The 121896-nt window shown below is 32.2% G+C and overlaps 9 protein-coding genes and 1 non-coding gene across 25 annotated transcripts; 5 read left to right on the top strand and 5 right to left on the bottom strand.

Moving 5' to 3' along the window:
- Positions 1-60764: 60764 nt before the first annotated feature.
- LOC149989255 (uncharacterized) lies at positions 60765-62893 on the top strand. Of its 4 annotated transcripts, none has more exons than XR_016502923.1 (2): positions 60765-62239; positions 62485-62893. XR_016502923.1 is itself a non-coding variant. In XM_090250408.1 (2 exons), the coding sequence occupies exon 1, from the start codon at positions 60949-60951 to the stop codon at positions 61267-61269; it is 321 nt and encodes a 106-aa protein (XP_090106534.1). In that variant the 5' UTR covers positions 60765-60948; the 3' UTR covers positions 61270-61483; positions 62485-62893. The 4 variants fall into 4 exon arrangements, 1 of the variants encoding a protein (XP_090106534.1); XR_016502924.1 differs by having other exon boundaries at positions 60765-62121; XR_016502925.1 differs by having other exon boundaries at positions 60765-62107.
- On the bottom strand, positions 62430-68826 carry LOC112282149 (uncharacterized). 9 transcript variants are annotated; one of them, XM_024519437.3, is made up of 15 exons: positions 68544-68624; positions 68341-68391; positions 67885-68017; positions 67574-67779; positions 67029-67291; positions 66658-66915; positions 66007-66289; positions 65700-65803; positions 65047-65444; positions 64542-64709; positions 64319-64411; positions 63965-64025; positions 63745-63809; positions 63502-63625; positions 62430-63206 (listed from the first exon to the last, which is right to left on the bottom strand). In XM_024519437.3, the coding sequence occupies exons 3-15, from the start codon at positions 67981-67983 to the stop codon at positions 62815-62817; spliced, it is 2514 nt and encodes an 837-aa protein (XP_024375205.1). In that variant the 5' UTR covers positions 67984-68017; positions 68341-68391; positions 68544-68624; the 3' UTR covers positions 62430-62814. The 9 variants fall into 9 exon arrangements, 7 of the variants coding, with proteins under 7 accessions (XP_024375205.1, XP_024375208.1, XP_024375212.1 ...); XM_024519440.3 differs by lacking the exon at positions 68341-68391 and having other exon boundaries at positions 68544-68825; XM_024519444.3 differs by having other exon boundaries at positions 62430-62729; positions 63099-63206; positions 67885-68824.
- Positions 68827-73059: 4233 nt separating this feature from the next.
- Positions 73060-75837, top strand: LOC112282573 (ADP-ribosylation factor-like protein 8b). Its single transcript, XM_024520331.3, has 6 exons — positions 73060-73633; positions 73820-73901; positions 74494-74526; positions 74657-74778; positions 74928-75089; positions 75316-75837. The coding sequence occupies exons 1-6, from the start codon at positions 73596-73598 to the stop codon at positions 75431-75433; spliced, it is 555 nt and encodes a 184-aa protein (XP_024376099.1). The 5' UTR covers positions 73060-73595; the 3' UTR covers positions 75434-75837.
- Positions 75838-76067: 230 nt separating this feature from the next.
- LOC112282572 (WAT1-related protein At3g45870) lies at positions 76068-80264 on the bottom strand. 2 transcript variants are annotated; one of them, XR_016502926.1, is made up of 8 exons: positions 79315-79878; positions 78859-78921; positions 78634-78750; positions 77902-78184; positions 77563-77721; positions 77241-77392; positions 76845-76981; positions 76068-76559 (listed from the first exon to the last, which is right to left on the bottom strand). XR_016502926.1 is itself a non-coding variant. In XM_024520330.3 (8 exons), the coding sequence occupies exons 1-8, from the start codon at positions 79533-79535 to the stop codon at positions 76554-76556; spliced, it is 1167 nt and encodes a 388-aa protein (XP_024376098.1). In that variant the 5' UTR covers positions 79536-80264; the 3' UTR covers positions 76068-76553. The 2 variants fall into 2 exon arrangements, 1 of the variants encoding a protein (XP_024376098.1); XM_024520330.3 differs by having other exon boundaries at positions 76845-77010; positions 79315-80264.
- Positions 80265-80662: 398 nt separating this feature from the next.
- Positions 80663-80736, top strand: TRNAN-GUU (transfer RNA asparagine (anticodon GUU)). The gene has a single exon. It is a non-coding gene; the product is annotated as a tRNA-Asn (tRNA).
- Positions 80737-89477: 8741 nt separating this feature from the next.
- Positions 89478-91329, bottom strand: LOC112282803 (uncharacterized). 2 transcript variants are annotated; one of them, XM_073534402.2, is made up of 2 exons: positions 90839-91329; positions 89478-90722 (listed from the first exon to the last, which is right to left on the bottom strand). In XM_073534402.2, the coding sequence occupies exons 1-2, from the start codon at positions 91119-91121 to the stop codon at positions 90577-90579; spliced, it is 429 nt and encodes a 142-aa protein (XP_073390503.1). In that variant the 5' UTR covers positions 91122-91329; the 3' UTR covers positions 89478-90576. The 2 variants fall into 2 exon arrangements, with proteins under 2 accessions (XP_073390503.1, XP_090106535.1); XM_090250409.1 differs by having other exon boundaries at positions 90805-91329.
- An 11179-nt stretch (positions 91330-102508) lies between these two features.
- Positions 102509-103532, top strand: LOC141045450 (ethylene-responsive transcription factor ERF015-like). The gene is made up of 2 exons (XM_073534388.2): positions 102509-102821; positions 102939-103532. Exons 1-2 carry the CDS (start codon positions 102714-102716, stop codon positions 103314-103316), a joined length of 486 nt encoding a protein of 161 aa, XP_073390489.1. The 5' UTR covers positions 102509-102713; the 3' UTR covers positions 103317-103532.
- A 1669-nt stretch (positions 103533-105201) lies between these two features.
- Positions 105202-107385, top strand: LOC112282244 (uncharacterized). Of its 3 annotated transcripts, none has more exons than XM_073534015.2 (3): positions 105374-105645; positions 105963-106570; positions 106682-107385. In XM_073534015.2, exons 2-3 carry the CDS (start codon positions 105977-105979, stop codon positions 107057-107059), a joined length of 972 nt encoding a protein of 323 aa, XP_073390116.1. In that variant the 5' UTR covers positions 105374-105645; positions 105963-105976; the 3' UTR covers positions 107060-107385. The 3 variants fall into 3 exon arrangements, with proteins under 3 accessions (XP_090106536.1, XP_073390116.1, XP_024375417.1); XM_024519649.3 differs by having other exon boundaries at positions 105392-105682; XM_090250410.1 differs by having other exon boundaries at positions 105202-106570.
- Positions 107386-108187: 802 nt separating this feature from the next.
- Positions 108188-113642, bottom strand: LOC112282989 (uncharacterized). Its single transcript, XM_024521259.3, has 12 exons — positions 113360-113642; positions 113129-113216; positions 112729-112828; positions 112244-112317; positions 111979-112050; positions 111485-111568; positions 110986-111119; positions 110552-110624; positions 110323-110384; positions 109686-110033; positions 109106-109226; positions 108188-108962 (listed from the first exon to the last, which is right to left on the bottom strand). The coding sequence occupies exons 1-12, from the start codon at positions 113437-113439 to the stop codon at positions 108750-108752; spliced, it is 1449 nt and encodes a 482-aa protein (XP_024377027.1). The 5' UTR covers positions 113440-113642; the 3' UTR covers positions 108188-108749.
- A 1330-nt stretch (positions 113643-114972) lies between these two features.
- LOC112282112 (RNA pseudouridine synthase 6, chloroplastic) lies at positions 114973-119115 on the bottom strand. The gene is made up of 9 exons (XM_024519339.3): positions 118600-119115; positions 117695-117823; positions 117217-117477; positions 116873-116954; positions 116510-116625; positions 116160-116214; positions 115843-115954; positions 115455-115624; positions 114973-115280 (listed from the first exon to the last, which is right to left on the bottom strand). Exons 1-9 carry the CDS (start codon positions 118842-118844, stop codon positions 115011-115013), a joined length of 1440 nt encoding a protein of 479 aa, XP_024375107.1. The 5' UTR covers positions 118845-119115; the 3' UTR covers positions 114973-115010.
- Positions 119116-121896: the final 2781 nt, after the last annotated feature.

Genomic DNA, 121896 nt, shown 5'->3' on the forward strand with positions numbered 1-121896 from the left:
ATTTATGGGAACGAAAAGCTCGTTCCCAAGAAGGGGAGTTTCGTTGCAATTGCCTCTTCCTGCATTAACTTTGGTTTAAGATTGTGAAGTGAATTGACGAAAGTCCGAGAATTTCTCGCCAAGTGATTTGCTTGAGATGACTGGTTCAGATCTCGCCGCGGTAATCATTCATCTCTTCATCCACCCGTTCAAAATTAATCGGAGGTGCGTCACAGCTGGATATTTTTTTTTCTCTTCGTCGTTCTAATGTTTGAAACTGGCCATGGAGTTTCTACATAAAAAATACATTTTAACTTTCCAGACTGCCTGCATTTTCATTTCTTTACCTTAACGCTATTGTTGTGCAATTTTTAGGGGAAGGGGGGATTGAACGGGAATGTAATTGTGTTTGGTGAATACACACTTTTTATTTTACTTTTTCGGAACATCTCTTTGCAACAGTCTAAAGTTGTGTATTCATATCTTTTACACTTATTCATAGTTCCAATGTTTCAGAAACGACACTGGTGGTTATATAGATGCATCAAAATGATTGCAACTTTTCAAGAAGATCGTTAGTTTGTTATTGTTATTTGAGATTATTACTTTTCTCTTTTATTTTGTTGCAATTTTTTGTGAGATGATATTTGAATTTTTTATTACTGTAAAATAAATAAATAACTGCAATAGCACATCAGAGTGATATATATGAATTTTGTGCAACACAAACCAGAATAACTGAATGTCACTACAATAGTTTCGTTTCGTCTACTATAACAAGAATGCGATTTTTTAAAACTATTCATAGTTAGTGGATTATAAACGAGAGTGTGTGTGCGTGTGCGCGTGAGTGTCGACACAAATAACCATATTTAGCATGTTGGAATCTTGTTTAAAATTTGTTGAGTGTTTAAATGAGAGATATAACGATAACTTGGATCCCCAAAACCAGGTGTTCATTCAGTCTGTTTGGAAATGGTGGATTTGATTTCATACTAACCTCACACATCAGACATAATATAGTCTAAGTGATCCAGTGACATACAACATAAAAACACAAGGATGCTATGAACCAGTTATTTCTACAGTTTATTTAAGGCCAACCAATGAAATTTAGAAAAATAGTCCAATCGTGTGTACATACAGCTGTTATACGGCCGAACATGGATATAAATAATAGCAACGGGAAATATTCAAACGCAAAATTTTGAGAAAGTCAAAAAAAAAAAAATTCAACAAAAACTAATCAGAATGATTTTTATTTATTTTTATTTCAATTCCTTACGTAGTCCCAAAATCATTGACCGTGTATACCAACAACTATTCCTTCAAAAACTCTCCATACATACATACATACAAGACTTATTCAAATAAATACCAAAACGATTACATTAGTTTTTAATAAGTTAATCAAAGCAACGAAACAAGGCTTTATTTGATCGTACCGAAGTATATACTCCGTAATCTACATTTCTTAAAAGGTACAGTCCTATGCTGGAAAAAGTCGATAAAAATAATTTCTGCTTTCGTGGGGAAAGAACCTTCCGCGAAGGTTACAGACGAAGACTGCGATTTCGATGAAGGTTCTCCTAACGGCAAAGTGGACAGAGTGTTTCGAGGAAGCTGCTCAGACGGGGTCCAGGGGAATGGGGAGAATGAGGGGGATAATGGAGCGACACCGTGATTCTGCTATTCACAGCCGAGTTGGTGTGGGAACACATGCAGGAGTGAATCAAGGACGCCAAAAAAAAGACGCTTCCCAGCTGGACTCCCCTTGTCGTCTTCCTCCCCATATCCCTCTTGCCTTTTTTATAACCACATACTCCACTATTTATAGCTTTCGGGGAAAGGCATGTTCCGATCCGGCAGATTCCTGTCCCACGGGTCCCTCCTTCAACGAGACTTCGTAGAACCCAAGGGCCACCCACCAGGTCGTTTTGGGATCGATCCCTTCCGGTCTAATAAATCTCACCGAGTTCGGAGTTCCACGACGAGCGCGTCTTCTTCAGTGAACCCAGGGTGAGAAATTTGCAACAGTACTCGAACAGGTCCGTCGAGTAAGCAACTCGATTGGTAAGAAACGGCAAAAGGAAGAACAGGCAACTCCATCATGAGCAATTCAAAGAGATCGACGTTGGTGAGAAGGCGATCCAGGTCGACTGGTGGGATCTCTGCTTCTTCAACTGGCCACTGCTTCAAGCAAAAATTTCAACCCTAAACAATTTCAAGCCTAAACTTCAAGCGAAAGCCTAATTTTCAAGCCTAAGCAAAAAAATTCAACCCATGCACACCAATTCTACAAAACACTCTATACAAACAACCCCATGGTTGAAGACAACCAACACAATTGCAATAGATGCTTGAGGAAATATTCCAATCCGCATCATGAGCAAATAAAACTGAGACCTCACAACATTAGTCATTATAGTAGAAGTCCACTAAGCAACAAAAGATCTACCAAAATAGAAGGCAATGATGTCATGTAGTAACTAGACTATATGGTGAAAAATAAAAATAAAATGGATGTTATTACATAAGAGCCTAATATAAAGAAAGATGTAGAAAAACATATTTAGTCTTAATGTTGTCTTCTGTAGAAGGTGCTTCTATTTACTTTGTAGAGGCATAAATAAGTCAAATGTCACGGCCATAATCATGTAAGCTAATAATTACATATAGAAATAGGTAGAAGTAAGTAAAAGTAGATAAAAGTAAATTAATTCTATAATATTTAATATAGAAGCTTCCTAGAAACTTCTTAGACGCTGCTTTGACTTCATAGGTGTCTTTAATTGACTTTTTGGATTAGAAACGTGGTCAACAAGTTGGCCATGTGCCACACATGTTGTTAGCTTGAAGATCAAGCTAACTATGTGACCCACACGTAGAAAAACTTGCCTTGTAAGTCAAGGCATGTGTCCTACAAAGTCAACACATATTGGAGGTCCTATAGAACGTCGCCACGTAGCCCCTAGTTAGATAGTATATATAGAAACAAGAGTGAAGGCTTCTTCACTCTTGTCAACTCCTTTCTTGCTTCTAGTCTAGGTTCAAGAGTCTTTAGTTTCTTGTCTTGTGGCAATAGCCATTCCAGTTTCCTTTTAATATACCTACTTGTTTATATTTTGACTTATTATATCGAGATAGCCTTTTGGTGTATATTTTCCCTCATCGAGTCTTTGTCCTTGACAGATTGACAAGAGAACACTTACAATATCAGAGCTTTGTTTTTTCTTGAGTAAGAGTGGATTATCCCTTTCTCTTGACAAGACATAAGCGTATTAGAAGTTTGCGGATTACCCACTTCTAAACTGATATTGTTCTTAGTATCTTCTTTGTTATCAAGTCTTTCTTTTCTTTTGTCTTGAGCAATATCAAACAAATTTTTCTTCTTAGTGTCATTATGGCAGAGCTTGTTGAAATGAAGAGTGCAATGACACAAATGCAAGAACAAATGAGGGAGTTAATGCTTGCGATGCATCAACTCAATTCACCAACACATGAAAGAACAAAAATAGCAGAAAGTGGAGATATAGAGATGATCGGAGCTGCTTCAACATCTACAACAAATCACGTTCCTTCTCCAATTGTACAACACCCTATAAGCACTAGAGAACCAAGAATTGCCTTACCTGAGAAATTTGATGGTACGAGATCAAAGTTTCGAGGGTTCATCAATCAAGTACAATTGGCAATTGAACTTCAACCGCAAAGCTATCCAACTCCAAGATCACAAGTCAGGTTTATTGGCACTCTACTTTCTGGTTCTGCATTATCATAGTTTTTGTCTTTTCTTGAACAACGAAATCCAATATTGGACAATTTGGAAGCTTTTTTGGCGGAGTTTCGATCTATGTATGGTGAACACGATGCAACTCGTGTTGCAAGAAATAAGATCCGAATTCTGCGACAAAGAAATCGCTCAGTAACAGTATATGCTTCACAATTTCGACAACTTGCAATTGACATCAAGTGGGATGATGCTGCACTCATCAGTCAATTTCTTTATGGATTGCAATACGAAGTAAAGAAATTAAAGCTCAACTTACCTGATCCTCAAACTTTGAGTCAAGCAATCGATTTTGCGGTAAAATGTGATAATCGACTTTTTGAATTTCGATCTGAGAATCATTCACGGGAACCTCAACGTTATTACTCAATGGCAACATCAACATCTTTGCCAAACGTACATTCGGAAGTAGAAGACATGCAAATTGACGCGGTACGTTTTAAACCTCTAACTGAGCAAGAAAAGATTCGTCGTCGTCAAGAAGGATTATGTTTATATTGCAGAGAACCTAAGCACACTGCTCAACATTGTCCAAAGAAACGACGCAACTATAAAATGAGGGGTACGACGGTCAAAGAAGACAACATGTTGGAAAACGGATTCGTCCAGCTACAATAGGGACCGTGTAGCTGGAACCTTGTACAATTCCTAATGAAGGTCCTATCCTCTCCTCAGAACCCTCTCCTTGTTTTATAATAGACTTATATTTAGGACCTAAGAATTACAAAGCCTCTGCTTTATTAGATTTGGGAGCCTCAGCATGTTTTTTAGATGAACAATTCATTAAAAGTCGTAAAATACCCTTTGTACAGAAACCTAAACCAGTACATGTAGAAGTCATAGATGGTCGTCCCTTATCTTCTGGAGATGTCACTCATGAAACTCATCCTATAAAAGTAACAATAGACGGTCATGATAGCTACATAGCTTTTAACATAATTAAATCCCCGTCCAATCCAGTTATTTTAGGTTTATCCTGGCTAGAAAAATATAACCCTCGAATAGATTGGAATTCGCGTAAACTTGACTTTTCCAAAAGCGTTATTAATAGTTCTACGAACCAAGTAAAAAATTATAAGTCTAGTACAGTAAAACTCGTACTGATAGGTGCAAAAGCATTTATACACGCAGCAAAAGAAGGATCAATTTTTGCTATTTATGCTGCACCTATTTCTGAAAACGTAAAGACTTCAAGTGGCATTCCAAGTCAATATCAGGAGTATCAAGACGTTTTTGAGAAAAAGAATGCAGATATTCTTCCTGAGCATCGTCCATATGATTGTTCAATCGACCTCAAGGAAAGAACTCAGCCACCATTTGGACCAATTTACAGTTTATCGCAAGATGAGATGGCTGAACTCAAGACATATATTGACGAGAATTTAGCGAAGAATTTCATACGCCATTCAAAATCTCCAGCAAGAGCTCCAATTCTATTCGTAAAGAAAAAAGATGGATCTTTACGAATGTGTGTTGATTATCGAGGACTCAACAAGATCACAATCAAGAACAGGTATCCATTACCTTTGATATCAGGACTCCTTGACCAGTTGAATCAAGCTAAGATCTATACAAAAATAGATCTAAGAGGAGCATATAATCTAGTACGGATCAAAGAAGGAGATGAATAGAAGACTGCATTTCGAACCAGGTATGGACATTTCGAATATAATGTCATGCCCTTTGGACTCATGAATGCACCAACTGCTTTTCAACATCTCATGAATGATGTATTTCGTGAATTCTTAGACAATTTTATCGTCTACTATGTTGACGATATCTTGATCTATTCCAAGAACGTCGAAGAACATGAAATACATGTTCGTCAAGTATTACAAAAACTTAGAGATGCAGGATTGTACGCCAAGATGGAAAAGTGTGTATTTCACACTACTCAAGTTGACTTTTTAGGATACATCATTTCAAATGATGGTCTCATGATGGATTCTAAGAAAGTCCAAACAATCGTGGATTGGAAGATTCCAAGGACGGTAAGAGATGTCCAATGTTTCTTGAGATTTGTCAATTACTATCGGATCTTCATCAAAGATTTCTCACGAGTTGCAGCTCCACTTACACGCTTGACTAGTAAAGATAAATTTCAATGGAATCAAGAAGCGGAAGTAGCATTTGAAGCCTTGAAGACATCGTTTGTCTCTGCACCAGTCTTATATCGTGTTGACTTTTCCAAGGCATTTTTTATGGAAACAGATGCATCAGATTTTGCCTTGGGTGCAGTTTTATCACAAATGGGAACAGATGACAAACTCCATCCGATAGCTTTTCATTCAAGAAAATTCTCAGCAGTCGAGATCAATTATGAGATCCACGATAAAGAACTTCTTGCGATCGTGGATTCCTTTCAAGAATGGCGTCATTATCTAGAAGGCGCTTCTAGTCCAGTCACTGTATATACAGATCACAAGAACCTCGAGTATTTCATGTCAGCACGCGTGTTGAATCGTCGTCAAGCTCGTTGGAGTATGTCTTTGTCAAGATTCGAGTTCATTATCACTTATCGGCCAGGAAAACAACAAGGTTTGTCTGATGCCCTATCTAGACGTTCTTATTTTGCACCAAAAGAAGGAGATGCAGCTTTTGAGCAACAAAGAACGGTCCTCTTGAAACCGGAGCAATTTCATCTCCGAGCAATGAAATCAACATTGACTGTTGATTCAACTTTTCTCAAGCAAATCCAGTCCAGTATGTCCTCAGACCTTCTTGTTTATGATATCGAGAATAATTCTTCCAAGTCTCATGATCCTTCTAAGTTTGAATTCAAGAATAATCTATTATATTTTGAAGGACGCCTATATGTTCCAGAAGGAGAAGCACGTTTACGTGTTCTTCAAGCACGTCATGACTTTCCAGCAGCAGGGCACTTTGGATATAATAAGACTTTGGAACTCATATCAAGAGATTTTTGGTGGCCACAAATGTGGAAGTCAGTCAAAGACTTTGTACAATCATGTGATATTTGTTCAAGATCAAAAATTCCTCGTCATCGACCTTACGGACTTCTTCAGCCATTACCTATACCAGAACAACCATGGTCTTCTGTTTCTATGGATTTCATCACAGATCTTCCAAGCTCAAGATCTTATCATTCTATATTTGTGATAGTAGATCGTTTCACCAAGATGGCACATTTTGTGCCATGTACAAAATCTATCACAGGTGAAGAAACAGCTAAGCTTTTCATTGATAATATCTATCGCTATCATGGATTACCTAAAGATATCATATCAGTTAGGGGAACTCAATTTGTGTCAAGATTTTGAAAGACCCTTTTCAAGATTTTAAAAGTGGACATAAAGCTATCTTCGGCTTTCCATCCTCAAACTGATGGACAAACAGAGCGCGTAAACCAAGTCTTGGAGCAATATTTAAGGTGTACTATCAACTACCAACAAGATGATTGGACAACCCTTCTGCCATTGGCAGAGTTTGCTTATAATAATACGGTACATTCTTCCATGCAACAAACACCTTTCTTTGCCAATTATGGCTATCATCCACGACTTGATACTTTTGATTTTTCAAAAGTTGATAATCTTGCAGCAAAAGATATGGCAAATCGGTTGTCAGAGTTACATGCAATAATGAAGACACAATTGAAGGAAGCTCAAGAACGACAAAAGATAAACGCAGATCTATATCGTAAAGAGCAACCACAAATCAACGTGGGTGATAAGGTATGGCTACTTCGTCGCAATATCAAGACTACTCGACCTTGTGACAAGTTGGACTATCGTAGGCTTGGCCCCTTTTCTGTTTCTGAACAGATCAACCCAGTTGCATATCGGTTACATCTACCGGAGTCAATGAAGATCCATCCTGTATTCCACGTATCTCTTCTTGAACCATATAAGACAGTGGATATACAAGGAAGAAGACAAATGCCACCGCCTCCTATAGAAGTAGATAATAATGAAGAATTTGAGGTAGAAGAGATATTAGACTCAAGGCGGCGCCGAAATAAGCTGGAATATCTTGTTCATTGGCGCGGATATGATATTAGTGAACGCACATGGGAGCCATCCAGGAATCTAGCAAATGCATCAGCTAAAGTCAAAGTTTTTCATCAACGACATCCATCAAAACCAAGATGAAAATCTCTCCTATAAAAGAGACAAGATTGAGGCAAAATAACATTCAATTTCCTATCCTTGTTTGTAACTTCTTTGTATTTGTGACGCTAATTAGATGGAGAGCCAACAACCAGCGGATTCAACTCAAGAACCTTCGTTTGCTGACATGTCGGATGAGACATTACGATTGTCACAACCTTCAAGACGACGCAATCGAGATGAAGATCTTCAAGAACGACATGTTCTTCCTCGAACAGATGGTGAGATACAACGCGTTTGGTATCACGATTTGGGAAGGGACTCTCGATGTTTGGTGATTTTGCTAGAGGTAGGAACAACTCCTGATGGTGTTCCAAATATTCTATTCGAAGGAAGTTATGAAGGCCTCGATAATGATCAAATAACTGGGTGGTCTTCCCGCCCTGGTATGGGACACTACCGATGGTTGAGAGGCCCTATCAATCATCTTCGAAGAGAACAGAGATCAGAGTATGTGGCGAATACAATTCGTCGCATCATAGATTTCCTCAACATATGATGACCGCTCCTCGTGGAACTCGTCTCTAGAAGGGGGGGTAATGTCACGACCATAATCATGTAAGCTAATAATTACATATAGAAATAGGTAGAAGTAAGTAAAAGTAGATAAAAGTAAGTTAATTGTATAATATTTAATATAGAAGCTTCCTAGAAACTTCTTAGACGCTGATTTGACTTCATAGGTGTCTTTAATTGACTTTTTGGATTAGAAACGTGGTCAACAAGTTGGCCATGTGCCACACATGTTGTTAGCTTGAAGATCAAGCTAACTATGTGGCCCACACGTAGAAAAACTTACCTTGTAAGTCAAGGCATGTGTCCTACAAAGTCAACACATATTGGAGGTCCTATAGAACGTCCCCATGTAGCCCCTAGTTAGATAGTATATATAGAGACAAGAGTGAAGGCTTCTTCACTCTTGTCAACTCCTTTCTTGCTTCTAGTCCAGGTTCAAGAGTCTTTAGTTTCTTGTCTTGTGGCAATAGCCATTCCAGTTTCCTTTTAATATACCTACTTGTTTATATTTTGACTTATTATATCGAGATAGCCTTTTGGTGTATATTTTCCCTCATCGAGTCTTTGTCCTTGACATCAAATCAAAGTAAATGAGATAAGAAATTGATATAGACATGTTTAGAAGAGAATCAACAACAAATTAAAGTAAAAATTTTATCAAATTATTGAAAAATTGGTACTTGGAGAAGAGCAATTGTCAACTTGGGTCAAAATCAGACCCTGAGGCATAAAACCGTGCACCAACAATGATTTTAGGATTCTTTTATAAATCAAAGATTGGAATTTGAGAGAATAATTTATAAGGTTTTTTTTAGCATTGATTTTGGACAATTTTAGTTTGTAATGGCTTTGTAAGGGCTTTATAAAGTCATTGTTGTTTTCAATAAATTTGGTTTCGTAAAATAAAAAGAGAGTTACATTTGGAAGAATATTGTGAATTTGGTAATAGATCTACAAGAGATAATTTGGAGATTTATAATTATAGTTGTTTTTATTACAAGTTATAATTTTGATTATAATCAAATAGTTAGATTGAAGGTTATTGGAGTTCAAGTGGATTGAAGTTTTGAAAATAAGATTTTTATGGTCTGTGAGGGTTTCTAAGATCTTTAGCAATTTACTAATTGAATTGAAATGAAATTTGTAGATAAGGATAATAAACTTGATTTTCAGCATTTATATGAATTTTGAAAGATATTTAATAGATGAATTAAGATATTTTGGCTTGGAAAGATCAACATGAAGATTAGAGAAGGAAGCTAATCTACACCCAAGCCGATTTTAGGATTTATCATCTATTTGGTATGTATGATCTTCTTCAAATTTTATTTGCTTATGTCAAGGACATGAATCTTAAAGAAAAAAATCCTTAATACAATCTTATGTTACTTAAAAGAACTAAAAAATTACTTTAAGATGATATGGTATTAAACTAGAATGGCTATTGTCAAAGATAAGAAGACTAAAAAGTCTTAAAACAAGACTAAAGACTAGAAAAGCATTGATAAGAGTGAAGAAGGCTTCACTCTTGCTTCCATATATACTCTTAATTAGAAACTACATGGTGATGTCCTATAGGACCTCTAAAACATGTTGAATTTATAAGACACATATCTTAACTTGCAAGACAAGTTTTTTATATGTATGCCACATAGTTAGTTTGCTTTATAAACTATCAACATGTGATTAACTTGTTGACCAAGTTTCTAACCAATTAATCAATTACAAACACATGTAAAATCAAAGCAATGTCTATGAAGCTTTTTTAGAAAATATTATAAAATAAATCTATATTTATCCACTTCTACTTAATTAAATAGATGAATATTAGAATAGATATGTATATTTGTGATATTATTTGTCCTTTTATAGATAAATTCTATAAAGAAGATTCTTCATATGTTGAGAAGATCCAAGATGCGACAAATTGTGTTTGCCACATACTTTGATCTTTGTTATCTTTCAATATGGTTTATACATCCTCTTAGCCATTGATAATGTCCCATACCAAGGCAAAAAGATCACCCTATTATTTGATCATTATTGAAACTTTTGTAACTTCTTTCAAATAAAACATTTAAAACACTTTTAGGAATTGTTCCTACCTCTAATAAAATTACCAAACATTGGAAGTCACTTCCAAGGTCGGGATACCAAATACATTATATCTTGCCATCCATTCAAGTTAGGATATGTCATTCTTGAAGATCTTTATGTCGATTATGTTTTCTTGAAGATTGTAACAATTACAATGTCTTGTCTAATAAGTCAGTAAATGAAAGTTCTTGAGTTGAATCTTTTGATTGTTGATTTTCTATCTCTTTAACTTCACAAATATAGAGAAGCTACAAACAATGATAGAAAATAGAATGCTATCTACTTTGGAGCTTATTTCTTTTATAGCAAAGATTTATTATTATTTATCAAAGTTTTGATGGATATTCTTAATAAAAAGCCTTAACTCTCTTTGTTGTATTTAGAAGATTCATTGTTGACTTCATGTATGTTTACTAATATCATATCTAAGCTAATGAACAAGATATTCCAACCTATTTTGGCATCGCCTTGAATCTAAGACTTCTTCTACTTCAAACTCTTGATTATTATCTACTTCTATAGGAAGACATGGCATTTGTCTTCTTTCCAAGATAAGCACTGTCTTATAAGGTTCAAGAAGAAACACATGAAATAGGAGATGGATCTTTATAAACTTTGATAGATATAATTGATAAGAAATAAGATTGATTTATTTACTAATAAAAAAAAGTCAAAGCCTACAATAGTCCAACTTGTCACAAAGACAAGTAGACTTGATAATACAATGGAGTAACCATATCTTGTCATCCATGTTGAATTGTGGTTATTCTTTGCGATATGCATCTACATTGATCTTTTGTTGTTTTCAAGCTTTCTTTTACTATACTTTTATTATTGCATGTAACTTAAACAAACAATTTGCCAAATCTTTTGCCTTAAGATTATTAACTTTTAAAAACTCAAAAATATCAAGTCATGGATGATAACCATAATTGGAAAAAAAAAATATTTTTTAAATAGAAGAATGTATTAAATTATTGTATGCAAACTTTGCCAATGGCAAAATAATGGTCCAATTATCTTAATGATAATTCATGTCTCCACGTATTTTAAATCATCACCAAGCTTTTTGAAAAAAGTCTTTATTAAAATTTGATTTTAAGATTACTTATTGATGAAAAAAATAAAAAGGTTTATCAAACATTTTTTCTAGATGTTTTATCTTATATGAAAAGAAGGAGATACATCTTTTGATCAACAAAGAATAAATCTTTTGAAGCTAGAGTAGTTTCATCTTTGAATAATAAAATCAACATTGATTGTTGATTCAATTTTTGTCAAGTAAATTCAATCAAGTATGTTATTTAATTTTCTTATCTATAATATTAAGAATAATTCTTCTAAATCTCATGATACTTCTAAGTTTGAGTTCAAAAAAAACCTACCATTTTTTAAAGAATGATTATACATTCTAAAAGATAGGGCATAATTACGTGTTTTTCAAGCTTGTCATGATTTTTCAGTAGCAAGACATTTTGGATACAACAAGACTTTGGAGCTAATATCAAGTATTTTTTTTATAGTCTCAAATATTGAAAGGCAATCAAAGACTTTGTACAATCATATGATATTTGTTTAAGATCCAAAAACTCTTTACTATCAACTGTTAAGGACAAAGACTCGATGAGGGAAAATATACACCAAAAGGCTATCTCGATATAACAAGTCAAAATATAAACAAGTAGATATATTAAAAGGAAACTGGAATGGCTATTGCCACAAGACAAGAAACTAAAGACTCTTGAACCTGGACTAGAAGCAAGAAAGGAGTTGACAAGAGTGAAGAAGCCTTCACTCTTGTCTCTATATATACTATCTAACTAGGGGCTACATGGGGACGTTCTATAGGACCTCCAATATGTGTTGACTTTGTAAGACACATGCCTTGACTTACAAGGCAAGTTTTTCTACGTGTGGGCCACATAGTTAGCTTGATCTTCAAGCTAACAACATGTGTGGCACATGACCAACTTGTTGACCACGTTTCTAATCCAAAAAGTCAATTAAAGACACCTATGAAGTCAAACCAGCGTCTAGGAAGTTTCTAGGAAGCTTCTATATTAAATATTATACAATTAACTTACTTTTATCTACTTTTACTTACTTCTACCTATTTCTATATGTAATTATTAGCTTACATGATTATGGTCGTGACATTACCCCCCCTTCTAGAGACGAGTTCCACGAGGAGCGGTCATCATATGTTGAGGAAATCTATGATGCGACGAATTGTATTCGCCACATACTCTGATCTCTGTTCTCTTCGAAGATGATTGATAGGGCCTCTCAACCATCGGTAGTGTCCCATACCAGGGCGGGAAGACTACCCAGTTATTTGATCATTATCGAGGCCTTCATAACTTCCTTCGAATAGAATATTTGGAACACCATCAGGAGTTGTTCCTACCTCTAGCAAAATCACCAAACATCGAGAGTCCCTTCCCAAATCGTGATACCAAACGCGTTGTATCTCACCATCTGTTCGAGGAAGAACATGTCGTTCTTGAAGATCTTCATCTCGATTGCGTCGTCTTGAAGGTTGTGACAATCGTAATGTCTCATCCGACATGTCAGCAAACGAAGGTTCTTGAGTTGAATCCGCTGGTTGTTGGCTCTCCATCTAATTAGCGTCACAAATACAAAGAAGTTACAAACAAGGATAGGAAATTGAATGTTATTTTGCCTCAATCTTGTTTCTTTTATAGGAGAGATTTTCATCTTGGTTTTGATGGATGTCGTTGATGAAAAACTTTGACTTTAGCTGATGCATTTGCTAGATTCCTGGATGGCTCCCATGTGCGTTCACTAATATCATATCCGCGCCAATGAACAAGATATTCCAGCTTATTTCGGCGCCGCCTTGAGTCTAATATCTCTTCTACCTCAAATTCTTCATTATTATCTACTTCTATAGGAGGCGGTGGCATTTGTCTTCTTCCTTGTATATCCACTGTCTTATATGGTTCAAGAAGAGATACGTGGAATACAGGATGGATCTTCATTGACTCCGGTAGATGTAACCGATATGCAACTGGGTTGATCTGTTCAGAAACAGAAAAGGGGCCAAGCCTACGATAGTCCAACTTGTCACAAGGTCGAGTAGTCTTGATATTGCGACGAAGTAGCCATACCTTATCACCCACGTTGATTTGTGGTTGCTCTTTACGATATAGATCTGCGTTTATCTTTTGTCGTTCTTGAGCTTCCTTCAATTGTGTCTTCATTATTGCATGTAACTCTGACAACCGATTTGCCATATCTTTTGCTGCAGGATTATCAACTTTTGAAAAATCAAAAGTATCAAGTCGTGGATGATAGCCATAATTGGCAAAGAAAGGTGTTTGTTACATGGAAGAATGTACCGTATTATTATAAGCAAACTCTGCCAATGGCAGAAGGGTTGTCCAATCATCTTGTTGGTAGTTGATAGTACACCTTAAATATTGCTCCAAGACTTGGTTTACGCGCTCTGTTTGTCCATCAGTTTGAGGATGGAAAGCCGAAGATAGCTTTATGTCCACTTTTAAAATCTTGAAAAGGGTCTTCCAAAATCTTGACACAAATTGAGTTCCCCTAACTGATATGATATCTTTAGGTAATCCATCATAGCGATAGATATTATCAATGAAAAGCTTAGCTGTTTCTTCACCTGTGATAGATTTTGTACATGGCACAAAATGTGCCATCTTGGTGAAACGATCTACTATCACAAATATAGAATGATAAGATCTTGAGCTTGGAAGATCTGTGATGAAATCCATAGAAACAGAAGACCATGGTTGTTCTGGTATAGGTAATGGCTGAAGAAGTCCGTAAGGTCGATGACGAGGAATTTTTGATCTTGAACAAATATCATATGATTGTACAAAGTCTTTGACTGACTTCCACATTTGTGGCCACCAAAAATCTCTTGATATGAGTTCCAAAGTCTTATTATATCCAAAGTGCCCTGCTGCTGGAAAGTCATGATGTGCTTGAAGAACACGTAAACGTGCTTCTCCTTCTGGAACATATAGGCGTCCTTCAAAATATAATAGATTATTCTTGAACTCAAACTTAGAAGGATCATGAGACTTGGAAGAATTATTCTCGATATCATAAACAAGAGGGTCTGAGGACATACTGGACTGGATTTGCTTGAGAAAAGTTGAATCAACAGTCAATGTTGATTTCATTGCTCGGAGATGAAATTGCTCCGGTTTCAAGAGGACCGTTCTTTGTTGCTCAAAAGCTGCATCTCTTTCTTTTGGTGCAAAATAAGAACGTCTAGATAGGGCATCAGACAAACCTTGTTGTTTTCCTGGCCGATAAGTGATAATGAACTCGAATCTTGACAAAGACATACTCCAACGAGCTTGACGACGATTCAACACGCGTGCTGACATGAAATACTCGAGGTTCTTGTGATCTGTATACACAGTGACTGGACTAGAAGCGCCTTCTAGATAATGATGCCATTCTTGAAAGGAATCCACGATCGCAAGAAGTTCTTTATCGTGGATCTCATAATTGATCTCGACTGCTGAGAATTTTCTTGAATGAAAAGCTATCGGATGGAGTTTGTCATCTGTTCCCATTTGTGATAAAACTGCACCCAAGGCAAAATCTGATGCATCTGTTTCCATAAAAAATGCCTTGGAAAAGTCAACACGATATAAGACTGGTGCAGAGACAAACGATGTCTTCAAGGCTTCAAATGCTACTTCCGCTTCTTGATTCCATTGAAATTTATCTTTACTAGTCAAGCGTGTAAGTGGAGCTGCAACTCGTGAGAAATCTTTGATGAAGATCCGATAGTAATTGGCAAATCCCAAGAAACATTGGACATCTCTTACCGTCCTTGGAATCTTCCAATCCACGATTGTTTGGACTTTCTTAGAATCCATCATGAGACCATCATTTGAAATGATGTATCCTAAAAAGTCAACTTGAGTAGTGTGAAATACACACTTTTCCATCTTGGCGTACAATCCTGCATCTCTAAGTTTTTGTAATACTTGACGAACATGTATTTCATGTTCTTCGACGTTCTTGGAATAGATCAAGATATCGTCAACATAGTAGACGACAAAATTGTCTAAGAATTCACGAAATACATCATTCATGAGATGTTGAAAAGCAGTTGGTGCATTCATGAGTCCAAAGGGCATGACATTATATTCGAAATGTCCATACCTGGTTCGAAATGCAGTCTTCTATTCATCTCCTTCTTTGATCCGTACTAGATTATATGCTCCTCTTAGATCTATTTTTGTATAGATCTTAGCTTGATTCAACTGGTCAAGGAGTCCTGATATCAAAGGTAATGGATACCTGTTCTTGATTGTGATCTTGTTGAGTCCTCGATAATCAACACACATTCGTAAAGATCCATCTTTTTTCTTTACGAATAGAATTGGAGCTCTTGCTGGAGATTTTGAATGGCGTATGAAATTCTTCGCTAAATTCTCGTCAATATATGTCTTGAGTTCAGCCATCTCATCTTGCGATAAACTGTAAATTGGTCCAAATGGTGGCTGAGTTCTTTCCTTGAGGTCGATTGAACAATCATATGGACGATGCTCAGGAAGAATATCTGCATTCTTTTTCTCAAAAACGTCTTGATACTCCTGATATTGACTTGGAATGCCACTTGAAGTCTTTACGTTTTCAGAAATAGGTGCAGCATAAATAGCAAAAATTGATCCTTCTTTTGCTGCGTGTATAAATGCTTTTGCACCTATCAGTACGAGTTTTACTGTACTAGACTTATAATTTTTTACTTGGTTCGTAGAACTATTAATAACGCTTTTGGAAAAGTCAAGTTTACGCGAATTCCAATCTATTCGAGGGTTATATTTTTCTAGCCAGGATAAACCTAAAATAACTGGATTGGACGGGGATTTAATTATGTTAAAAGCTATGTAGCTATCATGACCGTCTATTGTTACTTTTATAGGATGAGTTTCATGAGTGACATCTCCAGAAGATAAGGGACGACCATCTATGACTTCTACATGTACTGGTTTAGGTTTCTGTACAAAGGGTATTTTACGACTTTTAATGAATTGTTCATCTAAAAAACATGCTGAGGCTCCCAAATCTAATAAAGCATAGGCTTTGTAATTCTTAGGTCCTAAATATAAGTCTATTATAAAACAAGGAGAGGGTTCTGAGGAGAGGATAGGACCTTCATTAGGAATTGTACAAGGTTCCAGCTACACGGTCCCTATTGTAGCTGGACGAATCCGTTTTCCAACATGTTGTCTTCTTTGACCGTCGTACCCCTCATTTTATAGTTGCGTCGTTTCTTTGGACAATGTTGAGCAGTGTGCTTAGGTTCTCTGCAATATAAACATAATCCTTCTTGACGACGACGAATCTTTTCTTGCTCAGTTAGAGGTTTAAAACGTACCGCGTCAATTTGCATGTCTTCTACTTCCGAATGTACGTTTGGCAAAGATGTTGATGTTGCCATTGAGTAATAACGTTGAGGTTCCCGTGAATGATTCTCAGATCGAAATTCAAAAAGTCGATTATCACATTTTACCGCAAAATCGATTGCTTGACTCAAAGTTTGAGGATCAGGTAAGTTGAGCTTTAATTTCTTTACTTCGTATTGCAATCCATAAAGAAATTGACTGATGAGTGCAGCATCATCCCACTTGATGTCAATTGCAAGTTGTCGAAATTGTGAAGCATATACTGTTACTGAGCGATTTCTTTGTCGCAGAATTCGGATCTTATTTCTTGCAACACGAGTTGCATCGTGTTCACCATACATAGATCGAAACTCCGCCAAAAAAGCTTCCAAATTGTCCAATATTGGATTTCGTTGTTCAAGAAAAGACAAAAACTATGATAATGCAGAACCAGAAAGTAGAGTGCCAATAAACCTGACTTGTGATCTTGGAGTTGGATAGCTTTGCGGTTGAAGTTCAATTGCCAATTGTACTTGATTGATGAACCCTCGAAACTTTGATCTCGTACCATCAAATTTCTCAGGTAAGGCAATTCTTGGTTCTCTAGTGCTTATAGGGTGTTGTACAATTGGAGAAGGAACGTGATTTGTTGTAGATGTTGAAGCAGCTCCGATCATCTCTATATCTCCACTTTCTGCTATTTTTGTTCTTTCATGTGTTGGTGAATTGAGTTGATGCATCGCAAGCATTAACTCCCTCATTTGTTCTTGCATTTGTGTCATTGCACTCTTCATTTCAACAAGCTCTGCCATAATGACACTAAGAAGAAAAATTTGTTTGATATTGCTCAAGACAAAAGAAAAGAAAGACTTGATAACAAAGAAGATACTAAGAACAATATCAGTTTAGAAGTGGGTAATCCGCAAACTTCTAATACGCTTATGTCTTGTCAAGAGAAAGGGATAATCCACTCTTACTCAAGAAAAAACAAAGCTCTGATATTGTAAGTGTTCTCTTGTCAATCTGTCAAGGACAAAGACTCGATGAGGAAATATATACACCAAAAGGCTATCTCGATATAATAAGTCAAAATATAAACAAGTAGGTATATTAAAAGGAAACTGGAATGGCTATTGCCACAAGACAAGAAACTAAAGACTCTTGAACCTAGACTAGAAGCAAGAAAGGAGTTGACAAGAGTGAAGAAGCCTTCACTCTTGTTTCTATATATACTATCTAACTAGGGGCTACGTGGCGACGTTCTATAGGACCTCCAATATGTGTTGACTTTGTAGGACACATGCCTTGACTTACAAGGCAAGTTTTTCTACGTGTGGGTCACATAGTTAGCTTGATCTTCAAGCTAACAACATGTGTGGCACATGACCAACTTGTTGACCACGTTTCTAATCCAAAAAGTCAATTAAAGACACCTATGAAGTCAAAGCAGTGTCTAGGAAGTTTCTAGGAAGCTTCTATATTAAATATTATAGAATTAATTTACTTTTATCTACTTTTACTTACTTCTACCTATTTCTATATGTAATTATTAGCTTACATGATTATGGCCGTGACATCAACTTTATGGACTTTTTTAGCCATTATGTATTCCAAAACAACCATCATCTTCTATTTCTATAGATTTTATTATGGAACATGATAATTAGTAGATGTACTTATAATTTATATATATAATGACTAGACCCAAGATACGTTCTAAATAATGATGTTATTTTAAAAATGATTTCATAATTACAAAGAGCTCTTTCTTATGAATCTCATAATTAATCTTAGTTATTAATTTTTTTTTGGAATAGAAAGCTATAAGATGTAGTTTGTTGTCTACTTCCATTTGTGACATATTACATCCAAGGCAAAGTCTGATGCATCTATTTTTATGAAAAATACTTAGGAAAAGTAAACATGATATAAAATTGGTACAGATGTAAATTCTTTATTTAAAGCATCAAATGATGCTTTGACTTCTTTATACCACTCAAGTTTGTTTTTACAAGTCAAATATATAAGAAGAACTGTAATTTGAAAAAAATTCTTAATGAAGATCCGATAATAATTGAAAAAGTCTAAAAAGAATTGTATATCTCTTATTATTCTTAAAATCTTTCAATTAATGATAGTATAGTCATTTTTTAGATCCATTAATAGCCTTTTATTCAAAATGATGTATCCTAAGAAGTCAACTTGAATAGTATAGAATATATACTTTTTTAACTTAATATATAATCCTACATCTCTATATTTTTGTAATATACAATAAACATGAACCTCATAATTTTTTGTATTCTTAGAATAGATTAAGATGTTATTCAAATAATAAAAAAATTAAATCATTAAGAAACTCACAAAATACATCATTTATTAAATATCAAAAAACAATTGGTACATTTGTGAGTCCAAAAGGCATGATATTATATTCAAAATATCCATATCTAGTTTAAAATATAGTTTTTGATTGATTTTTTTTTAATGCATACTAGATTATATATTTCTTGTAGATCTATTTTTGTATAAATCTTTATTTGATTGAGTTGATCAAAAAGTCTTGAAATCACAAGTAAAAGATACTTATTCTTGATAGTGATTTTATTAAATTCTTGATAGTCTACACATATCCGCAAAGTTCCATCTATTTTCTTCACAAATAAAATAAGAGCCTTGGTAGAAGATTTAGAATGCATATAAAATTCTTAGCTAAGTTTTTATCAATGTATTCTTTGAGTATAACCAACTTGTTTTTGTGATAGGCTATAGATTGATTCAAATAATAGTTGAGCTCTTTCTTGAAGATCAATGGAACAATCATAAGAACAATGCTTTGGAAGAATATTTACATTTTTCTTTTTAAAAACGTCTTGAAAATCTTGATACTAGCTAAGAATATTACTTGATAACTTTTCACTATTAGAAATAAGTGTGGCATATATAGTAAAAGATGATTTTTTTTTTGTGGCATTCAAGAAAGTTCTCGCACCTATTAGTAAAAATTTGGATGTACTAGACTTATATGTTTCTACTTGACTAATGAGATTTTGAATTTAAATATGAAAAAAATTAAGATTATAAAAGTCCAATTTATTTGTGGATTATATTTTTTCAATAACAATAATCTTAAAATAATCAAATTAAAAGGAGATCAAGTCACATTAAATATTACTATGCTATTATGATCTTTAATTGCTACATCTAAAAGAACAGTCTGATGAGTCTGATGCGTAATATCTCCAAAAGATAACAAATAATCATCTATGACTTCTATATGTAGGGATTTAGTTTTCTTAACTAACAATATTTTTTTATTTTTGACAAAATCTTTGTCTATAAAATAAATTTAGGCTCTTGAATCTAATAAAGCTAAGACTTTGAAATTTCTTTGGTCCTAAATAAAGTTCTTTTGTAAAACAAGGTCAAGAATTTGAGGAGAGAATAAAAACTTTACTAGGAATTATATAAGATTTCAATTGCACGATCTTTATTATAGCTAAAAAAACTTATTTTTTAATATATTATCTTTTTTAGCAACTATGTTTTTTATTTTGTGGTTGTATTATTTCTTTAGATAATATTGAGCAATGTGTATCAAGAATAAGAACTTGATGAAAGTAAATAATCAAATGAGACTTTTTCAAAAAAAATATGATAAAATAGAAATAAAAAAGTACATATTAATAAAGAAATTAAAATGGCTATTGTCAAAAGACAAGAAAACTAGAGACATTTGAAACTAGACTAGAAATAAGAAGGAATTGACAAGAGTGAAGAAGGCTTCATTCTTGCCTCTATATATACATCTATCTAAGATCTATGTGGTGACATTCTATAAGACCTCTAAAAACATGTTGACTTTGTATGATACATATCTTAACTAGCAAGGCAAGTTTTTTATATAGGTCCTACATAATTAACTTGTTCTGCTAGCTACCAATACATGTGGCATATGCTTAGCTTGTTGACAAAGTTTCTAATCTATTAATCAACTACAAATACATGTAAAGTCAAAACAACATCTAAAAAGCTTCTACGAAGCTTGTATAGAAGGTGTTATAAAATTAATCCACTTTTACCTACTTTTACCTATTTCTACATATTCATATTATCACTGTAGTAGTTATAGTAGATATACATTTGTGACAATGTGTTTAGCTTCTCTATAATATAAGTAGAAGCTCTTTTGACATTGTCGAGTGTTTTTTTTGCTTCGTGTTGAATTTATATATATTGTATGAATTTGCATTGATTTTGTCCTTGATGCATAAATTTCTAAAAACTTGAGAGCTACTATCATTATTTGCTACTCTTTTTTGATCACTTTTTTCAAATGTGGCCGTAAATACTTCTAGAAATGAATTCAAATCATAAAAAAGTTGCAAATCTTTTTTTATTAAAGGTACAAACTAAAGATAGCACTTCTTGATAGAAGTATGTCTATGAATCCGACTTGAGTAAATCCATTGGGATATTAGAAAGAATATAATCTTAAATAGAGCTTGACTTATTGCAAAAATCTTCAAAATTTTAATCTTATTCTATCAAACTTCTCAAGCATATTAATCTTTGTCTCGATCATACTTATAGAAGAAAAACTTCTTAGATTTGGTTGTGAGATTGATATACTTGCTTCTTTCATTTGAATAACTTTTTGACACAGAATTTCAACTTCTTTCATAGGCATAGGAATAATACCTCAATAATTTACACTAGAAATATGTGAGATTTTTATTCTTAGAGTGTTGATAAATTCATGAAGATTTGCAATAGTTACAAATCAATTCCTACTTTTGCTCAGAATAGCATCTACAATCTTTTCTTCCATAGATAATTTAAACAAATTCAAAAATTAAATTAAAAGATGGTAATCTTCAATTTTTAATATCAAATGAAAATTTCTACAAAGAAGGATATATTTTTTTTTCTTTAAAGAAAAAATTAGTGTTAGAAAATAAGATTGTTTGTTTAAAGGTAGATAGTCTATATCCTTCAAAATACAATAATAAAAGTGGGATAATCCAATCACTTCTAAAACAAGACAGAAACACTAAATTAACACTCTTGTCAAACTATCTAGGAAATGAATCCTAAAGAAAGAAATATTTAATACACTCTTATGTTACTTAAAAGAATTAAAAAGTCACTCTGAGATGATATGGTATTAAATTAGAATGACTATTGCCAAAGACAAAAAGACTTAGAAATTTTTAAAATAAGATAATAGACTAGAATGGCATTGACAAGAGTGAAGAAGGCTTCACTCTTACCTCTATATATATTCTTAATTAGGAATTACATGGCAATATCTTTTAGAACATCCAAAATGTGTTGAATTTATAAGACACATATCTTAACTTGCAAGGCTAGTTTTCTATATATACGCCAAATAGTTAGCTTATTTTGTAAGCTATTAATACAAGATTAATTTATTGAGTAAGTTTGTAACCTAATAATTCACTACAAATACATGTAAAATAAAAGCAATATCTATGAAGCTTCTAAAAAACTTCTCTAAAAACTATTATGAAATAAATCTATATTTACATACTTCTACTTAATTATATAGGTAAATAATAGAATAAATATGTAAGTCCATGACTGCTTGTTGTTAATTTAATTAATACAAGATATAAAAAGTCTAAATCAAAATCAATAATTTAATTATATATTATTGAATTTTAATCTATTGTAAGATAGCAAAGAATTTTATTTAAGATTTAAGATTGATTAGAATTAATTCAAGATTTAGAATTTAATTAAAATTTAAGATTTTTTTTGGGTTTGATTAATATTTAATTAAGATTTGATTAAATTTTGATTTAGAATTGATTAAAATTTGTCTAGAATTGTCTAAGATTTTATTAGGATTTATTAAAGTTGGTATAATATTTAATATTTTAATTAGAATTTTAATTATAATTTGATTAAATATTTCATTAGGATTTTTTTAATATTTATATTTTTAATATTTAAAAATATATTTTTTATTTTTTCTTTTAAAAAAAATTATTTGAAATATTTTTTAAAGATTTATTTATATTTTTGTTTAAGATTTTTTTTTTATTTGTTTTGAGATTAATTTATCACTTCTTTATATTTCTTTAGTAATTTTTTTATAATTTATTTTGGATCGATAAAAATTTTATTATGATTATTAAGATTCACTTGAATTTTATTTAAATTTTTATTAAACTTCGTAGGATTGTGTTGCATTTTTGTTTACCTTCTACAACTACATATTTGATGCATTTTCAAGCAAGAACATATGTAATACAACAATAAGAAAAGACATAGTATTATTTGAATTCTTTCTAAAATATAAAATATAATTGGCCAAGATTTCACCAATATCTTCAATAAGGCCTTCAAAAATAGTTACTTCTATAGCATCCTCAATCAAGGTCTCATCAACTTGATTCCTAATAAAGATACAACCAAAAACATTGAAAACTACCAACATATAATGGTGCTATTTATAACATATAAATTGGCAGCATAAATAGTAGCCAATCTTCTCCAATCAATCCTACTAAGTTGTATATACCTTACCTAGATAAGCTTTGTAAAAAATAGATATATCATTGATAATGTATTTTTGATATGTGAATCAATTTATTCAATCCAAGAAACCAATAAAGACTTTATGATTCTACTCCTAAATTTTAAAAAAACCTACATCAAATTTAACTATACATTCTTCTACAAAACCATGTACAAACTTATATTCTTTAAAGAATTGATAAAATTAATCATAATGCTTTAATTTTTAGTCCTAGTCAAAAAGTACAAGAGCAACAAGTTTACCTTCAAATACTCTATGAATCAAAGATGCCTCCTTGCATCCTATTTATACTTATTTATTTCAAATGCTCTATATTATATGGTCAACAATCCAATATATGGTATAGAGAGCTTACAATTGTTGATATTATAGATATTTAATATTAATATTTTAGAAATATTCTTAAAATATTTCATCAAATTTTAAAAGGTTTTAAAATATTTTCAAAAGATTCTAAAAAAATTCTTAAAAAGTTCTAAAAGATTTTCAAAATTTTCTAGTAGATTTTAAAAAGTTCTAAAAAGATTAAAATAATTTTTTGAAAAACTTTTTGAGATTGCTTTATCTTCAAGCAATATAAAAACTTCTCTAGAATATTCCTTCAATTTCTTCATCTTCAAACAATATGAAACTTCTTAAAAAGCTTTTTAGAATTATTTTGTCTTGAAGTAATTTGGGAACTTCTTAAGAAATTTTCTAATACTTAGTATATATTAGAGTCAAGGCTCAAAGAATCTTCAGTTTCAATAATACATTGCTTGAAGTTTTAGCCTACCTTTCTTAGTGTTGATTTTGTATTCATCTGATTTAATAAAAATTTTGCTAGCTTTTTTATTGAAACTTTTTTTTTTTTTTTTTTTTTTTTTTTTGGTCTTTTGTATAGTGTATCTATGACAATTTGTCAAGATTGTTCTATTAATAATACTAGAGCTTGATCCTTGTTGGTAAAAAATAGATTATTACTCTTTTTGAAGCCATTTAAGCGCTTTAGAGGTTGTAGAGTATCATCTTCTAAATTGGTATTATTTATTTATTTATTTATTTTCTTTCAAGATTATTGGAAGTGAAGATGTTAGTATGGTTGAGTCTCTTAAGTCCAAGTTAGATGTTATTATGAACATGTTGAATGCTTTATTTGATAGAATTATTAAAATTGAAAGATTTTTTATAAGATTTTATGGTGATACAAGACTTGAAGTAGATCAGTCTATAATGCAAGCACTTTCTGAAGCTTCTACATCTAAGGAGATAGTGGAATTTATATCTTAACAAGAAAATTTACCTATTTAACAATGTAAGGAGTCTTGGATTAGTCTTTTACAAAAGTTTGATGATATGCACTTTAAGTTTTCAAGGTTTGTTAATCAAATTTGATTAGTAACTTTTCTACAACTTAAATGCTATTTAATAGAGGAATTGCAAGTTGATTTAGTTGAAACCTTATTAATAAGATAAGCCTTATCTTGATTTTTATTTTTATTTGAAAAAAAATCTCCAATCTTGAATAACTTTAAAACTAATTTATAAGCATTTGCAGAGGCATTTAGAAAACATGACAAGGCTTGATAGGCAACAACAAAGATTTCTTCATTATATCAAGAATCATGCTTTATATTAATTTATGTATCTAATTTTAAATTATTTGTTTATGACATCAATTGAAATGAACAAGTACTTATAAGCCAATTCTATTAAAAAATAAAGGATAATATAAAAGAGCTATTATTATTAATACTTAATCTTGAAACATTCAATGAAGCTATCAAGTAAGTTGTGAAGTGCAATAATCAATTATTTTAATGCCATCAAGATTAACGCTTATGGACTTTGACAAAGTAATGCACTAAAAATTTGTATTCTATTGCTTCTACAAATGTATTATTTCTACACTTTAGAGCTAATGTCACGGCCATAATCATGTAAGCTAATAATTACATATAGAAATAGGTAGAAGTAAGTAAAAATAGATAAAAGTAAGTTAATTCTATAATATTTAATATAGAAGCTTCCTAGAAACTTCCTAGACGCTGCTTTGACTTCATAGGTGTCTTTAATTGACTTTTTGGATTAGAAACGTGGTCAACAAGTTGGCCATGTGCCACACATGTTGTTAGCTTGAAGATCAAGCTAACTATGTGGCCCACACGTAGAAAAACTTGCCTTGTAAGTCAAGGCATGTGTCCTACAAAGTCAACACATATTGGAGGTCCTATAGAACGTCGCCACGTAGCCCCTAGTTAGATAGTATATATAGAGACAAGAGTGAAGGCTTCTTCACTCTTGTCAACTCCTTTCTTGCTTCTAGTCCAGATTCAAGAGTCTTTAGTTTCTTGTCTTGTGGCAATAGCTATTCCAGTTTCCTTTTAATATACCTACTTGTTTATATTTTGACTTATTATATCGAGATAGCCTTTTGGTGTATATATTTCCTCATCGAGTCTTTGTCCTTGACAGATTGACAAGAGTACACTTACAATATCAGAGCTTTGTTTTTTCTTGAGTAAGAGTGGATTACCCCTTTCTCTTGACAAGACATAAGCGTATTAGAAGTTTGCGGATTACCCACTTCTAAACTGATATTGTTCTTAGTATCTTCTTTGTTAGCAAGTCTTTCATTTCTTTTGTCTTGAGCAATATCAAACAAATTTTTCTTCTTAGTGTCATTATGGCAGAGCTTGTTGAAATGAAGAGTGCAATGGCACAAATGCAAGAGCAAATGAGGGAGTTAATGCTTGCGATGCATCAACTCAATTCACCAACACAGAAAAGAACAAGAATAGCAGAAAGTGGAGATATAGAGATGATCGGAGCTGCTTCAACATCTACAACAAATCACGTTCCTTCTCCAATTGTACAACACCCTATAAGCATTAGAGAACCAAGAATTGCCTTACCTGAGAAATTTGATGGTACGAGATCAAAGTTTCGAGGGTTCATCAATCAAGTACAATTGGCAATTGAACTTCAATCGCAAAGCTATCCAACTCCAGGATCACAAGTCAGGTTTATTGGCACTCTACTTTCTGGTTCTGCATTATCATAGTTTTTGTCTTTTCTTGAACAACGAAATCCAATATTGGACAATTTGGAAGCTTTTTTGGCGGAGTTTCGATCTATGTATGGTGAACACGATGCAACTCGTGTTGCAAGAAATAAGATCCGAATTCTGCGACAAAGAAATCGCTCAGTAACAGTATATGCTTCATAATTTCGACAACTTGCAATTGACATCAAGTGGGATGATGCTGCACTCATCAGTCAATTTTTTTATGGATTGCAATACGAAGTAAAGAAATTAAAGCTCAACTTACCTGATCCTCAAACTTTGAGTCAAGCAATCGATTTTGCGGTAAAATGTGATAATCGACTTTTTGAATTTCGATCTGAGAATCATTCACGGGAACCTCAACGTTATTACTCAATGGCAACATCAACATCTTTGCCAAACGTACATTCGGAAGTAGAAGACATGCAAATTGACGCGGTACGTTTTAAACCTCTAACTGAGCAAGAAAAGATTCGTCGTCGTCAAGAAGGATTATGTTTATATTGCAGAGAACCTAAGCACACTGCTCAACATTGTCCAAAGAAACGACGCAACTATAAAATGAGGGGTACGACGGTCAAAGAAGACAACATGTTGGAAAACGGATTCGTCCAGCTACAATAGGGACCGTGCAGCTGGAACCTTGTACAATTCCTAATGAAGGTCCTATCCTCTCCTCAGAACCCTCTCCTTGTTTTATAATAGACTTATATTTAGGACCTAAGAATTACAAAGCCTCTGCTTTATTAGATTTGGGAGCCTCAGCATGTTTTTTAGATGAACAATTCATTAAAAGTCGTAAAATACCCTTTGTACAGAAACCTAAACCAGTACATGTAGAAGTCATAGATGGTCGTCCCTTATCTTCTGGAGATGTCACTCATGAAACTCATCCTATAAAAGTAACAATAGACGGTCATGATAGCTACATAGCTTTTAACATAATTAAATCCCCGTCCAATCCAGTTATTTTAGGTTTATCCTGGCTAGAAAAATATAACCCTCGAATAGATTGGAATTCGCGTAAACTTGACTTTTCCAAAAGCGTTATTAATAGTTCTACGAACCAAGTAAAAAATTATAAGTCTAGTACAGTAAAACTCGTACTGATAGGTGCAAAAGCATTTATACACGCAGCAAAAGAAGGATCAATTTTTGCTATTTATGCTGCACCTATTTCTGAAAACGTAAAGACTTCAAGTGGCATTCCAAGTCAATATCAGGAGTATCAAGACGTTTTTGAGAAAAAGAATGCAGATATTCTTCCTGAGCATCGTCCATATGATTGTTCAATCGACCTCAAGGAAAGAACTCAGCCACCATTTGGACCAATTTACAGTTTATCGCAAGATGAGATGGCTGAACTCAAGACATATATTGACGAGAATTTAGCGAAGAATTTCATACGCCATTCAAAATCTCCAGCAAGAGCTCCAATTCTATTCGTAAAGAAAAAAGATGGATCTTTACGAATGTGTGTTGATTATCGAGGACTCAACAAGATCACAATCAAGAACAGGTATCCATTACCTTTGATATCAGGACTCCTTGACCAGTTGAATCAAGCTAAGATCTATACAAAAATAGATCTAAGAGGAGCATATAATCTAGTACGGATCAAAGAAGGAGATGAATAGAAGACTGCATTTCGAACCAGGTATGGACATTTCGAATATAATGTCATGCCCTTTGGACTCATGAATGCACCAACTGCTTTTCAACATCTCATGAATGATGTATTTCGTGAATTCTTAGACAATTTTGTCGTCTACTATGTTGACGATATCTTGATCTATTCCAAGAACGTCGAAGAACATGAAATACATGTTCGTCAAGTATTACAAAAACTTAGAGATGCAGGATTGTACGCCAAGATGGAAAAGTGTGTATTTCACACTACTCAAGTTGACTTTTTAGGATACATCATTTCAAATGATGGTCTCATGATGGATTCTAAGAAAGTCCAAACAATCGTGGATTGGAAGATTCCAAGGACGGTAAGAGATGTCCAATGTTTCTTGGGATTTGCCAATTACTATCGGATCTTCATCAAAGATTTCTCACGAGTTGCAGCTCCACTTACACGCTTGACTAGTAAAGATAAATTTCAATGGAATCAAGAAGCGGAAGTAGCATTTGAAGCCTTGAAGACATCGTTTGTCTCTGCACCAGTCTTATATCGTGTTGACTTTTCCAAGGCATTTTTTATGGAAACAGATGCATCAGATTTTGCCTTGGGTGCAATTTTATCACAAATGGGAACAGATGACAAACTCCATCCGATAGCTTTTCATTCAAGAAAATTCTCAGCAGTCGAGATCAATTATGAGATCCACGATAAAGAACTTCTTGCGATCGTGGATTCCTTTCAAGAATGGCGTCATTATCTAGAAGGCGCTTCTAGTCCAGTCACTGTGTATACAGATCACAAGAACCTCGAGTATTTCATGTCAGCACGCGTGTTGAATCGTCGTCAAGCTCGTTGGAGTATGTCTTTGTCAAGATTCGAGTTCATTATCACTTATCGGCCAGGAAAACAACAAGGTTTGTCTGATGCCCTATCTAGACGTTCTTATTTTGCACCAAAAGAAAGAGATGCAGCTTTTGAGCAACAAAGAACGGTCCTCTTGAAACCGGAGCAATTTCATCTCCGAGCAATGAAATCAACATTGACTGTTGATTCAACTTTTCTCAAGCAAATCCAGTCCAGTATGTCCTCAGACCCTCTTGTTTATGATATCGAGAATAATTCTTCCAAGTCTCATGATCCTTCTAAGTTTGAGTTCAAGAATAATCTATTATATTTTGAAGGATGCCTATATGTTCCAGAAGGAGAAGCACGTTTACGTGTTCTTCAAGCACATCATGACTTTCCAGCAGCAGGGCACTTTGGATATAATAAGACTTTGGAACTCATATCAAGAGATTTTTGGTGGCCACAAATGTGGAAGTCAGTCAAAGACTTTGTACAATCATGTGATATTTGTTCAAGATCAAAAATTCCTCGTCATCGACCTTATGGACTTCTTCAGCCATTACCTATACCAGAACAACCATGGTCTTCTGTTTCTATGGATTTCATCACAGATCTTCCAAGCTCAAGATCTTATCATTCTATATTTGTGATAGTAGATCGTTTCACCAAGATGGCACATTTTGTGCCATGTACAAAATCTATCACAGGTGAAGAAACAGCTAAGCTTTTCATTGATAATATCTATCGCTATGATGGATTACCTAAAGATATCATATCAGTTAGGGGAACTCAATTTGTGTCAAGATTTTGGAAGACCCTTTTCAAGATTTTAAAAGTGGACATAAAGCTATCTTCGGCTTTCCATCCTCAAACTGATGGACAAACAGAGCGCGTAAACCAAGTCTTGGAGCAATATTTAAGGTGTACTATCAACTACCAACAAGATGATTGGACAACCCTTCTGCCATTGGCAGAGTTTGCTTATAATAATACGGTACATTCTTCCATGTAACAAACACCTTTCTTTGCCAATTATGGCTATCATCCACGACTTGATACTTTTGATTTTTCAAAAGTTGATAATCTTGCAGCAAAAGATATGGCAAATCGGTTGTCAGAGTTACATGCAATAATGAAGACACAATTGAAGGAAGCTCAAGAACGACAAAAGATAAACGCAGATCTATATCGTAAAGAGCAACCACAAATCAACGTGGGTGATAAGGTATGGCTACTTCGTCGCAATATCAAGACTACTCGACCTTGTGACAAGTTGGACTATCGTAGGCTTGGCCCCTTTTCTGTTTCTGAACAGATCAACCCAGTTGCATATCGGTTACATCTACCGGAGTCAATGAAGATCCATCCTGTATTCCACGTATCTCTTCTTGAACCATATAAGACAGTGGATATACAAGGAAGAAGACAAATGCCACCGCCTCCTATAGAAGTAGATAATAATGAAGAATTTGAGGTAGAAGAGATATTAGACTCAAGGCGGCGCCGAAATAAGCTGGAATATCTTGTTCATTGGCGCGGATATGATATTAGTGAACGCACATGGGAGCCATCCAGGAATCTAGCAAATGCATCAGCTAAAGTCAAAGTTTTTCATCAACGACATCCATCAAAACCAAGATGAAAATCTCTCCTATAAAAGAGACAAGATTGAGGCAAAATAACATTCAATTTCCTATCCTTGTTTGTAACTTCTTTGTATTTGTGACGCTAATTAGATGGAGAGCCAACAACCAGCGGATTCAACTCAAGAACCTTCGTTTGCTGACATGTCGGATGAGACATTACGATTGTCACAACCTTCAAGACGACGCAATCGAGATGAAGATCTTCAAGAACGACATGTTCTTCCTCGAACAGATGGTGAGATACAACGCGTTTGGTATCACGATTTGGGAAGGGACTCTCGATGTTTGGTGATTTTGCTAGAGGTAGGAACAACTCCTGATGGTGTTCCGAATATTCTATTCGAAGGAAGTTATGAAGGCCTCGATAATGATCAAATAACTGGGTGGTCTTCCCGCCCTGGTATGGGACACTACCGATGGTTGAGAGGCCCTATCAATCATCTTCGAAGAGAACAGAGATCAGAGTATGTGGCGAATATAATTCGTCGCATCATAGATTTCCTCAACATATGATGACCGCTCCTCGTGAAACTCGTCTCTAGAAGGGGGGGTAATGTCACGGCCATAATCATGTAAGCTAATAATTACATATAGAAATAGGTAGAAGTAAGTAAAAGTAGATAAAAGTAAGTTAATTGTATAATATTTAATATAGAAGCTTCCTAGAAACTTCTTAGACGCTGATTTGACTTCATAGGTGTCTTTAATTGACTTTTTGGATTAGAAACGTGGTCAACAAGTTGGTCATGTGCCACACATGTTGTTAGCTTGAAGATCAAGCTAACTATGTGGCCCACATGTAGAAAAACTTGCCTTGTAAGTCAAGGCATGTGTCCTACAAAGTCAACACATATTGGAGGTCCTATAGAACGTCGCCACGTAGCCCCTAGTTAGATAGTATATATAGAGACAAGAGTGAAGGCTTCTTCACTCTTGTCAACTCCTTTCTTGCTTCTAGTCCAGGTTCAAGAGTCTTTAGTTTCTTGTCTTGTGGCAATAGCCATTCCAGTTTCCTTTTAATATACCTACTTGTTTATATTTTGACTTATTATATCGAGATAGCCTTTTGGTGTATATTTTTCCTCATCGAGTCTTTGTCCTTGACAGCTAAGCATATGAAAATTAATGTAATATGGTTCAAACTTCTTATAATAAAGAAGAAGAAGCATCAATTTGAATAAGACCTATGCTTATAATATAGTTAAGAGGGCCACAAATCTGAAAATTGTCAAAAAAAAAAAAAAAAATATACAATCAAGATTAGAAGTGCAATCATTGAAGAAAACAAAGAGACTTAGCTACTATAAGAACCATGTGACTAGATATACTAACACCTCAAATTCATCAAGGTCTTTCTTTCTTTGCCTAACATGCTTGTTGCTTTACTATATTTTTATTTCTTGGCTCATAAAAATATCAAATAAATATCTTATTAGATTCATAAGCATCTCTTTGTTTTTTAAATGAAGAATTTTCTAAACTTCATAAAAATCCTCTAATATAATAGAAAAAATGTGTACATGTAGAAGTAATAAAAGATTAATCTTTATCTTCAAGCATTGTTAGTCAAAAAATCATACTACTTGAAATATCATTTGAGGGCTATAATAGCAAAATAGTATTCAATATTATTAGAATTTCATCCAATCTTATCATTTTAAGACTTATGTGGTTAAAAAGATACATTTCCAAAGATATAATCTATTATGGATTAAAAGTTTTATAAGGTTGAATTTTTTATAGAATTCCTTTGGATAAAACCTATCAAGAAGTCATCAACTACAAAGTCTTTATTTCTTATGGCAAGGACTTTTTTGAAAACAACTAAGAAGAAAATGCCATTTTTTTATTTATGTAACTCTAGCTTGTAAAGAAAGAAGCTTGCTAGTAGCTATTTCAAAGCAGTATAAGAAGTTTCAAGATTCATTGAAAAAAAAAATGCTAATAAATTGCTAGAGTATCAACCATATGATTGTACCATTGATCTTTAAGATGGGACTTAACTACCATTTGGCCTAATCTACAACCTATCACAAAATGAGCTTTTGATATTGAAGGATTATATTAACAAAAATCTTGCAAAAAACTTTATTTAACATTTTAACCTCCAATAAGTACATCAATATATTTTGTGAAGAAAAAAGTTGGATCTTTGGAAATGTATGTTGATTACTATAACCTGAATAAAATTTAGAGAAGAGTCATTATTCATTATTATTGATATCAAGGCTTTTGGAGTAATATATCCAATCTAAGATCTATATTAAAATAGATTTTTATAGAATATACAATTTGATATCGATTAAATAAGGAGATGAATACAAGATATTATTTTGGATAGGATATGGATATTTTGAATATAATATTATACTTTTTAGATTGACAAATTCTCTAGCTATATTCCAATATTTGATAAATGATGTTTTTCAAAAATTATTAGATAAGTTTATTTTTTGTTATCTTGATGATATCTTAATCTACTCCAAGATTCTTAAAGAGTATAAAAAATATATAAGATTAGTCATGCAAAAGTTATAAGATGCAAGATTATATATCAAATTGGAGACATGTATATTCTATTAGCTAAAAGTAGAATTTTTTGAATATATTATATCTAATGAAGACTTATTGATGGACTCAAAGAAAATTCAAGTTGTAATAGAATATGAAATTTCAACGATAGTATAAGATGTACAATATTTCTTTAGATTTACTAATTCTATTGGATATTTATGAAAAAATACTCCCAAGTTATTGTTCTTTTCACTCAGTTGACATCCAAAGAAAAATTTGAATGGAGATCTCAATCACAAAGGGCTTTTCAAAATTTGAAGATAGATTTTATTACAACTTTAATTTTAATGCATTTAGATTTCATAAAGGCCCTTTATTTGGTAACTGATGCTTTTGACTTTGTATTAAGAGTTGTACTATCATAGATAAAAAAGAATAGAGAACTATATCTAATTGCATTCAATTCTACAATGATTTTAATTGCAAAGATTAATTATGAGATTCACAATAAATAAATTCTTAAAATTATAGACTCTTTCTAAGAATGGCGTTACTTATTAGAAGGTACTATGCATCTTGTGATTTTATATACAAATCATAAAAATTTGTAATATTTCATATCAACTCGGATTTTGAATTACCACCAAGCTTGTTGAAATAAGCCATTATTTTGTTTTGACTTTGTAATTATATATTGATAAAAGAAAGAGCAATGCCTATTAGATTCTTTATGAGGGAAATCATAACTTATTCCAAAGACTAGAGAGGCATTACTTGATTAATAATATACCACTTTCTTGAAGTCAAAAGTTTTTTTTATCTTTGTGCTACTTTTATGGTTATACTTGTTGATTTAAATTTTTCTCTATAAATTTATACAATGTTAGCTAAGAACTCATTAATTTATAATATCAAGCAATACTTGATAATAATAAATTTAAATTTGTAAAAGATCTTTTATATTTTGAAGATTTTTTATATATTTCAAAAAGATTGACATGACTTTGTAATCTTCAATATTGTCATGATTTTTTAGTTGTAGGATATTTTAAATTTAACAAAATATTAGAAATTATTTTTCAAGATTTTTGGTGGCCTCAAATCTAAAAGACCATAAAGGACTTTGTTTTTTCATATAACATCTATTTAAGTTCCAAAATTTTTCATCATTATCCTTATGGACTTCTATAGCTACTGCCAATTTCAAAGTAACCATGTTTTTTTAGTATCTATAGATTTCATAATTGATCTATTGCCATCAACTTTATTTGATGCCATCTACATTGTTATGGATTGACTTACAAAGATTGCACATTTTTTCTTGTGCAAAAAGATAATTTTTAGAAAAGAAATAGAAAGGCTCTTTTTTTATAATATATATTGATATTATGGCTTATTTTATGACATTATTTGTAATCAAGGACCTCAATTTATATCAAAGTTTTTAAAATATCTTTTTGAAATATTGAAGGTGGATATCAAACTTTCTTCTCCCTCCCATTCTTAAATTGATGGTCAAACAAAACAAGTCAATTAAATTTTAAAATAATATTTATAATATACCATCAACTATTACCAAGATGATTAGACCTTATATTTATTTTTAATAGAGTTTGTTTATAATAATACTCTTCATATTTCAACTCAATAAATACCATTTTACTTCAATTATGGCTATTGTCTAAAATTTAATTTGTTAAGTATAGCAAAGGATAAAAACCTAATACCTTAAGATCTTACAAAATAATTATGACTCTTGCATACAATTTAGAAACTTTATTTATAAGCAGTTCAAGATTATAAAAAATTATCTTCAAACAAATTTAGAAAGGAATTCCTTGCTTTTCAAGTTGGAAGTAATATATGTTTTTTTTGACAAAATATCAAGACTAATCAGCCTTGCAATAAGTGAGACTATCAAAGACTAAAGCCATTTTGTATTCAGAAGCAAATCAATCCAATAGCTTATCAATTGAAACTACCTATATCCATAAAGGTATATCCAACCTATTTTGTTTCTTTCTTAGAGGCTTATTCAAAATCAGCTAATTTAAGAAGAATGCAACCATCACCACCTTACATTCAAATAAATAATCATATAGAATATGAAGTGGAAAAGACCTTTGATTCATGGTAAAGAATAAGCAAGTTAGAATATTTTATTTATTAGTATGGCTATAATATCAATAAGCATATATATAGGAGCCAACAAAAAATCTAGTTAATGTATTACAAAGGTACAAGAATTTCATTGATGCTATTCTTAAAAATCTAAACTTCTTTTAAGATGGTTTTTTTATGAAGCTATTGTTAAGATGTTGTATATATAAAAAAAAGAATGTATTACTTAAAGCTATTTTAGAGTTTAATATATCCAATTTTTTATCCAATATTTCAAATTAAAAAGTGGTTAAAAAATCTTTAGATTATGAATCTTAAAGTAGAGCCTAAATTTGAGCTTTCCAAATTACTACTATCAAATCAACCATTCAAGTTTTCACAAAGTTTGCAAGATCATCCTCAAGATGAAAATGGATCTTTTCAAGGAAAAAAATGCCTATGCTATAGTGAATTTAAAGAAAAAAAATTTAAAGATGATGTTCAAGCTTTGATCATTTTATTATAGATATGAAATTAGTTCTCCTTGTAGAGCTTGGAGTTAGAAAGAGAGGTGATGTTACAAACATCCAATAAGAAGATTCTATAAATATTTTTAGAATATTTCATTAAGTTCTAAAAAGTTCCAAAATACTTAAAAGATTTTTAAAATATTTTAAAAAAATTCTAAAAGGTTTTAAAAATATATCAAAAAATTCTAAAAAAATTTAGAAAGATTAAAGAAGTTGTTTGAGAAGCTTCTTATGATTGCTTTGCCTTTAATAACATAGAAATTTTTGAAAAGCTTTCTAAGATTGATTCATCTTGAAGCAATATGTGAACTTCTCAAAAAACTTCTTAATACCTAATATATATTAGAATTAAGGCTAGAGGGATCCTAAGTCTTAATAACATATTTTTTGGAGCTCTAGCTCACTTCTCTTGGTGTTGATCTTATACTCATCTAGTTTAATGAAGTTCTTGTTGGCTTTTTTATTTAAACTTTTTTATTTGTTCTCTTATTTGATCTCTTCTATCATGTATTTATAACAGCAAAATGGTACCATAATAAGAAACCAATGCTTTACAAAGAATACAATGTTATATTTCTATGATACCTTGAAAAATCTCTAATGCATCTTTGAGATCTTCAAACTCTTTTGCTCTATTATCATGTAGTAATACGGCTATAAGGTAAAAGAAGAAAGAAAATATTTTATTATAGAGGAGCTTAAATTAAAAAATTTCAAATAAACATTTAAAAATATAAGTAATAAATAAATAAATAATAAAAATTAATAAATACTAATATTACCTTCTTATAAAAAGGACTAATACTTACTTTACAGAGGTATAAATGAGCCAAATAAAAATGAATGAAATAGATATTTAATATAAGTATCTTTAGAAGGCAATTAAAAATATGTTTTAGCAAAAATTACGACAAAATATTAAAAATTAATACTTAAAGAGGAACACTTATCAATTAAAGCCAAAATCAAATCTTGACGTATAAAAACGTGCATCTATAGCAGTTTAATTAGATTTAAGAACCTCAACGTGATTCTTAGATAAAAAGTTTGTAAAAAGACATACCATATTTTTAGTGAAAAAAATTAAATATGTTAATAATGTAGAAGTCATTGATGGCCGTCTATTGTCTTTTATAGATGTTATTTATGAAATCCTTCCTATAAAAGTAGTAATTAATAGTCATAATAGCTTTACAATGTATAATATTATTAATTCAATCATTTTAGATTTACCATGACTAAAAAAATACAATCTTTTAATAGATTGGATTTCTTATAATCTTAATTTTTAGAAAGTATAACTAAGAGTATTATTAATCAAATAAAAAGTCATAAGTCTAGTACAATCAAAGCCATATTTGCATGTACGAGAGCTTTTTTATATGTTACAACAGAAGAATAACCTTGTGTTATTTATGCCACATATGTTTCTAATGATAGAAAGTCTTTAAGTGGCATTCCAAGCTATTATTAAGATTATTAAGTTATTTTTGAAAAGAATAATGTAAATATTTTTTCAAAACATTATTCTTATGATTACTCAATTGACCTTCAGGAAAAAATTCAACCACCATTTGGACGAATCTATAGTTTATAATAAAATAAATTAGCTTGATTTTAGGAATATATTGAAGAAAATTTAGTTTAAAATTTCATATTCTAATTAAAATCCATTGTATGAGCTCCTATCTTGTTTTAAAAGAAAAAAGATGGATCATTGAAAATATGTGTAGATTATCAAGGACTTATTAAGATTACTATCAAGAATAGGTATCTTTTATCTTTAATATTTGAATTTTTTGATCAATTGAATCAACTCAAGGTCTATATTAAAATTGATCTACAAAGATTATACTATCTAATATGTATCAAAAAAAGAGATAACTAAAAGATTGAATTTTGAATCAAGTATGAACATTTGGAATATAATATCATGCTTTTTAGACTTATCAATGCAGCTGCAACTTTTCATCATTTAATGAATGATGTCTTTTGGGAATTTTTAGATAATTTTGTTGTTTATTTTCTAGATGATATTTTAATCTACTTTAAGAATAGAAAATAATATAAATTTTATATTTTTTATATATTACAAAAACTTAGTATCAAGGACAAGAATTTGATAAAAGCAAATAATCAAATGAGACTTTTTTCAAAGAAATATGATAAAAATAGAAATAAAAAATTATTTATATTAAAAGAAAATTAGAATGGCTATTACCAAAAGATAAGAAAATTAAAGACTCTTGAATTTAGACTAGAGTAAAAAAAAAATAAAATAAAATAAAATAATTAGAATGAAGAAGGCTTTATTCTTGCTTCTATATATACTATCTACTTAAGAGCTATGCAACAATGTTTTATAAGATCTACAAAATGTATTAACTTTGCAAACTATATGTCTTAACTTACAAGGCAAGTTTTTTATGTGTGCACCATATAATTAGCTATCTACATGTGTGATATATGATTGACTTTATGACCAAATTTCTAATCTAAAAATCAGCTATAAATATATCCTATTATTTGATCATTGTTGAGGCCTTCATAACTTCCTTCAAATAAAATATTTAGAACATTGTGAAGAATTTTTCTACCTCTAATAAAATTATCAAATATTTGGAGTTTCTTCCAAGATTGTCATATCAAACATATTATATCTTATTATGTATTCAAAGAAGAACATGCTATTTTTAAAGATCTTCATCTTAATTATATTATTTTGAAGTTTGAAACAATTGTAACTTCTCATATGATAAGTCAATAAATAATAGTTCTTAAGATGAATCTGTTGGCTATTGGTTCTCCATTTCTTTAGTGCCATAATATACACAGAAGCTACAAACAAGGATAAAAGGTAGAATATTATCTTTTCTTGATCTTGTTTCTTTTATAGCAAAGATTTTCTATTCTTTATCTAGGTTTTGATGGATGTTGTTGATGAAAAGCCTCTACCTTCTTTCTTACATTTATAAGATTCTTTGCTAGCTCTCATGTACATTCACTAATATTATATGTGCACTAATAAACAAGATATTTTAACCTATTTTAGTATTTTTTTGGATCTAAGACATCTACTTTAGATTTTTTGTTATTTTTTATTTCTATAAAAAAAATAATAATATCTATTTTCTTCTTGATATGTATATTATCTTGTATGATTTAAGAAAAGACATATGAAATATAAGATGGATCTTCATTGATTCTAAAAGTTGCAATTGATAAGTAATTAGATTGATTTTTTTACAAATAGAAAAAGGTCAAAGCTTATAATAGTCCAACTTGTTACAAGAGAAAATAGTCTTGATATTACCATAAATCAATCATATCCTGTCATCTACATTGAATTATGGTTGTTTTTTTTTTTTTATAGGCATTTGTATTTTTTTTTTTCATTCTTCAGCTTCTTTTGATTGCACCTTTATTTTTGTGTATAACTTTGATAAACGATTTGCCAAATCTTCTGCTACAAGATTATCAACTCTTGTAAAGTCAAAAGCATCAAATTGTGGATAAAAACCATAATTAGCAAAAGAAAATATGTTTGATGAGTATAATAGTATGTTATATTATTATAAGCAAACTCCACAAATGGCAAAAGAATTGTCTCATTATCTTATTGGTAGTTGATGATACACTTTGAATAGTACTCCAAAACTTGATTTACATGCTTTGTTTGTCTATCAATTTAAGGATAAAAGTCTAAAGATAATTTATATCTGCCTTTGAAATCTTAAAAAGAATTCTTCAAAATCTTGATACAAATTGAATCCTCCTATCAAATATAATATCTTTAGATAATTCATAATATTAATAGATTTTTTTAATAAAAATCATATTTATTTATTTTTAGCTATGATAGATTTTGTACAAGATAAAAAATATTCTATTTTGATAAAACAATGTACTATCACAAATGTAGAATCATACAAACTTGAGATTGAAAAATTTGTGATAAAATCTATAGAAATAAAAGACTATAATTATTCAAATATGAACAATGGTTGGAGAAGTCTATAAGAACAATAATGAGGACTTTTTGACCCTGAAAAAATATCACATGATTGAACAAAGTCTTTTATTCCCTTCCATATTTGTAACTATTAAAAATCTCTAAATATAAACTCCAAAATCTTGTTATATCTAAAATATTTGGCCATTAAAAAGTCATGATGTACTTGAAGAATACGTAAATGTACTTATCTTTTTAGAATATATAGGTATTATTGGAAATAGAATAGGTTGTTCTTGAACTCAAACTTGGAAGCATCATGAAACTTAGAAGAAAGATTTATAAGGCTATGAATAAGAAGATTAGAGGATATACTTGATTTAATTTACTTGATAAAAGTTGAATCAATAGTCAATCTTGCTTTTATTGCTCAAAGTTAAAAATGCTCCAACTTCAAAAGAATCATTTTTTGTTGATAAAAAAATGCATCTCTTTCTTTTGGTACATAATAAAAATATCTAGAAAGGACATTTGATAAATCTTATTTTTTTTAAGTTGATAAGTAATCTTAAAATCAAATCTTAACAAAGACATGTTCAAATAAGCTTGGTAACAATTCAAAACATGTATTGATATAATATATTCAAGATTTTTGTGGTTGGTATAAATAATGAATGAATTAGAAGTATCTTTTAAATAATAGTGCTATTTTTGAAACTCATCCTTTATTACAAGAAGTTCTTTGTTGTAAATCTTATAATTGATCTCAGCTATTTAAATTTTTTTTGAAGGAAAAGCTACAAGGTGAAGTTTATCATTTTTTTTCCATTTATGATAATATGATATCTGATGCCTTTATTTTCATAAAAGGTGGCTTTAAAAAAAAAGTCTGATATCTTTATTTTCATAAAAGGTGGCTTTGAAAACTCAAAGTAATATAAATTTGATACAAAAATAAACATTATTTTTAAAGCTTCAAATGTTACTTCCGCTTCTTGATTCCATTGAACTTTGTCTTTATAAGTCAAACGTGTGAGTAGAGTTGCAACTTGAAAGAAGTTGTTGATGAAGATTCAATAGTAGTTGTAAATCCCTAAAAGCATTGAACATCTTTTATCATTTTTGACATCCTTCAATCTATAATAATTTAAACTTTTTTAAGAACCATCATAAGTTCATCATTTAAAATGATATATTTTAAGAAGTTGACTTGAGTAGTGTGAAATAAATACTCTTTTATTTTGGCATAGAATTTTGCATCTTTTAGTTTTTTTTAATATACAATAAATATAAAGTTTATATTCTTTTGTATTATTAAAATAGATTAAAATGTCATCTAGATAATAAAAAATAAAATCATTGAAAAACTTTCAAAAGATATTATTTATCAGATGTTGAATAGCTATTGGTATATTTGTAAGTCCAAAAGGCATGATATTTTATTCAAAATATCCATACCTAGTTTAAAATACAATCTTCCATTTATTTCTTTTTTTAATGCAATCAGATTGTATGCTCTTATATATTCTATGTATCCTATTTTTAAATAGATCTTAACTTGATTCAAATGATTAAGAAGTCCAAATATTAAAGGGAGTAGGTACCTATACTAGATGGTGATTTTATTGAATCATCAATAATCAATATACATCTATTATGATCCATCTTTTTTCTTCACAAAAAATTAAAACTCTTGCTAGACATTTGGAATGGCATTTTAAGTTCTTGCCTAGATTCTCTTCAATATATTTATTGACTTTAGTCAATTCTTTAGTGATAAATTATAGATTGATCCAAATCTTGAAAGTCAATTGAGCAATCATAGGAATGATGTTTCAAAAGAATATCAGCATTCTTTTCAAAAATATCTTAAAAATCTTGATATTGGCTTAAAATACCACTTAAAAACAGATACAGCATAAATGGCATAAGATAATCCTTATTTTGTAGCATATAAGAAAGTTCTTCTACTTACAAATACAGATTTAGTTGTAGTAGACTTATGACTTTTTACTTAATTAACTATACTCTTAATTATACTTTCAAGAAAATGAAGACTATAAGAAATTTAATTTATTTAAGAATTATATTTTTTTAGCCATGATAAATCAATAGTGACTAAATTAGAGAGAGATCTAATAATATTAAATATCACAAAGCTATTGTAATCATTAGTTGTTATTTCTACAAGAAGGATTTTATGTGTAATATCTGTTGAAGTTAATAGATGACCATCTATTACTTCTATGTGGAGAAGTTTAATTTTTTTTATTAAAGATATGTTATCTCTTTTAGCAAATTCTTCATCTAAAAAAACATACTAAGGCTTTTGAAACTAATAAGGTAGAGGCTTTGTAATATTTAGGTCTTAAAATAATATTTATTATAAAATAAAAAGAAGGTTTTAAGGAGAGAATAGGATATTTACTAAGAATTATACAAGGTTCTAGGTGTACAATCTCTATTGTAGTTGGACAAACTTATTTTTCAATATACTATCTTTTTTGACACTTGTACTTCTGATTTTATAATTGCGTTGCTTCTTTAGATAACATAAAGTAGTATACTTAGATTTTTTTTATTATAAGCATAATCCTTCTTAACAACAATGAATTTTTTCTTGTTCAATAGGAGATTTGAAATGTATTGCATCAATTTTCATATCTTCTACTTCCAAATGTATGTGTTTAAGAAACACTAGTATTGCCATTGAATTATAATAATGTTGAGATATACTTGCACAATTCTAAAATTGAAATTCAAAAAGTTGATTGTGACACTTTACAATAAAGTCAATTGCTTCACTCAATGTTTGACGATTAAGTAAGTTAAACATTATTTTTTTTTGTCATATTATAATTTATAAAAAAATTGGTTAATAAATGAAACATCATTTTACTTAATATTAATTATAAATTATTAAAATTATGAAGCATATAACATTATTAATCAATTGACTTGTCACAAAATATAAATCTTATTGGTTGCAACATGAATTGAATCATATTATTCATACATGAATTAAAATGTAGCCAAAAAAGCCTCAAAATTATTTAATATTAGATCTTATTATTTAAGAAAAATTAAAAATTATAATAATGGTGAATCTAAAAGAAGTATATCAATAAAATTAACTTACAATCTTATAGGTGAATAGCATTGAAGTTGAAATTCAATCATAAGTTGTACTTAATTGATAAATCCTTAAAACTTGTGCCATCAAACTTTTTGGGTAGCGTAATTAAGGTTTCCTAACACTAGAAGGATATTCCACCATAAGAGAAGGAACATGATTTGGTGTAGAAGTTGAAGTAACTTCAATCATCTTTGTATCTTTACTTCTTACTAATCTTATTGCTCTTTATGATGGTAAATTGAATTGATCTATCACAATCATTAATTTTCTTAATTGTTCTTGTATTTGTGCCATTGTATTCTTTATTTCAAGAAGCTTTGTCATGATAACACTTAGAGAAGAGAATATATCTAATATCACTTAAAACAAATACAAGAGAGGATTAGAGAGCAAAGAAAATATTAAAAATAATATCAATATAAAGGAAGATAATCCACAACTTCTAATACACTTATATCTTATCAAAAACAAAATCTATTCTTAATCAAAAAAAGACAAAGCTTTGATATTATAAGTATATTTTTATCAATCTAATAAGGATAAGAATCTAATAAAAGCAAATAACTAAGAGTCTTAAAGAAGTATGTCAAAATAGAAGTAAAAAATTTATATTTATTAAAAAAAAATTAAAATAGCTATCACTAAAAGACAAAAAAATTAAAGACTCTTGAATCTAGAATAAAACAAGAAAATAATTAACAAGAGTGAAGAAGGCTTCACTCTTGCTCTTATATATACTATCCATCTAAGAGCTACATGACAACATTCTATAGAACCTTCAACATGTATTGACTTTGCAAGCTACATGTCTTAACTTATAAGACAATTTTTCTATATGTGAGCCATATAGTTAGCTTATTTTATAAGCTATTTACATGTGTGACATATGGCTGATTTGTTGATGGAGTTTCTAATCTAAAAATCAATTGTAAAACAAATATAAAGTCAAAATTATATCTATGAAGCTTTTGTAGAAGATGTTATAAAATTAATCTACTTTTATCTACTTTTACTTACTTCTACCTTATCATATAGATAATTATTATGATAAGTATGTATATTCATGATAGTATATCTGTGACACTTAAAGATGCAGGACTATATGCTAATATGGAAAAGTGTATATTTTATACTATTTAAGTTGAATTTTTAGGATATATCATTTCAAATGATGGCTTAATAATGAATCTTAAGATAGTCCAAACTATCAAAAATTAGAAGGTTTCAAAAAAAGAAGAAATATTTAATATTTTTTGAAATTTTCTATTTATTATTGAAACTTTATTAATATTATTATTATTTTTTATTTACAACTTTACTTACATATTTGACTTATAAAAATAAATTTGAATAGAATAAAAAAAATAAAAATAGTATTTGATGCTTTAAAGATAATTTTTATTTTTGCAATAATATTATATCTTGTTGACTTTTTTAAGCCATTTTTTATAGAAAGGGATGCAATAAACTTTTCTTTGGATGCTATATTGTCACAAATGGAAGCAAATGATAAACTTTACTAAGTAGCTTTTCATTCAAAGAAAATTTTAAAAGCCAAGATTAACTATAAGATTTATAATAAAGAATTTCTTGTAATTGTGGATTTATTTTTAAAATAATATTATTAATTAAAATTTAATTTAAGTCCAATAATCATATGTATGATTCATATTTTAATTAAATATTAATTAAATATTAATTTAAGTTCAATAATCATATATTTTAGAAATCCATATATACTACTTGTGAGCCTTGATGAGGCTCAAACTCCTAATCTCTTAAGCAAGTTTTTCTTGAGGTAAAAATTATTTACTTAACTTTTCATTTATTTACTTGTTATTTTTTAAACCTTCATAACTTACTCATAGTAACTTAGATTTATTTTTTTTTACATGATTGAAAAGAGAAAAAATTAAATTTCTAAAAATATATTTTTTACTTTTATTTTTTATTAAGTGAACACTCAATGAATAGACTATGACTAGTTTTGTAGTGGACAATTGCTTGATTGGACTTGTTCCACTTATTTTATGTTTTGCTTCTTTTGTTCTTATTCTTGCTACTTTCACTTCATACCACCCATTGTAAGCAATTCTTAATTGAGGCCAACTTGTAATTAGATTGAAAAATAAATTTTACACTCACATTATTCAAAGTTATTTTATTACATAAAAGGAATTAATTTATATTAAGGATTTAGAGGTTTTTTTTTTAAGATTCTAAAAGTAAACATAAAATTATCTTTAACTTTCTATCCTTAAACTGATGGACAAATTAAGAACGTAAATCATGTTTTGGAGCAATATTTGAGGTGTATCATCAATTGTCAATAAGATGATTAAAAAATTCTTTTACTATTTTTAAATTTTACTTATAATAATATAATATATTTTTCTATTTAATAAATATATATATATATATATATATATATTTTTTAAATTATGATTATTATCCATAACTTAATGCTTTTGAATTTTTAAAAGTTAATAATCTTGTGATGTAAGTTTTGGCAAATTATTTATCTCAGTTATATATAATAATGAACGTACATTTAAAAAAAGCTTAAAAACAAAAAAGATCAATGTAGATTCCATTTACAAAGAAAAAAATTTAATTCCATGTTAGGAATAAGATATGATTACTTTGTTATGATATCAAGACTATTCAATCTTGTAATAAGTTAGATTACTTTAAAACTAAAATATTTCTTACATGTGAATAAGTCAATGCAGTTTCTTATTGATTACATCCAATGGAGTCTATGAATATTCATCTTATATTTCACATGTCTCTTCTTGAATCATATAAAATAGTGAATGTTTTGAGAAAAAGACATATACCACAACCTTCTATAAAAATAGATAATAATCAAGAATTTGATGTTGAAGAAATCTTAGACTTAAGATGGCACCAACTTAGGTTGAAATATCTTTTTCATAGGTGTAGATATGATACTAGTGAATACACATGGAATTTTTAAAAAAATCTTACAAATGCAGCAAAAGAGATCAAAGCTTTTTATTAATAACATCTATCAAAACCAGCATAAGGAGTCAAGAAAATCTTTATTATAGAAAAAAAGATAATCAAGAGAAATTGCATTAAATCTTCTATCCTTCATTGCAATTTCTTTGTATTAGTGGTACTAACAAGATGGAGAACCAATAGTCAATTCTTAAGAGCTATTATTTGCTAACTTATTGAATAAGATATTATAATTATTAAAACCTTCAAAACAATGTAATAAAGATAAAGATCTTTAAGAATGGCATATTCTTCTTTGAATAGATGACAAGATATAATGCATTTGATATTATAATTTTAGAAGAGACTTTCAATGTTTGGTGATTTTATTAGAAGTAAGAATGACTCTTGATGGTATTACATATGTTTTGTTTGAAGGAAGTAATGAACGCCTCAATAATGATTAAACTATAAGTTTATTTTTTCATTATAAATTGAGACATTATTGATAGTTGAGAAGACCTATCAACTACTTTTAAAGGGTACAAACATCAAAGATTGTAAAAAATATAATTTCTTGTAATTTTAGCTTCATTAACATGTATTTACTACTCTTTGTAGAACTCGTCCTTAAAAAAGGGAGTAATGTCATGGATATATATATATATATATATAATTATATATATTTAAATGAATAATTACCTAAATAATATAAATAATTAGAAATAGATAAAAGTAGATAAATTTGATAATATCTTATAGAAAAATTTGTAAAAGCTACATAGATGTATTTTCACCTTTTTATGTATTTTAAAATAATTGATGGCTTGAGCAATTGGCCAATAAGTTAGCCATATATTGTATGTATTGATAGCTTGTAATATAAGCTAATTATGTGGAATACATAAAGAAAACTTGCCTTGCAAGTTAAGACATGTGTCTCACAAATTAGATATGTATCAAAGGTCTTATAGAATATTGTTGTATAATTCATAGTTAGATAATAATATAGAGGTAAACAATCTAACTAGTTCTTTTCTTATTTGTTCAAAAATTCAATTTCTTTCTTGCTTCTAGTATAGTTTCAAGGATCTCTAGATTTTTATTCTTTGGCAATAGCCATTCCAATTTCTTTTCGAATATTCATACTTTATTATTATTATTTTATTATCTTTCTATTATATTTATTTTACTTATTTATATATCTTTTTTGAGTTTTTATCTATAATACAAATTAATCAAATAAGTGGACATGCATAAAATATCAACCAATAGAAGGTTTTTACTTCCTCACAAAAATGACTTTTTATATAAATGTCTCTCCAAATGTAATAAAAAAAACTTGAGTAGTAGTTATATGCCTACTAAAAAAAAATACTCAAGTTCAACCCTATGAAGGTCCGATAAGATTCTAATATTATTTGAACACATACAAAGAGAGATATCTAAACATTAAAAATTGATCCAAAGAAATTGACATGAAAGTGATAAGATATAATGTCAAATGCCCGTCTATACAATTATACTACAAAATAGGATACCACATAATCCTACAACAACAATGTCAATAACTAGACTTTAATAAATCTTTACAAGTACAAAGATTCTCATACTCATAGTCAAAGCAATATTTTATATGATTATAACATTCTTAGTTATATCATAAGATTTTAAATATAATATAGCTCTTGTTAGCAGAAGGCCTCTCTATTAGGAAATAAAGAATAAAGATCAACTATACTCAACATTACAATATATACCTAAGCCAACACTCAATAACAATTGAACTTACTTTCTATAAATATTTTCAAGTGAATAGCTCATGGGACAAATATGCAATAATATGATACTTAATAGAACTTGCAACAACCTTATTGAACTAGACTATTGTCATCCACAAAGAAATTCTAATTCTAAATGCAACAAAGACTCTATATGATAACTTTGCACTATGGGACGCTAAAAGCTTATGTTTAATCTTTAAGAACATACCATAGAACATACTTTGATGGACCATCTTGTAGTACATATGGTGCCAAAATTGTGAGCATGACCTTTGAGAAAACTAATTCTACATTGGAATAGCCCTTCACAAAGCATGACAAACTATAGTACATATAAAAATGGAGGCATGGACAAAATTCTATAAATTCAAAACTAAGCAAGTACTAGCACACAATAATGATAGCACACTACAATGAAAGCTAAGTTCCTCACAATATGGACATAGGAAGATATATTATGCTTGCATTACTTACATCCTAACTGGAAGTCCATCCCACACCATGACTTCTTTTTGCAAGAGTTTGCAAATTCTCTACAAACAATTGAAATACTTGACAATACCTAGACAATAAATGTAAGAGGATCAAGTAAGCCTAAAACATCACCCTAGGCACATCCACAAGCCTTTGCCCTGTCTATGAGTTAAACACCAATTGGCTCTTACATAAGCCCAACACGAGCTCCATTACATGCAAGGCTTGACAACTCATGCAATAACAACTAGCTTGCAAGAGCTCTTGCATAAGAAATTCTTGCTGAGATCATGGCAGACCAACGGGATAAGAATCCTAGGACTTATTACTGGCAAGGCATGTTATATATATATATATATATATTAAATGAAGTAAGCTGATATAACACCTTTCAGCTTATCTGCTTCAGTGTAATGATGGTGGTTGAGGGGGCGTTGGGTTCGAATCTGCCTTCCAACCTTCTGGTTCCACCAAACTCATCCAGCTATACTCGTGATTTTGCAATTTGCATGCCTAATTTGTGATGAATAATGTGCAGTTAGACAATCATGAGTTTGAGTTTTGAAAACTAACCATTGCTGATAAATTTTGTACATTTGAAATGTTGTGAAGATTGTTGATTTTAGTTGAAATTTCCAATTGATTCATAAATTTTATTGACTCTTTCAATGATGCACAAAGGGAATTTATCTTCATTCAAACAGAAAGGTAAAGAACATGAATAATGTCTTTAGTGGTAGAGGGTGCATTGGGTATGAAAAGATAAAGGTGCAGTTACATGGTAAATATTTTACAGATTAGTTTATACCTATCCATGTGAACTATTGTTTTTTTAAATTACCATAGAGTGCCAATGTAATACTGAAGATTGTAAATATTGTGGTCCAAAAATTAAATAATATTTATTTTGTACTTGAAATATTGTATCAAATAATCACTCCAAAATTAGATATGAATTTTCTACTAGCAACCATTAGGTTCAATAAGTCAATTTCAGAAAGACTGTTTTTGAGAATGTTTCTTATAACCAATATGGAAATGATTGTTTGTTTGTAATCTAAACGATTAATAATACACTTGTATATTTCATATTCTGTGGCATGTATGTGCTTGATAAAGTTCTTTACAGAATAGTTAAGAAATTTCATAAATACAATAAAATTGCAGTAAAATATTCTCTACCTTCATGTCGAAATTGAATCAATTTTATAGGCTTATTGAATATGATATAAAATCACTTAATAATACTTTTCTTTTACTAAAGAGTTATAAATGAGGCAGTACTTGTGCACCTTGTTTTTAAGTTCAAAAAATAATAAATTTATAAAATAATTTTTGCCAATTCATTTATTACAAATTGGTTTAACTTGTAGAATCTTTGGTAATATTAAATAAAAACTTCTAGCAATTTTTCTATGGGTGACTTGGACATCCAGAACACAAATGCGAATCCATAGCATGAAAGAAAATATCCCTCATTTGGCCACATGTGGTAAGACATGAAATGAAGTATCCTTCAATGCTGAGGTGGACATCCTTACACCTCATTTGCAAATATATATATATATATATATAATTTGTACACATGAATCCACCATGGCTCATGTTAATTAGTGTGTGACATTTCATTCTCCTCCTCTACCAAGAGATATTTGTGGGCACTTTCTAAGCACTTTCCTTGCATTCCTTCAAAACATTGCTTCTTTACTTCAATTCAAACCACACAGCCTTTGCTTGCACTGCATTGGTGCTCTTGTGGTCCATGGAGATTTGTTGCTTTTGTGTACCACTTTTACTTTAAATTTTGTTTCTTTATACTTTTATTATTGTTTTTTTATTTTTTGTGGTTCTGTTTTTTCTTTTCATGTTTCATGCTTCATCATTTTGAAAGTGATTTATGGAGACTTGACACATTGAATTCTGCTGGAATAAGAATATCTCACTACCCACAACTTTCCAATAAACGTTATGGCTCCATTTCTTGTATTGTCAGAGCTTAGGATTAGGGTTGAAATGGTAGTTGCCATGTTGGTTTACATTGATGTTGAACTGATTGATAATAACATAATGACTTATATGCAATGCCATTGAGGAAAATTAACCACAAAGCTTTGATATTAAACATTTGTACCAAAAAGCACATGTCATTTATTTAAGTAGAGAAAAGAATATGTTTTGTGTGTATTGTACTAAACCTTTTTATCAATAATTTTGCTCCTATATAGCAATATTTTTATATTTTTATTTTCATCATTTTATTGGGCATTTATATATATAAAAGCCCATGTGAACAAAGATACAATATATTTTGAACTGTTTTTTCTATAAAAAAATAATATTGTATATACCCTTAAATATTATGATTTATATCACATTGGAATTTACGTGACAAAGATGAATTAAATGTACTATAATTTATAAGGAAACAGCACAATGCTTTTTAATTTTATATGAAATTGAAGTCCATTACAAACACTTGAAGTAGGTACCATTTGAATGGTCTTAGTTCTACAAAATAATCCAATCTTTAGTTGTGTTACAAATCATAAAAATGTTATTCTGGAAGTGCTTTTATGAAATTGATGTTATTATAGCATAAAAGTTGCCAAATAATTACTATTTTATTAACCATTATTTAGTTAAAATTTATTCTTATATATATATATATATATATATATATATATTTTAATGTATATTGCAAACTTATAATTTTATAGATTTATGTCATATCACATACTAAATAAAAATGTATGTGTGTAATAATATATATCCTAAAATTGCATCAAGGTTTTAAAGTAATGTCTTTTAAAAATATGTTGATTTTTTTTACATAGATTATAAATTTTAAAAATGTTATTATAATATTCTCTAAAAACAAATGAAACACCCTATCATCTGACACTACTATTATGTGTAAAATTCCATCTGTTGTTTTACTGTATAATTTCTATTAATATCTCATTGTAATAATGAAAAATTATACATATAAGAAGAGTAATACCAAAGTATATATATATATATATATATATATATGTTTGTGTGTGTGTGCGTTTGTGTATGTGTGTATACTGAGGCCAAATATCAACTGTTCTTAATTTCTGTAAATAAAAACTACATAAATTTGGTATGAGAAGAATTAGATAAAAATATAATTTTGAATTATATTATTAATAATGTTACAATTTGGTATGTATTCAAGGAAATTTTGTTTTAGATTTAAGAAAAAGAAGTCTTATGAGACAAGGTTTGTGAATGGCAAATTCAATTGCTAAATTATTGAATACTCTACTTCTAGATGAAGCATTTCAAATTCTTCTACACACAAGCCCAAAGTGTAATACCAAATATACTCTTGTATATATTTGTAAATATGTATGGCTTAAATAATATCAAATTTATTGCCATATGTACAAGTAGACGATGTTTAAAGATGATTCCTCAGATACCATTACAAAATAAAACTACAAGGGGTCATTACATTTCTATATTGGTTACTATTTTAAATGATAACAAATATGTAGATATATATATATATATATATATACACACACACATACACACACACACACACACACACATTTATATATATATATATATATATATATATAATGCCTCAATTCTAAAAATGCATTATTTTAACTTTTTTTTTCTAAAGAATATACATCATTTTTTTAAAATTTTAAAAATATTCACAAATATACATGGATATAAATATGTATATCTTGTAGAAATTATTATTATATATAATGTCACATTTACAAACTTTGGTGACCTTAGAATTTTCAAATTTAATTATTGTTTTATATTTTTAAGTTTTATATATAGATACATTAAAAAAATTAATTAGCAAGTTTTAAAAAGAAGTCTTGTAAAAAGACTTCTTTGTTGATGCTTTTCTTGTTGCTTGGTTGTTCATCCTTCTTTAAAAAAATTACAAAAATATTATTAGTTTATTTTTCATAAAAGATAAAAATAAAAAATATATGTATTTATATATATATATATATATATATATACACATCCAAGAGCTATATTTGAAAATCAAAACACAACATTGAAGTCTACTAAAATAAACAATGTACATTATATTCAAGCATTTGTAGGAAAACTTTCATAAACTAACCATTTATGTCTTTGATAAGTTTGCCTTTAATGTAATCTATTGTAAAGTTATTTAAAGGGAATTATTTGATTCAAATGACTTGTTAAACTTTTCTATGTCAAATGTACAATTAAGACTAATTACTCAAATAGACACCAATATAAACACACAAAATTTAGGTTCTTGACAGGACCTACAATTATAATCATTTTAAGGTCAACAATTCCTACATGTGTTTAGAAGAAGACTTCTCTTAAATAAAAAATTGTTGTCACAATTATACCGATAGTTTTTTTAAGAATGATTATATATATATATATATATAGATGTGTGTAAATATTGTAAAATAGCTTTTTGATGTTGAAAATAAAACTTACTAAAACTACAGTTGGTATTCATTGTAAATCTTGGTGATTTATGTAGATTATTATTAAAAATAAATATATACAAGTATGGATTGATTATTTCCATCTCAAAATTAATAACCAAAGAGATATTTTAGAGTTTGTATTTAGAATATATATGTATGTATATATAAATATATATAAATTAGAAACATATTATATTATATAATAATATAGAAATAGATTATTATTAAAAATAAATATATACAAGTATAGATGATATATATATAAATATATATAAATATATATAAATTAAGTTGAATAAATAAATTTAAAGATGTTAAAAATTATTATAATAGAATAAATGTATAATTTTTTAAAATAAATTATATATATATATATATATATATATATATATATATATATATATATATATACATGTTATTTAAAGAATTTAGTATTTTAAAAATAATAATAATAATAATAATAATAAATATATGTATATATTCTAATATTTCCATTATATATATATATAGATATAGATATATATATATATATATATATAGATATATATATATATCTATATATATATGAAGATATATATATGAAGTTGCTAAAGCGATACTTCCATATTATTAATAAGACATTCCAAGATGGACACGTAACTATTGTAAACATCTCTACAATAGTGCACACATTGATGTTCACCTTTGCTTATTTAATATGAAAAAATGACAATGTTTGGCTTAAATAAATATACACTTGTCCATTCTTCATTGTCACGGACATATATATTTAATCCAATAATTATTTATATGATTAAATAGAAGTATATAAAAATAGATTAATTTCATAATATCTTCTAGAGAATCTTCTTAAAAGATTTGTAGATGTGATTTTGGTTTTATTTATGTTTTTAGTTTATTGATAGATTAGAAACTTGGTCAATAAGTCAACTATATTCCACACATGTTGATAGCTTATAGAACAAGCTAACTATGTAGCACACATATAGAAAACTTACCTTATAAGTTAAAACATGTGTTTAACAAAGTTAATACGTGTTGAATGTCCTATAGAATATTGTCATATAGGTCCTACTTAGATAGTATATATGGAGGTAAGAGTAAAGCCTTCTTTACTCTTGTAAACATCTTTTTAGTCATTAGTCTTATTTCAAGACTTTGTAGTCTTCTTGTCTTTAGCAATTGCCATTTTAGTTTAATATATCATCATCTCTAAGTGATTTTTTAGTATTTTTGAGTGACATGAGAATATAATAAGATTTTTTTTTTTTTTTTTTTTTTTTTGAGATTTATGCCTTTGACAATTTGACAAGAGTACTAACTGATTTTTTTGTCTTATTTTGGAAGTGAGTAGATTACTCTCTTTCTATTGTTATATTTTAAAGGTTGCAAACTATCTATTTTTAAAATAAATAATTTAATTTTTTAATATTGATTTTTTTAAAAAAAGAGTGGATTGCTCTTTTTTATAGAAAATTTTATTTGATATTAGAAGTTGAAGATTATCCTCCTCTAATTTAATTTTTGAATTTATTTAAATTTTCTATAAAAAGAAAGTTTATGGATATTATTCTCAATAGAAGTAAAAATAAATTTATAACTATTACAAATCTTCAGGAGCTTGTCAACATTCTAAGAGTATAAATCTCACATATTTCTAATATAAATCATAGAGGTATTATTCCTACACATATGAAAAAAGTCTAGAATCTATGCCAAGAAATTTTATAATTGAAAAAAGTAAGTAGATCAACATCACAATCAAATTCTTGAAGTATTACTTTTACAAGCACAAGAGAGGTAAAGAGTAGTATATCCAAGAAGTTTGATGGAATAAGATCAAAATTTCATGGATTTTTACAACAAGTTAATCCCTATTTAAAGTTGCATTATTTCCAATATCTTGATGGATTTATTCAAGTTAGATTCATAAATGCACTTCTATTGAGAAATATTCTTTCTTGATTTGTACTTTTAATAAAAAAATATTTATAACTATTCAATAATTTGAATTCATTCTTGAAAATATTTATATTTTCATTTGGAGAAAGTGATCAAAAAAAGGTAGTAGAGACCAAAGTCATATTGCTATAACAAGGATCACATTCAAGTACCATATATGTAATTGAATTCTAAATTCTTGCTTGCAACATGATTGAAATGACAAAGCCCTTATCAATTAGTTTTTATATAGGTTAAAAGATAATATCAAAGATTTATTATTGATAATGCTAAGAATAGATTCATTGAAACAATTTATTACTCAAGCCATTGCATGCAATAATTGACTCTTTAAAAGACACCAAGAACAAAGGTATGGTTGGAGAAGTACAATTCAAGCCATAGTGAAATCTTCTAAGTTTTTAAAAGCTTATTTGTTTAGACCAAAGCCTATGAAAATTAATACAATATATTTTAAATTTCTTACTTAGTAAAAAAAGTCTCATCATTGTTAAATAGATTTGTGTCTATATTATGGAGAATCCAAGCATACTATTCAATATTTTCTAAAGAAGCAACACAATCATAAAATGAGGAGTATGGTTGCCTAAAATGTCAATTTGCCAAAAAACAAGCTTCTCCAATTACAATAGAGATAATGTGGTTAGAATCTTCAATAATACCTAATAAAGATCATATTCTCTCTTTCGATCTTTCACCTTGTTTTACAATAGAAGTTTATTTAAGATCAAAAAATTACAAAATTTTAGTCTTGTTAGATTCAAAAGTCTCAACATATTTTATAAACAAAGACTTTGTAAAAAAATAAGAGATACTGTTACTCAAGAATATCAAACAAAAAAATAAGAGATATTTTTAGTTATATATGTAGAAGTCATTAATGATCATTTGTTGCCTTCTATAAATGTTATCCATGAGATTTTTCCTTTAGATGAAGCAATTAAAGATCATTATAATATAATAATCTTTAATGTGATAAGTTTTCTCTTCAATTTAATTATTTTAAGATTATCATAATTAAAAAATTATAATCCTCAAATAATTTGGTTTTTTATATAATCTTAACTTTTTTTATAATTTGATCTAAAATTTTGTTAGTTAAGTAAAAATACATAAATCTAGTATATCCAAATCTTTATTAATAAATACAAAAGTTTTTTTTATTACTGTAGCAAAAAAAATCATCTTTTATTATATATGCCATGTCTATTTTTAATAGTATAAAGACATCAAGTAGTATTTTTAATTAATATCAAGATTTCCAAAATATTTTGAAAAAAAAATATAGATATTCTTTTAAAGCATTGACTCTACGATTGTTTAATTGATTTATAAGAAGGAGCTCAACTACTATTAGATTGATTCATAACTTATTGCAAAATGAGTTGGCTACATTAAAAGAGTATATTGACAAGAATTTGGCTAAAAACTTCATATGCCATTTGAAATCTCCAATAGGAGCTCCTATCTTAATTGTGAAGAAAAAAAATAGATCTTTGTGGATGTGCATAGACTATTGAGGACTTAACAAGATCACTATAAAGAATAAGTATCTTCTATTTTTAATTTTAGGACTTTTAAATCAACTCAATCAAGCAAAAAACTATAAAAAAAAAATAGATATATGAAGAATATATAATTTGATCTACATCAAAGAAAAAGATAAATGGAAGGTTGCTTTTTCAATTAGGTATGGATATTTCAAATATAATTTCATATTGTTTGAACTTATGAATGCACCAATTACTTTTCAACATCTCATAAATGATGTTTTTTGTGAGTTTCTTCATGACTTTTTTGTTTGTTATTTAGAGAACATTACAATTGATAAAATTGCATTCATCGATAATTTTTCAATTATTACATGATTTTTATTAAGATTTTTTTTAAAGTTGTGATTCTTCTTATATATTTGACTTGTAAAACCAAACTTGAGTGGAACAAAGAAACAAAAAGATCTTTTGAAGCCTTAAAGACAATATTTATTTTTCTACCAATTTTGTATTGTATCAATTTTTTTAAGGGTTTTTTTTATCAAAATAGATGCATCAAACTTTCCTATAGATGCCATTTTGTCATACATCGGAGTAGATGACAAGCTCGACTTACTAATTTTTTATTCCAAAAAATTTTAAGTAGTCAAGATTAACTATGAAATCCATGATAAAGAACTTCTTGTAATTAAGGATTCATTTCAAGAATGGCATCATTATCTAGAAGGTGTCTCAAGTCCAGTCACTATTCTTATAATATGTATTGTCTTGTTTAAAAATACATTAGATACTTGGCTGTAAAAGATGAAGTTGTGTTTTACAAGTATCCAAAAAATCCTAATAGGTTTCAATTATATAAGAAGAATGCAATTCAAATTTTAATTCAAAAGTACTTAAAGTCAATAAAAAGTGCTCAAAAATATTCCTCTTAAAAATCTCAACCATACATAAATCCCAATAGCCTTATTACTTTCATAATTAAGAAATTTTGATTTCTCTTTGCAAGTCCTAACTCTAGTCAATGAGCTTTGGTAAGTTGTAACTCCTAATTTAACTATCTACTTGATACAAATGTTCTAGTAACAATTTCTACTTCTTTAATTATTAACTTCAATTTAAAATTAGTATGTAGCTTAATATTGAAGTCTTATAATACTATGCCAAATTTCACCTTGATCTGATTGGTAGATCTTTAAATATCATAGAAATCCTACTCAACTCCAAAGTGCCAACTTCTAACACCTTCTTGTACTAAAATCCAAATATCTCTCAATTGCACCATTAGATTAACACAAAATTTTACACATATTTAATACATTCAATCAATCAAGCACTATAAAATTTTAAGCTATAGATGTGACACCAACTTATATAAATTAGCTGAGAATGTTAGCTCTAATTATTTGTATAAATTTCAAATCACCAATTTAAACCTATATTTTGAACAATAATTGCAAATTCATTCCAAAACTTGTAAAAATAAGTCTTACATTTCTAGAATCAACCTAAAGTTAGCTCATCAATCTTAATTGTCAATCTTTAAATGCCTCCCTATTTAGTCCTAGGCAGTCATTTTAGTAGCTAGAAGTCTGATTTCAACCGAGTTCTACAAATAATTGACCCTTGAGTATCAATCTAATCTATCCTAGGATTTTTTAGTCCAAACTTATCTTCAACTTAACTCTAGTATAAAACGTGTTAATTATTTATTTCTTTTAATTTGATTTTATCAATTTATAGCCTCTTTAAAGCTATAAAAGAGTTTCTACAACCTAATAGATAAAATTATTAACCAATCTTTAATCTAGTAGCTATTAAGATAAGAAAAGAAAACTAAGAGGCTTTTATGAAAGCCATATTTAAATATCTTGAATTATTATTGAATCAAGATGATTAAATATTAATTAAAATTTTATTTTTGATTATATTTTCACCATATAGTCATGTTACAATACAACACCATATATACAAATGACAAGAACCTTGAGTATTTCATGTTGGTATATGTTTTAAATCGTCACCAAGCCTATTAGAACATGTCTTTATTAAGTTTTTATTTTATAATTACTTCTCAACTTGGAAAATAACATGGCTTATTAGATTTTCTTTATAAAAAAATTTATCTTCTATCAAAAAAAAAAGATGCATCTTTTGATCAATAAAAAATAATTTTCTTGAAATTAGATCATTTTTAACTTTGAATAATAAAATCAACATTGACTGTTGATTCAACTTTTATTAAGCAAATTCAATCAAATATGTCCTATGATCTACTTATTTATAATATTAAGAATATTTCTTTCAAGTCTCATGATACTTCTAAGTTTGAATCGAAGAATAATCTACTCTATTTCAAAAATCGCATATATATTTTAGTAGGAGAGATATGTTTATATATTCTTTAAGCATATCACAATAATCTAGTGGAAAGACATTTTGGATATAATAAGACTTTGGAGCTAATATCTAAAGATTTTTGGTGGCCTCAAATGTGGAAAGTAATAAAAGACTTTGTAAAATCATGTGATATTTATTCAAGATTAAAAACTCCTTATCATTAATTTTATAGAATTTTTGAGCCATTACTTATTTTAAAACAGCCATGGTCTTTTATTTCTATAGATTTTATTATAGATCTTCCAATCTTAAGTTTATATGATTTTATATTTGTAATAATAGGTTACTTTATCAAAATGGCATATTTTGTATTAAATATAAAATCTATCACAAGTAAAGAAATGCCTAAGTTTTTTCTTAATAATATCTAACATTGTCATGGATTGCCCAAAGATATTATATTAGATACGAGAACTCAATTTGTATCAATATTTTTAAAAATATTTTTTAAGATTTTAAAAGTAAATATAAAGTTTATTTTTATTTTTTATTCTGAAACTGATGGGCAATCAAAATGGATGAATCAAGTTTTGGAGCAGTAGTTGAGGTGTACCATCAACCATCATCAAAATGATTAAACAATTATTTTGCTATTGGCAAAGTTTGCAAACAATAATTTGGTATATTTTTCTATTCAATAAACACCTTTTCTTTTCCAATTATGGTTATCATCTACAACTTGATACTTTTAAATTTTTAAATATTGATAATTCTATGGTAGAAGATTTGGCAAATTGTTTGTCAAAGTTACATGCAACAATAAAGACATAATTAAAAAAAGCTCAAGAACAACAAAAAATTAATGCAAATGCCTATTGCAAGAAACAACTACAATTCAACATGGATAACAAGATTTGATTACTTTGTAACAATATTAAGACTATTTGTTCTTATGACAAGTTAGACTATTGTAAGCTTAGACTTTTTTTTATTTGTGAATAAGTCAATCTTGTTCCTTATTGATTACATCTATTAGAGTCTATAAAGATCCATCTTGTATTCCACATGCCTCTTTTTGAGGCATATAAGACAATAAATATCTCAAGAAGAAAACAAATGCCACCTCCTCCTATAGAAGTAGATAATAATGAAGAGTTTGAGATGGAAGAACTCTTAAACTCAAGTTGATATAGAAATAGATTAGAATATCTTCTTCATTGGAGTGGATATGATACTAATGAATATACATGAGAGTCAGAAAAAATCTTGCAAATGCAACAAAGAAGATTGAAGCTTTTTATCAATAATATCCATAAAAATCAAGATTAAAAAGATAAAATAAAATAAAATAAAAAAATCCATGAAAGATGATAACCACTCTTCTTAGAATTCATTTCTAAAAAGACTACTATCACAAATATATGTATTTAATCAAATAACTATCTACATGATTAAATAGAAATAAATAAATGTTAATTAATTTCATAATATTTTTTAGAGAAGCTTCTTAGAAGCTTTATAGACACGATTTTGACTTTACATATGTTTATAATTTATTGATAGGTTAGAAACTTAGTCAACAAGTTAACCACATGTCATACATATTGGTAGCTTGTGGAACAAGCTAATTGTGTCGTGCACATATAGAAAATTTTCCTTGTAAGTTAAGACATGTGTTAAGCAAAGTCAACATGTGTTGGAGGTCTTAAAAAACATTGTTATGTATATTCTAATTAGATAGTATATATGGAATAAGAATAAAATCTTCTTTATTCTTGTAAATGCCTTTTTGGTTGTTAGTCTTGTTTCAAGACTATCTAGTCTTCTTGTCTTTGGCAATTGCTATTCTAATTCAATATATTATCATCTTTGAGTGATTTTCTAGTATTTTTGAATGATACAAGAGTATATTAAGATTTTCTTTCTTTGAGATTTATGTCCTTGACTCTCATCCCCTTACTATATACACATGGAGTGTTGCATTAACAATATGGGAGTGTTATTTTAAATATATAGATATATTTTTAAAATATAGATGTCATTTGTAATTGATTGTTTTAAAATAATCTAAAATATTTTTTAAACTATCTTATATTCTATACAAACTTCAAACAACATAAAAAATAAACAAATAAATAAAAACTAGTTAATTAAAATATAATTATATAAATAATTTATTATTAAAATATTATCTCAAATTTATTATTTATACTTGAATGAAAATATTGATTTAAATATCAAAACACTATTTAACTATTCCATTTCTTCTCATGATTTACATTAATGTTATTTTTGTAATTTTCCAAATTAAGGTTTATGCCTCCAACCAACATGATATGTTACATTCTAATATTACATCGTTGCATTTTGTCTTTTATCCTCATTAATGTAGATTGCATTAATTGCAACATTACATTGTGTATTTTAAACAACATAGAAACAAAAGCAAAGTTCATCTGAAGCTTTACATTCATCACAACAATCGCTCCTAAAAATCCTAATTGTCACATGGAAATCGTCGTCACGAAGGGTTGCAGTAATTGCGAGGTGAAGATTTAAATTTCAAATTGAAGTTGGGGACATGCGACGAGAAGACGATGATGCCTCTGGGACGTTGAAGCTCCGGCGAGGCACCAACAACGAGAAGTGGGGAAGTGAGCAGCGATTTAGAGGCGCCGAGGAACCAGGAGAGCACTGGGCATCGGATTCTCCCACATCGCCAAGCGCCATCTGCGTCGACGTCGGGGCCCACAAGCTCACAATGCCGGGATGCTGTCAGACTCCGCGGTTGCGGCGTGATTTCCCCCGACGCCAGATTGGGGTCATTAAATCGTGCTGGATGGATGGGGAAGTGAAGGAAGAGAAGGAAGTGGGGATGGCGAGGCAGAGGAAAAGAAGATGAAGAATCCGCAGAGAGGTGAGGGAGGAGCGAGTCGTGCGTTTGCAGATGTGTCGTGATGCACACGTCCTCCGCCTGCTCCTGCTCTCCCTCCCGCTCCTCCCTCCTCCTCGTCGCCGTGCTGGGCCCCGCCTCCGCGCGGTGGGTTTAGCTTCGACAAGGTCGGCGTGCCATGGCGGCATTGCTTGCCTGCTGGATCATGTGCGTGAGGAATTAGGTGTGGAATTCCAATCCTGGTCGCTCAAGTCAAATTTTATTCTCCTCCCTCGTCTCTCAGAATTGTACCACTTGGCGACATGGGTTGGAATTTTCCGTCCCTTCAATGTGCTCTACCAGCTTGCCATGTCAAAATCTGACGGAGTTTCTCATTTGTGAGACGAATTTTTCCACAAAGAAATGATAAAAATATAAAATAAAGTGCTCTTGAAAGCGAACTCGAGAGTTGGTGTGATGTGATGTGTTTTTGGAACATTTACTTTTTTGCTAATCAAACAAAAGTTTGACATGGCATTGGATTGTGGCCCAATAAGAAGTGGGTTGTGGTCAAGCTTTCGGCGTTGGAAAGGTAAGGAGCTGGCTTGACTGATGGTGGACTGCTGGGAACTTGTGCCCCCTTAAGAACTGATTTTTTTGTTGATCTGTTTTGGAGACGTTTAATTGATTCTCTCAGTAATGACGCAATACGAAAATTTTGTCCTACGATCAGGCTTGTTTGTGTCCCTTCTTTACGTTGTTTGCGTTGTTTGCCTCGCATCCAATCTTCCCTTCCTTGTTCTATGAAGACTTCATTGTCACCCACATGGGCTTCGTACACGTGATAGATGGAGGAGATGCGTGCAAAGTGTGTCCCTTTCGGTAAATTGTGTAATTCAAGGGTTTGAAACTGGTGTTAATTTTCGGGTTAGATTGGATGTTCTTGCTGCTGCTGCTGCCTGTGTTTATCCCACAACCATCCTACATGATTGACTGTAATGTGAGACTCTACGTAGCTTCTAACCCTTAGAAAGTGATTTCGTTTCTAGTCAAGAACTTGATGAGAAGAAATTCCTCAACTATCGTCTTTGAAATGGATCTCACAATGTGCATGTTGTCTAGAAAGACGGACATGGTGAGCAAGTCTGTTGACGCGCTTCCCCACCACATGATGAGTAATCGTGAGAATGTCTTGTAATCGAGAGAGTTTACTGGCGATGTAATTTGCGTGTGAATTGCACGCAGGGACATTGTCAAATTGTGCCCTGCCCCTGCTGACTGCATCCGTGAGGCAGAACAGTATTGAAGACTAACGCTTGTTCATATCAGTCGCTGTTATTGAGCAGCGAGGCGCAACAAATCGCAATGGCTGTCATCTACAAATGATTCTACTTGGAAACTTCTCATACTATATTCTCCCCGCTGAGGCTTCGGTCTTGGCCAAAGAGGATCTGGTGAAGTGGTCTTGATGCCAATCAGTGTGCACAAAGCTGTACATTCAGGGCCACTCATGGGTTGGTAAGTAATCTATGCTATGTCTGTTAGAAATTCTTCATCGTAAAGCGGAAAGCGTATTCAAATGCACATGGAATTTGAGTTGCATTCACTGCTGACATGAATATAAAAGAGATTTATAAACAAGTTATTGATACGACTACACTCAAGTTTCTTGTTTATAAAGCAAGTGATATGATGCAAACTACTTTCTGTTAGACAGGTATCAAAAAAGAATTCAAGACGTGATAAAGAATTCTTAATGAAATCTTCTTCTATCGAGTACTGAGATTTTTTGGCAATAAGCACCACTACCAGAGTTTTCAGGTCATAAAAGATACTGTTGGTTCGGTTTACAAACGTACTGCTGTGAATACGTCCATACAACATTTTCTCGCCTCTCCACCAATTAAGAGGCCTGGATTTGATGCGGGTGCTTACTCTCCGGCCCTCTTTCCACTCACTCCCACCATCTGGTGTATGACAAACAACGGAATGTCCGAGATTTAGCGTCCGTCTAAAAATCAATAGGAAGCCAGCGTCAGGTGCATTGATCGTCTCTGAAGCGTTCCAGAAAATTAAATGTAACACAATTGTAGTTGTATCTTGTGGTCTAAAACCAAGTTTTGGCCTTGGTCTTTCAGATCGATAACAACCGAAAAGTGGCAATCCAATAAGAGAACCTTCCACCAAGCTTGTTGTTGAGATTTGCGAAATAAGTTTCTTCACTAATGATTCCCATTTTATAGATTCTGCTTTTAGCCCTACCAATGGGAGTGCCAAGATTGGCCCACGTTCGCTTCCCCAATCCACGAATTTTCTTGCATCCAGCTGCCGGCTTAGCCTGGGGACTGAGAGTGAAGATATATGGATCTTTTTCGACATCGGCAGCCTGTTGGAGTTCAAGCAAGAGAGCCTTAAGGACATTACGCTAGTATTAAAATCTTTAGAAGCTGAATTCTACAATTTCGTAGCAATGGCAAACCTAGATTTCAGATGATTCAATTTTACCTCAATATCTGGTGGTTTGCCTCGTATTTGTGAATGTGTTGGCAAAGCCTCTCTTTCAGCTCCACCTGCATCACGTTCGGGCCAAGCATTCCTCACTACCCTCAGAACATGTCACTTGTATTGTGATTACTTTTAATAAGGTCGGAATGAATCAGCGAGGGTTGCTGATGATAACATTTTCATTTTGACGAGGACGAAGACAACTGGCTCTCACTGATACCTTCCGATTGCACTCCAGTTTTTGGCTTTGAAGAGCAGCTTACAGAGTCCGTGCCATCCACCTGAATATACCAACAATATCCAAGAATACGTCAAGCGTGTTCCATCCTTGAGTGCTACGAAGACATGACAGTCGAAAGTTAATTTCCGAACTTTCACAAAACAAATGTTCGCTCCTGAGGGATCGTCGGGTAGCCAACATATTTCTCCATTTTGATTTGCTTGTCCTGTAGAGTAAGCGATTGCCTGTGTCACATGGGCACAGGCTTGATGGACAACAGTGTGACGGTTAATTGGATAGGTTAGGCAAGAAAAACCGATAATTGAATGGATTGAGAAGACAGTGAGTATTCACCTTACCATTCAACTCAGCATCACCAGAAGGTCTCTCTGCAGCACATTTCAAATCAATGATGATTTCGTGACTAAGCTCCTCAGCCTGAAAATGCTGCAAGAAGAAACAGCCACATTGAATGATTAGCAAGATGGTGCCCCATCAATGCGCTTGTTTCCAAGATGCTCGCTAACAAGGGGATTTCATGAAAAGAAATCTCGAAGTGTCAACAGTGAACACGTACAGTATGTGAAAAGTTAATAACTTTTATCGTCAGGCTCAGAGTGCTTACTTGACCAATGGCAACATCATCTGTCATCAAATTCCTACTCTCATGGTGAAATTCATTAGTCGTATGCGCACAAAAGTCATGATCCATATCATGGTTGAGAATATCAGTCTGAAAGATGATCTAACACAGTGCGCTCATGTGTTAATCATGGTATGAGGTGCAAATCTTCTTACTACCTCTTCAACAGTGCTATCAAAGAGCATCTAAAGTTGACTAAATCGACACGATCTGTTAGCACGACTCTCTTTTGCATGTCTGACTGAATTATTACTAACAGTCTCCGCAAATATCTCGTATTGTTTCCGAATAGTATACTACGCGGCTTCACAGCAACTTATACAAAATGTGTTTTAGCACTGAGACTCAAAAATCAGAAGTTGTGATTCAATATACCCTTGCAAACATTTCGCAATACGAATTTTACAACGTACACCTTTTAAGTGCAAGATATACTTACAGCTGAGTTTTTCCTTCCCTTAAATTCAACAGAAGATAATGAGTCATCACTTGAGTTGCTGGCTCTTGAGAAAGATTCATTGGCACTGTCAAATGTCAACCGACGCTGACTCATGTCAGGGTTTATCCATTTTCTGCTGTAGCGAACGCCAGTCAACAACATAGGGTTCCGAGGAGGTGTTGCTGAAACATCTCTATTGGAAAAAGATTCTTCTTGCAGAGGGATGTGAGAGACATCTTCGTTGTCCAAAACCTGATGGAGTTTTGGCGGATCACTCTCTGCATCCCTATGCAAAGTTGTGTGGTCAAGGACAGTATCTTGATGAGCAGCATTCGCGTTTGCTTCTTGTGCCATCATTCTCTTAGAACGGTCCACATTCGGTTTCGTTGATGAATGCCCTGAAGGCAACTTAGATTATCTCATACACTAGAATTCCCGAAATTGAAAAAATTGCAGTGTATCCCATCACATCTCTGGAAAGATTGTGGAATTCCACACATCAGTAAAGCCAAGTAAAAAGCACTGATTTTTGAGCTTCACTGCTAATCATGGATGACTACTAGAATCAGCATCCATACTCAAGTTAGCTTATAGCCCAATAGACGGCAGAATGTGGTAAACAGATTCAGTTTCGAGATAGTTATTGCAAGTACCTTCAACATGACTCTTTGCCAAAACTGCCGACACGCGTGTGCCATTCTCGCTGGCTCCTTGCGTGGAAACTTCAATCCGACGAGGAGATTTTATGCCAACTGTCCTGGCATAAGGACCACCGTAGAGGACGATTGAATAAAATGGTGCGACGCAAGACTTCGCGGCTTGATTTCTTTGACAAATCTTGTGTCCTTACACCCCTTCTAAGTTACTTAGTGGAGCAGTGGCCTGATTACAGGCCAGCTTCTGACCATCCTTTTCATTTTATAACAAAAAATCGAACGTGATACTTAATCTATCGCATACCTTTGATGTCCTCGAGAGTGGGCAACTATATTAGGATTGATTGGAGAAATCAACGATAAAGATGCAACACCTTCTTCTTTAGCAGCTTCAGTCTTTTGTACATTACAATCACTACCAGTCGTCCCATTCCTCTTGTCTCCTTTTTCAAAGGGTTTAGTAGAGGCATCCGCATTCCTGGCTTCGTCATGTATTTCGTTCAAAGAAAGGCATGTTGAGCCATCTTGCTCAATACGTGGCAGATTTTCTTCGCTCTGAACTTCAATATTTTCTCCACGATTTATATCTGCACATTGCAACACAAGACCAGAAATATGTCCAAGTGTTGTTATGGTAGGATGGACGTACAATTCCTACTCAATTTCCTCTCTTTCCCCACTTAACTCTGCACACGTCATCGAGTTTGTCCATCGCTACAAAATTCTTGTTGTTTGGTTTGAACACTTTCACCGCTCGCACTCGACTAGAAGTCTCCTAAAATGTGGACTTATCTGTGCAAATAGCAAGACCTCCCTGACCTTGTCTTTGTTCATGTGAGCAGAGAAGATGTGATTTCTTCTGTCTTTATGAATGAAGTAGCGCATAGCTAAGTCCTCTCTAGGTCCTAATTAGTAACATTTTTCTACTGTAAACATTACTCTCTGAGAACATCACCTCCATGCTGCATTAAAGTCTTGGAAGTCAAGATCGGCCTGATCCTTGTCAAATGTGTGGTCGGTATCTCCTCTTCTTCAAGTGCCTCCGCATCCAACTTCGCAAATTCTTCTTGAATTTCGCTTAAGTTCACGGGCTCGGTCTGTCTGAGGAGTTTGGCTTTTTGCCCCTTACTGTTCATGGCTAAATCGGAAATGTAACGTGATCCCCTCGAGCCATGGCTGTCGTGAGATGCCCTTGGCAATTCGACTCTTGTAGCTGCACAACCAAACGAAGATAAATATTGTAATTGATATAAAGGCAATTTGGTGAAAAAAAGGAGGTTACAGAACAAGAGAGTCGCGTGTGGAGGGACGATAAAAAGTGCTTACCATGCTGGGTGAGACGTAGGGAAAGAAAGTTCGATTTGTATCTTTCAGCTCCCTGTATCCTGGGATTAACAGATCCCCGTTGTCCGAATCCAAATTTAGAACGAGATGTCTTTTTCATAAGTTCATTGGCAGCTTTATGAGATGCATCCGTCATAGCCATTTTCTGCGGAGGCATCAATCCGGTGCCTTGCTGGGCCAGTGTTAGCGCTTTGGGCCTCACGTTTTCCTTGAAGGGCTCGTAAGCGCTCCTTGCTGCAGGTGAACTGATTCGACGCGTGGTAATTGTCTCAGCATAACAGTCTTGTGTTAAGGAGGGCATTAATAACCACAGCACGTCGAGACATACGCAAATCAACACACAAATCACTCAAGCATATTCCAAGGTCCAAATTGGAAACTCACAGACCTACTTGGAAGATACGATCGTTATAATTCAATCTTTTGCAATTTTTCTCTCAGTAGATGCAATCGATAAATTGTGCTTTGCATAGAAGTTACACTTGGATGGTTTACGACTTGAGGGTTAAAGGTCTTGATGAGTGCACCTGTAATACGGACTCGACGGGGACTGTTTTCCTGTTACTGCTCTTCGCAGAAATTTTTTGGCAACATCTTGGAAAACCGAGTCTTCAGCTCGTCGTGGCGGACTGTGTGTGCCATTTCCGTGCAGGGATTCTCGCTTATGCATCTCAACGTTCTCTTTCTCGCTGTTTGATCCGCATAAACTCATGGAAGTGCTGCCCTTCAATTCCTGAAGTGAAATTAAGATACGGTGAAGTTTGGGACACGATTTCGGGGGTTTGACTTAAATACAAGCAATTAGAGGAAATACCATCCAGATCATTGAGCTAATTACCGAGGAACCGGATTCGAAATGAATTAGCTTTGCCACATTGGGCATGAGTTTGCTCGCCACATTTTCGTCCTCATCGGTCGATTTGTTACAATCCGACATCCTCCGAGTGTTGAGTGTTTCACAGGCGAGGAATCTATCAACATAGCGTCCACAGCAGAATATCGCACCCGTCAACTGTATTTATGCGGCATCTATTCTCTAATGGCATAACCATATTAGTATGAGCATCTGAAGCAATGCTGTCAAATTTGCTGATTAAATCACAATTTAGTATTTAATATTAGTTTGCATGAACTCCTTTCCCCAATTGTGCATAAACTTACTCGTTCGAGCTTCAACAACTTCAACAAGAAATGACAAAGACTTGAAAGGACATAAAAATTCAGCACAGATCTCCTAATGAAACCATACTGCTTTGACCTCAATAATTGTCTCCTCAACTCTCTCCCTACTCACCCTCGGATGATTTCACGCCACAACCTTTATCCCGAGAGTTTCTCAATCCACCTGCATTCTTAAACATAGTTGTTGAAGCTTCACCAGATCAAAAGGATGCAGTTATCTACAAGAAGTTTTCTAAGAAATTCTAAGAAATTCTAATACAACTGGAAGTCTGCGCTCAATGGTTAATGCAATCAATCAAGGATCATAATTCATACTTCCAACAGGCCACGCATTCGATGATACGCTCCACAAAAGTGTAGACGCCGAAACAAGCTCCTCAAGGTGATGACGCCGACCAACAGAGGGCCATTCAGAAATGCGCAAGCAACTCGAAATCAGCGTTGCAAATGAGACAGCCTCAGCGATGGAGCCGAAGCATAAGATGAGGCGCGGCACCGTACACAAGGTCTCAATCACGATGACCCCGAATTCAAATTCATTCGAACGAGATTCCTAGAGAAATTCAAACGCTTCGATTACGAGACGATCGTGTTCATGGCGCCACAAATATAGCGGGTCATGGTCTGGGGGCTGAGTCAACTTCAGTGACCCAAGACCGTAGTGGCTATCAACTTGGTTCGCAGGCCGATGTGTCGTTCAAAACAAAACATCACGAGGTGCCACGTCAGATTCTGCTTTGCTCATGCGACAAGGAAAAGAAACAGAAAAAATTGAATATACCCTTACGTTTAATAATTTTATTCAGATATGAGGGACATTATTGTTTCATACAGAACAATATATATATATATATATATATATATATTTGATATATATATATATATATATATATATATTTGATATATATATATATATATATATATATATATATGTATGTATCTTCGCATTTTATCAAAAAAGATAAATAAAATATGTTTTTTAAAGTGAGGATGCTAATATTCAGTTTAGTCAATTCGTAAGAAAATATTGTTATTATTTAACAATAATCTAAACAGAATGTGAAGATTTTCTTATATCAACTTCTGACAGAAACATCATGTTTTTCATGCAGGTTGTGAATGATAAAAAGATCATAATACAGATTAAAAAATTTATGTTTCATTTGTCAAAATTTTACAGCATAATTAATCCATATTATATGTCTATTTAATTTTTTATATATTAATGTTTCCTGTATCTGTTTAAAATTTTATACATTTACTACAGTTACACATTAACTAATACTTTATTGAATCACTGTCAAAATACCCGGTTACAGGATAAAAGTAAACATTGTTAAGCATATAAAAGATTATCAAAAGTTACTTGTTAAGATATAAAACCTAAGAAATTCAGATAAAGCATTCATAAAGAAAAATAACCAGCAAGACATTCGGTTATATTTAAGGTAAAGAATTTATTTTAAAATGAAATTGTAACTTAGATCGGTTGGAAAAGCCAAGTCATTCAGAATTACAATCATGCCATTAAAGAATAAAAGAATAAAAATAACCTCAATATTGTATATTTTGTACAACAAAGAAAAGTGTAATCCGGTGTCTAAACTTCTAATAATTTCCAAATTAATGAACTATCATATCTATTGTTATTATTATTGTTATTATTCTCAATCAAATTTCTTAAAAAAACCTTCCAAAAAACCATTAAATAGATACTTGTTACATGGATATTCGGACAATATTTACGATAAAAACTTAGTGTAAGATTTGGTGTTCCATGCTTTGAGCTCTAACTTGAATTTTTGTAAAAAAAAAAATGAATAGAAATGTAAGATTTTAGACAAATGAAAAATGTATTGTTAAAAGTGTGGTAGTTTCTTCAAACAAATACAGATCAATGTAAATTATTGCTGCAGATTATAATTTTTTTTTTAAATAAAATGTTGTTTTTATCAAGTCTACCATATTACATAAGTTTTTAATTCAGTTTAAAGTTCTGTAATTAGAATGTATAGATCACTTGTGGGTTTTACTTGTTTTCATGGTCTCATTACTTAACCTCAAAATTGAAGACTTCTTAGATACTCACCTTTTCTTTTTCTTTTTTTCTTAAATAAAATGCCAATAAAAAATGATAAATATTTTTTTATTATAATAGCATTTATACTATAAAAATTTAGATGATTTTTTACATCTGAATCTATTGATATATTTTATTAGAATGGAATGAAGAAGTCAGAGAGATAATAAATATATATATATATATATATATACATATACATATAAATTCAAGTTGTTAGATATTAAAGGAATAATACCATTATTAACGATGGTACGTGCCTTTAATTTTATTTTTTTATCATTGAAAAAAATCTGACTAAAAGACATGTATTCAAATTTTTGTGTGTTTTGAAGAAAATAGCACATACAAACTAGAATCACAGTTTAGTCATTGATTTTAATATAAATGCATATATATATATATAAATCTTCTCGACATATGTAGAAGACCACATTTAATCTCAAGTCACCTAATAGGCATTCATAATTCACGTACAATATTTCTCATATAATTATTACCACATTATTTTTAAAAGCAACATGGTGTTCAAATTTAATATCCTACGTCCAAATCCTGAATCCAAGCTATGAAGTCTTGTTTGCCATCTAGTTGCACCCAATCATTTAAAATGCATCAACAAGTAACATTAGAAACAGAGAAAAGATAAAAATAAAAGGAAAATTAGTGCAAATATACACGATAGAAAAAAATTGAGAACTGTGCAAGCGGCGAGGAAATCCGTGGAAGCACAGCTGACAGCAGCGCTGACGTGGAAATACTACCGACGTGGAGGCAGAATCCAGCTCAGAGAAAGTATTACCCACGTGGATGCCGACGTGGACATTGAAGTGATTGCAACACACACCCCCCATGACGTTCCCGTTTCCGATTTGGATCTCATGGACTTGTGAGGCAGGTGCGCCCACGCTCTCAAGCCTGCAGCACTTGAATGTGTTCCGTTGCGAAGTAGCAGTAGTACTTGTATTCGGCGTAAGTTAGCAGCAGGGGGGGGGCGGTCAGATGAGGTACCGCCTTCATGCGGTGAGGGGGAGGTTACCTTGGCTCACTCGACCGGCCTAATTGCGCTTCTAGGGATTGGTGTGTTGCGGTGGGTCCAAAGCTGCAAAGATTCCACCGACCAACCGGCCATAAAAGTACGCGATTCTACAGGGATGTTAGGGCGCCAACTTAGTGACCGATCGGAACTGTTCTAGCTGGAATCGCACCGGGAGTGGTCCAGAGACGATCGATGTGCGCGATGGAATAGTGTCTGGGCAGGTTCCTGGATGCCCACGCCGCGGCACTTGGCGTTGTTTTGGTGGTCCATTGCGTTGTTTTGGTGGTCCCGGATAAGGTTAGTGGACTCTTTGAGTGAATGCCTGCTGGTACGGAGCCTCGTGAAGCTTTACGCTACAAGTGCTGTGCTTCGACGACAAAGATTTTATGTAGGTCGACCGAAGGCTGGTTTGTTCTCATACACGGGGATAAGAAATGAAAAGAAAAGAAAAGAAAAGAAACAGGGTTGCTGCAATCGCTGCTCACAGTAACAGAGCTTTGCTATTGCGATCGAAGCGAAATGATGGATCCACTCGCTCTGCTTGTCCGCTGCAGGAAGTGTACTGGACGTCTATCTTAAAGTCCCTACTGATGCATACTGGATCGGTGGCTAGGGTGTCTACTCTTTCAGCCAGAGAACTAAATTGCAGTCTGAGAACTTTGTCAGGTCGCAAGTGCGTTCGGAAATCGACTCTGGGAAAGCCATTCGTTTGTGGATACTGAGCCAGAAAATCGCAATGCAACTTGAATCAAGCTTTAAGTGGAAGTGCCAATTCTCTCGCAATTCAATCCAGTTGTAATGTACGTGCCAAAAATATTACATTGTATTACGCAGGAGCGATCACGGACTGCTTCATATTACTGTATAAAAACTTGTGGCTCGTATGCATATGTTATGCATAGTTTTTTTCTTCTTCTTTATTTTGTGACACAGATGTGTTGCTTGCTACGCTGCTATACATTTAGGCAAGAATCTTATTTAGAGTTCCCATGGGGATGTTTCCAATCCAAGAGAATATTAACTTGAGTTTCTCTGAAGTTCATTATTTCATTTTATTCTTCTAATATAGAGTAATATTGAAGTCCAAAAAAAATATATTTCTTATCCAAAGAAAGAAAATCTTGACTAATATTTTATGCACATATTCATATATAAATAAACACACATACATTCAACAATCAATGAACATCTGGTTGTTTAAAAGCCTGATATAAGATTTAATATACCAACCAACGTAGAATTGAAAATACATACTTTAGTTGAGCCATTAGAGGAAAATCATGACAAGCAAACAACAGTTATAAAAATGAATGAAATCTCTACTATTGGAGAGATCTACAGGAAGGTCACATAACGGCAAGTGAAAAAGGCATGATACAGCTCTATTTCACAAAGAGAAGAATCAAGGGTATGAATTAAATACTGTAAACAATTCTTCATAAATAAATAAACAAATAAACGAATATCTACCTCACCCCCAAAAACGATTCGTTTAGTTTATTAGGACATGGCGTAGTAAATGGCCACAGACTTCGTGCCACGTCGGCACGAGCGACCCGTTCTTCTGCTCGCCCCTGCCAATCGGCCCGGCCCGGCCCGGCCCGACCTGCCAGGCCTTCAAGACGGATCGTTTGCTTCCGTGGAAATGACGCCCAGCTCCTCGTTTGCTATTTTATTTCCAAGTGGAGGAACGAGTCTTTAGTTGCGTGTTTTACAAATTCCGCCGGAGCTTCCTTTGCTCGCTCGCTCGCTCGCTGCACAAATTGCTACACTTACCAGGACTTTTACTTCGACATTTCATTCCTCGGTTGTCTCACATATTGGATTTCGCCGGATTCTTCCTAGCTCACTGCCGGCTGGTGTCTGCTTTGATTTGCTCACGTTTCGGGAGATGCGCTCTCCCGAGCTTTGAGGATTGCTCGATCGGAAGTGGTGTCTGGAGGGATTCCGTTACTAAGGCTGTTGTTGATAGGTTGGCTTGTTTTTTTTTTTTTTTTTTTTTTTTTTTTTTTTTTTTTACTGCTGGGACTGGTTGCAATCGCGGAGGTTGGATGAGGGAAGGGTCTTTGTGACGGGTGCGATGGTTTGATGAGTTCGAGTTGCTGTTGAAGCGAGGCTCGGTCTAATTCGGGCGCACGTTAGGAAAGCGTGTGTTGGTGATAAATTCGTTCTCGATAGCGTGCGGGAGTGTTTCTCAATCTAGGGTGCAAATTCGTTCGATTGAGGGGGTGTCGATTGCTGAATCGCGATGGGAATATGGGACTACTTCCTCAACTGGCTCCGCAGGTAGTTACTGAATTTCTGTCTGTCCATGCGATTAAGATTCAATTACACAATTTTATAATTTTTCTTGTTATGTTGTTTTGTGCTGTGAGTTTGACGCCTTCGAATCAGAGGACATGCGGGCATTGGTATCGGTTTGGTTGCTCGAAGATGCAGGCTCTGTACTTATACGGTTCTCATCCTGTGCAGTCTCTTTTTCAAACAAGAGATGGAGCTGTCTTTGATAGGGCTGCATAACGCCGGAAAAACCTCTCTCGTCAATGTCATTGCGGTTCGTGCTTCCAACCCATTCTGTTTCTGTGTGCTCCTGTTTGTATTTGGGCTTGTTCATACAATGTTTGTGGGGCTCTTAATGTTAGCAGCACAAGGATCACGCAAGTCTATCTTCGCGATCAATCTGTAAATACTCTAGGTTCTTTAGGCTACATTTAATGAGCTTGACAGTCCTTGTTGATAGAGCAACAAAATGAATCATAAAATGCACTACTACCTGATGACGTGAGAAATCCGCGCAGGGCTATTTTTCATTCTTACCTTTCATGGTTGCTGATAGAAGTTTCTCGGTTTCTCACCCTCATTCAGTCATAACTTTGGTAGTGGAGTTGTAAACAATCAAATTGGAAGAGACCTAATAGTTTAGATAAACAATACAATTTAGGCGGCTTGATATCTTCATTACTATCTCGTACAATAGAACATTATTTCCTTCAAGCGTTTTGTTTTGAACATTAAACAAGTTTAGCGTTGGTACAACAGGTGGCTTTACCGATTGTTTAGCTGACAATATATAAGTTCCCGAGTTCTTAGAATTGGTACACGTTCTAATTTTAATGTTTTCTTTTTCTTTTCCTGCTGCCATGCAGTCCGGTGGCTTCACTGAAGACATGATACCCACGGTATGTTGTCTTCTCCAGATTATTCTCTTTGTACTCTTATACTTGATTCTTTTTAATTTAATTTCAATTCTTAGAAGAGTGGGTTCAAGGTTGCCTTGTTGATTTTAATTAGTTTTTCGACATAATGCAGGTGGGGTTCAACATGCGTAAGGTGACGAAAGGCAGTGTAACCATCAAGCTTTGGGATCTCGGTGGTCAACCTCGTTTCCGAAGCATGTGGGAGCGATATTGTCGTGGTGTTTCTGTAATTGTGTAAGAACTTGTATACGCGACACAGTTTTGATCTTTGTCTGGGAGAACTTAAAAAGTTAAGCAGTTGCTCAAGCACCTTGTCGGCCGCCTGAGATGTGAATGTCTACTTACAGATTTTAAGCGTTGAGCTGTCCTGGTAACTTCTTCAGGTATGTCGTGGACGCAGCGGACAGAGAGAATGTGGCCATCTCCAAGAATGAGCTGCACGACTTGTTGAACAAGCCTTCACTTCATGGAATTCCCTTGCTTGTACTGGGCAACAAAATCGATAAGCTTGAAGCACTTACTAAGAAGGCGCTAATTGAACAGATGTACGTTATGTTTTGTCCTCTTGTTTTCGTAGCTTATTCGAGTGAAGTTGCAAGCGATTCATGTATAGCATGTCAACGGTACAATCTTGTGGACGATTTTGATGTAGTATTTGAGTATAGTTCTATAGTTCTGTTTGTTCTGCACAGTACACCTGATCGCATTAGAATCTGCACCTTGTATCAAAGCGTGTAATTCTGACAAAGCTATCTTTGGATGATGACACAGGGAGCTTTCCGGACTTACAGATAGGGAGGTTGCTTGCTACGCCATTTCATGCAAAAATTCTACCAATATTGATATTGTTATCGATTGGCTTGTCAAGCATTCGAAGTCCAAGAGCTGATACCGCCCTTGTTACTACTACAAAAGTTGGAGCTAATACCAGAATGTAGATAAACTGAGTGACGGGAGTCGAAGCTGAAGCAATTTCCTCTCCTGACTATCAGGTCGTGCACCACATGTGTCTGACGTGCGTAGGTTTTGTGAAGAGATTGACGTGGGGTCCTACTACATGAGTTGGGGATTCGTGAAGGCTCATGCTCTGATGACATGAGGTCCTACATCATATGCTTCTCTTTGTAAATTAGTTGCTGCCAAAGTCAGTGTAGTGTTCATCTACACTTTATGGTTACAAACATGCAGATTTTTATCCTCAAATTTGAGAGGTGTCCCTGAAAATTCTAAAAAATAATTTTGAGACATTGTTTGTTCTCAAACTTTGAGCTTCCAATGTCGGTATTCAAAGCATCCTGAATTTCACAACGCATGTGACGCCCATTCTGTGTTCGTAATCAACACATGCATTTGTACAAAATGTATGATGCTTCAGACATGTGACCGAAGTAACAGCATGCACAATGTTAATATGGATGAAATTATTGAGATAATGTTGAGCAAGGTTGTTGATATTCATTACTCGCTGCAAAGATACTCGACGCAGCACATATCGTGTTTTTTCCAAGAGCATATGCAATATCTCACCCTCAATAATCATTCAGGTTGAAAAGAAATGAAATAACATATACTAACAAATTTTATATCTACGGACAGAGAGACCTGGATCAAATGTAGCAGATCTGGCAAGCTCTTGGAGTAAACTCCCAAACCTAGAAAAATAACGCTGATACCCATGTATCCTACAATCTCAACATTTCTAATTTTTAAAACCTGCTTGAACATCCAACAATTCCCTCTACTGAAGCTTCTTAGAAGCATCTGAATCAACCATCTAGTATTATACTTCCATCTCCTAAAGTGGTAATTTCTACAACAATTCTAGTGGTGTACACTCAAACTGAAAATTTGAGATTGACCTGAGACCATTATTCTGGCTTGAACTGTACCTACAAACTGAAGGCATTCATGGAAAAGAGCTTTAGCAATCTGGAAAGCAAATTGCCGAGTCACTGCTCTCGCAGAATTAAAAATGCTTGTCCTGATGATTCTGGTATGTTGGAGTTAGGTTAGACCTGCAGAAGGGCGGCAAGTCAGATAAAATACAATCCACCCTGAACATTAATTTGTGCACGTACAAATATCAAAATCAGTATCAAAAGCTCCGGGGGCTGTTTAAGTTAAAGAAAAAGAAAAAGGGTGAAGGAATGGAAAAGAGAAGTAAAGAAAAAGATGGGCGAAAAGAAAGGGAGAATGATGAAAAAATGAAAGAAGAAAAACAGAATAACACAAGAGCCATTACTAAGTGTGGACAAACTTCATAAACAAGGATCAGACAATAGCAGTAGAAAATTCTTCACCTGGAGAAGGGGTGCCCTGAGTCCTGGAACAAGAGCTTCTGCTGTAGCTTTAGGCAATCGATTACTGCGCTCCACAATGGCCGAGAGGGCAGCTAACCTCATTGCCTCTTCGCGAGCCCAAGAGACCAGCAACAAACCTAGAATGATCAAGAGTGTCCCCAACACACTGCTCGAGTCACCCATCCATCGGCAAGCAAAGAATGTGAGATTATATGAAAACAGTGGCTGCAAGGCATTAGAACACCAAAGCCTCCAGCCGCAAAAAGAGCCTAAATTCATGCCCAAAGAAGGTCGTAAAGTTAAATCCATCTACACATATTCGATCTAATAACAGGAAAAATCGAAAGCATTCAGTTTTTGTATAATATGAAGCCTTTGAGGAGATAAAGCACATACCTTCCCAAATACACGATGGTTTTCAAAAAGATGAGTGCAAGCAGTGCTGAAGAAATCGGTTGCAAGGGGATGTAGCTGGCGACGAAGACAGGACCCACTTTGGAGAGTGCCCAAGTCATGAGAGCAAAATACAAGGCAGATGAGATTATCCCCTGCATAGAGCAAAAGTTGAAAATTTATCTGTTTCTTGCACCAAGCTCAGTAACCAATAAAACAGCGGTTTCAGGTGCCGTAAACAGAGCGTTTGGATGAAGCATTAGAAAGTTTAACATGACACAAAAATTTTAAGGTTAACTGTGGAAAGAGCAGGTCAGTGACTTACGTTGTACAAGACAGCTAATAGGTCAATATCCCAGCGCAGAATCCAGGCAGAGGAGTCATGGACTAGAAAGTAGCTTGCACTGCCCATGATTATTGCCCCGAAAAAATAAGAATAAGCAACCACTGAAATTGGTGCTGGAAATTGCTTCAGCAAAGATGCCTGCACACAAACAGCATTCGTACATGGTTATGTAGCCACACATCACAACAAGCGATCCAGGTCCTTCGATCATCAAAATTACTTAGCACGTCATGGAGAGTACCAATTTTTTTCTTAACAGGATGTAAATGATTAACAATGTTTAGAGGTATGTAACTCGTCCCAAGAATCAATCAGCACCTGCAGGTTGATGAAAATTGCCATACATAGGCAATTTCCAATCAAACAAATAGCTCCGAGCTTCCACCCATCAATTTCAAACCAATTCCAATGGCTGCCATATAGTTCTAATTTGACATGTATGGAATCAGGTTCAAGTGCAGCTTCTAGTGTGTTTGGGTTGAACCAACCCAGAACAGGGGGTCCTTTGTAGAATGTCATGAATATTGCACCTGCACAGCACAAAGTGATTCCTGCTAATTTTGCTCGACCGTCTCTCCTCTGCAGAAGCAGTCTCTCTACCCTGTATGCCACAGAAAACTCATCTATCAGTCTCGTACATTCAATTGGATCGGTGATCGTTTTCTCTTATTCGTGAATAAGTAATACATGCCGTCTTTCTGCAGATTAAGTAAATAGATAATTATTACCATGGCTTAGGAAGACTCGATAGCATCCAAATTCAGCAAACTACATCTTCTCGTGCAACTTGTCAATGATAAAAAGACACAGGCTATCCGCCGGATATTTTACTAGTGAAAGAATTGAATCACATACAAAGTTCATGGTTGTACTGAAAATTGAATTGAAATCCAGTGGAAACTCTACGGGAAAGAATACATTTTGTACTCCACTTCAATAGTATCACTACAAAGTTTTCATCCTTCGAATCTGCCAGCAATTGGAGCATTACAATCCAGAAAGATCCTCCCAAAAAACCATACATAGTGGCTGCACACTTCTTACACTCACCCCAACAGAATCGCAATGCCAGCCGTGAGGACGGGAACTGAAGTCTGAAGCGCCGCAGAAAACTCTGCAGTGGTCCGCTCAATGCCGATGAATAATAAGAACTGACTTCCAAAGATTCTGAAAGACACATATTCCTTGAGTGTTTGCCACAATCGCTTACCAAGCCAAAAGTCTAAAATCCATTTCTTTGAATGGAGTGGAGCAATAGACATTTTGTTTACTTACCCAATCAATCCCAGCAGGAAAAGTCTGGCAACTACCCTCCATGAAAGCTTGAAGGGGTTATATCTGCACAGGAGTATTGTCAACGCAACTGGATCAGACCTCGCAAGTTGGATCCTTATTCTTTCAAAAGAATCAACAAACAAGAGAGTAGAGTACAGAATGTGAAATGGAGAACTGTACATGGAATCAAGACAATGACAGACACTAGACCACATGAAATTTGGGGAGAAGATAAGTCTATGATAACCATAATTTGGCTAGTACGATAACACTAGATCGAAAAACCATAACTGCAGTCCAATTGACCTAAATTCAGCGAAGAGGATAAAGCACTAAGTACAATCATCAATGCCAGTCCATCATTTAATTCATATATCGATTGTTTTATTGGTTGATGTTTTAATCTTTTAAAAGTAGATTCAGTATAATACACTAGGAGCAAGTTGTGGCACTAACCTTTCAATGATAAGAGCAGCAGGAAACAGGATCAAAAGTGCAATAACGTCGCGGTATAGGCTCAGCACAATCCGGTTCATTCCATGCACAAGCGCAACTTTTGTTACAACATAGTACCCTCCTGACAACAGTTGCGCCACCAATAATGCTGCATGCACTTTCCAAAGGCTTGTGTTCCCCTGCGACATCGTCCCTGCCTCGACATCGTTCCCTCTGCCCATAATTCTCACCCCCAAAAATCGATCTTTACAAAGCCGTCTCGTTTAATCCAACCGGAAGTGTCTGTAAAATTGCACGAACACAACGATGGCTACTTGTCTGTCAACAACCATGTCTTCGCGAGCATTACCAAACCAGCAAAACCATCACGCAGGCGATTCTCAAAGATCCACAACAATTTAGACTCTCCTCTCGGAAAACCCAACAAATTCGAACAACTCTACCCACTATAATCTTTTTCCTGGGGTTTAAGCCAGGATACTATTTCCACTGCCAAAGGCGAGCCAGAATGCATTTCGCCAATAACTGCGCAACCCGTGTTAAGACAGATGGCTGCTAAGTGGGTCATTTGCTTCATGAAGAAACTTATTCCTAAAATTATTCCCCGGCGCTAAGACTATTCTCATCTCCCACTGAGGCAGACAACATGCTCATTTGTGGGCCTAAGATACTTTACATTTGACTTGTACTTATTTAGACCATGCTGTGGAGACTACCTCAAGACCCCGATTCCAGTTATTCAATTAGGGCACGTTAAACCAATTCCGGAAGTTCTGTACTAAGAATCCATAGATAGTGCTTCCCAAAGAGAGAGGATTGTAACAAAGTGAAATAATTCCACTCATACAAGAAAATTCATCACCAGACATACTCACTCACTCACTCACTCTCGGAAGCTCATCAGCTGAAGTGGTGATAGGGTCGGAATCCAATTTTGTAAGAAGAAGAAGCAACCCCAGTGCTACATCACTCACTCATCACCGACTTAAAACTATCGGATTTTGATTTAACTTTGTGACAGACCGAACTATTGATTCTACAAACTTTTTAATGACATAAATCAGAACAAGAACATGTAGAAATTGTGATATATCATGGTAACTGCTTTTCATGTTGTTCTTTTCAAACACGACTTTGTTAAAAGGCTAATGTTCTTTTTTGTCACCAATTTTAGGATTAATAGTAACTTAGGTTGTAATATCGTAGAATATGGCGCCTTTACGGAAATCCTTGGTCGTGAAGTACATTATAAGTACGGGCACTGGAGAACTCGTGGTAAGATTGTACCTTGCCGCGGCCAGGACCTAAGTATTATTATTTTCTAATTCAAGAAGATACTGTTTAAGCAGCTGGAATAGCTCAGTTGGTTAGAGCGTATGGCTGTTAACCACACAGTCGAAGGTTCGACCCCTCCTTCTAACGCCCTAGCCTCCTAGCGCCCTGGCGAAAACTATGGCTCTCGGACATTTTGCAAATTCGCCGGACCTCTGCCAACGTTCTTCCCAACGTTTCTGAGCTTCTCCATATTTTCATCAGACACCTCCATTATACTCCCATCTCCACAAACATGCATCCTACCTGACACCCCTCTCAAAACTCCTCACCAGTTGTATCCGTTTATTGTTTAGAGGAGTCGCTCTTTTCAAACTATATTTGGTTTGTTCCTTGCACAATGCTTTGGAAGGTTGAATGTGGATAAGGAGACATTTCTATGTGCATGCATGTGTTGTGTTTGGTTGTAGAGCTCTTAGAAGAGAATAAGACTTGTATTAAGTATTATGTAAGATTCCAACTGCATGGTCCTTATTGTAGTTGAAAAAACTTGTTTATCAACACATCACCTTCTTTGGCAATCATGCTCCTCAATTTGTGATTGAATTGCTTCTTAGGACAATATTGAGCAATATACTTGGATTCTCCATAATATAAGCACAAACCTTCTTGACAACAATAAATCTTTTTTTGTTCAGCAAGAAGTTTAAAATATATTGTATTAATTTGTATAGACTTTGGTCTAAAAAAATAAGCTTTTGCAAACTTAAAAGGTGTTGATATGGCTTTACTTATACTTATTTAATGAAATCTTTGTTCTTATTATCTTTGAAAGAGTCAATTATTGTATGCAATAGCTTGAGCAATAAGTTGATTTAATAAATTTGTTCTCAATATTGTCAATAATAAATCTTTGATATTATCTTTTAATCCATATAGAAATTGATTAATAAGGGATTTTTTATTTCAATCTATATCACAAGTAAGATTTTGGAATTCAACAACATATATGGTGACTAAATGTGATTTTTATTGCAGTCATATGAACTTATTTTGTATTATCTTATTTTAATCACTTCTTCCAAATGTAGTTGTAAATACTTCCAAGAATGAATTCAAATCATAGAATAGTTGTAAATTTTTTTCTATCAAAGGAGTAAATCAAGAAAGAGCACTTCTTAATAAGATCGTGCCTATGAATCCAACTTAAGTAAATCCATTGGAATATTAGAAAGGATGCAACTTCAAATAGAGCTTAACTTCTTGCAAAAATCTTCAAAATTTTGATCTTGTTCCATCAAACTTCTCAGACATACTAATCTTTGCATCTCTTGTGTTTATAAAAGTGAGACTTCTTGGATTTGGTTGTGAGACTAATCTATTTGCTTCCTTTAACTATATGACTTATTGGCATAGACTTTGGACTTCTTCCATATGTATAGGAATAGTAATTCTATGATTCACATTAAAAATATATGATATTTCTACTTTTAGAGTATTAACAAGCTTGTAGAGATTTGCAATAATTGCAAATCTATTCTTACTTCTATTGAGAGTAGCATTAATAATCTTTTCTTCTATAGATAACTCAAATAACTTCAAAAAGTTAAATTAGAGGAAGGTAATCTACAACCTCTAATATTAAATGAAAATTTCTACAAAGAAAGATAATTCACTATCTTCAAGAAAATAATCAATGTTAGAAAATTAAACTATTTTTTTAAAGGTGGATAGTCTGTAATCTTTAAAATATAAAGATAAAAATAGAATAATTCACTCACTTCTAAAACAAGAAAAAAATAATAAGTTAATACTCTTGTCAAACTATAAAAGACATGTATCTTAATATAAAAAAAAAAAAAAAAAAAAAAAAAAAAAAAATCCAATACACTCTTGTGTCACTTGAAAAGACTAAAAAATCACTTAAAGATAATAATATATTGAACTAGAATAGCTATTGCTAAAGATAAGAAGACTAAAAAGTCTTGAAAGAAGACTAAAGACTAGAAAGGCATTGATAAGAGTGAAGAAGGCTTCACTCTTGTCTCCATATATACTCTCTAATTAAGAGCTATGTAACAATATTCTATAGAATCTCTAACATGTGTTGACTTTGTTAAATACATCACTTAACTCGTAAGGCAAGTTTTTTATATGTATACTATATAATTAGCTTATTTTGTAAACTATTAATACGTATAGTATATGATTAACTTGTTGACCAAGTTTTTAAATTATCAATCAATTAAAAATACATGTGAAGTCAAAACAACATCTATGAAGCTTTAAAAAAGCTTTTCTAAAAGATATTATGAAATTAATCTATCTTTATTTACTTCTATCTAAATATTTAGATAATTATTGGAATAAATATATATACCTATGATATTTATGATGAATTTAATTTTTTTTAGCTTTGTTAATTTTAAAGTTTTTTATTTTGTTTGGTTGTTGCATTCTTACTTGAAAATATTTTTTTTGAGGCCTTTTGTATTATTATAGATGTGTATTTTTCTTCTTTAGTTTATATTTATTTTATTTTATTTTATATTAATTTATTCATATTTTTTAAAATATCTTTGGTATTTTTATTTAATTTATTTCAAAAATAATTTATATATAATTAAAATTTTAATTTTTGATGATTTTTTATAGGTAGTTGTTGTCTATTTTTATTATATTAGAATAAACTTGCTTCAGTCATCAATTACTTTTTAAATATAAATTAGCTTCTTATACACTAAAAAAGCTAATTATTATAGTATATTAATTATATATAGTAATATAGAGCTTGTTTTTCTTTCTAAGAAACTTCTTTAGTACCACAATTATAAGGTTTTTTAGTTGCATCTACTCTCATGCTACATATTTTAGATATTGATTAAAATCTGTAAAAAATAATGTTAAAGTTTAAATACATAAATTAATAAATCATCTCACCTTATTTTTGTTGAAACTAGAGCTATCATATAAGCAATCAAGAATATAATAATAATTATGCTTTATGTAATATCAATAGAATCATCACTAAAATATAAGCAAAGCTAAAATCTCATATAATGAAAGTTTTATCTTATATAAGAAAAACAACGACTTCAAAGAAGTTCTTAATAAATATTAAGTAATAGTTTGTAAATCTCCAAAAGCATTAGTCATCACATATAGTTCTTAGAGCTGTTCAATCTATCAAAGTTTTAATCCTCTTAGAATCTATTTACAAGTTATGATTTGAAGTAATATGTTCTAATACCTCTAATTAAATTATGTGAAATATAAATTCTACAATCTTGGCATATAATTCTAAATTTATAAGTTTTTTTTGTTGTAATGTAAATATTTTTTTTATATTCTTCTATATTCTTGGAATAGATAAGAATATCATCTATATAACATACAAAACAACTATCTAGATATTTGTAGAATACATTACTTATTAAATTCTAAAAATTTATAATACCACTTATAATATCATGTCTTCTACCTTATCATTTAGACACATAAAACCAAGAGGATTAACAATAGTTTTCTTATCTTTGCAATTAGGAAATTGGATTATAGAAAAGAAGCCATATTGCAAATAGAATTTAAAATTTTATTTTTATATATTATTAATAATGAAAATTTGAATATTTATTAATATTTGAATAAAAAATTAGAACACTTCATAGAACTAAGTAAAGTACAAAGATTAACAACTTAATATATAAAAAATATATTAGTATCTTTAGATTTATGTCTTTTATAATTACAATATCAAAGATTGATTTTTTTTAGATATTTTTATAATAATATATAAATCAAATATTTAAAGTATTAAATCACTTTAAAAGTTGTAGGTTGTTTTCTTCTAAATTGATGTAGAATTTCAATTTATCTTTTTTTTTATCTTTTTTTTTCATACAATTTTTTAATACTCAAAATTTTAACTTTTAATTTTTATTGATATAATTAAAAACATTCATAGAATAAATCTATAAAAAAATAACTTCAATAATTATTTTTACTTCTAAAAATAATAATTAGAATTATCAGTCTTCAAGATATAGAAATGGAAAAATATTCTTTACAAATAATCTACTATAAATGACTCTATTATTACTGAATTATATATATGTATATACATATATATATATATATATATATATATACATATATATATATATATATATATATATATTTATGCATATATATAAACACATATCTTGTTAAATTTTGATATTCTTTAAAATCTAGTAATAGCAAGTCTAAGTTTTAAAGATTCATCAATCAAGTAACATTTTTAATGAACTCTAAAATAAAATTATGCAATTCCAACATTTCAATCAAATTATTTGAATTATTACTTACAAGAAAAACTTTATCTATATTTTCTTAATATTTGGGAGCAACCAGATCTGATGTTTAATAATTTGGATGCATTTCTAATAGAATTTTAATTTATGTATAAAAAAGAGGATGTAGTTTGTATAATTATCAATAAGATTAAAATATTGTGATTAAATTTTTTTTCTACATTTGTATGTTTTATGTTTTTTACAACTATCAAATGTTATAAAATAAAAAGATGGTATATTTTTTTAACTAATTTATCTTTAAAATTATAATTTAATATATTAAAATTATAATTTAATTTACATAATCTTTAAAAATTGAGTTAAGATATTGATTTTTTTAGTCAAATTCAACATTTTTTTATCTTTGTTTAAAACATTTTATAAATTTGCGTCATTTTTTTAATGATTTTGTAAAAATAGCTATGATTTTTAAAATTAAATAAATAAAGTAAAAGACATAAAAATTAATAATTTCGAATTCAATACTTTTCTATGTATAAACAAAATCTAATCATCACAAGAAATTTTCTATTTTTATTATAGAAAATCCAAATATATTGCTTAGTATTATTTAAAGAATTTATCTTTTATTTTTTACTTTAAATTTATAGTAATTAAAAAATGACATGATTTTTAAAAGACTACATATTCTACAATCTTAACTCTTTTTTAGAATTATCTAAGAAAACTTATAAAATAAGATTTGTTTTTCATGTCAAAAAAATAAAACCTATATCTATATATATATATATATATATATATATATAGATTTTGTGGAATTTTATTCTTTTATTATTTATATGTTATTTAATTTTGATTCTAATGAAGTTTCTAACTAAATTCTATATCAAAAGATAAAAAAAATTTAAATTTATTTATCTAAATAATATTTTTATCTATTCTAAAAGTACAACAAAATACATTTATTGTGCACTTTAATAATTTAAAGATGTGAAGTAATATACCAAAGTAAAATATTTGATGTTTTATATTATTTTATAAATATATAATTTTAAATAAAAATCCAAATATTATCCAAATATATCCAAAAAAAAAATTAAAACAGTAAAAAGTCAATTCTAACCTCTTTAAAATTAGCAATTTACATTTACATTTGGTGGTAGTATTTGGATATTATTTTGTAACATTAAGATTGATTGATCTTATGACAAGTTATACTATTAAAGTCCTATAATTATCATTATTAAAATTTAATTAATCTAATATTATATTATTTGTAATTACTAAAGTCAGTAAAGATTTATTATTTTTTGTTCTTCACTTAAAAAAATCTTTTAAATAAACGATATTTCAAAAATAAATAAAATAATCACTACTACTTTTGCTAAAACACATTATACCTACAAATTTGAAGAAAAACACTCTTTGCTTTAATAAAGTATTAAATAAATTGGAATATATTGTATATTAGTGCAAATATAATGTTATTGAAAACATATAGAATCTCTCTAGGAATCTTAATGATACACTAAAATAGATTTTTAATATTGTTTTATAACATTTATTTAGACCAAGGAACAATTATTAACACTATTAGCAATATAGAATAAAACAAGCACATAAAAGATTTAAAATCTATTCATCATGTATATCTATTTAAACGTTTTTGTAAATTTTGCCTTTAATAGGATGAGAAAGCAATATTTAGGAGATATATTTTAATTATTAATATTTATATGTAAATAAATAAATTATTTAAATTTCCACATCTTTTAAAATATGAAAACTAAAATAAAGATCCTCAACATAAATATATACATATCTGTATCTGTATATATATTTTAAATAAATACTGAGATAGTATATGTTTGGTACTATAACATTTGATTCAACTTTTAGTACTTTAAAATTATTGGAGGTAGATATTCTAAATGTGATATTTAAAAGTAAGTACAAAGGCTTTAATAATATATAAAAAAAAATAATTAGTATTTTCTAAATATAAAATATTATCAATATACAATTAATCTACCAACCATTGTTATAATAAATAGAAATTAAAATTTGTAGCAAACAATATCTAACAAATATTAAACTTCATCAACTTATATTTTTGTAAATAAAAATATTTATGATGTTCCTTTTTTCTTCTTAGTTTCACATGATTATATTAAATGTTTACATATACTTTTGGACTTCTGTCCTTAATAGCTAAAGTTGCTAGAATCACATGTAGATAATTTTGAATTTAGTTGAAATATTAAAAAGAATATTTTTAAATAGAATAGCTTTAACTAGAATTATATTTAAAAATTATTTATCTCAAATCCTATTTTTCAAACTTAAGTCTAGAATAAGTTTGGATTTGATAGCATTATAATGATGATTTCATGTTTGATTCAAATATATTCTATATTATAATAAAATAATAGTATTATTTATTTATATTTATAATTTTAAGATAAAAGATTATACTTAAGATAGAAAAAGTTTTCAAGAGTCTAAAAAAATATGTTTTAAAAAACATTTAACAAATTATGTATAGCAAAGAATTTGTTGTGACTGTATTTCTTTATAAAAAAAAGTCAACAAAAGGATATTTAAAACACGAATTTAATGTAATTCCATGTAAAAAACAATTATGGGATTATTTTATTTTCCTTTACTTTAAAAGCTAAAAATTTAATAAATATATACTATTTAAAAACAAATTTTTTAGCAATTTTTCTATAAAAAGTAAAACAAATAGATATTAAATAGAAGATGATAAGTGATATTATTTTTTAAAATTTAGTAATATTATTAGAGTTATGGACGTGATGAAAGATGTTATTTTGAAGTAGACTAGTTTATAAAACAGTAGTATGCAAGGACATTAAGAAGCATTGGTTTGGTAGATATAGTATCAAAGGAGGTTTTGCAGGTCATCAACTAGAATGGTTTAGAACATCAATTTTAAAATCTAATCAATTAATTAGAATATTTTAGGATATCAATTAAAACATTCTAAGGATATAATATTAATTCTCACAATATATCAACTCAAATGAATTTTAGGATATCAATTTTAATAAATTCTAAAATATCAATTTTAGTAAAACAAATTAGATTTATTAGATGTAAAGAAAATTAAGTGAGAGGATTATCATTATAAGACATTAGATTTAATAAAAAAAGAATCTTAATTTTTTTTTTTTTTTTTTTTTTTTTTTGAAGGATGTTTTTAATTCTAAGTTTTTTCATTTTTATTTTTATTAAAAAAAAAAATTAAGAATTAACATTGTGCTATTCAAAAAGACTTTCTTTGGCAAGGATAATTTATATTTATTATTACATATTAACTTGGGAGTTAATAAGGCTTATTAGTTCTTATCATGCACCAAAAGAAAAGAATATTTCAATCTAGTTCTTAGTTGTACATGCATATATTATCTTTTTAAAATAATTTATAGATTCATAATCTTGATATGGATAGTTAATAGAAAAAAAACATTTTTAATAATAGATTCTATAACAAAGAAATTATCACTAAGTTTTACTGTATCAATTACATTAAATTTATTTATTTGTTTTTTTAAATTAATATTTTACTTAAGAAAAATATGTATCAAAGATATGAGAAGAATCTACTAAAAAATTGATTGTATAACACATCATAACTAAAAATAATGTACATGCTATATTTTAAGAAACAAATAAACTTAATTAGTAGCAATTTGATCTAGCTGGTAATTAAAAACAAATTTTTATATGCCAAAAACTTCCTCTAATTATATAATTGCATCTAATTTATACCAAAATATGATATTATATGCAAATAATTAGATACAGTTTATATGCAAACTCAAAGTTAAATATTATTGAAGATTTAAATTTTTTTGAAGATGTTTTATTTTTAGTTTTATGTACTAAGCTGTTAATCCTACAATATAAATAATAGAAAATAAAAATAATAAAAAATTATTAATTATTAATTAAAATAACATACCATATTATAATTAATATTTTTATCAATTATATACAAAGCAGTCTAGATGTTTATCTTTGATCAATTGCAGAAGATACATATAAAAGTAAAATTAAAAAAAAAAAAAAAATAGTGTAAAATATTTTGATAGCTGGATAATGTTTTAGTCAAGATATTGTAAAAACGAAAGTTAAAAAAAAAATTATTATATAATTTTTTAAATATATATATATATATATATATATATAAGAAAAAAATCAATTACATTAAGATTTATTAAATGATTGCCCATGTTATTAGATGATAAAGTAAATTTTACTTATGTAAGTAAAATATTCCAATTGAATGCATTTCAATATATTTTTTGAATTAAATTTTTTATCAAATTTATTCGGCACAAGACCAAGCTAATATATTTTTATTCCATATTTTTAAAAATCCAAATTTAATTATTAATCCTTAATTGGAATAATTTTTATAAAAAGTTGATACATATTATTCACATTTTGAATCTTAGTTTAAAGCTTAGTAAAATAGTTTATGAAAATTTGATATATATATATATATATATATATATATATATCAAATGATATTACAATCACAAGTTTATTTTTGACCTATTTTTTGAAAAGCTATTACTTTTTTATTAATCTATAATTGTTTTTACCATCCATCTAATAAACAGAATATTTTTATTTAGCATCTCAATTTATAAATAATCTTATTCTTATGTTCTAGAATTGGTAAATAAAAAATAAAAAAAATAAATTGATTAATATTTTAAAATATTTTTGTACAATAAAATTCTCTCGAAAAAAAAATTACAACTTTTTTTGTTAAGTTATACGTTTTTAGTAAATGCCAAAAACAAATCTATAAAATTATAGAACCAAAGTTTCAGTTGCTAATTAATATTTAACCTTGGTTCTTCGTTGATCCAAATCTATTTTGCTTAATTTTTTGATTTTATTTGATAGTTTTTAAGAAGAAAAACAAAAAAGTAAGTTTTATATTTTTAAAAGCTTTTAAGTGCTTTACAAATTTGGATTTAATTTTAGCGACTTGCTTCAACATGCAAAAGACTAATTGTATGTAATAGTAGAAAATAATCTGTTTAAATATTTCATTCTACAATGCCTAAGACATCTAATTGTACTTGTTTTGGTGGTTATTACATTGAATATTGTTCATATAATCAAAACGTAACAGCGCTATGCAGTGGCTAAAACAGCGCTACCCAATGGCAGCTGGGTATCCTTCCGCAAGAAAAAAACAAACAGAGAATGAAGCTGGAAGGAAACAAGGGAAGTCTCAGAAAAGAATAAAATAAAATAAAATAGAAAACCTGGAAGTAAAGAGCTCCCACGAAGGATCATGAAGGGCAAAAGAGGAGCACACTGCGACAAAATCCAGAATACAATTTTTGTATATTTGATTTTTTTTCTTTCTTGAAACTGAAGGAATTTACCACATTGCTGTCAGAAATATAGTTACAAGCGAGTGCCCAACATCATTTGGCTCGTATAAAAATGGTCTGGGCATGTTTCAACATGCGATAAGACGGTTTTGCTGAAACTAGAAGTCTTTTAATATTAACTTGTGGGGGAGAGTGTGCAACATTCGCATTCAATCTTTCGGTGGGTCAGAAATGAAAAGAACTCACACAGCAGTAGCTAGATTTTTGAGTATGCATTCAAGGGCTTCGAGTCGTCTGATCCTCGTGGCCCTTCATGCAATGGTCGTCGTCGTTGCTTTGGCTTTGTTCAATGAGGACTGGAAGCTGCTCCAGAATTCCTCCTCTGCGATGAGGGTTCTCCAAAGTAGCAGCAAAATCTTCATCAAGATGCGCAAATCAAACAGTCCAGCCTCCATGGCTGCGACACAAACTTTGTCAGAACAGACTATTCATTAACCATAGTCATAAGTCAAGCACTATATAGAAAGAGGGATTCAAACCTCTGGAGAACAACGAAGGGATTGTGTTCTGTGCCTGTGGAATACTTCGGAAGCAATTTGATGGAGTGTCTCCGCCGCGCTAGCTGTACAAACACCGTGGACACTACGAAAACACTTGCAATCATGAGCTGGAAATTGGCCCAAGCACAACAATCGATCCCTACTGGGAGCCCAGAATACAACCCTAGACTCGACTGCCGAGTCTGAATTAAAGGGCTGTTTGATTGTGGTGTGTGGTCCGTCAAGTGATTGTGGCGTGAAGAAACTCCGTAAAGTTTAGGACTCAAAAGTTTGGACTCAAAAGAAGAACTTTGCATGGTACTTGTGAAAAACCAACAAAAATCAACATTGTGTACAACCAAAGTCTATTAAAATAAATTATAATATTAATCAAGTAAAAAATATATAAGTAATTAAAATAAAAATTTAAAGAATAAACAAAAAAAGTTTATATTTTTTTCTAAAAACGACCAAAACAAGAAGAAACAAAAAGTAAAAATATAAGTAAAGACGATAAAACAGATAAATAAATTAATAAATAATTTTTTTCCCGTGATAATTTTTTTTTTAAATTTACTTCTTATTTGAATATTAAATAAGAATATAAAAAAACGTCTTTATTTTTTCCAAGATATTCTTTATAGAATAATGGCTTCATTGTATGCAGATATTTCAAATCCTAATATAACAACTTTGTGCTATATTTATTTATTTTTTCATATAATTTTGTGTCTGTTTCTTCAATAAACTAGATATACATTGGATAATACAACTAACTAGTTAATTGCTGAAGGTAGGCAACAATGAGGAAATGACGATTTTTTTACAAAAAACCAAAATATAATACTTCAAGAAATTTATACTGTTTCAAAAAAAAATAAAAATTATTCTTAGTCTAGATCTACACGAAATGAGTTTCAAATGACTAAATAACCTTCAAGGGAAGAAAACAAGAAATCCTCTTATTTTCTTTAGGTGTAAGATCATAAAACAATAAACAAAAACCTCAATAATTTAAACCTCTTTTTTCTATCATTTTTGGACCACTCAACCTACTTCAATGGGATCCAAAAGGTTTTCGTGGCTAGACTTATATAATATCTTGTAACCAAAACCAACAATAAACATGAATTATTTTTGAGATCCCAAAGGCAATAAATAAATAAATAAATTGATTGGAAAGTAATCACTTGCTTCAAACAAAGGTTACATTGAGTAAAATTTGCCTTGGATAATCCAAAGAAGACCCCAAAATGCAGCCACTAATCTTGTTATAGAACTGTGTAATGAATCCCCCTTTCTGTGTAACCTGAAAGCTGTGCAAAAAACGTCACTTCAAAATTCTTCAAATAAACAGATTGATCATGTAAAACAAAAGTACACAGAAAACTGTAACATGGAAGAGAAGGAGGATACTTGTCTCAGTAATCTGTGTCCTGAAGGACGTGGGTGAGATCAAGGATTTGTTCAACAGCGTTGAAAGGATTACAGTTACCGACTGCAGGGGTGCGCAACATTTGCACAGTTTGCTGGTTCCATCGCTTGTCTTCACAATCCTCGCGAGTATGTGAACTAATATCATCGGAATGAAGAGCTTATTCTTGCACGTGCGCTTCATTCCGTGTGCAAACTCTCGTCGACGGTGGTTTTGTGCTTGTCCTCGAACTCATATATCACGAACACCGAACTGTTTCTGTACAAATGGAGAATCGAACCCTGCCGCAGATGTGACATAGATATGTGTAGATATACCGAGGATCTCCCTTTGCGACCCTCGAAAAATCATGGTTTTAAACCTTCATCTGGACCGATCAGGATGCGTATCCAAGTTTCAGCTTGAATGCGAGACGACCTTCACTTCCGCCCCATTGCTTCTTTACAGCACTTCAAGGTTAGCAAGATTTGCTTGACGTGGAGGGTTGATTTATTCTTGAGGAAAAGGACCGGTACCGGAACGTATTCACCTGTAGTAGATTAAGAGTTTACAAACCGGTCATGGCATTGTTTGCAGAGAGATGAAGAATACCTTTGCGTGGCACAAAAAAAAAAAAAAAAAAGAAAAAAAAAAGTCCGGGTATCCACAGACCAGTTAATATTCATTCCTGAAATGGTTCTCACCTCCATGGATTCGTCTAAATGAATGGTCTACCTGATGTGAGAGAAGTACATGCAACTGCTCCAGATGGTGGTCTCTCTCTTGGGTATGGTATCTTGATTTTTAGAGCTTGAGGAATTGGAGCTAGAGCTTCCTCTAATGAGGGACATGATGTGTTGTAGGAAGTGGCTTTGGCAGTCAGGAGACTTAATGCTGGAGGATATGCTGTGATGGTCTTCGGCCATCCAGCTTCGCAGCGGCGTTCGAGGTCTGCTCTTCTTCTTTTCTAGCCCTTTTCTCTTGTCGATGTTGTGTCCACTGTCGCTGACGAGACCAGTAATGCTTCTGACGCTTGGGTCTCCCTGTGGCTTTCTTAAGGATCCAGCGGCGGAGTGGATTTGGTCATCTCGCGTTGGCGAATGGAGGAGTACGTATGATGCAGTGTCGTCTTCTCTACTGGGAGTGCCCTTCCCTCCACTGGAAGAGGCTTCAGCTTGCTCCTCCCGCAGTTTATTTTGGTGAGAGCTGGAGAAAGATGGATTAGCCAAAGTGGATACGGAAGAAGGAGCCAGGCGCATCTCATCGAGTGGAGAAACGTGTAACATGGACCCGAAGCTGCGAGGTCGCTCTTTGGTTATGACCACATTCTCATTTAGTAAGGCTAGAGGCTTCTTGATGACGGTGTCGATCTCCTGAGCATGCTCTGTTTCAGCATCTGCTTCAGAAACTTCATCTTTCTTCGCTTTCCACTCTACACAGTCAAAAAATTCTTCAGTTAGAATCATCCAGTACTAAACACACCCTAGACTTGAAATACTCCTTCATAATCCATATTTTTAACAGTATTGCAGATCGGTGAATAGCTGGTGCACCTGCGGGTTTGTCCAAGTCGTACGAGACCCGTCCTTTGCTATCTAATCTTTTTCTCCGGCTGCCATCGACATCTTCCTCTCGTTTGAAAGACCTCGGCGCATTTAATCTGGCATTTTCCAACAAGGCTTCCCGACTGTTAATGTTCTTTTCCTGGCAAAGTACCTTCGAGCTCGGTACACTTTGAAGCTTTCTTTTCTCTGATGCTCATTAACTTCGAGGTCTTTGATCCCTGCGTCCACTGGGATATCTAAGCCATTTCAGTCTGCATTTTGAGTATTGTAATTGACAATTGTCTTGGGAAGAATCTCTTGGTTGCCTTGCTTGTCGTCTGGATTCGGCCCAACACTGTCTGATCCGGAACCTGCATGAAATATACAAGTTACACACATATGTTCCTTTCATTGAAGTAAACCACTCAAGGTCTAGGATTGCATTGATGACCTCAAGCAAGCGGAGAAAATAATGATGTTGTACAAAGTAGCACTAAGCCGCTGACTATGAACACCAGGAGCAACAGAAGATACTATGTTAAACAATTGAACAGCCTACCTGCAAGTTGATCTCCTTGAGAGCAATTTAACACCATTTCAGTTTCACCTTCATGCATCGCTTCAGATGGCCGCTCGATGTCTTCGCTATCAGAGAAATGTTCTGTTGGTACATTACGAAAGCTGGCTACAACAGGAGCCACGAGACTCAGTGCTGCAATTCTAGTATTCAATGTCCATGTCTACAATTCTGGTGCTGTTGGCTTCTGGCTGAACAATCTACCACCCCAGAAAAGCAATTAGTTTTGCTGCTTTTTTATTGAAAATGATACTGTTAATGTTGAGATGGTTAGAGCATTATATGCCATTCTACCAAGTGAGTTGAAATGGTTACTGTTGGTCCTGAAGATATCAAACAATCTAACAAATATATGTATATATTCCTTCATCCATTCATTTTTATAAAGAATAATAATTAGGATGTAAAGAATTCTGCACAAGTGTATGATATTATTAATTGTAAATTTTAAATACAAATGCAAACTAATTTGAAATTAAAGAGTATGTGAAGAAATTGTTAATTGCAGAATAGAAAGTACATAAGTAGATTAATTTGTTCTTTCAAATATTAAAAAGTCAAAATTTAAAATTGTTCAAAACTTTATAAGGAGTAATTTTAGAAGGTAGTTAGAAAAAACATCATGTCAAATATTAAAACATTCTGAAAAAAGTGATTTTCAGAAATAGATAAATAGGAAAATTAATTAATTAAATAAATTGTTTTAAAACTTATGTGTAAAATTTTAAACACATAAACAAACATTTTTGGAATCTCTGCATTAATTTTTTGTAATAAAATTGTTTGATTAAATTAATTGAAGTATCTTAAAAGATTAACATATGCATAATTGTATAATATGATAAGTTATGAAGCTTTTGGTATATCAATTAATATGAGTTGAGATTGAAAGTAAATGAAACTAGTTGAATCCATGAAATTATCACAAAAAATATTCAAAAAATTAGATAATTTTGTTCAAGAAACTAATCCGAAAGTTTAACCATAAGAAAATAAAAATTGTGCTAAATCATTTAATCATGTGTTTTGTAAAGAGATTTATATAGAGATGATATTACGGACATCCAAAAATAATATTCTAAGAATATTCTAAGAATATTCTATTAGATTTTAGAAGGTTTTAAAAGATTCTAAGAATATTTTGATAAGTTTTAAAAAAAATTAAGAAAATTAAGGAAGTTGTTCAAGAAGCTTCCTAAGATTGCTTCATCTTCAAGCAATATGGAAACTTCTTATAAAGCTTCCTAAGATTGCCTCATCTTCAAGCAATATAGAAACTTTTTGAAAAGTTTCTTAATACGTAGTATACATATATAGGAATCAAGGCTGAGGAGATTCTCAGACTTGACAATACATCTCTTAGAGCTCTACCTCACCTTCTTGATTTTGATCTTATACTCATTTGATTTAATTAAGTTCTTATTAGCTTTCATATTGAAACTTTTTAGTTCAGCTTCTTATTTGGTCTCATATGTAGTGTATCTATAATGGTTTGTCAAGTTTGTTCTCTTATCAATATTAGATCTTAATTCTTTTTGATAAAGAATGAATTAATTCTCTTTTTGAAGGCATCTAAGCACTTTAGAGGTTGCGAAGTACCCTCCTCTAAACTAGTATTGTTTTAATTTTTTTTTTTTTTTTTTCAAGATAGCTAAAGGTGATGATGTTAGTATGGTTGAATCTCTTAAGTCTAAATTAGATGTTATTATAAATATAATAAATTCTTTAGCTCATAGAAATGCTGAAATTGAAGGATTTATTGTACAATTTTATGGTGATGCAAGACTAGGAGTAAATTTGCATGTAATACAATTACTTTCTTAAGCTTGTACATGTAAGGAGGCAGTAGCACTTGTATCTCAATAAGAAAACTTACTTATTCAACAATATAAAGAGCCTCAAATTAGTCTTTTAAAAAAGCTTGATGGCACATGCTTGAAGTTTCAAGGGTTTGTAAACCAAATTCAATTGATAACTTTTCTACAACTTAAGTGCTATCCAACAAAAGAGTTGTAAGTTGGTTTAGTTAGAATCTTGTTCAAAAGACAAGCCTTATCTTGGTTTGCTCCTTTATTTTTAAAAAAATCTCCAATCTTGAGCAACTTTGAAGCTTCCTTAGAAGTACTTGTAGAGGCATTTGAAAAACATGACAAGGCTTAGTAGGCAACAACAAAGATTAGTTCATTATGCTAAAAGTCATACTTTGTATCAATTTATGTATCTAATTTTAAGTAATTTTTTTATGACATTAATTGGAATGAACAAGCTCTTATGATTCAATTCTATTGAGGACTAAAGAATGATATAAAATATTTATTACTATCATTACTTAATCCTTTAAACATTCAATGAAGCTATCAATTAAGTTGTGAAGTGCAATAATTGATTAATTCAATATCATTTAAATTAACGCTTGTGGACTTTGATAAAATAATTCATTAAAAATTCCTACTCTATTATTTTAATAAATATATTACTTCCACATTCTAGAGCTGAGGATATACAAATTAATGTAGTATAGTTTAAACCTCTTATAATAGAAGAAAAGAAGCATTGATTTCAACAAGATTTATATCTATATTATGGTAAAGAAGGTTATAAATTTAAAAATTATGTGAAGAAATAATATACAACCAAGATTAGAAGTGCAATTGTTCAAGAAAATAAAGAAGCCCATTTATACTAGGAATCATATAGATAGACATTTCAACACCTCAAATTTATCAAGCTCCCTCTGTCTTTGTCCAACTTGTATATTATTATATTATATATTTATTTCTTGGTCCACAAAAACTTTAAACAAATGTCTTATTAGATTCAAGAGCATTTCCTTATTTTTTAAATGAAGAGGTTTCTAAACTTCATAAAATTCTTTTAAATATAGAAGTCAAAACCTATACATGTAGAAATAATAGATGGTTGATCTTTATCTTCAAGTAATGTTATTCTTAAGACCATACTACTAAAAATATCATTTGAGAGCCATAGTAGTAAAATAATATTTAAAATTATTAGAACCTCATCCAATCCTATCATTCTAAGACTATCATGATTAAAAATATATAATCCATCTATAGATTGGAGATATCATAAAATTAAATTTTCTATAGAATTCCTTTAGGCAAAACCTATTAAGAAGTCATCAACAACAATGCCTTTATTTTTTGAAGCAAGGAACTTTTATAAAATCAACTAAGAAGGAAATGAAATTTATTATATTTGCAACTCCAACTTGTGCAAAAGCAAGCTTACTAATAGCTATTCCAAAGCAATATAAGGAGTTTGAAGATGTCTTTGAAAAAAAAATGCTAGAGCATTGCCCATATGATTGTACCATCGATCTTCAAAAAAAGTTTCAACCACCATTTGGCCCAATTTACAACCTATCATAAAATGAACTTTTAATATTAAAGGATTATATCAACAAAAATCTTCCAAAGAACTTTATTTGAAATTCCAAATCTCTAATAAGTACACCAATACTTTTTGTGAAGAAAAAAGATAGATTTTTGAAAATGTGTGTTGATTATTATAGCCTCAACAAATTAATGGTGAAGAATTGTTATCCATTATTATTAATATTGAGGCTTTTGGAGCAACTCAGTCAAGCTAAGATCTATATCAAAATAGATCTCTGAGGAACATATAATTTGGTATGGATTAAAGAAAGAGATGAATGGAAGATAATATTTTGGAGAAGGTACAAATATTTTGAATATAATGTCATGCCTTTTGAATTAACAAATGCTCTAGCTATATTCCAACATTTGATGAGTGATATTTTTTGAAAATTCTTAAACAAGATAGAGGATTATATGCCAAATTGGATAAATGTATATTCAATTAATAAAAAGTCAAATTTCTTAGATATTTTATATCTAATAAAGGCCTGTTGATGGATTCAAAGAAAGTTCAAGCTATAATAGAGTGGAAAACTTTAAAGATAGTATAAGATGTATAATTTTTCTTTGGATTTGTTAATTTCTATCAGATATTTATTAAAAATTACTTCAAAGCTGTTGCTTCTATTATTTGGTTGACATCCAAAGTTAAATCAAAAAGGGACCTCAAGCTCAAAGGACTTTTCAAGATTTAAAGATAGCTTTTATTATAGCTCTAATTTTATTATATGTAAATTTAATGAAGGCCTTGTATTTGGAAACTAATTATTTTGGCTTTGTATTAGGAATTGTATTATCACAAATGAAAAAGAATGAAAAGCTCTACCTAGTGGCATTTTATTCTAGAAAATTTTTAACTATAAAAATCAATCATGAGATTTATAATAAAAATAATAATTGCGATTGTAGAATCTTTTTAAGAATAGCATCACTTATTGGAAGGTGCTACACATCTTATGATTTTATAAACAAATCTCAAGAATTTGAAATATTTCATGTCAACTTGGATTTTGAATTCCTACCAAACTTGTTGCAATATGTTATCATCTTGTTCTGATTTTGTGATAATATATCAATTAGAAAAGCAACAAGGACTATTAGATGCTTTATCAAGGACATCAAATCTTACTCCAAAGGTTGGAGAAGCAGCATTTGATTAGCAATATACTACTCTTTTGAAGCCAAAACAATTTTGTTTGTATGCTACTTCTATGGTTATATTTGATTTAAGTTTTTTTGAACAAATTCGTGCAATGTTAGCTAAAGATTCATTAGTTTGTAATATCAAGTAGTGCCTTCATGATGACAAGTTGAAGTTTGTAAAAGATCTTTTGTATTTTGAAGATTGTTTATATATTCCAAGAGGACCAATACAACTTTATATTCTTCAATCTTATCATTATTTTTCAGCTACAAGTCATTTTGGATTTAATAAAACATTGGAACTTATTTCTTAAGATTTTTTGTGGCCTCAAATGTCAAAGATTATGAAGGATTTTGTCCTCTTGTGTGATATCTATTTAAGATCCAAGAATTTTTTACATCATTCTTATGGACTTCAATAGCCACTACCAATTTCAAAGCAACCATGGTCTTCAATATCAATGGATTTCATCTTTGACTTACTGCCATCATCTATATGATGCTATCTACGTTGTTATGGATCAACTTACAAAGATGGCACATTTTGTCCCATGCAAAAAGATAATTTTCAAAGAAAAAATGATAAGGCTTTTTTAAGATAATATATGTTGATATCATGGCCTATCTAATGGCATTATTTTTCATTGAGAACCTTAATTTATATCAAAGTTTTGGAAATCCTTTTTTGATATATTGAAGAAAAATACCAAACTTTGCTCTATTTTTTATTGTCAAATAGATTATCAAATAAAACAAGTTAATCAAGTTTTAAAATAGTATTTGTAATGTTCTATCAAATATCAATAAACTGATTGGATTTCATATTTATCTTTAGTGGAGTTTGCTTATAATAATAATTTTCATATTTTGACTCAAAAAATATTATTTTATTCTAATTATGATTACCATCCAAAGTTTGATTTGTTAAGTATATTAAAGGATGAAAATCTAGCAACTAAAGAACTTCCAAAATAATTGTCAAAGCTCTAGATAATTTTGAAGTTCCATTTACAAGTAGCTCAAGTTTCTTATAAAATATCTTCATACAAATTTAAAAAAGAATTCCTTGCTTTTTAAGTTGGAGATAAAATATGGCTTCTTTGACAAAATATCAAGATTAATTGGCCTTGCAATAAGATGGATTATCAAAGACTAGGGCCATTTTGTATTCAAAAGCAAATAAATCTAGTGGCTTATTAGTTTGAACTACTTGTATATGAAAGTATATCCAATCTTTCATGACTCTTTTTTAAAGGCTTATTCAAAATCAACTATATTAGAAAGAATACAACCATCACCACCTTGCATTGAAATAGATAATCATGTGGAATATGAAGTAGAAAATATCCTTGATTCTTGAAGAAGAAAAGACAAGTTAGAGTATTTTATTCATGGTTGCAGCTATGATATGAATGAGCATACATAGGAATTAATAAAAAAATTAGTTAATGCACTAGAAAAGGTATAAGAGTTTCATCGATGCTATCCTGAAAAATCCAAATCTATTTTAGAATGACTTTTCTATGAAGCTACTACTATGATGTTATATATATATAAAAAATATATATATAAAATCAATACTCTTTATAGAATTTGGAGTTAAAAGGATAAGTGATGTTATGGATATTTAACAAGAAGATTTTTAAAATATTCTTAGAATATTCTATTATGTTATAAAAGATTTATAGAATATTCTAATAAGTTCTAAAAATTTCTAAGAGAATTAAAGAAGTTGTCTAAGAAGCTTTTTAAGATTGTTTTAGCTTTAAGCTATATGAAAACTTGATACAAAGCTTCTTAAGATTGCTTCATCTTCAAGCAACATGAAAATTTCTTGAGAAGCTATTTAATACCTAATATATATAGGAGTCAAGGCTAAAGGACCCCTCAATCTTAACAACACATCTTTTGGAGCTTTCGCTCACATTCTAAATATTAATCTTGTAGTCATCTGATTTAATGAAGTTCTTATTAGCTTTCAAGTTAAAACTTTTTGGTTCAGTTTCTTGTTTGGTTTCATGTGTAGTATATCTATGAAAGATGGTTGTTGCCCAAAAATCAATGTTTGCATAAAAATTAACAAAGTGCAAGTTATAAAGCCAAGGTAAGCTTAAACTACAAGTACAAGTAAGAATAGGGTTCCAACAAGGGAGACACCATAATTATTAAATATATTGTAAATAGCATAATCATCAAAAGAGGAAATAGAAAAAATTTTATTAAAATGTAATCATATAGGCAGAAATAGTAAATTCATATTAAAATGTAATCATATAATCAAATAAATTTTTTTAGATTCTTTTACTTTTAAAAAAAATATTACAATTCACAAAATAATTAAAGCCCCACTTATTTGTAAATGAACAATTTATAAGCCAAATCAACTAAGAAAGTTTCATGTAGAATCTTGTGAACAATATTTGTTATTTATTCTTTCAATGGGAAGTATTTACAATGTTTTTAAAATATTCTACATTTTTTTGGAAGTCTTTGTGAATGAAATTAACTTCTTCTAAGATTTATTCTAAAATATATTTTTTTTTATTCATCGCTATTACTTTCTTTAATTATAATATTTTTGTTTTATTTTTATTTCATAAAAACACGGTTTTATAATTTTAAAAATATTCTTTAATTAATTATTTTTGATATTGATACATAAACAATAGAAAGAAACTTTACACAACTTGTTAGACTAACTTCTTCCATAATGACAAATTAATCCCATTTTTGATAATTTCATTTGATTTGCTTGGATGCTTTGTTTGAATGTTATTCTTCACATTCCATATTTGGTTCCCAAATCACACAACGATCAAAGCGAACTAAGACACACTTTATTTCATAAAATCAAATACCACCCCAAGAGACCGAATCTAGAAGCAAACTTTAGCTTTTCCACACAGATTCCCTTTCGCACCATCATCCATCCAGAAATAGATAGAATAATTCATCCACGCAACTTCATCCTGTCCTGGCGGCCGAGAAACGAGAGGGGCCGCTGACTTCGGAGGTATCGGTACTTACCGAAGAGCCTGTCGGTACAAGAGGGACGGATGAGCGAGCAGGGCCAAGTTGACCCTGGATTTCAGCGTCTCATTCGCACCCAATCTTGCCAGGTCTAGCTTCCCGTTATCAGGTCCAACTCCGTCTTACCGTTGGTGGTGAAGCACCGCGTCGCATGCCGTGCTTTTTCTCTCGAACAACTTGACTGAGAGTCGCCACCATGACACTAGTGGTACAGATCATCCACCACTGGGCGATGTTTAATTCGCTAGTCCGTCGTTCAGGCGGTAGAGGAGAGCTACATGAACGGGATTTCGTACGTCGAAGGAGAATACTCGAGCACCGCAACTGGGTGGATGCGCTGGCTGGTGCAGTTAAGGAGCGAAGAACCTCGTCTCCCGTGAGCGATGGGTGTACTTTTTCTGTTCCAGTTTTGGAGTGTGGAGTTTTTGTTTAACGCAGTTTGTTGTGTTGAATAAACGTTTGATTGTCTTGTTGACTTTGCCATTGCTTCTGCAGAGTTCGTTTTGCTCAATCACGCCGTTGCGGTGGGGAAAGAGTCTTAAGAAGGCATGGGAGAACCGATCACAGCAAGTCGATGGGGGGTTCTACTTGGGATGCTGAAAGTATATTGGCGGTTGAGGGCTTCACTCGAGGAGAGGCGCCGCAATCAGGGAATGGATACCCTACAAGGAGAAGAATTTCTGCAGACTGATAGTTTCCTAAGTGAATGGATGTGACTGGATCCTCTAGCGACACCATTTCATGATGGGGAAGTCAGTTTCACACCTGGGGACTTCCAAGACGAGGAGGTGCGTTTGGAAATGCTGCAGAGGCGACGCTCCGACTGGGGAATCGTATTGACCATGCTTTCTGCGTACAGCAAATCCTCAAGGATTGGACGACAATTTCGAGAGAGGAGAACAGAATCGGTAAGAATTTCAACGGCTTCAATCTTTTCTGCAGTCTCGATGATGTTTGATTCCTCCACACAATGTACATCAACTGCACGTTGGATTCACAGATCCAGTCCTAACACTCTCTGGCAGGCGGAGATCACCCCTGCATCGTCTTCTCGCACCCCTGGAACGCCGAGGAGGGCATTGACCCTGCGTAGCACAAGCGGATACACAGGGATTCGCCTACGGAAAGACAAGTGGGTGTGTGAAATGAGGATTTCTGAAACGACTGAGAAAAAGATGTGGCTGGGTTCATATGATACAGAGAAGGAGGCTGCTCTGGCGTACGATGCGGGTCTGCATCACTGCAGTACCAGGAGGGTCAAGCAATACAACTTCAGTTCATCCCCGAGGCTGCTTGGACCTCAGGCAAGACTGGAGCACCTCTCTTCGGTCGATAGGAGGTTTATTGTAAAGGTGATAGCGGAGGAATATGCCAGAAACTACTATACCAGAGATATTGAGTGAAGCAACGGCACAAACAGACCTCACTACTCAAGCCACACAGTGTGAATCCTTAATCAACCTGCGAAGATCTTTCACTGGACGTGCACAAGCTGTCACTCGGTTGCCTCGCTGATGTGTACTTGGAATGGCATTCCATTTCGTTTTAGATTGTAGGAGAGTGTTTTACATATATTTTTATATTTTTATATTTTTATCCCACCTGGTTGACATGGTGCTTTAAAAGCTTCTCCAGTGGTGGTATGAATGCCCAAACACCTGACTGCAGGTCCACCACCCCCAGACTAACTTGATCACAAGCTAAGTTGGTATTCTCATTAAATTTTTATTTAGTTTTGTTCTCTCCCTTCTGGTTTTCTGTTTCTTGTAAAAAAATTAGTATTTTATAGTTTTTTCTATAAATGCTATATCTTTGCTAATAATAAATCTTATAATACAACGTGGAAATTCAAGAAAAGAATTAATACTTGCAACTTATCAGCTTTGTTTACCACCACAAACAATATTTGGAGTGATTGATCTTGAGAATACAAAGATAGTGGTAGTTTCTTCTACATCAAGTGATTCTTTATGTTGCTAATCATCATAAGAATATGGTGATATCCATTGAAAAAAATTAAAAATTAAAAGTTGCTACTTCAGATAAATTTGATAGCAATAAGTTTAAACTTTGAAAATTTATCAACATAATAAAGCTTGTTATTAAACTTCAACAAAAAGTAATTTAATTAAAATACATTATCAAAATTAATAAACCATTACTTATTGGACCATTTATTTTTTATTTTTTTGTGAAATATTTTTGGAGCAATCAAATCTAATATGATCAACATTTTATTGCAACCTAAAAGATATACATATTGAAATTAGAGAATCATTTAGAGAATCATTTTGCATATCCATATGTTTCATAATTTTAATAAATTACTATCAATAAAAAAAGCAAGAAGATAAAAAATAAAAAAAGCAAGTTCTTTTGGAAAATTACAATATATGTAATAGGATTTCTATTGAATTAAAAATATCTTTAAAAAATAAAATAAGAGATTAACTTTGCACTTTAGTTTTACAATCCTTTCTTCAATTTTTGCTTAAAAAATTGTATACTTACATGCAAATATTTTCATAATTTTTTAGCAATAATTATAACTTTAAAAAATATATAAGTGGAAATAGAAGACATAAACATTGAGATATAAGTAATTTAACACTTAATGTGGTTTAAAGAATTAATTAAGAATTATTTTTGTTCTTGAGAAAAAAAATTATGCATACATCTCTCTCTCTCTCTCTCTCTCTCTCTTTCTCTCTCTCTCTCTCTCTCTCTCTATATATATATATATATATATATATAATTTTTTTGCATAAAATTTACTAAGTATTTTAGTTCCATTCCACAGGTGAAGTTTGGGAATTTTCTTTGAATGCAGAACAAATCATTGGTAAAACTTATACAAGAGAATTATTAGAAGAATAAATGAAAAAAAAAAAAAAAAAAAAAAAAAAAAAAATCATGCATGGTAGATATAATTATCACACAACAACTTCCTGGATTATTTTCTTTTATAATAACAAACCAATTCTATTTTGGGTAGTTTCATTTTTACTTGGTTAGATGATTCTTTTGGGTGTTATCCAAATTTGGTTTCCAAATCACACAACATTCGAAGAAAACTACGACACACGATTTATACTTTGTATTTCAAATACCACCACAAGATTCTGAATCTAGAAGGAAACTTTGGCTTTCCCACGCAGATTCCCACTTTGCACCATCGATCAGCCATCCATCAATCCCGACCTAAGATTATTCATCCACGGAATGTGATCCATTACCGACGACCATATAAAACAGCGCCATGTGCACCGCTGCACAGTCAGAACTGTCGCAGGCTGCGGAGCAAGGGGGACCGCAGACGTCGGACGTGTCGGTAAGAACCGACAAGCCCGTCGGTAGAAGAGGACGAATGTGCGAGCAGCAGGGGCAAGTGGACCCTCGATCTCAACCTCCAACTTACCTCTCTCACCAAATAATGCTAGTTCTGGCTCCCCAACATCAGGTCCAATTGCATCTATCTTTCTGCCTGAGGGTCAAGCATCGCGTCGCACGTCGTGCTTTTCCTAGTACGCGACTTGACCCAGGATTGCCACCGTAAGGCTGGCGGTTCAAGTCGCTACCACCGGGCGCTTCTTAGTTGGCTGTCAAGTGGGTGCGTGGGATCTAATTTCGCTGTTCTGTCGTTAAGGCGGTAGAGGAGAGCTCGATGAGCGGGGTTTCGTTCGTCGATGGAGAATCTTCGAGCAACGCAACAGGGTCGATGAGGTGGCTGGTGTAAGTTGTGCACGGAGGAATCTTGTCTCCCTTGACAGTTGGGTGTACTTACTCTGTTCCATTGTTGGAATGTGGAGATTTTGTCCAACGTAGTTAGTTGTGTTGAATAAACGTTTGGTCGTCTGGTTATCTTTGGCATGATTCTACAGGATTCCTGTTGCAGAATCACGCTGTTGCGGTAGGGAAACCGCCTTTGAGCATGTACAAATGAGTGGGTTAGAGGGCGTTTGATTGTGTAGCGTCATGGCGAGTGTTCCTTGTCTGTGCTGAGTTTAAATGTGTTACTGATTGCACTCACATAAGTTTTTGGTACATAGCAAAGGGCTGGGTTATGAGCAGTCAAGCAGGCATGGGAGAACAGAGCACACCATGTCGATGGGGGGTTGTGCGCGGGGTGGCGAACTTATTTGGGGGGTTGAAGGCGCCAGTAGAGGTGAAGCACCTACTCCGTGAGAGATTCTCATTATTGTTTGAACCTGATACCCCGGAAGACGTTTCGGAGGCTTCCACTCGGCAATATTTCGGTGAAGCTGTTTTTGCCGAGTTCCAGGCTGGTAGTTCCCATGATGGAATGGATCTGGATCCTCTAGCGACATCGCCCCATGATCGGGAACTCTATCTCACACCTGAGGATTTTCAAGACGAGGATGTTCTTTGGGAAACAAGTCACGCAATCCCTCCACCTGTTGATGATCGCACGGAATTAGAGCCTTGTGTATGCGGACAGGGTTGTTTGCGTTGTCAAGCACGCCAGATAATTATATCTCGACCTTCGACTTCCATTGGCCGGATGCATCCGACCTATCCATGGTTCGGGGAGGGGATGCTGCGGAGACGAGGCTGGAAAATCGCAGCGGGCATGTTTACTGCGTACAGAAATTTCTCAGGGCTACTAAGTCAAATTCGATTGAGGAGAACAGTAACGGTAAGAATTCCAACCGCTTCAATCTGTAACTCGATGATGTTTTCTTCCTCCACACAATGTACGTCAGCTGCACGTTAGATCCGCAGATTTAGTTCTAACACTCACTCGCAGGCGGAGATCACCCCTGCAACATCGTCTCGCACCCCTGGAACGAGGAGGAGGATATTTACCCTGCGTAGCCCAAGCGGATACACAGGGATTCGCCCACGGAGAGACAAGTGGGTGTGTGAAATGAGGATTTCTGGAAAGAATGAGAAGGTGTGGCTGGGTTCGTATGATACAGAGAAGGAGGCTGCTCTGGCGTACGATGCAGGTCTGCATCACTGCAGCAGTACCAGGAGGGCCAGGCAATACAACTTCAGTTCATCCCCGAGGCTGCTTGGACCTCAGGCAAGACTGGAGCACCTCTCTTCGGCCGATAGGAAGGCTATTGTAAAGATGATAGCGGAGGAATACGCCAGAAATCACTCTACTATACAAATTCAGTGAAGCGACGGCACAAACAGCCCTCACTGCTCAATCCACGCACTTGAATCCTTAATCAACCCGCCAAGCTTTTGCAATGTACTTCCAAGTAGCATTCCATTTCGTTTTGAGAGTATAGGTATCCAATATATACACAACTATATACATATATATTTATAGATAGATTGATAGATAGATAGATTTTATCCGCTGGATTCTACCACTGACCTGGACCTTGAAAAGCTTCTCAGGACTTGACATGAACACTATTATGATGTTGAGGATTTTTGACCAAGTTGTTGAAGTTATCTTTTAGTATGTAATATTATGTATTTATTTATTTATTACCACTTAAATGTAATTGCAATTAAAAAATCCATTTAATTTCTTATTTTGAAAGTATTTTTTATAAACACAATTGAATATTTTATTAATAAAAAAAAGTAAAAGGACTTGTTTATATTTCTTGGACACCTGTCCTTGTTCGTCTCACAAAATCCTTGATTGATTGGTTATTTTGTATTTAGATATATATATATATATATATATATATATATAAAGTATACCTTAATTGGTATTTGGCATTCAACATTTTTTTAAATCTTCCACAGAATAACTCTATACAAAAGAATATATTCTGTTTTTGAAATTCATGACTACAACGCATGTGCATAATATTTGTCAAATATGTGGGTTCTGTACAAACATTCCAAAATATAAAGTTGCATTTATCTCTTCTTTGGATTCCAGATATGTTACTTTTAAACTTATGTAAAAATTCATGTTTTAATCAAATATGTGCACTCACTAGGAACATACCTGTAGGCATATGTGAATGGAAGAAAATCAAGTCCTTTCCTACATACAAATTTTACAAAATTCCTACATGCAAATCAAGTCCAATATACGTTCTAAAACATATTTCTTACAAGGTAATTTCCGAGTAGCATGTATGATATAGTTCAAAACATAATGTATAACTATCGTGCACATTGCATTAAGCTAGGGGTTCACAATATACAGCATTCTTCAAGTTCAGAACATGCACCCTTCAACAAAGATGTTGGAATCCAAGGTAAGTTTATGCAACATTTCAATGTAGGTATCTTAATGGGCATCTATTATCAAGAATACTACGTAGTGGATTTGAAATCGTTAGAATATGGAATGAATTCTTCAAAATTGAATAACATATCTCTTCGATGCTCAACATGTAACTGCCACAGGACCGCCTGTCATTTCATTAGTGTACACAAACAGTACGTCTCCTCAACATGTTTGTCACCAGGAACTACGCTCACATACTTCGAGACTATCACCTGCCTTGGGTACTTAAACAAACTTCCTCATAGTCTATGCTTCACTACCCGTGCAGCCAGGATGCGAAGTAAGAGTCCATGATCATCCATTTTGTGCAGTAGAGGTCAAGAACCTGTACTACAGTTTTACCAGAACCTTGTAAGTTAGCTTCTAACAAACTGGTCTACATACCATTCTTCTAAGCAAGTCAATGTCCTGAGTCCGTGAACTACATGGTCGAAACAAAGTCGATTGGTAAATCCAAGTATGAATATAATTGGATGCAAATCTACACAATTGGTTTATATCCCCAGAATGGTCCTATTAGAGCTAATTAAACGAGCCATATATTATGTACATTTGAGACCTGGATAGGGTACTGTACAGAGGACAAACTGAACAGTAGGTAAAACCATTACTTGGTGGCATCAATAAACATTGCCCGCGTCCAGTGCTCTACATCCTCAGAGTTAGAAGGTGGAGGAGGCAGTCTGGGATGCTCCACAAGATTCCAACCATCTACAGTGCTGTCAGACGAGTTTGGCCCAGCTTCCATGAACTCTGATTCTGTACTGACGTCGTAGAAGCCGTTCCAGCTAGTCACCTTCCCCTTAGGAGTTCTCTGGCTCTATACAAATAGAACCTTAGATGTCAATCTCACACTTCAAGGTACCATGGTGTTTTGCAAGAAAGTTATGCAACAGTCAATTTCATAAAAAAAGGAGAGGAAGCAAGTAGAGCGAACAAGATAGGACTGAGAAGGTATGTTACCAGGGATCCTGGGGAGAACCGATTTGGGTCCGACATGCCTCCCAGTCCACTTCTCATACGAGCCAAGGGACCTTCTGAAAGACCAAACTTGCCGTTAGGCTGTTGGTTACCTCTGCTAGACCTGAACACAATGAACATTTTCAATAGGATAACACTAATTCGTTAGCACCCTACAAAGTGATACTATATGACTAACACCCCACAGTATTCGCTTCACTCGAATGCGAGGGAAGTTAGCAGACACATATATGTGCAAATACTGACAAGTAGTGAGGCCTCGAATGTGGTTGCTTGATTCTACGAGCAACCCATAAGAAGTCAGGGCCAAAACATTTCGAAGGATAAACACTAAGTTATGGGCGATGGACTCTATAATAGAAACCGGCTATGCATAATGTATAGCGACACAATCACCGGCACCCAAGTATTCATCTAGATTAAACGTTTACGGAGCAAATCTAATTTCAATCACTAACTGTTATTATGTTTCCAAGAGCTTGATAAGATTCCTAATGTCAACTCCGCCAACAGTAGAAATCGTGACAACTGAAGTTCTTAAAACTCGGAAAGACACACAAACCTTGATCGTGTCTCTTTTGACGAAAGAATATTGAGGAGCTCCGCGAAAGCATCGAAGATGGACATGTCCGTGGGTACAGAAAGAGAAAGCTGCCCGAAACCATATGCACATAGACATCCAACACTCCTGCGCAGAAGTTTGATGCCTTTCTGAACGTCCGGATATGACTCTCGAGTGCCACTTGAAGTTCCATAATTGACAAGACTGGCGGTGCTTTCTACGGTATCAATCCGTGGGCTCTCCATAGATGAAAAGCCTAGAGTGCTACCAACACTCTTGCTGAGCTCGTTGTCGTCACCGGAAGAGGTGCATCCTCCTTTGCGTGGAATAAACAGAGGGAACTCCTCACTAAACCCAAAAAGCCAAACTTCAGTAAACGACATGAAGTATTGCTTGAGGAGATTCCAAAACCAGAAGCAACTGTTGTGCAAGCAGACTTCTCTACAGGCTGACAGCACTGTCAGAGTGATGCCCAAGTTTATTCTACCTTCTCGGAGTGGGTGCAACACGATAAATCCGATAAATCCGACAAGAGGAAGACCAGCAGCAGGAATTATCTTGATTTATGCATAAAGCTTACAGGCAGCTGAATCAACGCCTGCAAGGCAACTTATTCTTGTCTCAGCAGTATGTTTACCTTCGAGAAGCTGGTCTTGAGTCAAAGTAAGAAGATCTTTGCCACACACGTGATGACGAGGCCTGCATCACCATATAATTTAGCTAATTACACAAGAATGTAAGATTTCTTAAGGTAATAAGCTTCTAAGTGACTAGTTCCACACAACAAGTGTACAAGTTATATCATACACAGATCGCAATCTTCGCCCTTCACGATATCAAGTTAACAGAGAAGTCTGATTGCTCACCGCAAAACCAGAACTATGTAAGAGAGGCCCCGATATATAACGTGCAGCCAGGCTAACTAGCTGAACCATATACCTGTTCAACGTAACAACGACACATCGTGAACTTTTTGTGTTTTAGTGCATCTGGAATAATTATGTGCCTTAAAGAAGATTATTTTGCCCTCTCTTCAGACATATGGATTAGCTAAATTCATGCATCTTTAAAAGAGAAATAAGATATAAATAAAAACAAAAGTATCAAGTCAATTACCATTACAAATCCTCCTAACTACAGAAAGCAAATACAAAGTCAGCGACACAAGTATCTGGTCACCTAGGATATCACGTTTGGGACTTCAAGACAACCTCTTAGGATTGGGTAATTCTGAGCTTTCTGGCCTAGTTAATCTGAAGCACCCCAACTAAGCACTCGAAATCAATTAAAACTGACTTACCCCAACGATGCCGCAAGTTCCATGTGTGGAGTGGTCAAAGGATCATCACCAAGAGGCAAGCGCGCACCGCAAATTCGAACAGATTGTGGTCCACTACAACTTCCTTCCCACTTCTGCCGCTCTTCAACTGTCATCTGCACCCATAACATGACCATAAAACCTTCGTTTTCTTTTTCTGTTTTTTCATTTTTTGTAATCGCTTGCTCTCCGCTGAATTCATAAAAGAAATATTCCTTGAGTGTTCAAAGATGTATTGCTGCTGCATGACATGTCTTCTACTAGAGATCTCATAAATTGCCAAAAAAGAGAAACTTGTAGAAAATGTTAGCTCCTATTTGACGACAATGCACAACGACAACGAGGTATTTCAACAATGAAAACCTCAACCTGGTGGACACTTGAAGTTGGGGATTTGGCTATAGTCTTAGTTTCTCTAGTGCATAAGAAACCAATTAATGTTTACTCAGAACGACTCAGCAGCGTATAAAAGAATACTCACGGAGCTTCGACGAAGTGGTAAAATCTTGCAGAGTTGTCTAATGACCATCCTGCGCTTCTGATACAAATCAGATGCCACCGCTGTCTGACAAGTCCAAGAACAGAAACCCCAAGGACATGAACACGTCAATCACAGTAGCATCTGCGAGACTGACTTAGGAGAATCACTGATGTGAAACTTTCCGAAGCATGAGAGCAGTTCCACGAGTGCAAGACGGTGATTTAAACGTGAAATAACAAAAGAAACAATGAGGCATCAGTAAAAGCAAATATATCTTAACATACGGCCCTAAAGTTTGCAACTATAGAATTCCAATTTTTTAATTCAAACTAGGATGAAGTGAGGAAAATAGGCAAGACACACACACCATAGCTTAAACTACATATCAGAGCGGAACTCAAACCACCCTTTATACAACAAGACCTGCAATGCAGACAGACTACAACCTAACTGTAAAACAGATTATGAAATAATGATATCAACGGATCACTCACATGAACAAGAGACTGCGCACGAATCAAATCGGGATAGAAATGCGCCAGCAGTTCTAACCTCTTCGTCGCAACCTGTGTTCCCACAAACGAGGGTTACATTTACGCACCCTAAAGCTTGGAAGAGCAGGAAATGATCTAAAACGCCATCGTCACAAGCATAATAAGCCAAATTCAAATGCTGCTAGCATGTTGAACTCGGCAGTGCCAATACTCAAGATTGCCACTTCCTAGAGTAGGATAACATGATGCATGCTGGAACAATCACCTGGGCAGAAGCTGCAGAAAGGAATCTAACTTGGGCGTCTAAATCATGTTGCATAAGGTCCCGTTTCATTTTCCCTAGACAAGAAGCAATAACAACTAATGCTCAGTGCAACAGGTCAAGCACCGGATAGGCTTGACTTCTTCATGCTTCTAAAATTTGGCAGGTTCCTTTTACAAATTGGTGATGTAAAATCAGGTTAAATTAAAAGGCTCCACAGTGACATGATTACGAATTATAAACTTCTAATCCAAGTCTCGCAGATCCTCCAACTTCCGCAGACTAACACAAGTTTCCATATCTTCAGGAACCAAGACCAATTTGGTGAAAGACGCGCAATACACTCAACTGTAGAGTGTAGCCTCTCCTTCCACGTGGATAACTTCACAATGTGATGCAACCAATTTTCATACCCGCAATTATGCTTCGTCTACATAAAAATAGACTGATTGTTTCATTAAAAGCCTGAACTGGCAGCAGCAACATACCTTGAATAAAATCTTCTTTACACTGCCGCAGGCGCTCTTTCAGCTGCGCCCTGCGCTCTGCGTGCTCCACACGCCAGTGTTGCTGGAGCTCAGCCTCTCGCTGCCCAGTCGAACCAAACACCCAGCAGAATTAGACCCTCAAACAAAATGAACACAAAAATTCCCAATCATGTGAAGAGAAAGTTCTTTATATAAAAAAAATATATTGCATAAACCTAATTTGCATCATAGTCCATCGCCTATTTCATAATTTCTCCAGTGCCAAAAGGAACCTCCTTACAAGAACGCCGATGCCATCATACCCACCACTAAAATTCCAAACGTCCTTGAATTGATTTAACCCCTAACAGAGCACCTAGCCATCCACAAAGCGAGGAAACAGAGGCGAGGATTTGCGCACCTTAGCAATGAGTTTCTCATCTAAGCGCTGGCGAAGGAAGTCGCGGCCCTGCGCCAAATTCTTCAACAATTTGTACCGCTCTAGCAGCCTAAAATCCAAAACCATCCGAACCCACCCTCATCAGACCAGTTCTGGCGAAATCCTCGAAAACCCATCGCAGCACCCTCCCTTTCACCATTCCTCACAACCCTACAATTGATTCCCAGTGGCCCATGTTTGCGCGCAGAGTACCTGTAATTGATGCAAGCAGAGCAAACGGAGGGCAAGTTCACGCTCTCGCATATTCCACACACGCAGCTTCTCCTTGCCATCCCTTTCGACCCCCTCCTCCCAAAACCCACAAAATTTTCCAACCGGATTCGAAACTGCTGCAAAGCAATCTGGCAAACAAGTCGCACGTACAATTCTCCCAAACAGCGCCGTCAATTACACTTCCATTTCTTCACTGCAACCTTGTTTTCTTCATCACGGCCTTCGCTGTGAGTTCCGTAAATAATACCCTATTTGCAATAATAAAAAAAAAACAAAACAAAACAAAACAAAACGAAACACTCTACCTGCTGCCCATGGACTGTTTCATCTATGGATGAATTTATCGATGAATAATTTTTGGATGATATATATGGATGACGTGAAAAGATGAAGAGGGCATGTGGAAGGGGACTTTTCTTTGGCTTAGTTCATTTCTTTCCGGTTTCCTCCTTGTTCATCCAAACTAGGGTTGTATTGTTGTGGGTTTTTGTTAGCTTGAGAAATGAAATATCATATTGTTGGATATTAAACGAAAACGAGATGGGTCCCTTTTATTTGATTTTAAAAAATACGTATATTTGAAGTACAACACATGTTTCTACTGCAGTAAATTTTACTTGAATGTGAAATTGGTAATTAAAAACAACACAAAATGTGTTGGAATGAGTAATTTTTTGTACTTAAGTGAAAAATTCTATTTTAACTTTCAGAAGACTTTTGAAAACAGCTAGTCAGGATAACAAAAAATAAAATAAAATAAAATATTTAAAGAACTTATACTGTAAAAATTTAAATTACACATGATTAAAAAAATTATACATACATACATGCATACAAAGCAATGGAAAGCAATATAAAATAAATAAATAAATAAATAAATAATCTAGAATCAAATTACATTTCTCTTATTTATGACTATATGTATTGCTAATTAGTTGGTAGAATAGTCAGATGGTTAATTTTTAGATTTATTAACTAATTAGAAGATATAAATTGCACTCTTTATTCACTAAATTATATTAATTGTCTCTTTTTTATATCATTGCATTTGTTTGTGATTTTACATGTATTTCACTCATATTTTTGCTTGTTAGAATATGTTATTGTAATCATAAGTTGCCATGAATAAGATTTAAGTCTGTGAAATCATTTTATTATATTGATATATTTGTATGTAATTAAAAACAAGGTCAAAGTGAATATTTTTATTTATAATTAAATTTTACAATAATTATACCTAAAAAATCTTGAAGAATATTCAAGTATCACAAACAATTCCAATGAACATTCCAATGTGATGGTTATGTTACTTGTCATCCACTTGTAGTGGATTATCTGCAATGTTGAAAGATCCATAATACGCTGTAATAACTACGAAGAGCAGAACATGGGAGATCAGACTACAGAAAATCCTCACCAGCCTGGTAAACTGATCGCGATATCCACGGGCATAAAGCTCAATTTTGTAACCCTTAGCTGATTTGGTCAAGTGCTACGTGTCGCAAAACTTTAAAAATAATCCTTCCCAAAGCCCAGGCCTACATAAAACATGCATAATAAATCATAAAACCAATATTGGTTAGAGGCTGCTGTTTAAGTGGAAGACTATTGAATGAGTTTACTTTAATTGTTAGCGCCACCACGGGCGTCCTGCTTTAAACACTTGCTTTTCACCTTCCCAAGAGATCACAGAAGCTTGGAGACCGAGACCACATACAGGCTCCAGCCCATGTAGATCTCGCCAATTTTCTATAGCACTGTTCCAAGACCCCTCATCTTGGATCATACTTTCCGCACGAAAGGGGTCAACCTCTGGAGACTTCTTTCGCGCGACCACAGAAGGCATATAGACTGAGTCACCCACTAACGGTGCATCTAATGCAGCAAACTGAACTCGTATCTGCAGAAAATGTACACGCGAAGGCGTTACAAACACAGGTTAAAAACGTTAACAGCAAGCTTCAATCTCAAGCGAGGGAGTGGGATAGTTCATTGATGTCAGCCAAAGGCTATCAATGGTGCAAAACCAGCTTTAGTATGTAATCGTGGACAGCAACCATAGAGAAAACGTTACCTGATGTGTCCGTCCAGTTAGAAGACGCACATTGCACTCATAAGCATGTTCACGGGATTCCCAACCACAATGGGCAATACGAAACTGTTTCTCAACAGAAGAGCTTGGCCACTTCACCTGCCTACAACCCAAAACGTTCAACTCGCAGTTCATCCAATCAGAATAGTCATCTGGACAAGAATGAGGGTAATGTCAGCATCTCTAAATGTAAAGAAGTCCCTAGAAAACGAGTTGCTACAGGGTGATTTTCACATCGTTGAGTCAAAACCTAACACAACTTGTGACAAGCGAAACAACCTCTCACCTATGAACATGAAGACAAGTTTTCTGTATCACATGTTGCTCCTCAAAATAAAACTCTGGAATGTAATCTGATAAGTCTACTTACTATTGCTAACCATTCGAGGGGCATAACGGTCTGATCGCATGTAATGAACGTGGTGCCCAGGAGCAACAGGTGCAGCTGCTAAAGCTGTGTACTCCTTCCTGACTTTCCTTTCCTGATCACATAACCAATACATGACCAAGCTTAGCTTCAGATGAGCCCTCAATCACGGGTAGCAGCTCTGCAAATTCAAAACCTTACGTCATGAAGAAACTTCATGAGCCCACGATTCCTGAACACGTGAGATATGCTAGTGGGGCATCCGTCCTACATGAAAATTGAAAGGTCACAATTAACAATCCAAGAGTGTCGATGCAAACCCGTAGGAGCATATGAAAGTGGGTCGAAAAAGCCTTCGTCTTTGCGAAAACAACGCTGCAATGGAGGTTCAAAACCTCGTGAGTCAAAGAGAGTGCATACTCGCATAAACGGTTCTACAGCTTCGTGACGGTATATAAAATCCCCAATTACTAGCTTCCACCTTAGAAATATCTGCTAGTGTAGATCAAAGTGCATGTGGCAACATAACATGAAGAAAAACCAGAAATCGAATCGTCTGATTATACCTCGAACTGTACGCAAACAGAGCCCTGAATAATATCTCCCAAGCGACAAATTGGCTTAACTAATGTAATTAACAGACATATGCATCCACGGGGAGAATACTAACCATCCTTCAGTACACGTATCAATTTGATGAGTAAGGATGAGTGGCTTCTTAAGTTTTAAAGCTCGGCTGACAAATGTCGCACACATTTCTTCCAGATTATCTACTGTGCCTCCAACCTACCCAAATGTGACATTGCACGATAAGAGGTTATTTGGGTGCAGCGAAGTATAATTGGTCACTAGTTATCTAAATCATGGACCTCAAACTTGAAGTCATGGATATAATTTGCACTAGACGAAGAGATAAAAAGCAAAAAGCCAAATGCAATAAAATAAAATAAAACCCCATGAGCTGCGACAATTTTTAGCTCGACGGAAATGACATTAGTAATCTGCTTGAACATGGAGATGTCAAGTAACTCACCGAGACACCGGCAGGCTTGTCAACGACCACAAAAGAATCTGTTTCAGCAATTACCCTGGACAACCAATCAACTTCGTACACCCTGCATCACAAACTCAAAAATCCAACACTAAATCGTTGAATGTAGTTGGCGCTGTTAACCTGAGAAAGAAACAATCACTATCCCCTCAAGAAGACTTCCTGAGACAGATGCATAATGCTGTAATCAAAAACTTCAGACCAAAAAAGGTGTAGCATCAATGTTCAAAAGCAAGTGAAATTTAATTTGCCCTTCAGAATAGTTACATCAAAAGAGAAAATGTGGGCGAAAGATCATTGAATCTCACGCAAAGAGCAGGAAATACCTAGGCCCACGTTTGGGATGAACATGCACTCTTAAGTAAGTCCCTGATTCAATATACTCACTTGGACTTGCAATTCTAAAGGTTTTCTGAGCTTCCTTCAACGTCTTTCCTTTCAACGACAATCGCTCTTTCTTCCTGGAAGCTCGAAGCTTAACTTGTCTATTGTAGAGCTCAAGCTGTTCGGGAGAAGCATGAGGTGGTGGTGTTGGGCATTCAAGGGCATAAAAGACAGCTCCAAAACTTATAAGATCTACAACGTATCTACAGTTGAATCATGTTAGAATGGATCACAATATGGAATTAATTAATGATGAAACACACCCAAATTACTACCTTCTATGTTGTCGCCCTTCTCATGAGAAATCAGATGGGCAGAGATGTTAAGATACATTTAAGGAATCTTCAATTTAATGCAAAATCCTCAGACAGTAACATCACCATAGTTGGCTGGAGGATATTCCGATTCGAGAAAGCTTACAAAGGTGGAAGCGAAAGTTCTTCACAGATGATATCAACAATATTCCCATCTTTCTCTATCAGCAAGTGCTCCACACGAGCTGGCAAACTATAATTGGGGCAAGGCATCAGTCGGTCGTACGTGATCGGCCTGTAATCCATTCAGAAGTTCAACATATGTTAGATAAATAACCACAATCACACTTGAATACGGAATGCAACGTAAGATAAAACCATGATAATATCATAAAAATACAAACACCCAGCACATTACACTGATGACAAGTTCATACTTCATCTAGCCTCCCTAAACTGTTAAAATTTCCACCATTTCTTGTTAAATCTCTCCTGCCGGGTTCCATAGCCAATGTAGGCAGCACGCATTCTTGTTTCACAGACATTGAGCGCAGATAATGCCAAGCTAAACCATACCTAAAAATCTTCGATAATGCTTCTGCAGTGCTCTTTTAGATGACTTTTAAGAAAATACATTAACTTTTCACAGTTGCTAATCTCCAATAGACATACTGCGATCGGTCGAGTGATTGTTCACGTGATTAATTATCTCGCCCCTATTTTCTCTCTCCTAAGAATTTTCAATATGAAAAAGATTTAACGTTCAATTCTTTTGAGCCTAATAGAAATTAATGAATGCACTCGGGTGGTGTGTATTGCTCTGGAACAAAAAAAATACGAATTCTCTCGCAACTTCACTGGTTGATTGTAGGGACTGGCAGATGCAAAGAGAAACACCTCTATAATTAGCTTAAATTGATTTGTTCCAGAGCCAATCCTTGATTACTCTCAACTAACAACCTTGAACCCTTCAAAAACCCTAGCAGTCAACAGCAGTGCGACTTACAGCCGAGGAAGAACAAAGAAAAATTCAAAGGACTATTGCAGAACTAACAGGTAAGATATGCATACCCCTCATAAACTGTTCCAGGCTGAAAAACGACCTCCAATTCGCTAGCTCTCGCTGCCTCCAACGCCGAGTTCTTCCCGTGTGACACGAACTGCCTGTGCATACCAAGACTGCACCGCCCTTTCCATCGACCTCGAACTACATATGAATTCCCGAAACCAAGGGAATCCCATGGCCTACAAAAGGTAGCCCTGCGGGAGCACGCAGAGATAGCAGAGAAGGACCTGGTCGCCATAGGAGTTGCCATTGCGAAATGAACAAAAACCGGGAGGAGGACTCAAAGCGAAGCTGCATGAATCGAAACGGAATTGAGAGTCTCCACTGCGGAGAACAGCTCACGAACAAGAGAGCATCTTTTGTCAGAAAACATAAAAGACATCGGCACATACTTCACACAGAATCAACGGCGATTTAGATTCAATGGCACCAAAAAGCTTGGTGCCGAGACAACAGATGGGGCTGGGCAGCACCGAAGTGAAAGTTCTTGCTGCAGCTCTAGCTGCAATCCATTCGTGCACTCCCACTGGCTGTGTCCGTCGGTCGTAGACACCATCCTTTGGGTTTTAACGGGTCGTCTATTGGGCTCACACAGGTAGCGCGACGACGTAAATTCTTAAGTAATTGTTTAAATAAAAGGATTCAAAGAATCTATAACTTGTTAGGTTGTCTTCTTTTTTAAGCAAAAATTTATCACATATTATTAAATTTTTATCAATTTTTATCCATCTTGTAAAATTAAGTGTAAAAAATAATAATAATATAATGTTGTCGTTTTCTAGCACAATTATTGGGTGAAAGAGAAAAAAAATATATATTATATTATAGAAGAGCTTATTTTAAAATAGAGTAGCAAATTATCTTAGAAACATGGATAGAAGTTGAGGTAGTAAAAACATTTAATTTTAATATTTTATTTTTATTATAAATGATTTTATTTATTTTGTAGAATAATAAACAAAACAAAATTAGGTAAATTAGGAAATATAGTAATATAGGCATCTTGAGGTGGAAGTAAAGAGTAGCTTTTAGCAAAAATTATTTAGATAAATATTACATTGATACTTGGAGAAGGCCAATTATGAACTAAGATCAAAACCAAACGATAAAGCACAAAATTGTACACCTACAATAATTGAGATGTTCATTTTATTGATTAGAGAGCAAAATTTGAGAGCAAACTTAAAGAGCATTTTTTGAGAATTTATTTTGAGGGATTTGACCACATAATAACTCTGTGAAAGCTTTGTAAAGTTAGGGTTATTTTGAATGACTATGTTTTATAATAAATAAAAAAAGAAAAAATATTTTAGTGAACTGTGTATATTTTGTGGTAGATCTATAAGTGAAATTTTTTACATTTAAGAATGTAGTTGTGCTAAATGTTTCTTGTAAATTTAAGCTCAATTAGACAATCAAATCAAAAATAATTTATGTTTAAATAAATTAAGAAGTTAAAAATTGAGTTTATAAGGTCAATGAGGGTTTAATAGATTTTGAAAAATTTGCATGTTGAATTAGAAAATTTTATTTTTCTACTAATAATTAATTAAGTTATTTATATTTATGAAAATATTAAAAATAATTCAAAAATTCAAAAATAAGATATTTAGGTTGAAAGATTTGCATTGATGTTGGAAAAGGAGGACAACCAACATCCAAGCAAATTAATAGCATTTCCTTTCAATTTGTGGATTTTATCATCTTCATACTTTATGTAATTGTTGTCAATTAATAAATTGAAATGCGTAAAAAATTTAAATCAAGATCAATGTTTAATGTAATCTTATTGAAGTTTGAAATTTATTGGTATATAATTAGGATGTCAACAACAAGAATTCAAATAAAGCAAATAAATAAGTTAATTGTTTCATAAAAAATAAAGATTAAAATATATATATATATATATATATTCAAAAAATAAATAAAATAGTTATTGATAAAAGATAAAAAAAAAATTAGAGACTTTTGATTATTAGAGACTAGAAGCAAGAAAGAAATTAACAAGAATGAAGTACATACTATCTAACTATAAGCTATTTGACAACATTCTATAAGACTTCTAACAAGTATCTAATTTGCAAGACAATATCTAATTTGCACAATAAGCTTCTTTTATATATACCTATATCCAACTTGTATCACAAATGGCCAATATGTGCAACATGTAGCCAATTTTTTGGCAAATTTTTCAATCTATTAATTACCTACAAGCTTGTATAAAAGAAAAGTTGTTTTTATGAAGCTTTTTAAAAACTTTTTTATAAGATATTATCAAATTAATTAATTTTTTCTACTCTTATAATGTAATTATTTATTGGAATAAATATGTATTTCTATGATATTATCATCTTTCTAAAAATAAATTCCAAAAGCAATGATGATCACATATTGATGAAGTCTAAAATGCAACAAATTATATTAGCCACATATTTTAATCGTTGTTCTCTTAGAAGGTACTTGATAGGTCCTCTTAGCCATTGATAGAGTCTCATACTAAGGCAACTTGTTAAGAGTATATATGGAGGCAAGAGAAAAGCCTTCTTTACTCTTGTTAATGCCTTTCTAGTTCTTAGCCTTATTTGAAGACTTTATAATCTTGTCTTGAATAATAGCCATTCTAGTTTAATACCATATGATCTTACAGTGATTTTTTTAGTTTTTTTGAGTGACATAAGAATGTATTGAGGTTTTCTTTCTTTGAGATTTATGTCCTTGATACATGCTATTTTTGACTATCTTCATCTCTATTATATCATCTTAAAGATTGTAACAATTGCAATGTCTTTTCTAATAATTCAAGAAATAATAACTCTTGAATTGAATCTATTTCTTATTAATTTTATATTTTTTTAGTACTACAAATACAAAGAATTTATAATCAAGGATAAAAAAATGAAATAGAAACTTTACTATTTTTTTTAATAGTAAGTAATTTATAGACTATTTATCTTGATTTTGATGGATGTTGTCAATAAAAAGCTTTGGCCTTTTATATTGTATTAAAAATATTTGAAATGATTTTCATGCATATTCAGTAATATCATATATGTACCAATGTATAAGATATTATAACCTATTCTAGCATTGTCTATAAAATATAGAGTCATAAGAACTTGAAATTAAATATAGAGTCATAAGAATTTGAAATTAAAATATAGAGTCATAAGAACTTGAAATTAAAAGATCCAAAATAAATCTATAAATAAATATTTTAAATATGTAAGAATTTTTAAGCTTAACACTATTATCAAGTAAATTGAATAACATTATATCTTTGCTTACCTTACATATAAATTGAT

Source organism: Physcomitrium patens, chromosome 5 (genome assembly GCF_059467195.1).
Source record: "Physcomitrium patens ecotype Gransden chromosome 5, ASM5946719v1, whole genome shotgun sequence".
In the NCBI taxonomy this organism is placed as follows: domain Eukaryota; kingdom Viridiplantae; phylum Streptophyta; class Bryopsida; order Funariales; family Funariaceae; genus Physcomitrium; species Physcomitrium patens.

Bases quoted from the DNA above. Each gene is read 5' to 3' on its own strand.
- LOC112282803 (XM_073534402.2), bottom strand. From the start codon at position 91,121: ATGCAAAGTTCTTCTTTTGAGTCCAAACTTTTGAGTCCTAAACTTTAC. The intron at 90,723-90,838 runs GCACAGAACACA...TTTGTGTCGCAG, and splicing joins GCTTCCGAAGTATTCCACAG to CCATGGAGGCTGGACTGTTT.
- LOC112282989 (XM_024521259.3), bottom strand. From the start codon at position 113,439: ATGGCAAGGAGAAGCTGCGTGTGTGGAATATGCGAGAGCGTGAACTTG. The intron at 111,120-111,484 runs GTGAGTATTCTT...TTATGGGTGCAG, and splicing joins TACCACTTCGTCGAAGCTCC to ATGACAGTTGAAGAGCGGCA. The intron at 108,963-109,105 runs GTAACATACCTT...CTATTTGTATAG, and splicing joins GGTTCTCCCCAGGATCCCTG to AGCCAGAGAACTCCTAAGGG.
- LOC149989255 (XM_090250408.1), top strand. From the start codon at position 60,949: ATGCGACGAGAAGACGATGATGCCTCTGGGACGTTGAAGCTCCGGCGA.
- LOC112282149 (XM_024519440.3), bottom strand. From the start codon at position 67,983: ATGTCGGATTGTAACAAATCGACCGATGAGGACGAAAATGTGGCGAGC. The intron at 67,292-67,573 runs GTGCACTCATCA...GCGTCGAATCAG, and splicing joins CCGTCGAGTCCGTATTACAG to TTCACCTGCAGCAAGGAGCG. The intron at 66,290-66,657 runs GTGATGTTCTCA...TGCAATGTGCAG, and splicing joins GACTTTAATGCAGCATGGAG to ATATAAATCGTGGAGAAAAT.
- LOC141045450 (XM_073534388.2), top strand. From the start codon at position 102,714: ATGCTGCAGAGGCGACGCTCCGACTGGGGAATCGTATTGACCATGCTT. The intron at 102,822-102,938 runs GTAAGAATTTCA...ACTCTCTGGCAG, and splicing joins GAGAGAGGAGAACAGAATCG to GCGGAGATCACCCCTGCATC.
- LOC112282572 (XM_024520330.3), bottom strand. From the start codon at position 79,535: ATGGGCAGAGGGAACGATGTCGAGGCAGGGACGATGTCGCAGGGGAAC. The intron at 78,751-78,858 runs GTAAGTAAACAA...TGTGTCTTTCAG, and splicing joins TTCCTGCTGGGATTGATTGG to AATCTTTGGAAGTCAGTTCT. The intron at 77,722-77,901 runs GTGCTGATTGAT...GTTTGTGTGCAG, and splicing joins CAATTTTCATCAACCTGCAG to GCATCTTTGCTGAAGCAATT.
- LOC112282573 (XM_024520331.3), top strand. From the start codon at position 73,596: ATGGGAATATGGGACTACTTCCTCAACTGGCTCCGCAG. The intron at 74,779-74,927 runs GTAAGAACTTGT...TAACTTCTTCAG, and splicing joins CGTGGTGTTTCTGTAATTGT to GTATGTCGTGGACGCAGCGG. The intron at 75,090-75,315 runs GTACGTTATGTT...ATGATGACACAG, and splicing joins AAGGCGCTAATTGAACAGAT to GGAGCTTTCCGGACTTACAG.
- LOC112282112 (XM_024519339.3), bottom strand. From the start codon at position 118,844: ATGGCAACTCCTATGGCGACCAGGTCCTTCTCTGCTATCTCTGCGTGC. The intron at 117,824-118,599 runs GTATGCATATCT...AATGGATTACAG, and splicing joins CCTGGAACAGTTTATGAGGG to GCCGATCACGTACGACCGAC. The intron at 116,215-116,509 runs GTTAGTATTCTC...CCTCCATTGCAG, and splicing joins GATACGTGTACTGAAGGATG to CGTTGTTTTCGCAAAGACGA.
- LOC112282244 (XM_090250410.1), top strand. From the start codon at position 105,977: ATGAGCAGTCAAGCAGGCATGGGAGAACAGAGCACACCATGTCGATGG. The intron at 106,571-106,681 runs GTAAGAATTCCA...ACTCACTCGCAG, and splicing joins GATTGAGGAGAACAGTAACG to GCGGAGATCACCCCTGCAAC.